The sequence below is a fragment of the Gasterosteus aculeatus genome, chromosome 13 (genome assembly GCF_964276395.1).
Source record: "Gasterosteus aculeatus chromosome 13, fGasAcu3.hap1.1, whole genome shotgun sequence".
Taxonomy (NCBI): Eukaryota; Metazoa; Chordata; class Actinopteri; order Perciformes; family Gasterosteidae; genus Gasterosteus; species Gasterosteus aculeatus.
The window spans coordinates 23,368,598-23,504,276 of NC_135701.1; the positions used below are offsets into that span (position 1 = coordinate 23,368,598).

Below are 135,679 nucleotides of genomic sequence, written 5' to 3' on the forward strand. Positions count from 1 at the left end.
TGTTCAGTGGTAACCGTTTCCGGTTCGCCTTATTTCCGGTCCGGTTCTGTTCAGTGGTAACCGTTTCCGGTTCGCCTTATTTCCGGTCCGGTTCTGTTCAGTGGTAACCGTTTCCGGTTCGCCTTATTTCCGGTCCGGTTCTGTTCAGTGGTAACCGTTTCCGGTTCGCCTTATTTCCGGTCCGGTTCTGTTCAGTGGTAACCGTTTCCGGTTCGCCTTATTTCCGTTAAATATCCGTAATTAAAAGATAAAACACTGCGTTGTGCGTCAGTATGGCCGCTGCGCGTCTTTTTGTCGTCATGGCAACGAGCCCGCGCGACGTTCGTGGGCCACACAGAAAATCGTAAATCCCACAAATAATGGTTTACTCACTTTAAAGAACTGTCCCTTCAGAAATGCAACAGTGGAGGTTCAAAATAACTTTATTGAACGGAACACAGTGAACACGCGGAACGGGTTCCGGGTGGATCAGAACCGGTCCTCACATACAGGACCTCCCTCCGTGGAGAAACGAGCTGAGTGTAAACGTTGACCCATATTCGTCAACATGTGGAAACCAGTGTTTACTGGGAGGACCCCCGCGACACCCAAACCAAAATAAAAGGGCACAAATTATTTACGACAATTAAAAATAATATTAAGGAATAAATAAATAAAAAACACAGGATGATATTTTCAATTTATATGTTTATTTTATAGTTTTGTTCAAACTAACTCAATTTATCTAATTGAGTAAATAACTGATCAAACAAGGCCATATTGGACTTTATCATTACTTACTGTTTTTATCATTACTTACTGTTTTTATCATTACTTACTGTTTTTATCATTACTTACTGTTTTTATCATTACTTACTGGTTTTATCATTACTTACTGGTTTTATCATTACTTACTGTTTTTATCATTACTTACTGTTTTTATCATTACTTACTGTTTTTATCATTACTTACTGTTTTTATCATTACTTACTGTTTTTATCATTACTTACTGTTTTTATCATTACTTACTGTTTTTATCATTACTTACTGTTTTTATCATTACTTACTGTTTTTATCATTACTTACTGTTTTTATCATTAGTTACTGTTTTTATCATTAGTTACTGTTTTTATCATTACTTACTGTTTTTATCATTACTTACTGTTTTTATCATTATTTACTGTTTTTATCATTACTTACTGGTTTTATCATTAGTTACTGTTTTTATCATTACTTACTGTTTTTATCATTAGTTACTGTTTTTAGCATTATTTACTGTTTTTAGCATTATTTACTGTTTTTATCATTATTTACTGTTTTTATCATTATTTACTGTTTTTATCATTAGTTACTGTTTTTATCATTAGTTACTGTTTTTATCATTAGTTACTGTTTTTATCATTAGTTACTGTTTTTATCATTAGTTACTGTTTTTATCATTACTTACTGGTTTTATCATTATTGTCAGGGTGTGAGGTTGGAAGGCAGGACTCAAACGCAGACTTGCGGCAAACAAAAGACTTTAATAGTCACAAGGATCAAAAAACACCGGAACTGGGGGCAAACGCACACAGGCAAGAGACTACGACGATCCAAGACGAAAGACAATGACGCGACAAGTGACACAAGAGACACATGGCTTAAATACACAAGGGAGGTGCAGGTGATTGGACACAGGTGGAAACTATTAGACGAACACAGGGGATGACGAGACAAGGCAGGAAGTGAAGTTACCCGGGGACACGAGTGGCAGAAAACTACAAAATAAGACAGGAAGTGAACCACACCGTGACAGTACCCCCCCCTTAAGGGCCGAATTCCAGACGGCCAACACTAGAGCGAACAAGGGGTGGGTGGGGAGGGAAACCAGAGACGTTGGTCGGACCACCCTGGAAACTCTGGCGGGCGGCCTGGCAGGCGGCCCGGCGGGCGGCCAGACGAGCGGGGAGCCTCGGGGGGTCGGCCCGGCGGGCGGCCAGACGAGCGGGGAGCCTCGGGGGGTCGGCCCGGCGGGCGGTCACCAATCCGGCTCCGGAGCGGCGACTGCAGGGCACGGAACGTCTCTAGAATGGCAGACTCGGAGACACGGGAAACGTCTGGGGTAGTCGTCGTCGGCAGCTCGGGGACACGGGAAACGTCCGGGTTAGTAGTCGTCGTCGGCAGCTCGGGGACACGGGAAACGTCCGGGGTAGTAGTCGTCGTCGGCAGCTCGGGGACACGGGAAACGTCCGGGGTAGTAGTCGTCGTCAGCTCGGGGACACGGGAAACCTCCGTAGTGAGGTCCAGCTCGGGGACACGGGAAACCTCCGTAGTGAGGTCCAGCTCGGGGACACGGGAAACCTCCGTAGTGAGGTCCAGCTCGGGGACACGGGAAACCTCCGTAGTGAGGTCCAGCTCGGGGACACGGGAAACCTCCGTAGTGAGGTCCAGCTCGGGGACACGGGAAACCTCCGTAGTGAGGTCCAGCTCGGGGACACGGGAAACCTCCGTAGTGAGGTCCAGCTCGGGGACACGGAACACCTCCGCAGTGAGGTCCAGCTCGGGGACACGGAACACCTCCGCAGTGAGGTCCAGCTCGGGGACACGGAACACCTCCGCAGTCTGCTCCAGCTCGGGGACACGGAACACCTCCGCAGTCTGCTCCAGCTCGGGGACACGGAACACCTCCGCAGTCTGCTCCAGCTCGGGGACACGGAACACCTCCGCAGTCTGCTCCGGCTCGGGGACACGGAACACCTCCGTAGTCGGCGGCTCCGGCTCGGGGACACGGAACACCTCCGTAGTCGGCGGCTCCGGCTCGGGGACACGGAACACCTCCGTAGTCGGCGGCTCCGGCTCGGGGACACGGAACACCTCCGTAGTCGGCGGCTCCGGCTCGGGGACACGGAACACCTCCGTAGTCGGCGGCTCCGGCTCGGGGACACGGAACACCTCCGTAGTCGGCTCCGGCTCGGGGACACGGAACACCTCCGTAGTCGGCTCCGGCTCGGGGACACGGAACACCTCCGTAGTCGGCTCCGGCTCGGGGACACGGAACACCTCCGTAGTCGGCTCCGGCTCGGGGACACGGAACACCTCCGTAGTCGGCTCCGGCTCGGGGACACGGAACACCTCCGTAGTCGGCTCCGGCTCGGGGACACGGAACACCTCCGTAGTCGGCTCCGGCTCGGGGACACGGAACACCTCCGTAGTCGGCTCCGGCTCGGGGACACGGAACACCTCCGTAGTCGGCTCCGGCTCGGGGACACGGAACACCTCCGTAGTCGGCTCCGGCTCGGGGACACGGAACACCTCCGTAGTCGGCTCCGGCTCGGGGACACGGAACACCTCCGCAGTCTGCTCCAGCTCGGGGACACGGAACACCTCCGCAATCGGCGGCGGCTCAGCCCCCCCCATAACCCACCCCGTAGCCCCCCCCTCAAGGGCCGGATCCCAGACGGCCCTCAAATCACCAACGGGAGGGTGGGAGAGGACCATGGGATGGGAGGGAGGGAGCCTGAGTCTCGGAGCGGGGACTGGCCGAGTCGGGGGCATGGAGCGTGGGGCCGGTACTGGTCGGGTCGGGGGCATGGAGCGTGGGGCCGGTACTGGTCGGGTCGGGGGCATGGAGCGTGGCGCCGGAACTGGTCGGGTCGGGGGCATGGAGCGTGGCGCCGGAACTGGTCGGGTCGGGGGCATGGAGCGTGGCGCCGGAACTGGTCGGGTCGGGGGCATGGAGCGTGGCGCCGGAACTGGTCGGGTCGGGGGCATGGAGCGTGGCGCCGGAACTGGTCGGGTCGGGGGCATGGAGCGTGGCGCCGGAACTGGTCGGGTCGGGGGCATGGAACGTGGCGCCGGAACTGGTTGGGTCGGGGGCATGGAACGTGGCGCTGGCTCGGGGGTCGGGGGCACGGCTGAGAGTCGGGCCGGCCCAGCGGGAACGGGAGAACGCTGCGGCGGCCCAGCGGGAACGGGAGAACGCTGCGGCGGCCCAGCGGGAACGGGAGAACGCTGCGGCGGCCCAGCGGGAACGGGAGAACGCTGCGGCGGCCCAGCGGGAACGGGAGATCGCTGCGGCGGCCCAGCGGGAACGGGAGATCGCTGCGGCGGCCCAGCGGGAACGGGAGATCGCTGCGGCGGCCCAGCGGGAACGGGAGATCGCTGCGGCGGCCCAGCGGGAACGGGAGATCGCTTCTTCCGCTTGCTCCTCCTAGGGTTAAGGAGGTCCCGGAGCTCGAGGCAGGCGAGCTGATAGCTCCTGGGACCAAAAACACAGTTTGTTTTCCGCTGCCAGAAGGGACTCCTTACGTCCAGGTAGTCCGGACCGTAGTCTGGCAGCGGGTCTGCTGAGCCCTTCTTTGGTCGCGTCATTCTGTCAGGGTGTGAGGTTGGAAGGCAGGACTCAAACGCAGACTTGCGGCAAACAAAAGACTTTAATAGTCACAAGGATCAAAAAACACCGGAACTGGGGGCAAACGCACACAGGCAAGAGACTACGACGATCCAAGACGAAAGACTATGACGCGACAAGTGACACAAGAGACACATGGCTTAAATACACAAGGGAGGTGCAGGTGATTGGACACAGGTGGAAACTATTAGACGAACACAGGGGATGACGAGACAAGGCAGGAAGTGAAGTTACCCGGGGACACGAGTGGCAGAAAACTACAAAATAAGACAGGAAGTGAACCACACCGTGACAATTATTTACTGTTTTTATCATTAGTTACTGTTTTTATCATTAGTTACTGTTTTTAGCATTAGTTACTGTTTTTATCATTATTTACTGTTTTTATCATTAGTTACTGTTTTTATCATTAGTTACTGTTTTTATCATTAGTTACTGTTTTTATCATTAGTTACTGTTTTTAGCATTAGTTACTGTTTTTATCATTATTTACTGTTTTTATCATTAGTTACTGTTTTTATCATTAGTTACTGTTTTTAGCATTATTTACTGTTTTTATCATTAGTTACTGTTTTTAGCAGTAGTTACTGTTTTTATCATTAGTTACTGTTTTTATCATTACTTAGTTTTCATCATTAGTTACTCATTACTTATTTATTTATCCCTCAGCAGACTGTCGTGTAGCTCTCACCTTTCATTTCAATAATTAAATTAAACAGAACTAGTGAACTCATTTTTTGTATTTTGTGTATTTCCGGTGTGTGTTGCGGTGTGTACGTGTGTCTTTTGTCTCTTTCTGTGTTGGTTTGTGCTGTTTGTAGCCGGTCGGCAGGTCGCGTGCTCCGTGGAGGACTGCGGTCTGGCCGTGGGGGGGCTGGTGGCTCACGGGAGCGTGAAGTCTTCTTCGTGGACGGCGTGGTGGTCTGCGGGGCGCACGTGCCCGTTCTGCCGCTCGCCGTGCCGGCTGTCAGGGTGACGATAACGAACGTTCCTCTGTTCGTCCCGGACGAAGCGCTGCTCGAGGAGCTGGTGAAGCACGGGAAGGTGGAGTCCCCGTTAAGGAAAGTGTCCTCAGGGTGCAGGTCACATAGCTGAGACATGTGGTCTCTCACAGGAGACAGACCCACATGGTCCTCACCGAGGACCGAGGGGTTGGACTACGTCATGTCTGCCACATCGGATGACGGGAGGTGTTTCCGATCGGACAGCGAGGAGGATATGGAGGAGGAGGGGGGGGGGGAGACGAGGGCCAGCAGGGGAGGCTCTCAGGCAAAGAGGGGGGGGGGCGGCCGAGTCCTCTTCGGGGTGGCATCTCCTCGGGTGGGACGGTCACCAGCAGGTACGGGACGGGCAGGTGAAGGAGTTCCTGCTGGCCACCAAGAACGAGAGAGGAGTGAAGGTGGAGCAAACTTCTCCGACGTGGAGAAGTTTCACCCAGCAGGAGGTCTTCAGACTGAGGAGGCTCCTCCTGAAGATCACCAAGGAAGGAGGAAGCTCTGTTGGTACTGAGCAGGGTCCTGAGCGGGGGGGCGCATAAGTTGATTATGCTATATATATATTTTATATTACATACCTGCTATATTGCCGTCTTATTGATATTATTGACTATAATATTATTGACCTCCTCCTCTCTTCATTCAACATGACACACGTCAGTAAACAGCTGGACGAGGCTTTGAAATCACGGATTTCGTGACTTTTCCGTTTTCAGATGTTAAAAGACATCTGAGGGGAATTGATGACATTTCTACTCTTTAATATGGATGAAGAAAGGGGCACTTTTGTCATTCAGGGCGAAGGGCCGTGCTGGAGCCCCACTGGGGGTCTACCTGCCCCCTGCAGGGTGAAACCGCCCGATGTGATCAGGTGGACTCAGTGTGACGGCTGCTGTGGTTCTTCTTCTTCTTTCTGTCTTGTGTACTTGTTTGTTTGTCTTGTCTTTGTACTGTTAAATGTTTGTTTCCCTTATTTTATTTATTTCACTCTCACACTTTTGCTCTTATGATTTATTTTTCTGATGAATGAGAAAAGACTCATTAATAAAGTTTCAGCCAGGAAGAGAAACAAAGAAACAAAACACTGAAATGATTTAATCCTCAACATTAAAACAAACAAATGTTTAATTTGTAACTTTTTCTTTCATGTGTAAAAACTGTTGAGACTAAAACAAATAAAAGGGGACAGAAATAAACATCTTTTCTTCAGTCGGAGTCGGTGTCGATTGAGCTGCTGTCGTCATGGTTACCGGCTGTGTTCTCCCTACAGGCGAGCTTCGACCGGACGGCTCGCTTCCTGTCGTCATGGAAACGAGAACAGGCTCAGGCGCCATGGCAACCGCCGCAATAGCTCAATGCAAAGTGAGAGAAGAAGACGCTGACCTGCGGTAGAAGAAACGATGTCGCCTGGAGGTGAGACAGCCGTCCGTCTCCTCGTCCTGTGGACAGACAGGAGACAGGAGAGTATACAGAAGTGTCTGTGTCCTGAGGACGCGTGCGCTGCGACTCGGATGTCCCGTCGAGGGACGCAGTCCTGCAGGACGCGATGTTGCTGCCCAGCGTATCCCAGCATGCAGTGCGGGCCGATGAGCATTTAATCTATTGGGGACGGAGACGAGGACGGAGACGCCAGCAGGAAGAGTTCACTTTAAATGTAACGTTAAGTAATAGAATTCACCTGATTATCTACCGATAGAAATGTTATATTATAATAAATAACATCACATCTGAGTTTATGAAATGTCTTCAGTCACGTGACCGATGTTTCAAATTCACATAAGACTTCAGAACAAGCTGCTCTTACTGACGGCCGCCGTGGTTCCTGCGTCTTTACGCTCTGGTTTCACTTCCTGGTTGTAAAGTCTTGCGTGTGTTGCAGAGCGATTCACCTCCAGAACAACAGGTGGAGTCACGTGTTTTGTTGAAGACGACCTGGAGAGTCACGTCTTTGTGTGTGGAAGTCGCTGGTTGCTTTATTTATTGATCATAGACTTTATTGCCCCGTGCATCCACACTGCTGCTTTGCATCAAGGACACATTTGTCCCGTATTTTCCTCCACGACTTTGTCCCCCTGGTTGGTGGAGATCTCCCTCCATGAATCAGAGGCCATCCGGCGTCCTCATAGTCCGCCAATGACGGCTTGTACAAGCGCTCATATTTAAAAGCTCTTCAATCTGATCCGTTCTCTCGTAAACGTTCTTCCTTTTAATAACGGCCGTATTGTGCTGTGAAAACGGAGACGTGAGACTCTAAAGGACGTAGTCAGAGACCGATCACAGCCTGGTGCTGCAGGACGCTGCGTCCACGTACCAGTGATGTGTCGTTTGTGAATCCTTACAAGGACTCGAGAGCAACGAGTCCTCTCAGAAAAAGATTTGTTCATTTTCTCGTGGTCAGCATCGGCTCAGCCAAGGAAACAGAAACGATTGGTTGAATGCAGCTCACGTGAAGAATGACTCGGTCGGGGGATGAACGATTCGTTCACCTGCCGGATACGGATCTCAGGATCATTTTTCACGTGAGCTGCGCTCAGAAGAGGAAACAGAAAGGATTTGTTTACCTGGTTCACGTTCGCGTGGCTACGTTTAGTAAGACGTGAATGATATTCCTTCACAAGTAATAATTACAGGTTTCGTTATTTTAACTTTTTGTACTTTACTTCAGCGTAATAGTTTTGCCGTGATAATTGATAGTGTGAAAATAAATGATCACTTCAAATCATCCAGACCGTCATGATACATTATTTTAATGCAGGAATATATTTTGTTGAGACACAGCTTGTGGGTGTGGTTGCAAACACTCAGCTCAATTACCCATGATGCAGCTGTGCTGGGCCTCTGTTCAGACTCTCTGGCTTCTCCCACACTCGAGTCCTGTTGCTGCAGCGTCGGCACCTCCTCGTTCTCCCCGAGTGTCACACTGCGCACCTCTGATGACACAGGTCACACAATACCAGTCACATGACACGGGTCACATGACACGGGTCACACAATACCAGTCACATGACACAGGTCACACAATACCAGTCACATGACACGGGTCACATGACACGGGTCACACAATACCAGTCACATGACACGGGTCACACAATACCAGTCACATGACACGGGTCACATGACACGGGTCACACAATACCAGTCACATGACACGGGTCACACAATACCAGTCACATGACACGGGTCACATGACACGGGTCACACAATACCAGTCACATGACACAGGTCACACAATACCAGTCACATGACACGGGTCACATGACACGGGTCACATGACACGGGTCACACAATACCAGTCACATGACACGGGTCACATGACTCTCACCTTTAGCTGCCTCCTGCATGGGCTCCTCCCCCTCGCTGCTCACACTCAGCTCAGTCTGTGCGGGAGAGAGAGTTCTCATTACATCATCATAAAATCAACACCTCCTCTTCCTCCTCCTCCTCCTCCTCACCTGGTGGGTGTTGCTGCTGAGTCTGCGGAGGCGTGTTCTCAGCTGTAGCTCCTCCCCCTGTGAGCTCAGCAGGAGGAGCTCCAATTTATCGGATTGTTCAGTGAGCGTTCTGACCTGCTCCCTGTAGTGGTCCTTCTCCTGCAGGAGCAGCCGCACCTCCTGCTGCTGCTCCGCCCGCGAAGATAGAGCCTGACACACCAAAGATCAATCCTCATCATCATCTTCCTCCTCCTCCTCCAGATCCTCCTCCTGCTCCTCCTCACCTTGTCTCTCTCTCTGATCACCTCCTCCAGCTGTCTGAGGGTTTGTTTGTTTCGTTGACGGTACATCCTGACATCTCCCTTCAGCCGGGTGGAGAACAGCTCCAGCTCCTCCTTCTCCTCCAGGCTCTGAAAACAAACATCGTCAGGGTTTGTTCTCTTCTTCCTCCAGCTCCTCCTCCTCATTCTCCTCATTCCTTCTCCTTTTATCTTACTTCTTTTACTACTACTCTTCCTCCTGCACCTCCTTTTTTCATCTCCCTCATTCTCCTCCTTTTATCTTACCTTTCTCTTCCTGCTCCTCTCCCTCATCCTCCTTTTTTCATCTTTCTCCTCATCCTGCTCCTCCTCCTCATTCTCCTCCTTTTCATCGTACTTCTTTAACTACTCCTCTTCATCCTGCTCCTCCTCCTTTTTTCATCTTCCACCTCCACCTCACCTTGGCGCTCTGCTCCTCCGCTCTGTGGAGTTGTCTCCTCAGCCGTAGCACTGTTGTGAGGAAGTCAATCTCCTTTTTCTCCTCCTTTTTCTCCTCCTTTCTCTCCTCCTTTCTCTCCTCCTTTTTCTTCTCCTTTTTCTCCTCCTGTTGCTCCTCCTTTTCCTCCGCTCCGTTTGCGTGGGAGAAGGTCTCGCTGGGAGGAGACAGAATGTTGCTCTGAAAAGAAGAAAAGAAAATTTAATGTGGCATCAGTGACAAAAACTCAAAACCACTCCTTCACACAGCGGGGGGTCAGTACTGGGTCATTGGTACTGGGTCAGTGGTACTGGGTCAGGTACTGGGTCAGTTATTGGGTCATTGGTACTGGGTCATTGGTACTGGGTCAGTGGTACTGGGTCATTGGTACTGGGTCAGTGGTACTGGGTCAGGTACTGGATCATTGGTACTGGGTCAGTGGTTCTGGGTCATTGATACTGGGTCAGTGGTACTGGGTCAGTTACTGGATCATTGGTACTGGGTCAGTGGTTCTGGGTCAGTACTGGGTCCGTTGTTGGTGGGAGGAGTCTGCACCTCCTGTCTCACTGTTCTTCTTCTCAGGATTCTGGTCGTGTTCTCCGCTCGCTGCACCGTGTGTTTCAGACGTTCAACCTGAAGAGAGGTCAAAGGTCAGAGGGGCTCTGTGTGTCTGTCATTTGGGGGCCAGAGGTCAGCTAACCTCTATCTGCAGGTCACGGTTTGCCAGCAGGGCGGCGCTCTTTTCCTGGGCCAGGCCGTTGATTTCGGACATCAGGCTGTAGTTGTGGTCTCGGAGCTGTTTCGCCTCCTCGCTCAGAAGCTGCCGCTCCTCCCGGAGCTTCTCCACGCGCTCACTCAGCTTCCTCAGCTCGCGCTCCTTCAGCTTCTGCTGTCGAGACAACGCATCCGGGCACAGAGAGTCACCTGTGGGCGATGAGCGCCGGCGGCTCGAACGCTCCCCTAGCAACCGCCCACCTGTTCCTCAGCGACGGAGCAGGCCTGCTGGCGCCGCCTCCTCTCGTCCTGCAGCGCCCTCTGCAAGCGGCTGAGCTCCGACATGAGGAACTGAGTCAGACCGGACTCGCCTGCTGTGTCTGCAGACAGACAGGTCGTCAGGCAGATAGGTAAAGAGACAGACAGTTAGTCGGACAGACGGGTCAACAGACCAATAAGGATGCTGAAGGTTCTGTTGGGCTCCTTCCCGGTGATGCGGCTGTACAGTTGAGGATAATCCAGCTCCAGACTTTCCAGGAAAGCAGTGTAACCTTTGACACCCGTTCTTTGCAGGAGGTCCAGCAAGGCTCCTGGAGGAGGTCAAAGGTCAAACATATCGTCCAGGTGAAGACCTCACACTCACCAAGTCAGACAATGAGCTTCTCACCGACTTTTCTTCTCCTTATGACGAGAGCCGGATCATTAAAGAGCTGCTCCTCATCCTCAGCACTGACCACCTGACAGGAGACACCAATCACCAAGGGGGAGGAGGGGAAGGAGACAGAGGAGGAAGAGCAGGAGCAGGAGATGGAGGAAGAAGAAGAGGAAGAGTACCTGGCACTGTCGCAAGTAGGGAGTGATTCTCCAAGGTTCAATGGTTTTGATGAGAATCATCCTGAAGTCATCAAGCTGCAGCCAGCAGAGGTCATCCTCACATACTGTCTCCATCTGTGGGTGTAGTACACACCACGAGTACTAGTATGCACCACAGGGGTATATACACACCACGAGTACTAGTATGCACCACGGGGGTAAATACACACCACGAGTACTAGTATGCACCACAGGGGTATATACACACCACGAGTACTAGTATGCACCACAGGGGTAAATACACACCACGAGTACTAGTATGCACCACGGGGGTAAATACACACCACGAGTACTAGTATGCACCACAGGGGTATATACACACCACGAGTACTAGTATGCACCACGGGGGTAAATACACACCACGAGTACTAGTATGCACCACAGGGGTATATACACACCACGAGTACTAGTATGCACCACAGGGGTATATACACACCACGAGTACTAGTATGCACCACAGGGGTATATACACACCACGAGTACTAGTATGCACCACGGGGGTAAATACACACCACGAGTACTAGTATGCACCACAGGGGTATATACACACCACGAGTACTAGTATGCACCACGGGGGTATATACACACCACGAGTACTAGTATGCACCATGAGGGTAAATACACACAAGTACTAGTATGCACCACGGGGGATAAATACACACCATGAGTACTAGAAGGACTGGTACATACGATGAGGTCTAGCACACACCATGTATATGAGTACATAAGTACAGTCTCTCTGTGGGAGGGGGCACTATACGTACATGAGGCCCTGAGTGTGGAAGCTGAATGCTTGTTACTGATGGGCGGCTGAGGCTGGAGACGCTACGTCATGTACATACATGACGTAGCGTCTCCAGCCTCAGCGCCTCTCTGTGATACTTCAGTTTGCGTCGTATTCACAAACCTGCAGCTGATCAGCGTCTTTCTCCCGCTGAGCGTCAGACAAAGGCCTTTTTTCCCTCTTGGAGGTGCTGATGTGAGTTTTGGGCACAGAGGATGTCACATGTGTTCAGACTGTAAAGCACAAGTACAAAATAAAATGGATTGAGTTGAAAGTCAAACAGCAAAAACATCAAATCAGTGACACTGGAGCTGTTGTGTTATTTGGGCATCAGTGGTGGAAATGTGTGTATTGATGTGCGCTGCAGCGAAGCGTTGTGGCTGAAATGATCCTGATCCAGTAAAGACGTGCAAAGTCCTCTGATTTCTTACATTAACTGTGATCATTTTCTGTTCACAATGTGGCAAAACCCCTTTCAGCTGGTGTCCGTGTCCCATGTGGCCTCTGGCTCAGATCACTGCTGTCATTTCACCAGGAGCCGAGGTCTTCAACAGGGGGTCTGCAGAGCTACTGCAGGGGGGGTCCCAACATATTTGGTTGATGAGACCATTTTTATTTTAAAAAATTCAACCAATTTTTTCCCCACAAATTGAAAAGTCTTGAGAATCAGACTTGTATTTATTGTCTTTAAATACACATGAACATGAACCCAACATGTTGTAGAAACGGATATTTTGATGGAGGAGACGTCGTCTTTCAGTCCCACAGCAGCTCTCACGCCGATACGACATCACAGCCAATCAGAGCCACTCGTGCTCACGTCTAGCGTGGACCAAACTGAGGAATCGGGGGTCCCTGCTCCATCTCGCCATCAGTTCGGGGGCCCTTGGCCTGAAAAACGTTGAAGACCCCTGACCAGGAGGCACATGTGAGGAAACCCGCAGAATCTTCACTGCAAAACGGAGGCGGGTTCTGTGCATATGGCGCCATTCATCATTAGGCACCTTACGCATCTCTTAATACAGATACGTGACACGGAAATGTGCCTTTCTCAGTTTCTGCAACAGGGAGTGTGCGCTCTCACCTCAGCGTGTGTGTACCTCGCTGTCACGCACACCAAACAAACACTGAGAACATGAGGCCACACGCGTGTGGCAGCTGCTGTCATCAGAGGGTGAATGATGACAGATATCATGACTAGTAGTACACACTATGAGGACCAGTACATACCATGACTAGTACAGACTATGAGGACCAGTACATACCATGACTAGTACACACTATGAGGACCAGTACATACCATGACTAGTACACACTATGAGGACCAGTACATACCATGACTAGTACACACTATGAGGACCAGTACATACCATGACTAGTAGTACACTATGAGGACCAGTACATACCATGACTAGTACACACTATGAGGACCAGTACATACCATAACTAGTACACACTATGAGGACCAGTACATACCATGACTCGTAGTACACACTATGAGGACCAGTACATACCATGACTCGTAGTACACACTATGAGGACCAGTACATACCATGACTAGTAGTACACACTATGAGGACCAGTACATACCATGACTAGTAGTACACACTATGAGGACCAGTACAGACCATGACTAGTACACACTATGAGGACCAGTACATACCATGACTAGTAGTACACACTATGAGGACCAGTACATACCATGACTAGTACACACTATGAGGACCAGTACATACCATGACTAGTACACACTATGAGGACCAGTACATACCACGACTAGTAGTACACTATGAGGACCAGTACATACCATGACTAGTAGTACACACTATGAGGACCAGTACATACCATGACTAGTACACACTATGAGGACCAGTACATACCATGACTCGTAGTACACACTATGAGGACCAGTACATACCATGACTAGTAGTACACACTATGAGGACCAGTACATACCATGACTAGTAGTACACACTATGAGGACCAGTACATACCATGACTAGTAGTACACTATGAGGACTAGTACATACCATGACTAGTAGTACACACTATGAGGACCAGTACATACCATGACTAGTAGTACACACTATGAGGACCAGTACATACCATGACTAGTAGTACACACTATGAGGACCAGTACATACCATGACTAGTAGTACACACTATGAGGACCAGTACATACCATGACTAGTAGTACACACTATCAGGACCAGTACATACCATGACTAGTAGTACACTATGAGGACCAGTACATACCATGGCTAGTAGTACACACTATGAGGACCAGTACATACCATGACTAGTACACACTATGAGGACCAGTACATACCATGACTAGTAGTACACACTATGAGGACCAGTACATACCATGACTAGTACACACTATGAGGACCAGTACATACCATGACTCGTAGTACACACTATGAGGACTAGTACATACCATGACTAGTAGTACACACTATGAGGACCAGTACATACCATGACTAGTACACACTATGAGGACCAGTACATACCATGACTAGTAGTACACACTATGAGGACCAGTACATACCATGACTTGTAGTACACACTATGAGGACCAGTACATACCATGACTAGTACACACTATGAGGACCAGTACATACCATGACTAGTAGTACACTATGAGGACCAGTACATACCATGACTAGTACACACTATGAGGACCAGTACATACCATGACTAGTAGTACACACTATGAGGACCAGTACATACCATGACTAGTACACACTATGAGGACCAGTACATACCATGACTAGTACACACTATGAGGACCAGTACATACCATGACTAGTACACACTATGAGGACCAGTACATACCACGACTAGTAGTACACTATGAGGACCAGTACATACCATGACTAGTAGTACACACTATGAGGACCAGTACATACCATGACTAGTACACACTATGAGGACCAGTACATACCATGACTAGTAGTACACTATGAGGACCAGTACATACCATGACTAGTAGTACACACTATGAGGACCAGTACATACCATGAATAGTAGTACACACTATGAGGACCAGTACATACCATGACTAGTAGTACACACTATGAGGACCAGTACATACCATGACTAGTAGTACACACTATGAGGACCAGTACATACCATGACTAGTACACACTATGAGGACCAGTACATACCATGACTAGTAGTACACACTATGAGGACCAGTACATACCATGACTAGTAGTACACACTATGAGGACCAGTACATACCATGACTAGTACACACTATGAGGACCAGTACATACCATGACTAGTAGTACACACTATGAGGATCAGTACATACCATGACTAGTAGTACACACTATGAGGACCAGTACATACCATGACTAGTAGTACACACTATGAGGACCAGTACATACCATGACTAGTAGTACACACTATGAGGACCAGTACATACCATGACTAGTAGTACACACTATGAGGACCAGTACATACCATGACTAGTAGTACACTATGAGGACTAGTACATACCATGACTAGTAGTACACACTATGAGGACCAGTACATACCATGACTAGTAGTACACACTATGAGGACCAGTACATACCATGAATAGTAGTACACACTATGAGGACCAGTACATACCATGACTAGTACACACTATGAGGACCAGTACATACCATGACTAGTAGTACACACTATGAGGACCAGTACATACCATGACTAGTACACACTATGAGGACCAGTACATACCATGACTAGTACACACTATGAGGACCAGTACATACCATGACTAGTACACACTATGAGGACCAGTACATACCACGACTAGTAGTACACTATGAGGACCAGTACATACCATGACTAGTAGTACACACTATGAGGACCAGTACATACCATGACTCGTAGTACACACTATGAGGACCAGTACATACCATGAGGACCAGTACATACCATGACTAGTACACACTATGAGGACCAGTACATACCATGACTAGTAGTACACACTATGAGGACCAGTACATACCATGACTAGTAGTACACACTATGAGGACCAGTACATACCATGACTAGTACACACTATGAGGACCAGTACATACCATGACTAGTACACACTATGAGGACCAGTACATACCATTACTAGTAGTACACACTATGAGGACCAGTACATACCATGACTAGTACACACTATGAGGACCAGTACATACCATGACTAGTAGTACACACTATGAGGACCAGTACATACCATGACTAGTACACACTATGAGGACCAGTACATACCATGACTAGTACACACTATGAGGACCAGTACATACCATGACTAGTACACACTATGAGGACCAGTACATACCACGACTAGTAGTACACTATGAGGACCAGTACATACCATGACTAGTAGTACACACTATGAGGACCAGTACATACCATGACTAGTACACACTATGAGGACCAGTACATACCATGACTAGTAGTACACTATGAGGACCAGTACATACCATGACTAGTAGTACACACTATGAGGACCAGTACATACCATGAATAGTAGTACACACTATGAGGACCAGTACATACCATGACTAGTAGTACACACTATGAGGACCAGTACATACCATGACTAGTAGTACACACTATGAGGACCAGTACATACCATGACTAGTACACACTATGAGGACCAGTACATACCATGACTAGTAGTACACACTATGAGGACCAGTACATACCATGACTAGTAGTACACACTATGAGGACCAGTACATACCATGACTAGTACACACTATGAGGACCAGTACATACCATGACTAGTAGTACACACTATGAGGACCAGTACATACCATGACTAGTACACACTATGATGACCAGTACATACCACGACCAGTACATACCATGACTAGTACACACTATGAGGACCAGTACATACCATGACTAGTACACACTATGAGGACCAGTACATACCATGACTAGTACACACTATGAGGACCAGTACATACCATTACTAGTAGTACACACTATGAGGACCAGTACATACCATGACTAGTACACACTATGAGGACCAGTACATACCATGACTAGTAGTACACACTATGAGGACCAGTACATACCATGACTAGTACACACTATGAGGACCAGTACATACCATGACTAGTACACACTATGAGGACCAGTACATACCATGACTAGTACACACTATGAGGACCAGTACATACCACGACTAGTAGTACACTATGAGGACCAGTACATACCATGACTAGTAGTACACACTATGAGGACCAGTACATACCATGACTAGTACACACTATGAGGACCAGTACATACCATGACTAGTAGTACACTATGAGGACCAGTACATACCATGACTAGTACACACTATGAGGACCAGTACATACCATGACTAGTAGTACACACTATGAGGACCAGTACATACCATGACTAGTAGTACACACTATGAGGACCAGTACATACCATGACTAGTACACACTATGAGGACCAGTACATACCATGACTAGTAGTACACACTATGAGGACCAGTACATACCATGACTAGTACACACTATGAGGACCAGTACATACCATGACTAGTACACACTATGAGGACCAGTACATACCACGACTAGTAGTACACTATGAGGACCAGTACATACCATGACTAGTAGTACACACTATGAGGACCAGTACATACCATGACTAGTACACACTATGAGGACCAGTACATACCATGACTAGTACACACTATGGGGACCAGTACATACCATGACTAGTAGTACACTATGAGGACCAGTACATACCATGACTAGTAGTACACACTATGAGGACCAGTACATACCATGACTAGTACACACTATGAGGACCAGTACATACCATGACTAGTAGTACACACTATGAGGACCAGTACATACCATGACTAGTAGTACACACTATGAGGACCAGTACATACCATGACTAGTAGTACACACTATGAGGACCAGTACATACCATGACTAGTACACACTATGAGGACCAGTACATACCATGACTAGTAGTACACACTATGAGGACCAGTACATACCATGACTAGTACACACTATGAGGACCAGTACATACCATGACTAGTACACACTATGAGGACCAGTACATACCACGACTAGTAGTACACTATGAGGACCAGTACATACCATGACTAGTAGTACACACTATGAGGACCAGTACATACCATGACTAGTACACACTATGAGGACCAGTACATACCATGACTAGTACACACTATGGGGACCAGTACATACCATGACTAGTAGTACACTATGAGGACCAGTACATACCATGACTAGTAGTACACACTATGAGGACCAGTACATACCATGACTAGTACACACTATGAGGACCAGTACATACCATGACTAGTACACACTATGAGGACCAGTACATACCATGACTAGTACACACTATGATGACCAGTACATACCACGACCAGTACATACCATGACTAGTACACACTATGAGGACCAGTACATACCATGACTAGTACACACTATGAGGACCAGTACATACCATGACTAGTACACACTATGAGGACCAGTACATACCATTACTAGTAGTACACACTATGAGGACCAGTACATACCATGACTAGTACACACTATGAGGACCAGTACATACCATGACTAGTAGTACACACTATGAGGACCAGTACATACCATGACTAGTACACACTATGAGGACCAGTACATACCATGACTAGTACACACTATGAGGACCAGTACATACCATGACTAGTACACACTATGAGGACCAGTACATACCACGACTAGTAGTACACTATGAGGACCAGTACATACCATGACTAGTAGTACACACTATGAGGACCAGTACATACCATGACTAGTACACACTATGAGGACCAGTACATACCATGACTAGTAGTACACACTATGAGGACCAGTACATACCATGACTAGTACACACTATGAGGACCAGTACATACCATGACTAGTACACACTATGAGGACCAGTACATACCACGACTAGTAGTACACTATGAGGACCAGTACATACCATGACTAGTAGTACACACTATGAGGACCAGTACATACCATGACTAGTACACACTATGAGGACCAGTACATACCATGACTAGTACACACTATGGGGACCAGTACATACCATGACTAGTAGTACACTATGAGGACCAGTACATACCATGACTAGTAGTACACACTATGAGGACCAGTACATACCATGACTAGTACACACTATGAGGACCAGTACATACCATGACTAGTACACACTATGAGGACCAGTACATACCATGACTAGTACACACTATGATGACCAGTACATACCACGACCAGTACATACCATGACTAGTACACACTATGAGGACCAGTACATACCATGACTAGTACACACTATGAGGACCAGTACATACCATGACTAGTACACACTATGAGGACCAGTACATACCATTACTAGTAGTACACACTATGAGGACCAGTACATACCATGACTAGTACACACTATGAGGACCAGTACATACCATGACTAGTAGTACACACTATGAGGACCAGTACATACCATGACTAGTACACACTATGAGGACCAGTACATACCATGACTAGTACACACTATGAGGACCAGTACATACCATGACTAGTACACACTATGAGGACCAGTACATACCACGACTAGTAGTACACTATGAGGACCAGTACATACCATGACTAGTAGTACACACTATGAGGACCAGTACATACCATGACTAGTACACACTATGAGGACCAGTACATACCATGACTAGTAGTACACTATGAGGACCAGTACATACCATGACTAGTAGTACACACTATGAGGACCAGTACATACCATGAATAGTAGTACACACTATGAGGACCAGTACATACCATGACTAGTAGTACACACTATGAGGACCAGTACATACCATGACTAGTAGTACACACTATGAGGACCAGTACATACCATGACTAGTACACACTATGAGGACCAGTACATACCATGACTAGTAGTACACACTATGAGGACCAGTACATACCATGACTAGTAGTACACACTATGAGGACCAGTACATACCATGACTAGTACACACTATGAGGACCAGTACATACCATGACTAGTAGTACACACTATGAGGACCAGTACATACCATGACTAGTAGTACACACTATGAGGACCAGTACATACCATGACTAGTACACACTATGAGGACCAGTACATACCATGACTAGTAGTACACACTATGAGGACCAGTACATACCATGACTAGTAGTACACACTATGAGGACCAGTACATACCATGACTAGTAGTACACTATGAGGACTAGTACATACCATGACTAGTAGTACACACTATGAGGACCAGTACATACCATGACTAGTAGTACACACTATGAGGACCGGTACATACCATGAATAGTAGTACACACTATGAGGACCAGTACATACCATGACTAGTACACACTATGAGGACCAGTACATACCATGACTAGTAGTACACACTATGAGGACCAGTACATACCATGACTAGTACACACTATGAGGACCAGTACATACCATGACTAGTACACACTATTAGGACCAGTACATACCATGACTAGTACACACTATGAGGACCAGTACATACCACGACTAGTAGTACACTATGAGGACCAGTACATACCATGACTAGTAGTACACACTATGAGGACCAGTACATACCATGACTCGTAGTACACACTATGAGGACCAGTACATACCATGAGGACCAGTACATACCATGACTAGTACACACTATGAGGACCAGTACATACCATGACTAGTAGTACACACTATGAGGACCAGTACATACCATGACTAGTAGTACACACTATGAGGACCAGTACATACCATGACTAGTAGTACACACTATGAGGACCAGTACATACCATGAATAGTAGTACACACTATGAGGACCAGTACATACCATGACTAGTAGTACACTATGAGGACGAGTACATACCATGACTAGTAGTACACACTATCAGGACCAGTACATACCATGACTAGTAGTACACTATGAGGACCAGTACATACCATGGCTAGTAGTACACACTATGAGTGTTAGTAATACAGTATTTATATACAACTTCACACTGTGCGGATTGAAAGCGTGTAGTACACACACTGGATGTATATACCACACAGAGTACACTTACCTCCAGCTGTCTGTCTGATGGAACCTGTCTCACTCTGTGTCTTCTGGGCTTCGTAGACAGAAGTTGACGTTTCTGTGACTTCTTGTTTTCTGGCTCCTCCCCCTCTGACGTTTACGTAAACACTCATTTACATATCGGGCCGGTTGAGTTGTTTCAGTCACGGACTCTGATGGTGTAATATTACACCATCAGAGTCCAATATTGTATAATATACAATATTACAAGAAGTTGTTCAAGTACACAGACAGACTAATACTAATACTAGGAATACTAATAGTACCAATACTCGTGGTTGGTGCGTGGTTGAAAGAGTTTGTTCGTACAGAAAGAGGAAGTGAAGCATTAGAGAAGTCAGAGGAGGAAACACCAGCTGACTACAGGAAGTGATGTAACAGCATTCTTGGATGTCTCACTAAAGTGAAGTGGAACCAACGAAGAAGAGAATGAAAACTGCGTGTAAATGGAACACATACAAGTTGTGCGTCTAGTTGGGTTCTATAGTGGACACACACACGCACACACACACGCACACACACACGCACACACACACGCAGGTTATGCATCAATGTGTGCGTCTCCGTCTAGACGAGAGAACACACACCAGAACTACAGGCCCAATCCCACTGACCCCTGACCCCTGACCCCTAGGAACTCACTGAGGTCACCTGGTCCTGTCAGGGCTCGGGGAGGAACCGGCGAACAGGTATTTATTCAGGAAGAAGGGGGGGGGGGGCCGGAGGGAGGTGGTAACCAAACGGAGGTAAACGCAGACAGTGTGTGTGTGTGTGTGTGTGTGTCTCCTTGTTCTTTGGTTCACAGGAGCCATGTTGGTTTTGACACGTCTCACTTCCCTGCGTGTTTCTCTATTTTTGTCAGAACTTTTAGGCAGGTGTTCCATCCAGATGTTGATTGTGATGCGGAGCAGGTGTCCCTCCAGCAGGACTCAGGAGGACGTGTAAATATGAAGGGACAGCGATTTGAACCGCTTTCCTTACGAGACGAATATTTTAAATACGGTTTTCACAGTTTCTTTGTCCAAATTGCATTGATGACTAAATTTGGCATTTTATAGATTTTAGATCTTTTAATGGTCCTTTAGCTGACGCTTTTATCCAAAGCAACTTACTTTTTAAGCCGTGGCGTTTTATATTTTTACCTGCGGAGCGATTAGAGGTCAGGTGTCTTGCTAAGGGACACTTCGACGTGGGACATGTTTGCCGTCCCCTTTCTTTACGCTGTTCTTTCGCTGGTTATCCCGTTGTTGACGTCACATTGCAATGACTTGTGGGTAATTCTCTTATGGAAAAGGTCCATAAAGGGCTCAAAATGTCTGAAAGCCTCAAACACTCCTGGTGTGTCAGCAAAGTATGTGAGTGTGTCCCGCCCACCAGTGTCCCGCCCACTAGTGTCCCCACAAACAGGTCCTCCCTCACACAACTTCATTAGAAATGAACTTTCTCTTTATTACAAATCAATCAGCTGATAATTACAGAAGCTGAATACAAAAACATCTTCAAACATATTTCAGTCTCTGAGGTATCTGGAGTATCTGAGCTCACTGGGACAGCGACGGAGCGGGGGCGGAGCCTTGGATTCCTGAGAAGTGATTGGCTGGAGCTCCCGACCCGTCACAGAGCAGCAGAGACCTCTGGAGGATTAAAGAAAACCTCATCAAACACATGACATCAGAATAGTGATGTCACTAATATGGACTCACCTCAGCTCTCCTCTGTCTGCATCGCTCTCTGATCTTCTTCATCTCCTCCTCCTCCTTCTCGTCCTCCTCTTGCTCCTCATTGGCTGTGCCGGGCTTCGCTCTGGTTGGCTGTATCGTAGCCAGGAGGGCGGGGACAGTGAAGCAAGACAGGAAGCGGGCCTTCAGCAGCTGGTAGGCGGGGTTACCTGAGAAACGCTCTGCCACCAGTTGACGCATCGCCACCAGCTCCGCCTTCTCGTCCTTCAGGAGGTCGGGGCTGACGGGGCGGGAAGGAGGAGGAGGAGGAGGAGCTGAAAAAACATGAAGCATAAAGGCAGGTGGGTTTATTAAAGGCCAGAATATTGATACGGTAGGCTGAGAGACAGACAGACAGGTGTACCTGACGGGTCCTGTGCAGATGTGAGGTCAGAGGTGGAGTCCGGTAGCTCCTCCTCCTCCTCCTCCACCCTCAGGAGCTGCAGCGATGAGGAGGTCAGGGCTCTCTTTGCCCTGAGCAGCGCGCTCAAGGTGTTCAAGCTGCTGACGCAGGGAGGCAGGTAGGGAAGGAGGCCAGCCCCGCCCCCGACAGGAACGCCCCCCGGGCCGCTCAGCCAATCACGCACTGCCTCTCGGGTCTCCAGGAAGATGAGGGATGGGTCAAACTGCAGCGCCGCTGGCTTGACCTCAACCGTGCACTTATTTGAAATGAGGACTTTTGGGGGAGTTGGTGGGTGGGGGGAGGGCCAGGGGGAGGCGCCGGGGTGTGAGACGGGTTGCGGGAGGGGAAAGGCTGTAAGAGGGCGGAGCTGATTGAGGACAGACCCAGCGGGGTGGAACAGGGCGTGTCCGATCAGCTGACCAGGTGGAGCAGGGAGGGGGGCGCTCGGTACCAACGTCAGCTGCAGGCCCTGGGGCGGAGCTTGTGCCAGCTGGACGAGCCCGTGGGGGGTCGTGACCCACATGGATTGACCGGGTCTCAAACAGAACCCAGCAGGCTGAGCAAAGACCTCCTCAGGGGCGGTGATACGACAGCGCTTATTACGAGGAAAAGAAGATGACCTCTTGGCTTTGACCTGGAAACAGAAAAACAAGATAAGAGAAGGGGGGGGGGGGGGGGGTCCGAAGAAGAGCTACACACAAATATCTCACCTTCTCCTGAGCAGCTTCCTGTAGAGCTCTGGCCCTCGGAGTCGGGTTCCGAACCCTCTTTCCTTTCTGAGTCCCACGTGCCGGCTCCTCCCCCTTACCCTGCATCCTCCTTCTGGGCGGGGCCTCAGGGCGCTTGTTGGAGGCGGAGTCACGGGGAGATTGGATGTTCACCAGATGACTGCCTTGTACGTAGCAATGATCCTCGAGGACAGCAGGTGGACCCGGGTGGGAGGGGGCGAGGAGCTGATAGGTCGGCAGGGGGGGGGGTGGGACCGCGCTCGGGCTCTGAGGTGAGCAGGTAGCTGTTGCATTTGGGGGCAATGGGACCTTCAGTGACACAGGAGGTCTGGAAGGGGAGGAAACCAGCTGAGCAGGAGGAGGTTCCAGAGGAGCTGTTGGGGGCGTGGTCATGCAGGAGGGAGGAGTCTGAGGTACCAGCCGGGCGGAGGCAGGGACGGGGGTCTGGTCCTGAGCTCTCTCCTGGTGTGCAGCCTTCCGGTTTTGAATCAAAGATACTGGCCCCCCCGAGGCAGGAAGAACATGAAGAGGAGCAGGAGGGACCAGGCGGGTGAGGACCCCCACTGGGGGTGGTCTTTGTGGAGATGGGGAGGAAGTAGTCATGAACTGGAAGGAGGAGGAGCCAGGTTGTGCGAGAGAATGCGGAATAAAGACAGCCTGAGGGAAGGAGACAGGACACATCCTAGGAGGCATCTGAAGGAGGACGGGACAGCTCTGAGGAGGAGGGGGAGGTTTCCTCTGGAGCTCCTTCAGGATCAGTTTGGTCTGCTGCTCCTCCTTCATGGTCTTCCTCTTCAGAAGCCTGTCAGTGACGGGATTGTTGGAGGCGTGGCCCGGAGCAGGAGGCGTGACCACCACCCGGTTCCTCCTCTGCTCAATCATCTCTTTGCAGCCGACGGCATCCACGTTCATGGCCTGGAGGAGGAACATGAAGACCGGCGTGGAGAGGAGGTCCTCCTCCCTCCCCCTCAGGGCGTCGGCCGTCATGACCCGGCTCTTGTGAGGGCTCAGCACGTTACCGATCCACGGCGTGACGGCGGCCTGGAGCTGGAGGAACAGAGCCGGGTCCAGGATCCTTCCCAGCGGGTTCTGCCTGCTGTGTTGAATCTTCCTCGGCGAGCTCCGCCTCTCCAACTTCTCCACCTGGCGGTGCAGGTAAGCCCGCAGCTGGTCAGGTGACACCATCATCATGGCACTGGTGGCGTGGCGCTCCGTCCACTGGAGCTGCCTGGGACCCGGTCCCAGGATCACGGACCGGCCGGACCGGCCCAGGATGGTGGACCGGACTGGGTGCTGGTCTGTGAACTGGACCGAGTCTTGGGGGGAGGAAGGGAGCTGCACCAATCGAAAGCTCAGGGAGGTGGAGCTTTGGGCTTTTTCTGCTGGAATCCACTCCTGCAAGGGGGGGAAGGTGTAGTCCTTCTCCACTTGCTCCCCCTGCTGAGCACTCTGCTTCACCTCCTCCCTCACCTTCTCGTCTGCATCGCTGTCCATGTACTCCATCTTCACCTCCTCGTCCTCAGTGCTCTCCTCCTCCTTCATCTGCCTCGTGGACAGACACGTCTGCTTCTTCTTCTCCTTCCTTTTGACGGCCTGTGGACAGAGAAGGGTCACATGACCTCGGGTACAAACACATATACCTTCTATACTCGTGACCTCCTTGATGGGACCAGGCGGGTACCTTAGGACCACGTTCTGTTGGCCTGCTCAGCTTCTTCCACTCTCTCAGACACTGAGCGTCGTTACGATGAGGAATCTCTGCAGCAATCTTCGCCCAACGGCCTGAGACACACACACACACACACACACACACACACAGGATCTTAACTGCACTTTATTACCCATGAGCCTCTGCTCCCTCTGACCACAGCGTGTCTCACCGACTCCGTGCTTCTCCAGCAGCAGCACCAGCAGATCTTTTTCCTGCTGGTCAAACGGTCCTCTCTTGGTCTCCGCCTTCAGACAGTCGTAGTACCTGTGCACACACACACACACACACACATTACATGTTACACGTTCACTTTCTGTAGGAATCCAGAGGACAGCGTCTGTGGTCCAATCAGCGGTCACCTGTCCCTGCAGCCGGAGTCAGTGCGTCCAGGAACCTCAAAGCGGATCTTCCACCAGTCCCTCTCTCCAAAACGAGACACGGCATTAAGGAGCAGCTGAGAGACAGACAGGAGGACAGAGAGAGACATTAGTGCCGTGTGTGCGATCCAGAGACAGAAGGAATTAGTATTAAATAAATGAGTTTAGTCGGTGTAATAAAAGAACCCGTCACTGCTACAAAGAGCAGGTGGGTCTTGTCTAAGCCCCGCCCCCCGTCTACCTGGTCCTCCTCTTTGGTCCAAAAGCCTCTCTTCAGACTCGGGTCCAAAACCTGGTTCCACCTGTAGATGAGCTGAGCCGGGTCCCGCCCCTCCATGAAGTAACTCACTGAGAGACAGACAGGTGAGGGAGACAGACGGCTGTCAGAGGGACACGCCCACCCTGTGATGCAGTGTGATGTCACCATGTGATGTCATTACTCTGCGTGTAGGGGATGAAGTTGCCGATCCTCATCTTGTCCACCAGCTCTCTGAGCAGAGCGTCTTCATCTGGAGTCCACGTGCCGTTCTTCAACGAGTCCGAGACAAACCGCTGGAAGGTCTGGAGACACAGGAAGGCTGTCCTCCCCGTCTGAGAGACAGACAGGTCAGCAAGAGAGACAAACAGGTCAAAGAGAGACATGTGAGAAACAGACAGGTTCGCCTCACCCCCAGCTCGGTAGCAATGGTCTCCCAGTCTCTCTCTCCATGTCTCCTGCTGATCTCCTTCAGCTGCTGCACCTCCTCCTTACTCCACTTCGTCTTACTGATGGACGGGTGGAGAAAGTTCTGCCAGAAACAACGGATGTCCTCCGCGTCCCTTGTTCCTTCAAACTGAAGAGAGTGAGGGAGGAGAGGGAGACGGAGAAGTTATCGCTCAGTTAGCGTGTCCACAGTCAGGCGTGTGATTGGCTGATTTTTGGACTTACATCAACATTGGAGATTTTCTGCCAATCGTGTTCATCGAATCGATCCCCAACCAGCTGGTCCTCCGTCTTCGCTCTGACCAATCAGAGACCGTCTCACATTACACAGGTACAACCATTAGCATCAGCTGCTATTGTAGCATAGACCCGCTAAAGCTGACGAGCTAACGCTACTTAGTGGAGAGGAATATTCACGCGTCTCAGTGAGAACTAATAAGTAAGAATATACACGAGACCCAAATGTCATAACTCACATTACGATAACTGGAAAACAAGCGATGGCTGTAAAATGAGCTTTGCTAGAACCCCAAACAACACCAATACGAGACGCCGACTTCCTGTTGGCTGTCTCCTGTCTCCTGTCTCCTTCAAAGGGTCGAACCCTTCAACCCGTCTCCATCAAGACGCTCCGCTGACCTCCATCACTTTAAAATGGTCAAATACAAAAGTAGGAACGAGATGTAACGAACACGGTTTACTTCACTTGTGTATCAGTTTGGTACATGCGTGTGTGTGTGTCTGTCAGTGTGTGTGTGTCTGTCAGTGTGTGTGTGTCTGTCAGTGTGTGTGTGTCTTTTTCTGTGTGTGTGAGTGTGTGTGTGTCTGTCAGTGTGTGTGTCAGTGTGTATGTGTGTGTGTGTGTGTATCTGTTAGTGTGTGTGTCTGTCAGTGTGTGTGTGTCTGTCAGTGTGTGTGTGTGTATCTGTTAGTGTGTGTGTCTGTCAGTGTGTGTGTGTGTTTCTGTGTGTATGTGTGTGTGTGTGTATCTGTTAGTGTGTGTGTCTGTCAGTGTGTGTGTGTGTGTGTGTGTATCTGTTAGTGTGTGTGTCTGTCAGTGTGTGTGTGTGTGTGTGTGTGTTTCTGTTAGTGTGTGTGTCTGTCAGTGTGTGTGTGTGTGTGTGTGTGTTTCTGTTAGTGTGTGTGTCTGTCAGTGTGTGTGTGTGTGTGTGTGTGTTTCTGTTAGTGTGTGTGTGTGTGTGTGTCTCGGTCAGTGTGTGTGCGTCTCTGTCAGTAGTCGCTGTGCGTGACGTGTGTGTCCAGATACGTTCACATAACCAAAGAATCTGCTCACTTTTCAAAATAAAAGCCTTTTTCTCTGTTGATCGGTGGGGAAGAAAACGACCTCTGACGTTCACTCAAATCCTTGAAAAAAGCCTTTGTGTTCTTGGCGCATGTTTGACCCGCGACCCACCAGCTTCAACACGCACACGCACGCGCACACACACACACACACACACACACACACACACACACACACACACACACACACACACACACACACACACACACACACACACACACACACACACACACACACACACACACACACACACACACACACACACCTGAGCAGTTCGATTTCTCTCTCCAGAACGTCCAGCTGCTGTCTCAGCGGCTCCTTGTCCGTCTCTGCTGCTCTGGACAGCTTCTGGCTCAGGAAGTCCACCCTGAGACGGAGACGCTCATCAGAAACACAAACTAACAGTCAACGCAACACTCGACAACTCATCAGTGACACAACTACATGCGTACGCCGGGTCCAATACTGTGATGTGTAGAGGTGGCGTTTACTCTAGTTAGTGTGGTGGTGTTAAGGTGGTGTTACTAGATGTTACTTAGACATTCTAGTAATATTAAATAGTGATACGATTGTTACTTGGAGAGTTTAGGTTGGATGATTCTCCTCAGACTGTCTCTGGTAACCGAGTGGATCAACAGAGTCTTCTGCCAGCTCTCCCCTGAAGACAGACAGACACACAGACAGACAGGAGGACAATTGATATACAAGTATAGATAATAATCTATGATGAAAGTAAAAGTAGGTTTGATTGATTCTTACATCGTTTCACTTTCAATTTCTTGTCATCCAGACAACCAGTCAACCTGCTGGCCTTCTCCTTTGTCTCGTCATTGGCTGGAGGACCCTGGGGACGGAAAAGCAGACCGTCTCATCGTCTGTCTGTCTGTCTGTCTGTCTGTCCATCTGCCCGTCTGTCTGTCTTACCAGGCCTGTCAGTTTGTCCTTAAAGTATGGTTTGAGGAAGCGGCCAAGGTACATGTTGACTGTCTTCTGGCAGGACGGGTGGACGGGCTGTTCCCTGGGGGACTCTTTGACTGGGCCGGACAACTGAGACAAAAGCTCCTTCTGCAGTGAGAAACATAACATGCACATGATGCATGTTGTACTGACCTGTGGTCTGTGGTCGTGGGTCAATTTGTAGCAATTGTAGCACTTAAATTGTACTTATATACTTACGATACCACAAATAGGATACTGGAATGTTTATCTATGATAGTAATAAATAATGTTTGACTGTTAGGAAAGTTGTTGTCAAGTTAGCCAGCAAAGCTAGAGGCTGACAACTCCCACGGTTTCCCCGTGTGACGCACGCGTTTGCATGTTTTCACGCACTCACGCCGCACATCACACTTCTTACGCTAAAAAACCCACACTGGTTCATCTCCAACCTCGCTGACGGTAAACGCTGCATCTGTAACCCGATTCGCTGCACGTAGCGTAACTTACACCCCGTCGACCGTAGCCGTGTAGCCATTGTGATGTGATGTAGTGTGATGTGATGTGATGTAATGTGATGTAGTGTAATTTGATGTACTGTAATGTGATGTAGTGTGATGTAATGTGATGTGATGTAGTGTGATGTAGTGTGATGTGATGTAGTGTGATGTAATGTAATGTGATGTAGTGTAATGTGATGTAATGTGATGTAGTGTGATGTAGTGTAATGTAATGTGATGTAGTGTGATGTAATGTGATGTAATGTAATGTGATGTAATGTAATGTGATGTAATGTAATGTAGTGTGATGTAGTGTAATGTAATGTGATGTAGTGTGATGTGATTTAATGTAATGTGATGTGATGTAGTGTGATGTAGTGTAATGTAATGTGATGTAGTGTGATGTAATGTAATGTGATGTAGTGTAATGTAATGTGATGTAGTGTAATGTGATGTAGTGTAATGTGATGTAGTGTAATGTGATGTAGTGTAATGTAATGTGATGTAATGTGATGTAGTGTAATGTAATGTGATGTAATGTGATGTGATGTAATGTAATGTGATGTAATGTGATGTGTCAGTGCTGACCTGTTGTCTGTGGTTGTGTGTCAGAAGTGTCTCCAACTGGTCTAGCGTCTCTTGAACCACTTGCTGGTAGACGAGGTTCATCTGAAGACACGAATCCGTTGACGGAGACAGACCCAGCTCACTCTGAACACAGTCAAGTACAGACAGACGGGTACAGAGAGACAGACGGGTACAGACACCGTTAGTATTACACTGACTCGTCTCTCTGTAGATGATGTGAAGACATCACTGACCTCCTCACTGCTGCTGCTGTCCTCGTCATCTGACGAAAAAACAACAGACAAGAATATATGATGTTGAGGTACCCGAGACGCTGATAGGACTAAGAGACAGACAAGACAGGTACCAGAGACGCAGCTAGGACAGAGAGACAGACAGGTACCCGAGACGCTGATAGGACTAAGAGACAGACAAGACAGGTACCCGAGACGCTGATAGGACAGAGAGACAGACAGGTACCCGAGACGCTGATAGGACTAAGAGACAGACAAGACAGGTACCCGAGACGCTGATAGGACTAAGAGACAGACAAGACAGGTACCCGAGACGCTGATAGGACAGAGAGACAGACAGGTACCCGAGACGCTGATAGGACAGAGAGACAAGACAGGTACCAGAGACGCAGATAGGACAGAGAGACAGACAAGACAGGTACCCGAGACGCTGATAGGACTAAGAGACAGACAAGACAGGTACCCGAGACGCTGATAGGACAGAGAGACAGACAGGTACCCGAGACGCTGATAGGACAGAGAGACAAGACAGGTACCCGAGACGCTGATAGGACTAAGAGACAGACAAGACAGGTACCCGAGACGCTGATAGGACTAAGAGACAGACAAGACAGGTACCTGAGAGGCTGATAGGACAGAGAGACAGACAGGTACCCGAGACGCAGATAGGACAGAGAGACAGACAGGTACCCGAGACGCTGATAGGACAGAGAGAGAAGACAGGTACCCGAGACGCTGATAGGACTAAGAGACAGACAGGTACCCGAGACGCTGATAGGACAGAGAGACAAGACAGGTACCAGAGGCGCAGATGGGACAGAGAGACAGACAGGTACCCGAGACGCTGATAGGACAGAGAGACAGACAGGTACCCGAGACGCTGATAGGACAGAGAGACAAGACAGGTACCCGAGACGCTGATAGGACAGAGAGACAGACAGGTACCCGAGACGCTGATAGGACAGAGAGACAGACAGGTACCCGAGACGCTGATAGGACAGAGAGACAGACAGGTACACAAGACGCTGATAGGACAGAGAGACAAGACAGGTACCAGAGACGCTGATAGGACAGAGAGACAAGACAGGTACCAGAGACGCTGATAGGACAGAGAGACAGACAGGTACCCGAGACGCTGATAGGACTAAGAGACAGACAGGTACCTGAGACGCAGATAGGACAGAGAGACAGACAAGACAGGTACCCGAGACGCTGATAGGACAGAGAGACAGACAGGTACCCGAGACGCTGATAGGACAGAGAGACAAGACAGGTACCCGAGACGCTGATAGGACAGAGAGACAAGACAGGTACCCGAGACGCTGATAGGACAGAGAGACAGACAGGTACCCGAGACGCTGATAGGACAGAGAGACAGACAGGTACCCGAGACGCTGATAGGACAGAGAGACAAGACAGGTACCCGAGACGCTGATAGGACAGAGAGACAAGACAGGTACCCGAGACGCTGATAGGACAGAGAGACAAGACAGGTACCCGAGACGCTGATAGGGCTGTGTTGTCCCAGGACTTCCTCCAGGTTGTGGATCTCATTCTGGATTTTCTCTCTCTCAGCAAACAGACCTAAAACAGACTGAACACAAATCATCACAGTTCATCTCTCTTATAATATTGGAATATGTGATAATAGAATAGAATATATGCTTTATGCTAATAGATGCTTTCATTATCGTGTTATATTTTTATTTAATAAGAAGGAAAGAATTACCTGTCTCTCCTCCTCTGTGTCATCACCATCTGATTCATCATCTGACCAGAAACACAAAAACACTGTTAGACAGACAGGTACCCGTCTCACTGCTCAGCAGCTCCAGCTCAGAGCAGTGAGACAGGTTAGACAGACAGGTACCTGTATCACTGCTCAGCAGCTCCAGCTTAGAGCAGTGAGACAGGTTAGACAGACAGGTACCTGTATCACTGCTCAGCAGCTCCAGCTTAGAGCAGTGAGACAGGTTAGACAGACAGGTACCTGTATCACTGCTCAGCAGCTCCAGCTCAGTGTGCGTGGCAGACAGATCCTGTTCCAGCTGCTCCACCTGTCGCTGGATCCTGTCTCTCTCTGCAGACAGAGAGAGAGACATGTCTGCACGCGTATGCGCACATACATTAATAGACACCTACTGTACAGTCGGTATTAGTTATAGTTGTACTACACCTGATGATGGTAGTACTAATGTGAGCAACAGTAGCTCTACTCCTGCTTCTATAGTAATACTACAGTATTAGTAGAATTGTAGTAACTCCGTGTTGCCACTGCAGTAACTGTATTTGTAACACTACTTTACCATTGACTTAGTAATCATGCAGGCTAGCTTGTGATACTAGCATTAGCAGCTAACACAAACGTTCATGATTCCCGTTAGACCTTTTCTGATCTTCGACGGCTTCCGTCTCTTCTCTTTTATCCTCGTTTCTCCATTAAAGTCCGTTGGTCTTCACCTTGTTTCTTTACGTTCTATCCCCACGCGCCGCGGAGCTCCAATCAACGCAGCGCTGCCGTTCACATGTTACCCAGCAGGCAGTGCGGCACAACATGTTCCTCCGCGATGTTCCGACGCTCACACGGAGTTCCGGTTTATAAGTTCCCGGTAAACAGAGGTGTTTTTACCATAGATATATACATAAAGGATAGATGTCTGGTCCACGTTGCGGCCAACGGAGTCGAAGGTCCTCACACGGCGGCCATCTTGCTACAGTCAGCTCGCTCACCCATAACATTGTGTTGGTAGTGATACGTGTACTTTTTAAATAACCATAACTTGATCAATTTTCAACAGATTTTTAAACAGTTTGGTTTGTTAAAAATGTCAGAGATGTATTTATGACACTGCATACTTATGAATAATAACCATGGGTTTTCATACGAAAATAACATTAAACTGATAGGTCCAATAAATACACACATGCGTATTTACTGTATGTTAAATCAATATATAGGCTACTAAAACTCATACATACGCATACAGAATGGCAACATGAGATATATGCATACTTTTACCTGAAATATTACTTTCTATAACGTTACAAACGAGAAGAAACACACAAAGAAACTTAAAGAACTTGTTTAGTGTCATTATAAACAAACTATACATTTAGTTTTGCTTTAGGAAGCAGCATCACGCTGAAGCAGAACGATTCAGCTGCTGTAGTTTGGACACATTCTGTAATTCTGTAGTTACAGTTAAAGTAGCTTGTATACGCAAGAAAGTCCTTGCATAAGTTATTAAATATGTGTTTGCTGCTAGAGTTTTATTGACAGTATTGATCGATGGATTGATTTTTTCCTCTTCCTGAAGACTAAAATATTACTTTTAGCTGAAAGCTTAACTGATTTGAAGTGAGTATGACTGGAAAATGTTCTTCTCTCGGCCTGAAATACATCATGAAACATATCTTCCTAAATTAAATGAAATACGAAGAAAATTACATCATCTATCTGCATTATTTAGTGTAAAGGCTGTTAGTATTAAGCGCAGCAGGTTGCTAGGCAACGGGAGCGGCGGAGGAAACGCTGATGACGCGAGCAGGAAGTCCCCTGGAGGACAGACCGTCCCATTTCAGAGAGCGCTCGGTCCAGCCTGTTCGGCCCTTGAAGGTCTTCATGAGGATGCAGTCCACCAAATGAGACACAGATACAGAGCGTGACGGGTTTTGGATCGACGGCGTTAGCCGGATACCTTTCAGGATGAGACGTAGTTCAGGCTTCACGGTTCCCATAAGCAGGTTTGTCTAAATCACCACAGCAACACATGGACAAACCTGAACCTGCTCCGCTTCATCTGAGCTGCTGGATCAGTTCATCTCTCCTCATCGATTTCCCCGTTACGTGATGAACACCTGTCTCACACACTGTCCCACAGACTGTCTCCTACTGTCTCACAGACTGTCTCCTACTGTCTCACACACTGTCCCACAGACTGTCTCCTACTGTCTCACACACTGTCCCACAGACTGTCTCCTACTGTCTCACAGACTGTCTCCTACTGTCCCACAGACTGTCTCACACACTGTCCCACGGACTGTCTCCTACTGTCTCACACACTGTCCCACAGACTGTCTCCTACTGTCTCACACACTGTCCCACAGACTGTCTCCTACTGTCTCACACACTGTCCCACAGACTGTCTCCTACTGTCCCACAGACTGTCTCCTACTGTCTCACACACTGTCCCACAGACTGTCTCCTACTGTCTCACACACTGTCCCACAGACTGTCTCCTACTGTCCCACGGACTGTCTCCTACTGTCTCACAGACTGTCTCCTACTGTCTCACACACTGTCCCACAGACTGTCTCCTACTGTCTCACACACTGTCCCACAGACTGTCTCCTACTGTCCCACAGACTGTCTCCTACTGTCTCACACACTGTCCCACAGACTGTCTCCTACTGTCTCACACACTGTCCCACAGACTGTCTCCTACTGTCTCACAGACTGTCTCCTACTGTCTCACACACTGTCCCACAGACTGTCTCCTACTGTCTCACACACTGTCCCACAGACTGTCTCCTACTGTCTCACACACTGTCCCACAGACTGTCTCCTACTGTCTCACAGACTGTCTCCTACTGTCCCACAGACTGTCTCCTACTGTCCCACAGACTGTCTCCTACTGTCCCACAGACTGTCTCACACACTGTCCCACAGACTGTCTCACACACTGTCCCACAGACTGTCTCCTACTGTCTCACACTGTCCCACAGACTGTTTCCTACTGTCTCACACACTGTCCCACAGACTGTCTCCTACTGTCTCACACACTGTCCCACAGACTGTCTCCTACTGTCTCACACACTGTCCCACAGACTGTCTCCTACTGTCTCACACACTGTCCCACAGACTGTCTCCTACTGTCTCACACACTGTCCCACAGACTGTCTCCTACTGTCTCACACACTGTCCCACAGACTGTCTCCTACTGTCCCACGGACTGTCTCCTACTGTCTCCTACTGTCCCACGGACTGTCCTACTGTCTCACACACTGTCCCACAGACTGTCTCCTACTGTCCCACAGACTGTCCCACAGACTGTCTCCTACTGTCCCACAGACTGTCTCCTACTGTCTCCTACTGTCTCACACACTGTCCCACAGACTGTCTCCTACTGTCCCACAGACTGTCTCCTACTGTCTCACACACTGTCCCACAGACTGTCTCCTACTGTCTCACACACTGTCCCACAGACTGTCTCCTACTGTCTCACACACTGTCCCACAGACTGTCTCCTACTGTCTCACACACTGTCCCACAGACTGTCTCCTACTGTCTCACACACTGTCCCACAGACTGTCTCCTACTGTCTCACACACTGTCCCACAGACTGTCTCCTACTGTCTCACACACTGTCCCACAGACTGTCTCACACACTGTCCCACAGACTGTCTCCTACTGTCTCACACACTGTCCCACAGACTGTCTCACACACTGTCCCACAGACTGTCTCACACACTGTCTCACACACTGTCCCACAGACTGTCTCCTACTGTCTCACACACTGTCCCACAGACTGTCTCACACACTGTCCCACAGACTGTCTCCTACTGTCTCACACACTGTCCCACAGACTGTCTCCTACTGTCTCACACACTGTCCCACAGACTGTCTCCTACTGTCCCACAGACTGTCTCACACACTGTCCCACAGACTGTCTCCTACTGTCTCACACACTGTCCCACAGACTGTCTCCTACTGTCTCACACACTGTCCCACAGACTGTCTCCTACTGTCTCACACACTGTCTCTCATAAACAAATCTGCCTCATGTGTCTTTACAGTGTGTACACATGTGACGTCCTCCGTCCAGAAACCTTCACATGGACAGGAAAAACTCCCCAAACAATGAAAAGTGTGTGATGAGGAGAATAAAGGGAAGAAACATTTAGAGACACTGGACAATCTTCCAGGGACGGACAGACTGCGATGGACGTACAGAATGAACAACATCAAATATGTATAATACATTAAATTCATCTGACAGAAATGATTGAAATGAACATATTATCTCATCATATGTTCATGATCATCTCCTGCTCGTCGGCGGAGAAAAAAAGACTCTTCCTTTAAGTTTATTTGCCGTTATACTGTTAAAAAAATCCTGTTTTCTGGGATCGACTCTTCCGCCTTGTGACGAAAGACGATTATCCTGATGATTGACATCTGGTTCAAACCAACGAGACGCTTTGAGCGCCGATCCGCCTTCGAGGAACCGAGTCTGATGTCAATCATCTCGGTAATCATGATCTGGATAATCGGACATTTGATCGACTTATTTGAACCACGTACGAGGAACAGGTGCTGGTCTACAGGTGAGCAGCTCCTCCTCCTTCACATTAAAACACATTAAAAAGGATCATTTGAAAATGAAATGTGTTTATTTCCACCAAACAGGAAGTGATGCGTGTGATGTCATACTCCTCTCTTCATGCATTGAGGTGTGTGTCTGTCTAGCGGCAGCGGTACAGGATGTCCCAGGAGTCCCTCCACTTGAGTGCTTGCAGCTGATTGGCCGATAGCTCCGGTGTGCCGTAGGTCAAAGGGCAGAAGGTCCAATAGGACAAGAAGACGGACATCAGCACAATCCACGCGCACACGCACAGCGCACGGCGGTGTGTCGCTCTGCTGCACAGACACACACAACAAGTTACATCGCAGTGTGTGTGTGTGTGTGTGTGCGTGTGTGTGTGTGCACACACCAGTGAGAGTGCGTGTACCTGAGCAGGTGAGTGTGTACATGCTCCAGCAGGGCGGGGCTTAGCAGATGCAGGTAGCAGAGAGCCGGCAAGTAGTGATACAGGAAGAGAGTCTTCTCCATCAACAGGAAGGGAACAAAATTCACTACCCAACCCCCAACACACACACACCCCACACAGACAAACTGAGCCCACACACCTGGAGAGACACACACCCAGAGAGAGACCCACACATCATTATTTCATGGTGACAATCTGAGGAAACATACATTTCGTGTGTGTGCATACTGTCAGGGATGTCTTTGAAGCCCCGCCTCCTCCTCACTAGGTAGATGGCTGCCAGAAGCTGATAGGACAGCAGGCTGAGTATGGCCACGCCCCACGACACCGGGTTACCAATCAAATGGATCTGAGCCTGAGGTGGAAGCCGCCATTCACACAAGTGAGTGAATAATCCTACATTTTATTTATAACGCACTCTTATCAACAGATGTCAGAACGTTACGTTGGTGGAGGCGTGCAGCCAGTATGCGATGTTGGTTTCCATGGTGACCCACTCCAGAGGGGAGGAGCTGTACTTGTGCTCAGAGTCTTCTTGTTTCACTGTCAGCATCTTCCACTGTCATGGTAACGCCACATGATATCATCATCGCTACACTTATGAACCTTTAAATGAGGCACAAACAAGCCATCTGATTGGATAACAATGTGATGATGTCATACCTGGAGCTCTAAGAATTTGGCCCAGAAGGAAATCTTCCTCTCCACATCGATATGAGTCGGAGAATGAAGCTCCGCCTCCCTCTCCTTCTGCTCCTGACCTACACACACACACACACACACACACACACAGACACACACACACACACCAGCTATGATTGATCGGTTATGGTCTGCAAACATTAAAAAGCGAGAACTCTACAGAGACACAGCGTGTAAGTTGGGGTCAGAGGTCGTACTGGTTCCATATCGATGCTCCTCGACGGTCCAGCCCAAACTGCTGCTGTGAGCTTTAAACAGTTTCTCCCCGACGACCTCCAACTGACGGAAACCCCAGTCTGGAAGAGACACACCGCTCAGCTACACACACACACACACACACACACACATCAACCCTCGTGTGGTCACAGGAAGCTGGTGTGTCGCAGGCTCACTTCCTGTCAGTACCTTGAGGACAGCTGAAGTGTTGACATGAACTAGCCAAACCTCAGACAGGATCGTCTTCCAGGACTCGGATTCCGCCTCCCGGTGAGGGATGTTCTGCAAACGGTACCGAGACGTTAGTGTACACGGAGGTCGCGGGACGTTAGCGTGTACACGGAGGTCGCGGGACGTTAGCATAGATGTGCTCACCACTCTCCACAGGTTCTGTGCTGCCATGGAAACGTTGAAGTCGATGTAACCCGACACTTCCTGAGAGTGAGGGCTCATGGGAGCTGCTACGTCATGACTATACACACACACACACACACACACACGTCAAGTCAATGTTGGATTGTCCTTGAATGCACCACGGCAGTGAGGTGGGCGGTTACCTGTTGAGGAAGCGTGATGTCATCCCATGGACCAGCTGGATGACATCGCCGTGGCGGACAGGGCGAGGAGGAGAGCCGACCACCAGCTCCTGTCTGTGGACCAGAGACCGACTGGCTGCTCAGATGGGGACGCGTCCTAACACGCCCGGGACAAACGGGGACTCACCTGTCAGGGTCCTTAATGATCCACCAGTTGTTGACGTCTTTGAAAGGGTAACAGGTGACTTGCTGCTGGTGAGAGCTGCCCCGCCCATTTTCATACCTGAACAGGAAGTACTGTTAGTCAGACTTCAAATGGGAGCTCTCTCATTGGACGCTGTGTCCACGCGACCTGGCAGCACCTGATTGGGTAGTTGGCTTTGTGCGAGTGGAGCCAGCAGGGCATCGGTTGGGACACGGAGCTTCTCAAAGTCACCTGACTACCATAAGCGACTTCCAACGGCTGACCCAGAGTGATCCTGGAGAGACCACCCTGACAACACACAACCAATACAATAATATTATATATATACACACATACATATATATACATATATATATATATATACACACACATAGACAAATACACAGTGGGGAGAACAAGGATTTGATACACTGCTGATTTTCCCACTTACAAAGCATGTAGGAGTCTAATTGTTATCATATCTTCAACTGTGTGTGATGGAATCTAAAACAAAAGTCCAGAAAAGGGTAGCTTAGCCTAGCTTAGCTAGCGTGACCACACGTCCTCTTTTACCCGGATGCATTTTTTGTGTTTCCAAAAGAGGAAGCGTGATAACAGGACGTCTGCTTTGTCTCGTGTTGCACTCGCTTGATGTTTGACTGGGTTTGGAAAATTGTTGACTTGCTAGTTTAGCCGCTAGCAAGACATCTCGTTAGCGATGCTAGCTTGTTATAACCCGCTCGGACATTGATGCTAGTATTAAGTGCTCTGGCTTCTTTGTAATCTTGTTGTGATACTTTCCACTAAACGTGTGAGTGAGACGTTGTCGGTGAACGCTGCGGCCGACGGGTGAAGTTATCGGGTTACAGATGCGCCGTTTACCGTCGCGAGGTCTGAGATGAACCAGCGTAAGAAGTGTGATGTGTGGCGTGAGTGTGAAAACATGCAAACGCGTGCGTCACACGGGGAAACCGTGGGGGTTTTCAGCCTGTAGCTTTGCTGGCTAACTTGACAACAACTTTCCTAACAGTCAAACATCAAGCAACACAAGACAGCAAATAAGTTCCTGAATAGTCCAGCAGAAATACATACATGCACAATAACCTACAAGTTCTCTCATGTGGGCCTTTATGATCCTCCTTAATGAGTTCCTGAGACTCACAATGTGCAGATCAACACAATCTCCCCCAACAATGTGAGACTATAAACCCCTCTGACTAATTTGCACTATAGAAAATGAAATGAATTGAATTGTGTTTGTTTGTCTGTGCATGTGTAGTAGTGTGTGTCTGTGTTTTTGTGTACTTGTGTGTGTTACCTCCAGACTGGCCTGGAAGGCGGGGCTCATCAGCTGGTCATGTGGTCCACTGCGGTCCAATAGAGTGAGATGAACGTAGAACCAGAAGACGTAGAGCAGCACCGGAACCACCAGGAGACACACAATCCGACACACACACTGCACACACACACTCAGCTACACGGACACAGTGTAAATGACATCATCACCATCAAACAGCAGCATGTGCGTATGAATGAGCTGATGATCAGTTTATTGATCGGTGTCTGAACTCACGTGGCTGACGGCTCGGTCTCCAATAAGGCGCCAGGTGTGCAGAGAGGCCACACCCACCAGCAGCAAGTAGGAGAACACGCCCATATACTTCACCCTGACCGCAAACACACACATTAACACACACCAGGTTCCTCACACGGGCGTCAACTAAGTAGATCCAATGTCCCATCATCCAATGTCCCATCATCCAATGTCCCATCATCAAATGTCCCAGCATCCAATGTCCCAGCATCCAATGTCCCATCATCCAATGTCCCAGCATCCAATGTCCCATCATCCAATGTCCCATCATCAAATGTCCCATCATCCAATGTCCCAGCATCCAATGTCCCAGCATCCAGCTTAAGTTAACTCGGCTGCACGACATGCAGCGGCTTTCCAGATGTTCTCTGCATCGCAACACTGTACTGACATGTACAGTATGAGACACAGTCTGTGGGACACTGTGTGAGACACAGTCTGTGGGACACTGTGTGAGACAGTATGGGAGACGCAGTGTGAGACAGTGTGGTCTTCATCACGTAACGCTTCGGCTCCTGAAGTGTGTGTGTGCACACGCAGACACAGACAGACACACAGACACGCACACACAGACAGACACACAGACACGCACACACAGACAGACACACACTCACCCTACGGCCGCGGCACATGAAGCTCCAGACAGCAGCAGCCAGCAGTATCTGAAGCAGCTGAGGGGTCAAAGGTCACAGAGTCACCGACGTGTCCGCCTGTGGGAGGAGCTTGTCTCCAGCTGAAGTCTCACCTGTGGGAGGAGTTGTGGAACCTCAGGTAGGAGAAGAAAGCCAGCAGCACGAAGAAGATGAGCAGCGACTCCAGCAGCATGAAGCGGGACTGCACGATGAGAGAGTTATCTGCAACCGAGGGTTAGTGTCAGTCCCTGAACGCACCGCGCTCACGTCCGTCCCTGAACGCACCGCGCTCGTTTCTCACCCAGCAGCAGCAGCGCTGAAGCTCCCAGAGCAGACAGGTGAGAGAACTTCAGCTCCAGAGTCAGCAGGTAGACGAGAGGAACACAGAGCGCTCCACACAGAGCCGGCAGGAAACGAAGACTCCACACACTCAAACTGCTGGGATACTCTGCACAACGAGACAAACGCACCGGCTCAGATGGGTTCAGCTGGTGCAATGTGGCGGTAACTGAAGTTCCTACCTGCTCCGATTCTGTTCCATACAAAGTTTCCATCGAACCCTCCCAGGTACGCTGCAACAAACACATTAATAAAGTCACCCGACACACAGATGAGCCCACACAATGGTTGTCGTGGTTACTGACCTCCGAGGGCGAGTATCGTGTGACCGAGCGGAGGCCCGCTCTCATCGATGAAGAAAACTCTCTTCATGTAGAGAGACACGAACTGACCGTAGTAGACCTCATCAAACCTTTAAACGCAGGCAAAGACATCATGGAGCTTTTGGGGGGGGGGGGGGGGCGAGGGGGGGGTAAATCAAACACACTTACACCACAGCGTTGGGGTAGCTCAGGTGACTGAGTCTGGTCCAGAGGGCCAGCAGGGAGACCAGAACCAGGACCAGGTCAACCTGAGTTGTCACCACCAGGGGGAACTGCAGCATCACTGACACCTGCACACAAGACAGGTGAGACACAAGACAGGTGAGGTAGAAGACACCTGAGACACAAGACAGGTGAGTGAGAGGTGAAATAGGGACATTTGAGACAGAAGCTGTGTCTCAAAGTCGCAGGCTGCATCCTTGTAGCCTGCATCCTTGTAGCCTGCATCCTTGTAGCCTGCATCCTTCAGCAGCCTTCGGAGACCGGGGCTGGTCCTCAACAACCGTACAGGCTGAACTGGGACGGTCTCTGAAATGGGACGGTCTGTCCTACGGGGGGACTTCCTGCTTGCGTCATCAGCTTTACCTCCACTGCTCCTGTTGCCTAGCAACCTGCTGCTTGACCGTAAGAGTCTTCAAAGCCAAAACAATGACAAAGTCCAGAAGCAGAAGATGATGTTATTTCATCTAATGTAGGAAGAAAAGCTTCTCCTCCGGACCGTGATCTGTTCCAGGCTGAGAGAAGAACACAACTAAATGTAAAGTTACTTTATAATCACACAACAAAAGGAAAAGCGAGTTGAGCATCGTTGTGTATTTATTCTGTGACGTCACTGACTTAAAGTGATCTTTCCGGTTGTGTGTTTGTTCTAAACGTGTGTAGTTCATGGATGTTCAGAAGAACAGCACAGGGACCCGGGGGGTTCAGGTGAGGGTCCGGCTCAGGGGCCGTACGGGGGGGTAACGGAGTTAACGTCATCACTTTACTGTCTTATGTGCGTTTAACAACAGGACGTCACCAACGGCACGTGACTTTATCCATTTCATGAACTAAGATGTGATGTTATATTATAACCTTTATCGGTCGATAATCAAGTGAATTCTATGACTTAACGTTACATAAATTAAATCCTCGTCGGCCCGCGCTGCATGCTGGGATATGTGCAAAGGACAGATCAGACGTGTCCTCCAAAGCGGCTCCTAGAGGACCGCGTTCGGAGGAGCCGACGGATTGGGACGCGTCCTTAAGGATGCAGCCTAGCGACACGAGACAGGATGAAAACACCACGTGGATCATGAGCACTTCAATGATTCTGAAGTCACTTCTGCTCTCCTTGTTCCTGATCAGTAATAACTGTCATAATCGCTGTAACATGTATTAACAAATGCATGAATACTCATGCACCTATGAGTGCGGACCACCGCAGGACCACCACCAGCTCCATCAGCGCCTGCCGGAAGACCTCAACGCCTTCTACACCCGCTTCGAAACCTCCAGCTCCATCACAGAGAGGCACACACACCGGGATCAATCCAGAGCAGCATAGTGGATCCTCAGCAGCTGCCCTCCACTACTCCTCTCACCAGGAAACAAGAGCTACCACCGTCAACACCGGCGTCCCCCACAAACCCATCCCACCCTCTGTGACTGGCTGTTTGACTTTCTCACTGGCCTTCAGCCAGCATCTTCACCCCACAGGGTTGTGTCCTCAGCCCCGTCCTCTACACCCTGTTCACCCACGACTGTGTCGCCTCCCACGAGGATAACATCGTCCTGAAGTTTGCTGATGACGCCGCAGTGATGGGACGCATCACTGGGGGAACGAAGCGGCATACAGGAGGGAGGTGGCCAGCTTGGTGTCATGGTGCGAGGACAACAACCTCACCCTCAACACTGACAAGACCAAGGAGCTGATAGTGGACATGAGGAAGGAGAGGAGACCTCATCAACCACTTTTCATCCAGGAGCTTGAAGTTAAGAGGGTGAGCAGCTTCAGATGCCTCGGGGTCCACTTCAGTGAGGACCTCACCTGGACACTCAACACAAAGCAGCTGGTCAAGAAGGCTCAACAGCGGCTGTACTTCCTGAGGAGGCTGAGGAAGTTTGGGATGTCTCCCAAGATCCTCAGCAACTTCTACAGCTGCATCATGGAGAGCATATCGACCAGCTGCATCACCGTGTGGTACGGCAGCACATCCACCATGGACCGCAGAGAGAGGTGAGGACAGCAGATAAGATCACCAAGACCCCACCACCCTCTCTGCAGAGCATCTACCGCCACAGGGTTCACAGGAGAGACCCCGCCGCCCCAACATGGTCTGTTCACGCTTCTCCCCTCAGGCAGGAGGTCAAATGCAGGACCACCACACTGAAACTCCTTTTCCCCACTGCCATTAGAGGCATCAACAGCTGAGAGGACTCTATAACCTGACTGTTTTAGCTTGTTAGGGTTCACTTACTGTTACTGTACTGTTCATTTATATTGTAAGTTTTTTCTTTTACAACCTGCTCAGTTTTGCACTTCCCCTTACCTCATTTTTATTTCATGAACATTTATGTAAATATTGTATTTTTATTTTAAAATTGGTTGGCTTTCCAGAAAAGGCAAAATACACAGCGCGTGTGTAGCTGACAATACAAATCTTTGAATCGGCCGTTAGCAATAGCACCACCGTTAGCAATTAGCTGCCAGAGTTTTGTTAGCTTACATTCCTGCCTACAACCCACCTGGTGACGTCAGAACGTTAACAGTCAGACCATCCTGCCGGTAAAGGACTAACTCTCAGCTCCTCCGCTGCTCGTGACTCGTTTCTCCTGGTTTGCTGCTGCCTGCTCGCTGAGCCGCTCGATGTGCCCGGTGTTTGGTTGGTGCTGCCTGCTCGCTGAGCCGCTCGATGTGCCCGGTGTTTGGTTGGTGCTGCCTGCTCGCTGAGCCGCTCGATGTGCCCGGTGTTTGGTTGGTGCTGCCTGCTCGCTGAGCCGCTCGATGTGCCCGGTGTTTGGTTGGTGCTGCCTGCTCGCTGAGCCGCTCGATGTGCCCGGTGTTTGGTTGGTGCTGCCTGCTCGCTGAGCCGCTCGATGTGCCCGGTGTTTGGTTGGTGCTGCCTGCTCGCTGAGCCGCTCGATGTGCCCGGTGTTTGGTTGCTGCTGCCTGCTCGCTGAGCCGCTCGATGTGCCCGGTGTTTGGTTGATGCTGTCTGCTCACTAAAGGTGGAGCTGATCGTTTCTCTAAGGCTGGCGCATGCTTCTGCTACGGTGGCCCTGAAGTGCAAAACACAACGGTAAATAGGAAAATACAACGAAATGAACTCCTTACGGAAAAGGTAGGGCCTTATAGCAGAGGACGGACCCTTCTGATTGGACAGATGGACTGTCTGTCTGTCTGTCTGCTAACAGGAAATGAAACAGAGCTCTCAAGTGTCACACACTCCCGCCACACATCCAATTCCTCACGCCAAGGAATCGGACTCCAGTCGGCCGTAGCGTCCGCGGCGTCCACCGGGGTACCCCCCCCCCCTTTTATTTAAACAATGGTGAAACACTATAAGGACACTTTTAAGACACTCGTAAAACATCGCCATCTCTCCGTGACTTCCTGCTGCGTCACTTCCTCCCTCATCACAGCCTCTCAGCCCCCCCACTGATTTATTGATTGACAGAATATCTAAAAAGCAGCATTTCTCAGCTTTCAGGATGCGATTGTGCAAATAGTTAAGAGTCACGGTAGTTTGAATCCTTCGTGTCACTTTCCGTCGCTGGTGAAAGGCTTCGAATTAAGAGGGTTAAAAGACAGACAGTCCGTCTGTCCACTGAGAAGGGTCCGTCCTCTGCTTCCTGCTATAAGGCCCTCCCCTTTCAGTCTGTTGTTGTGTTTTCCTATTTGCTGTTGTGTTTTGCTCTTGCAGGGCCACCATATTCTGCGTCTGCGTCTTTACGTGTCGACGCGCTGGTTTCACTTCCTGGTTGTAAAGTCCTGCGTGTGTTGCAGAGCGATTCACCTCCAGAACAACAGGTGGAGTCACGTGTTTTGTTGAAGACGACCTGCAGAGTCACGTCTTTGTGTGTGGAAGTCGCTGGTTGCTTTATTTATTGATCATAGACTTTATTGCCCCGTGCATCCACACTGCTGCTTTTCATCAAGGACACATTTGTCCCGTATTTTCCTCCACGACTTTGTTCCCCTCGTTTGTGGAGATCTCCCTCCATGAATCAGAGGCCATCCGGCGTCCTCATAGTCCGCCAATGACGGCTTGTACAAGCGCTCATATTTAAAAGCTCTTCAATCTGATCCGTTCTCTCGTAAATGTTCTTCCTTTTAATAACGGCCGTATTGTGCTGTGAAAACGGAGACGTGAGACTCCGTAAAGGACGTAGTCAGTGGACCAATCACAGCCTGCTGCTGCAGGACGCTGCGAAGCTTTAGACGCTAGTCTACAAAAATGGGTCGACTCACGCAAGGAGGCTTGAAAAGACACGCAAGGGACACGCAAGGGACACACAGGGGACACGCAAGGGACACACAGGGGACACACAAGGGTCCTTAGAATAATAAGAATAATTCCTTGAAATACAACAGGTTCCTCCAAGACTCGTCGTAGCGAGGACCCTAATAATAAAGTTTATACTATTGTTCATCTGGCTCTTCTTATTAGAATCATAATTGTTGTGATGGCCCCGTCTCTAATCACGTCCAGAATGCTTTTGTCCCTTTGTCCCTGGAGAGCAGATTGCCCAAAGCAGTGCACCTGGTCCCAGAACAGGAAGGGGCATAAAAGCCCCGCTCTGGGGGGGGCAGGTTCTGACATCGTATTATGATATTGGATGAAGAAGAATACAAAAAGATTACAGTGACATACATGTATTAACATGATGGGTGGTGGACCACACGTAGTACACACTTAGTACAGTAATGAGGTGTTTTATACTGCCCTACATTTATTTAACGTTACTTTATAGAGTAGATTATTAAACTGGTAAGCAAAATATGTTTATTCAAATATTGATGTAAATAATTGTACAGTTGTCAGACACCCGGCTAATCCAAACTAGCCCCAGGTTAACGTCAGCTAACCTTTGTTAATATAAAAAGGCGAGAACAATTTGCCGGCATAGATGAGCACATGCTAGCATGCTAGCAGACTGTTGGCCATAATTATCCTAGCTTGTAAACAGCTAAATTTAGCCACCTCAACCTTCAATATCTACCTGTTAGCATGGAACTAACACAAGTTAGCGTTTTATGACGCAGGTTAGCATGGGTTAGGTTTGTTTCGGTCCGTCATCTCTGATTGGCTCGTGGGGCATTTCGTGGGCGGAGCCTGAGCGAAAGTTCCCACAATGCTTCCTCTGCCAGGTGATCACTGAAGTCATTGAAGAACGATATGATGTCATCATTAGGCTGCAGCGTGTAAGGACTGCAGAGTGAGAAAGATAAGTGGTATTATAGATGCAGTAATAAGTCACATCTGTAATAAGTAGTACCTACAAAACTACTTCTAATAGATCTGGTATAATACATATCTTTTTAAGTATGATTATAGATGTAGAAAATTATACTAAATCTATCATAAGTAGTACTACAGATGTACCAATATTAATTTATATTATATAAACTTAAAAATAATAATGTAATTATACTAGACTAACACTTGCTGGTAGCTTCTCAGGGTGTCCAGGATGTTGAACTGCTGCCAGCGTTTAGAGAAGTTGACCTTTGAACCCTGTGATGTCATCAACGTGTCGGGATTCCCAAGGTGTACGAAAGTCAGGTCCTGGAGAATCAACCCCCTGAATAGACAGACACGTTAGAGAGAGACAGGTGTGATGTGGCATTAACTTACAGGTAGGGTATACACAGTGGGGTATATAGGGTATTAACTTACAGGTAGGGTATATGTAGTGGGGTATATAGGGTATTAACTTACAGGTAGGGTATATGTAGTGGGGTATATAGGGTATTAACTTACAGGTAGGGTATATGTAGTGGGGTATATAGGGTATTAACTTACAGGTAGGGTATATGTAGTGGGGTATATAGGGTATTAACTTACAGGTAGGGTATACATAGTGGGGTATATAGGGTATTAACTTACAGGTAGGGTATATGTAGTTGGGTATATATGGTATTAACTTATAGGTAGGGTATATGTAGTGGGGTATATAGGGTATTAACTTACAGGTAGGGTATATGTAGTGGGGTATATAGGGTATTAACTTACAGGTAGGGTATATGTAGTTGGGTATATATGGTATTAACTTACAGGTAGGGTATATGTAGTGGGGTATATAGGGTATTAACTTACAGGTAGGGTATATGTAGTGGGGTATATAGGGTATTAACTTACAGGTAGGGTATATGTAGTGGGGTATATAGGGTATTAACTTACAGGTAGGGTATATGTAGTGGGGTATATAGGGTATTAACTTACAGGTAGGGTATACACGGAGGTTCCACCTCAGCTAGAGCTGCTCTGTAGGCTCTGAAAGACGACGAGCTGTCAATCAAAGAGCTGAATTCCTCCAGAGCCTGAAACACAACACACGACTAATTATTATTATTATTGTTATTATTATCACACTATCATAACACTACATGATAATAATTATAATTGTTGTTATTCTCTAACAACATTCAGACCTCAGCAGTGTGTCTCTGCCAGTCAAGGCGCCTCAAGGGGGCGGAGTCTAACGCAGAGAGGATGGACAGGTAGGAGTTAAAGTTGTTGAGCCTCCGCAGGTGCTTTAGGAATACACACAAACACACAGTCACTGTGTGTACATGGAATATGGTATCAAGTGCATCTGTGTGTGTCTGTCTTGTGTGTTACCTTCATGGTCTTCAGGAACTTCAGCAGCAGTTTCTCTCGGTCTTGGGATTTATCCTGAAGAATGATGACGGAACGAACCCTAAAACACAAACACACACTTATCATCAGTTACACACACACACACACACAAACAGGTTGTTTATCAGTAGTATTTTGAGTAGCAGGTTGTGTGTTGTGTATCAGGTTGTGTAGCAAGTTGTGCATCCGGCTGTGTAATATGTTGTGTATCAGGTTGAACCATCACCTTATCGTGGTGGAGAGGTTTGTGTGTCCCTATTAACCTGAGGGCTGTGTTGTCTGGAGCCTTCTGCTCCTGGTAGGGTTACCCATGGTAAAGTGGTCTCAAGCAAGGGGGGGGCAGACTAAGAATCGTTCAAAAGACCCTATGAAAAAATGGAAGAGGGAAGGAGCTACCTGGCCCGGATAAAGCCCGGGGCCCCTATTTGGGGCCAGACCCTCTAACTCCCATAGGCACACCACCTGTGGGGGAAACCGATGGGGTCGGGTGCGCTGCTACAAGGATGGCAGTGACAGTGGGGGGTCAAGACGGAACAGACCTGGGCGGCAGATGCCGGCTCTCGGGACGTGGAACGTCACCTCTCTGGGGGGGAAGGAGCCAAAGCTTGTGCGGGAGGTGGAGGGGTATCAGTTGGATCTGGTGGGACTTACCTCTACGCACAGCCTCGGCTCTGGAACCACACTCCTGGATAGGAGATGGAGTGGCCCATGGTGTGAGGCGCCAGGCGGATGTGGGGATGCACACTCACAGTGTCCCGAGTGCTGCTACATTGGAGTTTACCCCAGTGGACAAAAGGCTCGCCTCCCTACGCCTTCAGGTTGTGGGGGGAAAAACTGACTGTTGTCTGTGCATATGCACCAAACAGCAGTTCGGAGTATTCAGCCGTTTTGTAGACCCTGAATGGAGTTCTGCATCGGGCTCCAGTAGGAGATTCCATAGTCCTACTGGGAGACATCAATGTGCACATGGGCGACGATGGAGAGGCGTGATTGGGAGGAACGGCCTTCCTGATCTGAACCCGAGCGGCCGTTTATTATTGGACTTCTGTGCCAGTCTGGGTTGTCCATAACAAACACCATGTTTGAACATAAGGATGTTCATAAGTGTACGTGGTACCAGAGCACCCTAGGCCAAAGATTGATGATCGATTTTCAACTCACACCTCCGGCGGAGCTTCGCTCACATTCCTGTGGAGGTAGGGGACATTGAACCAGAGTGGTGTATGTTCAAAACTTCCATCGCTGAAGCTGTGGCAGTGAGTTGTGGTTTAGGTGCATTAAGGGGCGGTAACCCTCAAACCCTATGGTGGACACCGGTGGTCAGGGAAGCCGTCCAAGGAGGCCTTTCGGCTTATGATATCCAGTGGGACTCCAGAGGCAGTTGCAGTGTACCGACAGACTCGAAGGGCGGGTGCCTCTGCCGTGAAGGAGGCAAAGCAGCGAGTGTGGGAGGAGTAATAATGGAAAAGGACAAAGTGCTTCTGGAAGACCATCCGGCACCTCAGGAGGGGGAAACGGGGAACCATCCAAGCTGTGTACAGTAAGGATGGGACCCTGTTGACCACTACTGAGGAGGTTATCGGTGCGGTGGAAGGAACACTTTGAGGAACTCCTGAATCCAAGCAGTATGCCCTCTTTGCTAGAGGCGGAGCTGGAGGCGGAGGAGGGATAATCGTCAATTTGCCTGGTGGAGGTCACTGAGGTAGTCAAACAACCCCGCAGTAGCAAAGCCCTGGGGATTTATGAGATCCGTCCAGAGATGCTGAAAGCAACGGCTGTTGGGGGGCTGTCATGGATGACACGCCTCTTCAACATTGCGTGGGAGTCTGGGACAGTGCCAAAAGAGTAGCAGACCGGGCTGGTGGTGACTCACCTCACAAAGGGGGAGAGTTTACAGGGGTATCACACTATTGAGCCTCCCGGTAAAGTCTACTCTAACCCTCAATTTCCACCAACTCCGGAACGGCTGCGTAACGGCTCCGGCACGGCGTTGGAGTCAAAAGGTTTCCATTAGGATACCGAGGCGTAGTCAGGGGGAGGAGGGTCTACAGTTTGAGGCCATGGTTCTCAGCAGGAAACTGATGGATTGCCAACTCCGGCTAGGGAATGTGTCCAAGTGAAGGAGGTTAAGTATCTTGGGGTCTTGTTCACGATTGAGGGGAAGATGGAGTTTGGCCGGAGAATCCGAGCAGCGGCACTCGCTTTACCGCACTCACTTTACCACACCGTTGTGATGAAAAGACTAGAGCTGAGCCGGAAGCCAAAGCTCCCAATCTACCGGTCAATCTTCGTTCCTACCCTCACCTATGGTCATGAAAGAATTAGGTCATGGGTACAAGCGGCCAAAAGGAGAGTGGCTGGCGTCTCCTTTTGGGTGGCGTCTCCTTTAGGGTGAGAAGCTCAGCCATTCGTGATGAGCTCGGAGTAGAGCCGCTGCTCCTTTGCGAGCCAGTTGAGGTGGTTTGGGCATCTGGTGAGGATGCCCCCTGGGCGCCTCCCTAGGAAGGTGTTCCAGGCACGGCCAGCTGGGAAGAGGCCCCGGGGAAGACCCAGGACTAGGTGGAAAGATTCTATCTGCACTGGCCTGGGAACGCCTTGGATCCCCCAGTCAGAGCTGGTAGATGTGGCCCAGTAAAAAGGAAAGTTTGGGGTCCCCTGCTGGAGCTGTTGCCCCCGCGACCCGACCCCGGATAAGCAGTTGAAGATGGAGTGTAGCAAGTTGTGTAGCATGTAGTAGCATGTTGTAGTATGTTGTGTACCAGAAGGAGACGTTGTTGAAGTGTTGTGTGAACTCTTTAAGGTTTGGACTTTTCTCCTCATTCTGCTCTTTAGACCACAGCAACACCTCTGGAAGCTAGACAGGTGAGAAACAGACAGACAGGTGAGACACAGAGAGACAAACAGGTGAGGGAAAGACAGAGAGGTGAGAGAAAGACAGACAGGTGTACCTCAATCTTGCAGAAGAGCTCTGAGTCAAGCAGAGTCAGCTGTTCAGCTAGATCCTGACTCCTGAAGTCCAAAAGAGTTCCTGGTCTGAGAGACAAGAAGAGACATTAAGGTCTCACAGAATTACACACCTGTCAATCATCGGAGGTGACGGTTACCTTGCAGCCACGCCCTTAGCTGCGAGAGGGCGGAGCGACTGAGGAGAACCAATCATGTGCCACCTCTGCTCCAGCTTGGACAGAATGTTGGAGCGCAGCAGACAAGCAAGTCTCAGCTCTCCGCCAATCAGGAGGCTGAACACCAGGTCCATCAGGAGGAGGAGCAGGTTAGAGTCCAGCTCTATGGCACTGTGCACAGCCACAGACACACACAGATAGACACTTAAAACTCTGATGAGTTCAACTGTCTGTCTGTGTGTGTCTGTCTGTGTGTGTCTCACCACAGCTCGTCCACCACGCTGACCAGCAGGTGGAAGGTGTTGTTGGCAGCGGCGATGCGCTCAGGGTCCCTTTGTTTACACAAGTGTTTGTATGTTTTAAAGGTTAAAGATTCTCTGGAAGAAGGTTATCTATATATATATATATATATATATACATATATATATATATATATATATAGTGTATCATTATAAACAATGTTCTTATTACTCATTCACGCTAGTAAGTCAAACAGATCATAATTCATCTCTGATATCTATTAATGTATTTCTGGATTTAATCAAGCTCACTACAATTTAGAGATGACAAGTGAACGCATCATGAGATGGTTTTATATATATATATATATATATATATATATATGTTCACTGAGAACGATTCATAATGTAAATCAACCTAACCTAACCAAATAATGTTAGCACACACACACACACACACACACACACACACACACACACACACACTGAGAGAGGATATCTGTGCTGCAGTTTGATGATGACGTCTTCGGGACTGATGAAGCTCCTGAAGGTGGAGAGGAAGGCTTCACGGTACACAACTTGTTCTACATACACACACAACACACACAACCATCATAAAACACAACATTTTCTATACACACATCCCACGTAACCATCACAATACACAACCTGTTCTACACACACTACACACCGCTGTGAGCCATTGTCGCATGGACCAATAGGATCTCAGCAGACGCTGCTTTGACGTCCGGCCCGTCCTCCCCCTAAGAGGGACAGAAGTCAGATTGATTAGAGGTCTGTCCTCCTTCTGAGAGACACCACGTGTGTCTCATTTGGTGAGACCCGGCCTTCTGGGTCCTTCGAGGGCCGCATAGACTGAACCAAGCGGTCTGGCCGACGGGGGGACTTCCTGCTTGCGTCAGCAGTTTATCTGTGTCCTTCCTCACCGCAACGAACCGACCGACAGCCGAGTCGCAGCCAAAGTGACGCATGAGGTTGAATGAAGAGCAGCCTGAGGAGGAGAAGAGACCAAACGAGAGACAGCTACAGAGGACCGGCGGGCTGGATGAGGTACCTGAGGCTTCATTATGATCCTGCGGAGGACCTCCTGCCCGTCGGTCAGCAGCACCTCCTCCTGCAGCTCCCTGCTCCTCCTCTTAAGCTCCGCCTCCTGCTGGAGACTGCACAACAGAGGCGCTGAGGGAGACATTCTCTGCCTAGTCGGTCCCCGAGCACTCGTTTCATCCACGAAGGAAGAATAGGAACCAAGAAATTTGTCCCTTTCTCAGGGTGAGGTCGTTTCAAAGCATGACGCCAACACGTCACGTCGCACAACACATCGACGTCAACAAAAATCCTTTGGCCATTTCCCCACAAATAATGTGTAATATATAAGATTAGAGAGGTCGACAGGTCCTCTACAAGTGTAGGAAAGATTTACAACACATGTCCCTCGTCTTTTTGGCACTGTTATGGGAAAATGTCCCCAATATTTATGCATGTATTGTATAAGAGTTTGAAATGTAGAACCAAAGGCCAAGAAGAGTAACGTCCTGAGCTCAGTCTGTGTCTCACCTGTCCGATGCCGGGTCCTCCTCGTACGGTCCACCTGGATCCTGATGGAGGTAAGAACAGAAGTCCACTCATCAATCAGAGCGCTGAGGACATGGTTCTACCAATGAGAGGTGTGTAGGCCTCAGGTACGTGTTTGGAAGCCAGTCACCTGTTGTCTCTTCTTTGCTGGTAGAACTGGAGCAGGAAGTAGCTCAGGTAAGGGGGTGGAGTCTAATGTCTGTGTGTCCAGGTGGGTGTGCGCCAGGCGGTAGGTGGTCTCCAGCTCCCGCTGCCTGCTACTGTATCGCTGGCCAGAGGTCAAAGGTCGCTGGTAGAACATGGCTGCTGATTGAGCGCTATAGGTGGAACAGAACTGAAGGTACTGATGGACTGGAGACAGACAGACAGAATGACAGACAGATCAATAAAACGTTAGCTTAGCTTAGCTCTACCACTGGAACCAGTGGCTAAACGTTAGCCTAGCTTAGCTTCATGATTGTTTTACTCACTGTGTAGTTTCTTCTCAGGGAGTGGGGGGGGCGTCTTGCTGGGAGACTTGGGGGAGGAGCCCAACTCATCAGGTCCAATGTCATCATCACAGTGGGAGGGCCTCTGTTCATGGGGGGGGGGGTCAAAGCTAAATGAAGAGGGCTGGGAGAGGGTCGGTCCTGTAATCCAGAACAGCAGTCAGACAGACAGTCAGAAAGACAGAAAAAACAGACAGACAGGCAGACAGACCTGCAGTACTGCAGCGTCTCTTCTCTGGGAGGTTGGGGGGGAGTGATGATGGGTGAGGAAGAGGAAGAGGAGGCTCAAAGGAGGAGGAGTCAGTGAGCAGAAAGTTGTAGTCAGGATCTTCTTCTTCTTCTCCTGAGATACAAAAACACTTTATTCTCACCTAAAAGGGAAAAACTGTTCATCATGAAAAGTGATCATAAAATAAAACCATTTAATGATAATAATAAAAATAAGTATTGAAAGTATTATTATTATAATGAGAGTAATCATGACGATGATAATAATCATCATGATGTTAATAGCAATAACAATGATGTTATGTCAAATAATAACTTTTAGTTTGAATACAAATAAAGACTCAGCAGGAAGCAGCACTCAACCCTACTTCCTGTTTCTGTCAACTGACAGGAAATAATGTAATTTACACCATGCTGCTAACTGGAAGTGTGTGTGTGTGTGTGTGTGTGTGTGTGTTACCACAGTGTGTGTGTGTGTGTGTGTGTGTGTGCTACCACAGTGTGTGTTCTCAGCAGCAGACTCTACAGAAGAAAAAGAGTCGCACTTCAAACCGGCGTCCTCCTGTAACACATATTTTACATAATTGTACATTCTTTAATACTTTGACATGTATTGATTGCTGTTAAATAAAATGTATACAATACAGTACTAATACTACTAATACTACTCAGTACAAAGTATTTCAAAACAGCTGTATGTATCATCAGAGAGCCGGAGAGGAGACCTCAAACGGTTCTGTGATGATCCGACTCCTCTGCTCCCATAGACGTCTATGAGGAAATGACTCTACTTCTCTGTAGTGACCAGCAGGGGGCGACTCCTCTGCTCCCATAGACGTCTATGAGGAAATGACTCTACTTCTCTGTAGTGACCAGCAGGGGGCGACTCCTCTGCTCCCATAGACGTCTATGAGGAAATGACTCTACTTCTCTGTAGTGACCAGCAGGGGGCGACTCCTCTGCTCCCATAGACGTCTATGAGGAAATGACTCTACTTCTCTGTAGTGACCAGCAGGGGGCGACTCCTCTGCTCCCATAGACGTCTATGAGGAAATGACTCTACTTCTCTGTAGTGACCAGCAGGGGGCGACTCCTCTGCTCCCATAGACGTCTATGAGGAAATGACTCTACTTCTCTGTAGTGACCAGCAGGGGGCGACTCCTCTGCTCCCATAGACGTCTATGAGGAAATGACTCTACTTCTCTGTAGTGACCAGCAGGGGGCGACTCCTCTGCTCCCATAGACGTCTATGAGGAAATGACTCTACTTCTCTGTAGTGACCAGCAGGGGGCGACTCCTCTGCTCCCATAGACGACTATGAGGAAATGACTCTACTTCTCTGTAGTGACCAGCAGGGGGCGACTCCTCTGCTCCCATAGACGTCTATGAGGAAATGACTCTACTTCTCTGTAGTGACCAGCAGGGGGCGACTCCTCTGCTCCCATAGACGTCTATGAGGAAATGACTCTACTTCTCTGTAGTGACCAGCAGGGGGCGACTCCTCTGCTCCCATAGACGTCTATGAGGAAATGACTCTACTTCTCTGTAGTGACCAGCAGGGGGCGACTCCTCTGCTCCCATAGAAGTCTATGAGGAAATGACTCTACTTCTCTCTTGATTTATTCCCTCAGTAAACATTGTAAACATGAGTTTATGGTCTCAGTCTCTAGTTTCAAGTCTTCTTCAACACAGCGTGATGTTCATTTAGTGAATTATGGTCCATTTAGAGTCAAACAGACCATAAAGCAGGGGAGGCTTTAGGGCGGGGCTACACGCTGATTGACAGGTGTCTGTCATGGTCAACTTGAACTCTTTCACAGTGTGTTTTCACACCGTTTGCCTGCACTCCGCCCTTGTATTTGGGTGGAGAACAAAAACAAAGATGCCGTCGTAATGTAATTATGAGACGTGTACCTGTTGACTCTGTCTGTTGACTTCAGTCTCTCGTCTCATTGGTGCTACTATGGCGACCCTGCAGGGGGCGGGGCCCATAGATTGACGTCTTTTAGGCGGCAAGGTTGGAGGACTAAATGTTAAAAGACAGGCAGACAGACAGACATGTGCTATTTAGTACTTATACCTTTAGTACTGAGAGCATATATGAAGCTGATATACAAGTACTCGTATTATCACAGTACTGCAACACAGTACTGTACTGTGTACTGTGCACAGTACACAGTACAGTACTGCAATTAATGCTTTTACTGCAGTAGAGGTTAAATACTAGTATTATTAGTATTATACTTATATGTCAGAAACATGATGTAATGCTTTTTAACAGCAGCATATATTATCAACATCTCCAACCAGCAGGAAAGTGATGTCACATTAAAAAACTTCTGTCCGACTTCTCCGTCCTCTCTTTCAGCAAAACAGAGACAGGAAGTTCTGAGACAGGAAGCGGGGGACAACATGTGATATCTTTAGTCTTTTATCTACTTCCTGTTTCATCCAAAGTTCTATTTCTGCTGCGTGGATTCGCTTAAGAAAAAAAGAAGCCAGAAAGAAGTAAAAGAGAACGATAATCAGTACGAAATCTATTGATCGTTGTGTAACTGTGATAACAGACTCACCTGAGCCCCTGTGTGGACACTCGGGGGAGAGACACCTGTGGCTGGGACGCAGGAGGGAGGGACATCTGAGTTTGGGAGGCGTGATTGAGGGACACATGAGGGAAGGACACCGGAGGCTGGGACACAACAGGGAGGGACACTGGAGAGATGAGTTCTGTGAGGGGCATTGGGGGTTTAGGAGGAGCCCAAGACGTCTTCTTTTTCTCCTCGTCTTCCTCTGCAAGAGCTCCTGCAGACGTCCCCTCTGATTTCACCACGTCATCAAACACACAAGTTTGTCCCTCGGTGACCCCAAATTGGACAGGAGACAATGGAGCAGAGTCGCCTCGTCTCTCTGCAGCCAATCGCACAAGTTCCTGATAAAAAATCAGAACAACAACACAAGCTGCTGTCGTTAGCATATGAATAGACAACAGACGTGACCCGAATAGGACAGGAACAGGACATATATAGGACGCAGAGGACATGAACAGGACAGGAATAAGACGTGGGTAGGACATGAATAGGACAGGAACAGGACATATATAGGACGCAGAGGACATGAACAGGACAGGAATAAGACGTGGGTAGGACATGAATAGGACAGGAACAGGACATATATAGGACGTAGAGGACATGAACAGGACATGAATAAGACGTGGGTAGGACATAAATAGGACACAAAGAGGCGATGAACAGGACATAAGGAGGCGAAGAACGTAACGCAAAGAACAGGACATGAACAGGACAAAAGACGAACAGGATATGAAGAGGACACAAATAGGACATGACTAGGACATAAGGAGGTGATAAACAGGACATACATAGAACGCAAATAGGACATGTAAAGGAAATAAAAGGGACATGAATACAACATTAACGAGGCATAAATACAACGTGATTACAACATAAATAGGATATGAACAAGACCTGAAGAGACAGTAAACATAACTAGAAGAGGACAAGAACGGAATATGAACAAGACTTCATAGACTTCAGGACATGAAGAAGACACCGAAAGCACATGAACAGGACATTAATAGAGCATGAAGAGGCGAAGAACAGGACATGAAGAGGATGTAAATAGGACATCCATAACACGTGAACAGGGCATGAACAGGACACGAATAGGGCATTAATAGGAGATGAATAGGACATGAATAGGGGATGAACAGGAGATGAATAGGACATGAACAGGACACGAATAGGGCATGAATAGGAGATGAATAGGACATGAATAGGGGATGAACGGGAGATGAATAGGACATGAACAGGACACGAATAGGACATGAACAGGACACGAATAGGACATGAACAGGAGATGAATAGGACATGAACGGGAGATGAATAGGACATGAACAGGAGATGAATAGGACATGAACAGGAGATGAATAGGACATGAACGGGAGATGAATAGGACATGAACGGGAGATGAATAGGACATGAACAGGACACGAATAGGGCATGAATAGGAGATGAATAGGACATGAATAGGGGATGAACAGGAGATGAATAGGACATGAACAGGACACGAATAGGACATGAACAGGACATGAATAGGACATGAACAGGAGATGAATAGGGCATGAACAGGAGATGAATAGGACATGAACGGGAGATGAATAGGACATGAACAGGACACGAATAGGACATGAACAGGACACGAATAGGACATGAACAGGACACGAATAGGACATGAACAGGACATGAATAGGACATTAAACAGGAGATGAATAGGACATGAACAGGAGATGAATAGGACATGAACAGGACATGAATAGGACATGAACCGGACATGAATAGGGCATGAACAGGAGATGAATAGGACATGAACAGGAGATGAATAGGACATGAACGGGAGATGAATAGGACATGAACAGGACACGAATAGGACATGAACAGGACACGAATAGGACATGAACAGGACACGAATAGGACATGAATAGGGGATGAACAGGAGATGAATAGGACATGAACAGGACACGAATAGGGCATGAACAGGAGATGAATAGGACATGAATGGGAGATGAATAGGACATGAACAGGACACGAATAGGACATGAACAGGACACGAATAGGACATGAACAGGACACGAATAGGACATGAACAGGACATGAATAGGACATGAACAGGAGATGAATAGGACATGAACGGGAGATGAATAGGACATGAACGGGAGATGAATAGGACATGAACAGGACACGAATAGGGCATGAATAGGAGATGAATAGGACATGAATAGGGGATGAACAGGAGATGAATAGGACATGAACGGGAGATGAATAGGACATGAACAGGACACGAATAGGACATGAACAGGACACGAATAGGACATGAACAGGACACGAATAGGACATGAATAGGGGATGAACAGGAGATGAATAGGACATGAACAGGACACGAATAGGGCATGAACAGGAGATGAATAGGACATGAATGGGAGATGAATAGGACATGAACAGGACACGAATAGGACATGAACAGGACACGAATAGGACATGAACAGGACACGAATAGGACATGAACAGGACATGAATAGGACATGAACAGGAGATGAATAGGACATGAACGGGAGATGAATAGGACATGAACGGGAGATGAATAGGACATGAACAGGACACGAATAGGGCATGAATAGGAGATGAATAGGACATGAATAGGGGATGAACAGGAGATGAATAGGACATGAACGGGAGATGAATAGGACATGAACAGGACACGAATAGGACATGAACAGGACACGAATAGGACATGAACAGGACACGAATAGGACATGAACAGGACATGAATAGGACATTAAACAGGAGATGAATAGGACATGAACAGGAGATGAATAGGACATGAACAGGACATGAATAGGGCATGAACCGGACATGAATAGGACATGAACAGGACATGAATAGGACATGAAAAGGACACAAATAGGGGATGAAGAGGAAATGAATAGGACATACATGGGACATAAAAAGGACATGAATAGGCCACAAAGAGGACATGAACAGAACACAGTGAAGATGTGGATCAGGACTCTATGACGAAAACACAAGAATATAATTTTTTTTCTCACCTTGACCCCGTCCAGCACTGCCCTGATCACCAAGGTAACGCTGGCTGTTGAGTCCTGGTTGCCGTGGGCGATACCTTGCAGCATTACCTCATCGGCCCAGCGAATCAGCTGAGCCAGAGACAGGTAGAGACGAGTGAGACAGGAAGTGACGGTCTTACTGCAGAGGACAGAAGAAGTCGGGTCAGGAGACAACAGGTCACTCTGTTGATGATTGGGGTCAAAGGTGAGGTCCCTACCTGTTGTGTAGGTGTGGCTCTAACTGGACCAGAGTCTGGACCGCTTCAAGGACTCTGCTGGATGCCCCACCCAACAGACCGCCCACCACAGACTGGTCCAGAACCTGTTTGTCCACTCCCAGTCTGTCCACTAGAGCTTTGAAGTACTGAAGAGAGCTAATAACGGCCCGCTGCTCATCCGCCAACACACACACCGACTGACACACACACAGGCACACACAAAAGAAATGGTGAATGTAGGATTTTGTTCTTGTTTGTGTGTGTGCGTGTGTGTATATATATGTGTGTTTACCTTTTCTTGCAGAGTGCGTTGCAGGTTCAGATCTAATGGTTTGGGTGTCTGTGACGGGGTTTGTTTGATTTGCTCAAAGCGTTTGATCCTCTGCGGGTGAAGTTTATCCTTCAGCCTCATGGTGAGAGACACAAACTGGGAAGCTGGAGAGGAAGAGGAGAATTATCATCATCATCAACAATAAAAGCCTCTCAGATTGAAACAATCTCTGAAGGAAACTGTCAGGAAGTGAGTTAGACTTCTGTTGCAGAAGGAGAAGCTCACCTGTCTTACTCTCGGCCCGGGAGGACATGTCTGCAGGTCAGACACGTCTGGTAGCGTTGAATCCTCTGTGTCGTTCTTCTTGCTTCCTTCCTCCTCTTCTTCCTCTTTGTGAGCCAGTGTCACTTATCGTCAGTCTAACTGTTCTCAGAGAGGAGGGGAGGAGTCATCCTGCAGCTCCACCTGCTGGCAGGAAGCTGTCAGCACACCTGTGTTCACTGGAACCTCAACTTAATATAGTTCGGTTTACTCATTCTGTGTAAAAGTAAAGACGACTTGTGTCTCTTCAACTTCAAACAAACTTTATTCATGTCAAAGCGTCCCCGATTACATGACACCAACATACACAACACTACTACACACTAGAGTCTGGGTTGCTGCATATTTTGGTTAATAAATAACCTCTTTACACATATATGGTACATTACCATCTTTATATATTCTGTAAACATTTATATCAATACCAAACACTGAAGTTTCTATGATCACAGTGAGGAGCTGTGTTCAGCAGCTCTGCTATCCCTCAGCTAGCGCTCAAGTAACGCTCTGCTATCCCTCAGCTAGCGCTCAAGTAACGCTCTGCTATCCCTCAGCTAGCGCTCAAGTAACGCTCTGCTATCCCTCAGCTAGCGCTCAAGTAACGCTCTGCTATCCCTCAGCTAGCGCTCAAGTAACGCTCTGCTATCCCTCAGCTAGCGCTCAAGTAACGCTCTGCTATCCCTCAGCTAGCGCTCAAGTAACGCTCTGCTATCCCTCAGCTAGCGCTCAAGTAACGCTCTGCTATCCCTCAGCTAGCGCTCAAGTAACGCTCTGCTATCCCTCAGCTAGCGCTCAAGTAACGCTCTGCTATCCCTCAGCTAGCACTCAAGTAACGCTCTGCTATCCCTCAGCTAGCGCTCAAGTAACGCTCTGCTATCCCTCAGCTAGCGCTCAAGTAACGCTCTGCTATCCCTCAGCTAGCGCTCAAGTAACGCTCTGCTATCCCTCAGCTAGCGCTCAAGTAATGCTCTGCTATCCCTCAGCTAAACTATGTTAAATCTTAAACTCGCATGCTTAAATGAATGTGAACACATACATATTCTGCTAACGGGTAGCAAACAGCTAGCTTACACATTGCTGGACTAATACAACATAATCGGCATCACATTACCAACGAACACAGGCAGAATAAATAGATCATCAGTTACAGTTCAGATTCATAAAGCTTGTCGTTAATATTTCCAACTAAAAGCTGATGGTGGGACCACAAACTCTCAAAATCTCCTGGATTCATTCTTTAGCAACACTTTCAATGACATTTAATAAACCCAAATAAACACCACAGAGGAATGTAACTAACTATCAATATTGCTTCACATTTTATTTTCATTTGAATTGTCGATCGAAAGTAAAACACTTATTTCTTTCCTTGTGGGTTTCATGGAAATATTTTCTGAGACAAAATATAAATAATATAATACATTACATATTAACAACAAATTAAATCAAAACGATATTGATCTTATCAGAAAAACTCACAGAATTTTAATCTGTTTAACGACATTAAATAAAATGGGAAGTTACAGACTCACTAGATTTTCGATGGTTGTTGTAGCATTAAACTGCTAACTGTCTCAATAAGATAAAACTTGAAAGAGTTAAAATTATTTAGAACCATTTGGAACCTGTCAGAACCCATTAAAACCACTTAGAACCAGCTAGACCTGGTTATAACCGTTTGGACCTAGTTAGAGAAATTTAAAATTCAAGTTAGAGTTACAATAATCAAAAACCAGTTTAACCAGTTTGAACCTTTAATTCTGAAGATGTAAGGCTTAATTCCAACTCGCCGCTTGCACTGCACCGTGGGACCTCTAGTCACAGCGGAACAGCTCGGCGGCCTTTGGGTGATACGGTTTGTGGACGATGTTACCCACCTGCGCCAATTGGACATCCACATTAAAGGTGACAACTATGATCAATAATATCAACATATTATGAAATAAATAAATACATATCTCATTATATAAGAATAAATGAAAAGTAAAAAAAATCTATGTAACTTTACACTGAAAAAAATCCAACATTTCCAAAACATTTCAGCATAAACAAGAACATTTCATCAGCATTTGTACAAGAGAGACAAACAATCAAGTGAAAGTTCGTTTTTATCCCAGATCAGCTGGAACATCCAGAGAGGAGTGGGAGCTCTTCAGTGCTTTATGAACCTGATCATTGAGTCAAATGTTTCTGTCACTGTTGTGATTTGATGACAGACAGGCCTGACCTGTCTCAATGTCCTGACAGCTGGACCACATATTAAAACACACAATATTGCTGATAATTTGCTATAATGTGTCATAACGTGCTGATAATCCATATCATTATTACTTGAAGTTCACAGTAACACATCATCAATACAGACCAGTAGATACGAACAGACACTAGGTTCAAGCTAACCCTCAATAGAAGACTGGGGGCTCTCTCCGTGGGCGGGGCTACCTTTACTGGAACGACTGGGAGGAGAGACAAACATAAGAGGTGAATCCACAACACAACACAACACAGTTATCAGGCTGAAGGGTTAAAGGTTCAACGAGTCATCAAACCTGAACCACTGAGAACCAGTATGAACCACTGATAATCACAGGGAACCACTGAGAACCAGTATGAACCACTGATCATCACAGGGAACCACTGAGAACCAGTATGAACCACTGATAATCACAGGGAACCACTGAGAACCAGTATGAACCACTGATAATCACAGGGAACCAGTGAGAACCAGTATGAACCACTGCTAATCACAGGGAACCGCTGAGAACCAGTATGAACCACTGATAATCACAGGGAACCAGTGAGAACCAGTATGAACCACTGATAATCACAGGGAACCACTGAGAACCAGTATGAACCACTGCTAATCACAGGGAACCGCTGAGAACCAGTATGAACCACTGCTAATCACAGGGAACCACTGAGAACCAGTATGAACCACTGATCATCACAGGGAACCACTGAGAACCAGTATGAACCACTGATAATCACAGGGAACCAGTGAGAACCAGTATGAACCACCACCCCGAAGTGTTAACCGAGGGTGTAGTGTTGTTCCTTCGGTTCTGTTTGTCATTAAGCCGCATTGAGCTGCAAACATGTGATGTTATTTCCTCACGCGAATTACAGCAGATCGTTTAATACCAGTTTTTTTCTTTATTTTACACAGCAAAGCGTTAAATAAATATAGAAATAATACATTCTGTCACACGGTAGAAAGCGATGTGCTCTCGTGCCTCATGCAGCTCTTCTCTGTTGCACCTGCTGCAATCCAAACGTCAATCAAGCGAGAGAAACAAGGAGCGTCAATCCAACAAATGCTTTCTAATATATGGTACATATCTTATGTTCCTGCACAATGAGCATAAATCAAATATTAAATTATTAATCTTCCCTGAATTTCTATTAACATATATAAACACTTCAGGTGCTTACAGAGGAGAAACACTGTAAACAGTTAATATATTGTTTATAATTTGAAGTTAAAAAGTTTGAAGCTGTAGTAAAAGTGTTTTTTATTTATTTATGCTTACAGTATTGTCTGAACAGTTAATATATTGTTCAATTTGAAGAAAGAAATTTGCCGTGGCAATAAAAAAAATGTCTCGGTAGTATCGGTTGAGGCACCGATATCGTTTTAAAAGTATCGGTTTGATCCAGTATGAACCACTGATAATCACAGGGAACCAGTGAGAGGAGAATTATAGTATGTTAGAAGTGGAGTCAAGTATAGAAATATATTATGTTGAAAGTACAGTAAAGTAGAAATGTGGCATAAAGCTGTTGTAATTAGTAGTAAACCACAAGAAGGACATGTTTGAGCAGGCAGAATGACAGACTGGCAGGTCAGACAGACAGCTCGGTAACATTTAGATTGAGCTGTCAATCATAGAGCTAATGTAATTTCAGTAGCGATGCTTCCTTGTGATGCTGGGGGGGATGCAATGAAATGGTGAGGTAAGTGATCTGATTGGACGATGAGAGACTGACGTACCATTGGTGAACTCCTCACTGGTCACTGATAGAGATTCTGAAAAAATAACCATATATGGTCATAATGAGGGCGGCAGGAATGGGGGAGGGGCTCCCTGCTGTGACAGCAACACGTCTGAGAGCTGCCTGATTATCATTATAGGGAAATGTTACAACAGAATCACACAAACAGAGTGACACAAGCAGACAGACAGACAGCGGGACAAGTAGAGAAGAGAGATTGATAACTGATGAAGGAAGGATGGAGGAGGGATAGACGACTGATGAAGGAGTGATAGAGGAGTGATGGAGTGATAGAGGACGATGGAGTGTTGAAGGAGTGATGAAGGAGTGATAGAGGAGTGATGAAGGAGTGATAGATGAGCGATGAAGGAGTGATAGATGAGTGACAGAGGAGTCATAGAGGAGTGATGAAGGAGTGATAGATGAGTGATGAAGGAGTGATAGATGAGTGATGAAGGAGTGATAGATGAGTGATGAAGGAGTGATAGATGAGGGGTGAAGGTGTGATAGAGGAGTGATGAAGGAGTGATAGATGAGTCATAGAGGAGTGATGAAGGAGTGATAGAGGAGGACTGATAGATTAGGGGTGAAGGTGTGATAGAGGAGTGATGAAGGAGTGATAGATGAGTCATAGAGGAGTGATGAAGGAGTGATAGATGAGTGATGAAGGAGTGATAGAGGAGTGATGAAGAGTGATAGAGGAGCGATGAAGCAGTGATGGAGGAGTGATGAAGGAGTGATAGAGGAGTGATGAAGAGTGATAGAGGAGCGATGAAGCAGTGATGGAGGAGTGATGAAGGAGTGATAGACGAGCAATGAAGGAGTGACAAAGGAGTCATAGAGGAGTGATAGAGAGATAGAGAAGTTATGAAGTAGTGATAGATGAAGTCTAGGAGGAGGAAGGAGCGATGAAGTGATGAAGGGGTTATATAGGAGCGATGTAGAAGTGATATAGGTGTGATGAACGTGTGATAGAGGAACAAAGGAGTGATATAGGAGTGGCGAAGGAGTGATTAGTAGTAGTAACCCTGTACTAGAGTGAGTAGTAGTTGCCGTAGAAGTAGTAACTCTGTAGTAGAGTTGATGATGAGAAATACTGATTGTCACTGAAATTCTCCTCTGCGGAGTAACACTACTCCAACAATATTATGAATAACAATAGTATAAATAATCATATTATTATTATAAAAGTGCTAATGATATAAATAACTCCTACAATATTATTATGAATAGCTATAATAATAATGAATAATAAATAATGTTACAATAAACATAAATAATTACTAATTTACCGCACTTTTTGATCAGCTCAGCATCACACAGAACCAGAGTCGGCTTGACCTTTGACCTCAGTCAGTGTGTGTGTTGGTACCTTGGGACTCCGGGAGGGGGCGCTCGGTTGGGTCGGGAGGGGATGGAGGGGGTTCCAGGATCAGGTGACATGGCGGGACGGGACGGAGGGCCAGAGGCGGAGCGCCCACCTTGACGGGGAGGTCCGGGGGGGGCCCGGCGCTGGGGTACTGGACTGGACATGGGAGACCTGCGGAGACCGGCAGAGACCCTGAGCGACAGGGAACCTGCCCACCCAGCCCCGTCACACCTGATCCATTGCTAAGCTACCTGCGTCCTGATGGCATCCCCGTCACCTGCAGCCAGGAGTCGTCGACGGGCGGAGGCATCGTCGTGGTGATGGTGGAGGTGCTGATGTCACCGATGATGTGGAGACCCTCACGAAGAGCGTGGTACATCTTCAACATCTCGTCACGGTGCTGAGCCTGTGGGGAGGGGGGGAGGGAGGGAGACAGACAGGGAGTGAGCAAGAGAGAGAAGGGGAGCGAGAAAGAGAGGGGGGGATCTTTTACATTCAGCACTTTATGTTCGTCTCAACTGTCCATCTCTCCCTCCCCTTGTCCGTCTGTGTCTCCACCCGTCTGTCTGCTCACCTGCTCCTGGGACTCCTCCATCAGGGTGTTCTGGTCTCCACAGGAGTAGAGCTGAGCCAGCAGGTCTGAGTGGATGAACTCCTTTGTCTGGGAACCAGAGAGGAGGTCATGCGATTGGTGACCTCACTTCCTGTGTGTGTGTGTGTGTGTGCGCGCCATACGTTGTTGACCATCAGGTGCATGATGGTCTTGGGGATGAGGTCTCTGACTGTGCGGTGGATGATTGACAGGTAAGAGTCCACCAGGTTCCTCACAATCTCCACCTGTCGCTCCAGCTGAGGGTCCAAGCTGTGGATCTGCCCGTCCCCCCGCGCCTCCTCCACCTCCACCTGCACCAGGAGGGGGGGGTCAGGTAACAACAGCCACAAGCACACAGAGACAAACACACAGACACACAAGCACAGACAGACATACACACACATAGACACTCACACAGAAGACATATAAAAAGATACACACTCAGAGACAAACACACATATACACACACACACACACACCTGAATCAGGCTGAGGTGTTCATGTTTTTTTGTCCACCGTATTGTCCACCTGTCTCAATGAGGTGGACAAAATAACACTTGTCAGTGTGTGAGAAGACTCACCTTGTCTTTGTCCTGCAGGAGAAGAAGAGTTTTGTCCATATTAGCTTGTTTGCATAGTTTGTATATTAGTACATAGTAATGATGTAGAAGCAGTAAGTACCATGGTGTGTTTTGTATATTATATTATATATACAGTAATAATATATTGATTATGTAGCAGTACTGTCGTTTTTAGTAGTGAAGTGAACCACTGCTAGTTTAGTTTAGAAGTACTTTAGTAGTGACGTAGTAGTAATGTGGTTGTATAGTGGTGATGTAGTAGTATAGTAGAGCCGTTATTAAGTAGTATAATATTAGCGATGTAGTAGTATAGTAGTGATGTATTATAGTAGTGATGTAGTAGTGTATTAGTGATGGAGAAGTATTGTTGTGAATTCTTCAAGGATACAGACAATATGGTTAAGACGCTCTTATTTTGAAAATGTATTTAAATAATAGCCCAATGCTGAGCAAAGCGGCTAACTGGCTAGCGAGCGAGTGTACCGTAAATACGGCCCCAAAACTACTGCAGGAAAGTTACTTTGATGAGAGAACGTAGAAAAAACACTGGGGCGACGGTCGGGGAATGCTGGGCGATCATGAGAGCTTTTATTGTGCTATTTGGAGCTGGATATCTTATTGTGAAACTCAATACAGCAGTCTGCTGACCTCTAGTAGTATAGTAGTAGTGTAGTAGTATAGTGTAGTAGTATAGTAGTAGTGATGCAGTATAGTAGTAGTGTAGTAGTATAGTAGTATAGTAGTAGTGATGTAGTATAGTAGTAGTGATGTAGTATAGTAGTAGTGTAGTAGTCATGTAGTATTATAGAAGTCTAGCAGTGATGTAGTATAGTGGTAGTGTAGTAGTAGTGATGTAGTAGTGTAGTAGTACTGTAGTAGTATAGTAGCAGTGATGTAGTATAGTAGTAGTGATGTAGTATAGTAGTAGTGTAGTAGTATAGTAGCAGTGATGTGGTATAGTAGAAGTGATGTAGTATAGTAGTAGTGTAGTAGTATAGTAGTAGTGATGTAGTATAGTAGTAGTGTAGTAGTATAGTAGTACTGTAGTAGTATAGTAGCAGTGATGTAGTATAGTAGTAGTGTAGTAGTACTGTAGTAGTATAGTAGCAGTGATGTAGTATAGTAGTAGTGATGTAGTATAGTAGTAGTGTAGTAGTCATGTAGTATTATAGAAGTCTAGCAGTGATGTAGTATAGTGGTAGTGTAGTAGTAGTGATGTAGTAGTGTAGTAGTATAGTAGTACTGTAGTAGTATAGTAGCAGTGATGTAGTATAGTAGTAGTGATGTAGTATAGTAGTAGTGATGTAGTATAGTAGTAGTGTAGTAGTATAGTGGTTGTGTAGTAGTATAGTAGTAGTGATGTAGTATAGTAGTAGTGTAGTAGTGTAGTAGTACTGTAGTAGTATAGTAGCAGTGATGTAGTATAGTAGTAGTGATGTAGTATAGTAGTAGTGTAGTAGTCATGTAGTATTATAGAAGTCTGGCAGTGATGTAGTATAGTAGTAGTGTAGTAGTATAGTGGTAGTGTAGTAGTATAGTAGTAGTGATGTAGTATAGTAGTAGTGTAGTTGTGATGTAGTAGTAATGTAGTATAGTGGTAGTGTAGCAGTAGTGATGTAGTATAGTAGTAGTGTAGTAGTGATGTAGTAGTACCACGGTGCGTTCAGGGTACACTCCGGCTCGTAGGAAAGAAGCCTTCCAGCTGTCAACCTCCTCCAGAGACTCACTGGCCAACTCCAACTGACGAGAATCTTTATAGACATTCCTGAAACATGAATATTAATTATTACTGTAAATACACACACACACACACACACACACACACACACACACACACACACCTGTGCTCTGTGTTGAATAGAGCAAAGATGTGTTTACTGGACATGAAACTCTTCTCGATGTCTTTGAGTTTGAGGTTGTCCACAGGGAGCATGTACTTCTTGTCCTTCTCCTGCAGGTAGAGACAACAACAACAACAACAGCAATAATTAATAACACATGATCAGGATCATCTTCTCCTCTCATTGTGGTCTCGGGGGCAGAACTCTGATGGACCCGGGTCTTTCCTCCTCCCTTCTTCTCCTAGTCCATCAACATCTAGACTGGAGGGGCTGGTCCAGATGTTCAATCTAATAGTCACATGGTTATGTGAGCAGCATCACATGACAATATATTTGTGTGTGTGTCTGTGTGTGTGTGTGTGTGTGTGTGTTACCTCATCGTCTTTGTACCACGACAGAGTCTCGGCTGTCAGGACGAACCAGTACTCTTTAGCTCCTCCCTTCATGATGCTGATGTTGTTAATGGTGAGCCAACCTTTACGGATCACCTACACACACACGCACGCGCACACACACACACACACACGCACGCGCACACAGATGCTCATTGATTTTTGAGTATTTATCTACTGCTGACTCAGGTGTAAATCAGTGTCATCACACACACACACACACACTGTGACCCACTGACCATGATCTCGTCCTGGTTGCCGTGGTAACAGAGAGAAAAAGAGAGGACAAGAGGAGCATGTGAACCAGAGTCCAGATCTAAATGACGTGTTCTTGTTTCTCTTACACTTTCAACTGATTTTGTCTTGTGAAACTACCCAGAATTCATAGATTTGTTAAATCACAGTTTTTCTCAGTTGCTTTGGTACGTTTCTTGAATGATTCTCGGCATTTGCAAATCAGCACGTGCATTCCTCAAAACAATTGGTGCAAATAGCAAAATAAGAGGGATTACCTGCAGGAGTCAGTGTCTTGCTCCAAATCCTTAGATCATCATAAGTAAGTATGTGTGTCCCTGAACATCCTCGTGTGATTGACAGTCAACGTGCTGAGTCATGCTGTCAGTGTAAACTCACACGTATGTTTGTGGAAGATTGATTGCTGACAGAGACTGACAGGATTCACATGTTGACACGTCATTAGAGGTAGAAGTGGGAGCATTGCAGTGCTGTAGGAGCTACTAACACCTGACACCTCCTGTTGGGCCACAGATTCTCATCCACATCACATTGAATGGGAGGAACCTTTTAGAGCCTCTACAGGAGGCTCATCTGTGCACACACTGTCCATCTCCAGGAGAGAAACCTCCCTCAATGGGGTTAAAGAGCGGGGGGGAGCGTGGGAGGAACGCCATCGGCATGCTGTGGGGGGTCGCAAACCGCCGCCTGATGACGTTGGCCGATCGTCCCAAACCATCACGTACTTCGGCCGTGTGTCTCCGACGTGCCGCTCTCTTGTTCAGGCAGGAGATGCCTGTAGAGAGTAAAGAGGTCTATGGACCAATCACGCGTGGCTCTTCTCCCCTCAGGAAGACACATATGTCCTCGGCCTCTTCTGCCTCTTCCTCTGCTTTGCCTCCCAACTCCTCTTCCTCTTCCTCTTCTCTCGGGCAGTTTCCTTGTCCATTCCATACTTCGTACAGACGGAAACAATTACACCGTAAACCGTTCATGTGATGTTCATAGTTTGAAGTTAAAACGTTTGAAGCCAAGTGTTTTTTATCTATTTATATTTACAGTTAATATATTGTTTATATTGTTTAATATAAGTTTTTAGGCACCGGTATCGGAAACAAGCCAAACGATACTCATCCCTTTTTGCAACTTGGTCAAAGAAATGAGAAACTGCTTTTTAAATGACACAATGAGCTGAGATGTTCTGAACTTTTCATTTGTAATCTGGGAAATGTTGCAAAGCAACTGAGAAAAACTGTAAAATAGTAAAAAGAGTCGACGAGGAAAAGTCACCTGATTTCCTGCTGCTTTCTTCTTGTTCATCTGACTGCTCTTCTGCTGAGCACTGAGAGACAGACAGACAGACAGACAGACAGAGAGACACACAGACAGAGAGACAGACAGACAGACAGGGACAGAGAGACAGACAGACAGACAGACAGACAGGGACACAGACAGACAGAGAGACAGACAGACAGACAGAGACAGACAGACAGAGAGACAGACAGACAGAGAGACAGACAGACAGACAGACAGACAGACAGACAGACAGAGAGACAGACAGACAGACAGACAGAGAGACACACAGACAGAGAGACAGACAGACAGACAGGGACAGAGAGACAGACAGACAGACAGACAGACAGGGACACAGACAGACAGAGAGACAGACAGACAGACAGAGACAGACAGACAGAGAGACAGACAGACAGAGAGACAGACAGACAGACAGACAGACAGACAGACAGACAGACAGAGAGACACACAGACAGACAGACAGAGAGACACACAGACAGAGAGACAGACAGACAGACAGGGACAGAGAGACAGACAGACAGACAGGGACAGAGAGACAGACAGACAGACAGACAGGGACACAGACAGACAGAGAGACAGACAGACAGACAGAGACAGACAGACAGACAGACAGGGACAGACAGACAGACAGAGAGACAGACCGACAGGGACAGAGAGACAGACAGACAGACAGACAGACAGACAGGGACAGAGAGACAGACCGACAGGGACAGATAGACAGACAGACAGACAGGGACAGAGAGAGATAGACAGGGACAGAGACAGGGACAGAGAGACAGACAGACAGACAGACAGACAGGGACAGAGACAGACAGACAGACAGATGGACAGACAGACAGACAGACAGGGACAGACAGACAGACCGACAGGGACAGACAGACAGGGACAGACAGGGACAGAGACAGACAGACAGACCGATAGGGAAACAGACAGACCGACAGGGACAGACAGACAGGGACAGACAGGGACACAGACAGACAGAGACAGACAGACAGACCGACAGGGAAACAGACAGACCGACAGGGACAGAGAGACAGACAGACAGGAACAGACAGACAGACAGACAGGGAAACAGACAGACCGACAGGGACAGAGAGACAGACCGACAGGGACAGAGAGAGATAGACAGGGACAGAGACAGGGACAGAGAGACAGACAGACAGACAGGGACAGAGACAGACAGACAGACAGACAGATGGACAGACAGACAGACAGGGACAGACAGACAGACCGACAGGGACAGACAGACAGGGACAGACAGGGACAGAGACAGACAGACAGACCGATAGGGAAACAGACAGACCGACAGGGACAGACCGACAGGGACAGACAGGGACACAGACAGACAGACAGGGACAGAGACAGACAGACAGACCGACAGGGAAACAGACAGACCGACAGGGACAGAGAGACAGACCGACAGGGACAGACAGACAGGGACACAGACAGACAGACAGACAGGGACAGAGAGAGACAGACAGACAGGGACACAGACAGACAGACAGGGACAGAGAGACAGACAGGGACACAGACAGACAGACAGGGACAGACAGACAGACAGGGACACAGACAGACAGACAGACAGACCGACAGGGACACAGACAGACAGACAGACAGGGACAGATAGACAGACAGACAGGGACAGAGAGAGATAGACAGGGACAGAGACAGGGACAGAGAGACAGACAGGGACAGAGACAGACAGACAGGGACAGACAGACAGACCGACAGGGACAGAGACAGACAGACAGACAGACAGACAGGGACAGAGACAGACAGACAGACGCAGAGATCAGTATGTTTGTTGTGAAATGAGAGTCTTCTGGTTTTTGAACAGATGTTCCTACTTTGCAAAGCCGATGAAGTCTTCGTGGTTTGTGTTCATGTAGGCCAACTCGATGTCGATCAGCAACATCACCTGAGGGTACAACAGGTGAATTAGACTGACAGGCAGGTCAGACAGACGCGTCGGTGGCTCACGTATACCTGGCCTTTGGTGCGACTTTCTCTGTCTCTGATGTGCTGAGTAACGATTCTCTCCATTTCCTCTCTGAGCATCGGAAACTGAGCCAACTGCAGGAAGAGAGAAGTACATCAGGATGTAATACATGACATAACCCTACCGTACAAAACACTGTCTCCCCAGCATTGAATGAGGGCTGGCGCCCCCCCGTCACCCGACATAACCCCCCCATGCAGGTAGTAGTGGTGGTTGTACCTTCTGGGTGCACTGCCTCACGGTGTTCACCAGCTCGTTGATAACCATGTCCACACACTTCTGACATGGCTCTTTGATCTGAGCGATGAGGCGCTTCACGATGGTCTCAAACGCCATGTCGGGGGTAAACAGACCCGTCCTGAGCACAGACCATCAGTCACACCCTTCAGCGACCAATAACACATGAGGGGGGCGGTGTTACCATGGCAACCCGGCGAGAGCGTCACCACGGCGACCTCACCTGATCCCGTGGATGTTCTTGATGGCGTAGCTGATCTCCTTACGAAGCGTCTTCTCATCACTCTCCAGCTGCTCACACAGACAGACAGACGTGCACACACGTGGTCTAAGCGTGTTCCACAGGTCACAGGTCGGGTGAGTCTGTCTGCGTGTGAGACTTACCTTGACGATCTCAAAGGGGAAGCGCTCGTGGAAGATCCTGTTGATCTTGGCTCCTCCTGAGAGCTCGTAGGTTTCCACCTGATCCCCAGATCCTTCGATCCGCTTCTCAAAGTCTACAGCAAACTGCTGCACCATCCTGACACACACACACGGGTCTCAGTACACGCTGGCGTGACTCAGTGTGCAGTACTGGTGTTGGTGTGCAGGACTGACTGCAGCAGGGCCTTGGTCTTGCGGCCCGGGTCGTCTGGTCTGAAGTTCTTGTACTCCTCCACCTCCTTCTCGATGGACAGCAGCTGGCTCTGCAGTTTGCTGCGTAGCGCCGGCAGCGTGTCCCGTATGTGGTTTGTCAGTTGCTAACGGCAGTGAAGAAACGCTCTACTGGGTTACAGAGGGAGGTGATCGCTGACCTCCAACCAACAACCGTCCCACCTCGCTGTGTTTGAGGTGGTACGGCTATGAGCTCATGAGGTGAGTGGCTCTCTGGCGCTCTGAGATCTATTTTTTTTCTTTTTTAATCTTTATTTTTTTAATCATTATTATATAAAATAACAGACATACAACTATAAAAAGAGAGAAAAACAAGAAGATACAACACACATAATACAGCTGATTAAAAAGTATGAAGACTTTTGTGCCCATGTCGTCTTAATGTCTCTTCAGAGGGTTGACCAGAGTCTCTCTACCGCTCTCAGATTCAGTCGACACATGAAACACACATGAAACATACATGAAACATACATCCGTTGTCTCGAGCGGTTGGTAGGTGCTTAGACACATTGTGCCACATGAAGCAGCGATCTGAGAGCAGCATTGTGAGCTACTTCCAGTCTCTGTAGACTCCTTAGACCCCCACATGTACAATGGTGTTATGTAGGTTCTAAACAGGGAACGTTGGACTGAGTCTGAGCACGTAGAAAACTTCCTTAATAACATATCGGCCTGAGAATATATCTTACAGCGCTGTCGATGTATATCGTTGTCATCTGTCCAATCATCAGAAATGACATGGCCCAGATTTTATTTCCTCACAAACACCAAGGGGACTGGCACATAGATACAAGGTTCATTTCCTGCCCTGATTACTTCTGACTATCGTTATGTGGCTTTTCTTTGCATTATATTTTACATCATGATCTCATACTGAGAGCACACCCTCAGCGTCACCAAACCATCTGATGATTGACAATAGATCCACCTACAAGTCAGCCTGTATTTGTCTTATTCAGCTTGATAAGTCGTCCATATGAACATTAAACAAAAAGGGAGAGAAAATTCCTCTTTGTCCAACTCCGTTACCAACATAGAAATATAGCTCATATAGCTGACACGACATTGTTTGATTGGCATACCAGAACACAAGAGGTTTCTCTTGTCCCTCTCGCTGCAGCTTCATAAACATTGTTTCATGACAAATTCCATCAAAAGCTTTAGAAGCATCAATGAAGCATAAAAATACAGAGGAGTTAAGACGTGTGTATCTAGAGACAAAGAGCATAGATACAGAGATCAGTGCCGTGTTTTCTTTTAAACCCAAACGGCCTCATCTGTAAGAACAGGAACTAACAGTACTGACATAATAGAGTTGGGTAGGACACCGTGAACCATCATTCCAGTAAGACACATGTAGTAATGGACTGAGTTTTAGATGCTCTGCAGAAATCTAATCCATCCAACACGCTTTGTTGTTGTCTAGCATGTGGATGGAATCATAAACATCTACTGATCCAACTATCATGTCTGAGACCTTTATATGTATTATCGATTCTAACGGTGTTACTTTTAACACAATTAAATAGTTTAGTGTAGTGCTCACGCCATAGATCAGCAATCTTCTGTGGACAACTAACCCCCTCAGGGAGGGGAGTCCTGCTATTATTTATGATCGTGACCTCCTTCCAGAAGTCAGTAAGATTGTTATTCTGCATCTTTCTGGCCAGCGCGTCTGCTCTCATTGTGTTTTCATGTTTCTTAATAAAACAAAGTGCATATTTAAATCTAGCATTTGTGAGTTTTTTGTTATCAAGCAACACGCAGTCTGGGTCTGCCGGCCTCTAAAGTCTAAAGGCCTCCAGCAGCAGCAGCATGTTGCTCAGACACAAACTCATCCCAGGCCGTATGTTGAGACCTTACTGATTAATAAACGGTTAAAAGGTTAATTAAAGACATTTTACAATGTCCTCATACATGGCACACAGCCTTTCAGCATGATGTGTATCCTTGCGCTTCATATCCGTGCACTATTGATGAAGAGTGGATTACATTCCTCCCTGAAGCCCTGTGAGTGTGCTCACCTGGTTGAGGATCTTCTGCAGAAAGGCGGTGCCCATGCGGTCGGCCAGGTGTCGATAGGACGGGTGCGACAGGAAGAACTTTCTCTCAGCTTGCAGAGCCGCCGTGATGTCTTTCCTCCCATCAATGTCCTTCTGACTGCGGTTCACCACCCCGATGTAACCTGAGGTCAGAGTTCATCACGTGAGGACCCCTGTGGGGGGGTTCTCAGGGCTCCACCCTCGGTTTTATTCTCCACCATGTTACATCTGATCTAATATCTAAAAATCACATCAAGACTAAAGTTCTACTCTTTGTTTTAAATGAGACTATCAGGGCCGAGGTTCTCTGGTTCTCCTAATTGAAGTCAGACTGGAGAAACATCTGGTTTCGGTATAAGAAGCAGATGTTTAGAGTTTATTCAATGAACACAAGATTTTGTGTTCTTATCTGATTTGTTTCTGTCTTTACAAAGACTTGCTTTTCTCTCTAAACACCTTCAGGTAACTCCTCACCTCGACGTAGAGGAAGCAGCTTGTTCTCCAGGATGTCCCTGGCGTCTGTCCCCTCGTCCATCAGGTCCAGTTTGGTGATCACACCGATGGTCCTCAGACCTGCACACAAGTTCGACATCACACACATCCACATGTGGAAAACCATGGAGGCTGTGTGGAAACTGGGATCTGGACCTGGACCTAGACCAGGAGGAGGAGGTGCGGGTGGAGCTCTGGCGGGTGGAGGGCTCACCTTGGGGGTCCACCTCCTTAGCAATCTTCAGGGCGTCGGAGTTAGCAAGGTCAGAGTTAGCCGGGGACACCGCCAGCAGGAGACAGTTGTCTTTGGTCACAAACTGCATCAACATCTCTCGGATCTGGTTCTCGATGTCCGCCGGCTGGTCGCCAACCGGAACCTTTGTCATCCCAGGGAGGTCCACCAGGGTCAGGTTCAGGACTGAGGGACACAGAGACATCCGGGGACACGCCGAGGTAATGTATTGTGCGTTACCGTTGGGGGAGTGTCTCTGTGTGTATTATGGGTGTATTGTGTGTATTGTGCGTTACCGTTGGGCGAGTACACTCTGAGGTTTATTGGAACCGGACTGATTCCTTTATTCTGTCCGGTTATTCGATCCGTTTCTGCTTCGATCTCCTGACGAACTTCATCAAAGTCGATGAACTTCTTCCCTTTGCAGTGAAGGAACTCTGCATACTCTGATCAGTAAACATGGTCAGTCACATGATCAGTCACATGACTCATACGCATGGTCAGTCACATGACCCATACACATGGTCAGTCACATGATCAGTCACATGGTCAGTCACATAATCCATACACATGGTCAGTCACATGACCCATACACATGGTCAGTCACATGATCAGTCACATGACCCATACACATGGTCAGTCACATGATCAGTCACATAATCCATACACATGGTCTGTCACATGACCCATACACATGGTCAGTCACATGACCCATACACATGGTCTGTCACATGACCCATACACATGGTCAGTCACATGGTCAGTCACATGACCCATACACATGGTCAGTCACATGATCCATACACATGGTCAGTCACATGATCAGTCACATGTCCATACACATGATCAGTCACATGATCCATACACATGGTCAGTCACATGATCCATACACATGGTCAGTCACATGATCAGTCACATGTCCATACACATGATCAGTCACATGATCCATACACATGGTCAGTCACATGATCCATACACATGGTCAGTCACATGAATGTAGTGTACATCTTTTACATTGCTCATTGTGTACACATGACATCCGTGTAGTCTGTCCGCCCTGAGCTGTTCCGATGTGAGGGTCAAAGGTCAGAGAATGTTGCATGTGTACAGACTGTAATTTGTAATCTGTGATTTTGGGCTGTACGAAATAAAATTAAATGAATTCTCAAGATCAATACACATGAGCGGACACATGATGACAGCGCAACCATGACAACAGGAAAACTCACCTGTTGGACAGTTGATGAGCTGAAGAACCAATGGACGACGAGTAACGATACCTGAACCCCGAGGGAGGAAGTCTCTGAGACGGGAAGGTGGGGGAGGGGTTAGTATGTGAACAGGTAGTGAAGAGTACCTGAGCAGGTACACGGCAAAATTCTTAGATTTAATTTTCCGGTGTTCGGCAAAAGTGTTGAAGTGCAGAGTTGAAATCACACTGTAAAAAGTTGATTGAACTCCTACAGAGTCATTTGTATGAAGGAGCTGGAGTCATTATTCAGAGTCGAGATCAGATTCATTGTCGACACTTAGAGTTAAATTGACTCTTTGATAGGTTAGAAATGTAACTGTACAGTGTCACACCTCTTAGTGTCACTTTAACTCTACGTACTGTGGCGCACGGAGTAGAGAGGGTGAACCGGGACCCACAAGGTTGGTGGTTCAACTCCCGGCTGCTCCATGTCAAAGTGTCCCTGAGCAAGACACCTAATCTCTAATTGCTCCCCAGGCTAAAATGTAAAAAGCATGGGTTAAAAATGCAATGTTAGTTGCTCTGGATAAACGTGTGAGCTAAATGACCTGTAATGTATTTAACACTGGACAGATTGATCTTTGACACTTATTCCGAGTTAACTTGTTAACACTTCGTTGAGTGTTGATTTAACACTGACAAGATTGGGACGATATAAACACCAGCTTAGAGTTTAAATTGAATCTCACAGAGTCAATTTAGCGTCTTTACTGCGATTTTGCTTTTAAAAAGCTTTTTTTTTCACAGGGACCTTAATGTGTTTTGAGAGTGTTGAGCTGAGAGATTTCTACCGCCCAAAAGCTTATTACCATGTAAATCCTAAAAAATGTTGCCTTCAGGCTCTGTTGTTGAGAATTGCTGACCTAAGGAAAAAACTGATGGCCGATACACTAATTCTATTTTCATAAATACTTAATAAAATAGTGTAAATATATATTTATATACAGTATATATATGATATCCTCTATTATTATTATAGATTAGAAGGAGCTATTCCTGTCACAAGTGGACCAGTAGCACTCTCCACAGAGAGAAACATCATCGCCATGGGAGGAGTTCCTCAAGGCTCCATCTTGGGTCCTCTTTTTGTGGTATTTCGACCAGGAGGACAATAATCAATAGATCAACACCAGAGCTAGTTGATCATCTGCTAGCTCTTTAGCACTAGCTGTGCTAACCGTGACGCTAACTGAAGGCTAACTTTGGATTTGTGGATCAGATCAGTTGCAATAATTGTGATACAATTTTTATTTGTTTGCGGATGGCTTCACATTTGTGTGGATTTTCTTTTTCAACATGGACCTACCTGTAGCCAATCAGATGTCACACATCACATGAGCACAGCGCCCCCTTGCCCTCCCCACTAGCCGGCCAGCGGTACAGCTACACAATTTAACAATATCTTACAAAGAAATGTGTTTTGTAACATTTGGACCGCCCATTTGTCTGGTTGGACACATGTAAAAAATGATCCTGGCTATTGAGACACTCACAGATAGTTTAGTCATATCATATTACATTTTGTTGGGTCCACTGGACTGGTCTCCAGTCACAGTCACATTCACACACCCACGAGTCAATCATTTCCAATGTCATTATTATATTATGTTACATATTATATTGCATTATATCTTAGACTACATCATATAATATATATACATATAAATGATAGAATTAAATAGCTCCTCTGCTGTATTTATAACCTCATCGTGTAGCAGCAGTTGATTTATTCAGCGGGTCAGCCGGCCTCCCGTCAGCGGGGCGGCTCCCTCTCACAGACAGACAGGCGGACTCACTTGCCCACGAAGTTCTCCAGCACCGAGCTCTTGCCCGCGCTCTGCCCCCCCACCACTGCGATCTGCGGGAGGTCCAGGCTGGAGTTCTGTCCGATGGAGGAGAAGGCGTCCTGCAGCTTGTTGACCAGCGGGATCAGGTCCTCCATGCCGCGGTTCCCCATGGCGGCGAGACAGGCGCAGAGACAGCGGAGCAGAATCAGGCAGACAGGCCGGTCTCACGTCCGCTCAGCGATAAGCGATCAGCTCTCGGTACCGATGATGAGGAGAAGGATGAAGATGATGCTCTGGATGTGACCTTCAGCTCGGCTCTCCTCTTCTTCTCCTGCTGCTCTCCTCCGCTGCAGACAGGAATCCGCGCTTCCGGTACGGGCTTTCACAATAAGAGCCCGGGACTGAATCAGAATAACACGGAGTCCGACACGATCCTCTTATTGATATTCATCCGTATCATTGTGTTTATTATAGTTGTGATAGTGCTGCTGTTTTTCTTTGTGACTTCCTGTTACCACCCAGAAGCAAAACCAGGACTCCACTTGTTTCATGAACAATACATTATGAAAAGGATTTCTCCGAAGTCTTGAAACATTTTAATATTTCATGTAAGACACTTCATGATTATTAATGATCAATACGTTGGTGGAATGAAGGAGAAGATCAACAGCAATAAAAGTCTGATTCTCTGTTTATTGACGAGAACAAATGCAAATTACATTGGTTTATCATTTGGGAAAAAGAGGCATTTAAATATTAAAGTTAATATCACTTAGTCCTGAGGCGGCAGGAGAGAGTAAAAGTCAAAAGTCAAAGGTCAGCTCGATGGGTTATCTATTATCAATAAGGGTCGTAGATGATTGCATAGTTGGAACACATGAAGTGGTGATGACACCTTTGATCTGAAATACATCCGATCCACAATACAGCTGCTTGAGTGCAAGCTATGACGTCACGGTTACGTCACAGTGACATCACTGTGATGTCACTGTGATGTCACAGTGACCACCGTGTGAGGTGAGACAGCTGACTAAGGCAGAGACAGAGCAGTCCTTCTCAAGGCCGGCCCAATGGCAGTTTGACAAAGGCAATGGCGGCGAGCTCCTTACAGAACTCCTCAAGGACGACGAGTCCTCTCAGCAGGGTCAAGTGCTCCAGTCTGAGGACAGATCCACAGACACATATAAATACGGGACGCTCAGGGAAGCTCTACACGGCCACAAAGACCACGAGTCTCTCTCTCAGTTACCTGGTGGTGTTGTTGTTGTTGAGGCCCAGCAGGTCTCTCCTGGTGTCCAACAGTCTGTCCGTCAGATCGGGAACTCGCTGGATGCTCTGCATCAACTCTCCCATCAACTGAGAGACAAACCGCCGCAGAGACGGGTAGAGACAGACAGGTGCAGAGAGAGACGGGTAGAGACAGACAGGTGCAGAGAGAGGGAGAGAGACGGGTAGAGACAGACAGGTGCAGAGAGAGGGAGAGAGACGGGTAGAGACAGACAGGTGCAGAGAGAGGGAGAGAGACGGGTAGAGACAGACAGGTGCAGAGAGAGGGAGAGAGACGGGTAGAGACAGACAGGTGCAGAGAGAGGGAGAGAGACGGGTAGAGACAGACAGGTGCAGAGAGAGGGAGAGAGACGGGTAGAGACAGACAGGTGCAGAGAGAGGGAGAGAGACGGGTAGAGACAGACAGGTGCAGAGAGAGGGAGAGAGACGGGTAGAGACAGACAGGTGCAGAGAGAGGGAGAGAGACGGGTAGAGACAGACAGGTGCAGAGAGAGGGAGAGAGACAGACAGGTACAGAGAGAGGGAGAGAGACGGGTAGAGACAGACAGGTACAGAGAGAGGGAGAGGGACGGGGGAGAGACAGACAGGTCTGAGTTCAACAGTCTGTTGCACTAACTTGGAGCAGTGAGACGTGTCTGTCTGCATGTCTCACCCTGATGAGGACAGAGAACAGCGACCTGGAGCAGTGAGACAGGTGCACGTAGGGGTCGAGCAGGTACTCGTGGAGAAGCGGGTGGCTGAAGGATGAAAGTCTGGAGAGAACCGCAGTCAGTTTGAGGTTCAACTCGTAGGGCTGAAACACACAAGAGACCCCATGACTCACCTGAGACGGAGACGAGTCCTCCTCACTCAGGACACACAAGTGGACAGGTAAGTCATCACACAGGACAGACTAGTGGACGTCTACCTGCTCCAGGACGCGTCCCAGTCGGTCCAACAGAACCTTGAGCAGGGGACCTTCAAAGAACTCCTCCCCCTCACCTGCGGAGGGTGCAGGCAGACTGAGGGTCCAGTTCCAGGACCGAGAGAGAGCGCGACACTCCGTGACCTGAGGGGGGAGCAGAGGAACATCCGTCCTCGTGAGGACTGAACATCACGTCACCATGGTGACCAGAGCGGCTGCTCCGAAGCCACCTGGATCTGTTGTTATAGCAACGTGTGTGTGTCATGTGACCTGTGTGTGGGCGTCGTGAACGTAGGACTCGTACCCGCCCTCCTGGATCAGCTGAGCTGATCGAACCTGAACGGGAACTAAACACAGGAAACTACTCAAAGAGACAGAGACATGGAGACAGACACATGCAAGCAGAGAGACAGAGACAGACAGGCAGATGGACAGAAATAATTGTTATAGTCGTAATTACCAATAAATATAAACAACATTTCTGAACATATTAGTATGTATATATAGTTGGAATTAACATTTTAACTATTAGTTCATTCATTTTAGAAATTATTTAAAAAAGTGTGTGTGTGTGTGTGTGTGTGTGTGTTACCTGTTAACAACATTAGCAGCTGATCCCAGACCAGAGAGAGGAGCTGAGGAAGAGGAGCAGCGAGGAGGAGGAGGGAGGATCAGCTGACTTTCAGAGAACAACAAGCTTTCTGAGAAGAATGGGTCCTCCTCCAGACCACTGGACGGACACACACACACACACACACACACGCATTTTATAATGTGCTTTTGAACATGTGGCGTCGTCACAGGGAGCTGGACTCACTTGCTGTCCTCGTGGGCCTCGTTGCTCTCGTTCCACCTGTCCTCCTGTGGAGACAGGTAACTACGACTCTGCAGGAAACTCAACACCAGCACATCCAGGACGTCCTCGTGAGGCTTCTGTAGCAGCTCGTCCACCAGAGACAGAGACGCAAAACTGATCTGGGGACGGAGAGGTCAACTTGGACCAGTTAGGGGTTCTCACCTGCAGATCAGGTAGGATTCTATATGTGTATATTAGCACTGTCAAAATGAAAGTATTAATCTAGCAGCTAGCTAGGCTGAGCTAGCTGCTAGGCTAAGCTAGCTGCTAGGCTACTGCCATCTCAACTTCTACCTGCAGAGGACCACTGTGTCCCTAAAAGGCCGTGGTTTGAAACCGTCCTGCATGTGGGGACATTGTTGACACTTCAAACACGTCAAATGATGGATTTCATTACTGATTACTTTTAAGTCTTTAGAAAAAAAGAAGACTATTAATCGCGTTTAAAGCATTTCAAAATGTGAGATGAATTAGTTATTTTATTAAATCTATTGACAGTCATAATAAATACATTACATGTCATTTACATACACACACACACACACGTATGTATATTATATATATGTGTATTATTGCATTCTAGCTGCGCTATAATAAGTGGACTCACCTGGTCTGAGATGTGGTCACAGCGCTGCAGCAGCAGAGGACTCAGCGTGTTTGTCCTCAGCAGGAAGTGAACCAGCTGATCCAGCAGAGACCTCGACCGGACGAATCTCACAGCCGCACAGAGGATAGAGGTGGAGACCAGGACCACCTGCTCACACCTGGAGCACACACACACACCTGAGCTGTGCTGCAGCTACAGTTAGCAAAGACAGGATGCGGCTTCCACACTTACATGTGTAGAAGTTGAGGCTGAAGAACGTCAAACATCCAAATCTGATGAACACAGTGAGCTAGCTTCCGTGCTAACACCTGCAAACACACACACACTGAAATAGTGTATGACACATCTGGCGAACAACAGATTATTTAGTGTGCAGGTGTTAGTCTGTCTGTGTGTGTGTGTGTGTGTGTGTGTGTGTGTGTGTGTGTGTATGTGTGTATGTGTACCTGAGGTGCTTCTTCCATCATGTGATCCAGGAAGTCCAACCAAGAGAAGAAGTTGGTCATGTGATCAGAGGCAGCCGCTACTGACCTGAGATCAGAGCTCCAGCGAGAGAACTGAGAACTAAAAGCACAAAGACAGAAGAAAGGGCGGGTACCCGTCACAATGATGGACAGGTCTGTCAGCAGAGTATAAACAAAGTCTATATGCACAGTGCGTGTTAAGTGTGTACCTGCATGGGGTGTATTAGATGTGTATTACTTGTGTGTACCACCATACTGTGTACTAGGAGTGTGTACCTCCATGGTGTGTGGGGCCAGCTCTGCACCTCTCCAGGGTCCAGAGCCTCCATAGGCAGCAGGGAGTAGAGCTGAAGAAGCCTCCCAGCCAGCAGCTCTCCTAGCAGGGTTTGATCAGACAAAATCTCCCCTGAAGATTCATCCTGGAGAGCTGAGAGCAGCAGGAGGCCTTCAAAGGCCTTCAGAGCCACAGAGCCCCTCTGTGGAGAAAACATCATGAAGAAAAGAACCCCCTTGTGGAGCCACAATAGCATGACGACAACAACCACATGACAGCCACAACTACAGTCCAAAGTCTAAATCTTCTACTTGTCTCTTGGATCCGATTCCGACCAAGCTGCTTAAGGAAGTTTTTCCTTTAGTTATCACGTCCTTATTAGATATTATGAAATCTTCCCTTCCTCTCTGAGATCCTTGAGAAATCCGTCGCAAATCAATTATGTGACTTTCTACAAAACAATGCTTTGTTGAGGATTTCCAGTCAGGATTTCGAGTGCATCACAGTACAGAAACAGCACTGGTGAAAATGACGAATGATCTTCTACTTGCATCGGACCAAGGACTCATCTCTTTTCTTGTCTTGCTGGACCTCAGTGCCGCGTTTGATACCATAGACCATTGTATCCTGTTGCAGAGACTAGAACATTTAATTGGTATCAAAGGAACTGCACTCAGCTGGTTTAAATCCTACCTATCGGACCGATCCCAGTTTGTGCTTGTAAACGGTGAATCCTCAAAGACCAACAATGTTCGTCACGGAGTCCCACAAGGTTCTGTACTTGGACCGATTTTATTTACCCTTTATATGCATCCTTTGGGTGATCTTATCAGGAAACACCGCATAAACCTCCATTGTTATGCAGACGATACTCAACTGTATCTGTCGATCAAACCAGAAGAGACGGACCAGCTAGTTAGACTTCAAGAATGTCTTGGAGACATCAAAACTTGGATGACCGGCAACTTCCTGATGCTAAACTAAAAAACGGAAGTTATCCTGATAGGCCCAGAGCGCCTTCGAAGCCAGCTGTCAAGTGATACAGTTTCAATGGATGGAATGTCTCTGGTACCCAGCAGCACCGTCAGGAATCTTGGAGTTCTCTTCGACCAGGATATGACCTTCAACTCGCATATAAAGAAGACTTCAAGGACTGACTTTTTTTGTCTATGTAAAACAGACCCCCATTGTCCAGCAGGCTATAGCTGTCGGGCCCGCGGGAGGCAGATGGTTACATGTGATGGTGTTTGTCCCTGCAGTGGTCCTCCTTGATATCTGGCTTAAAATTCTAAATATTTGAATAATTTCTGTCATATACAATGAACATATTGAGAATCTTTTACGTTCTTCATTCTGTACAGATGACATCTATCATCTATACAGCGTTATTATATATTATATACCCCCTCTGCCGTTCTCCCTAAGGTCTTGCGTCTACTTCCATTGTTGCAGAAGTAAAAAACTCATTTTTTTGCCTCACTTTGAGACATCCAGTTCCTGATTTTCGTAATATTACGATGAAAAAAGGCCGTCCTTGAAGTCTTCTTTGTGGAATTGAATGTATTATACATTGTTCATTCTGTACACATGGCATCCATTGTAGTCTGTCCGTCCCGGCAGTGGGATCCTCCTCCTCCTCTGACGTTCTCCCTAAAGTTTCTTCCCTTTTTTCCCTCTTAGAAGGGTTTTTCATTTTTGGGGGAGTTTTTCCTGTTCAGGACAGAGGATGTCACATGTGTACACTGTAAAGCCCTCTGAGGCAAATTAAGTAATTTGTGATTTTGGGCTATACAAAATGAATTGAATTGATATGAGAGTTAAAAGACACATCCTGGTCAGAGAGAACTCAAGACTCTTGAAGGTGCTGCTGGATACCAGATCAATGTCTCAGCAGACACATGACGTCTGAAGGTGTCTGAGTCGTAACCAGATAACTGACCGCACTGCTGGCGAGCTGAAGCAGAGCCCAAAGCAAGCCGGACTCTGATTGGACGCGGCTGCCGGTGGATGAATCTGATTGGCTGGGGGGTGGCGGTGGCTCCGTCCTGTGGTTGGAGGATTGTGATTGGTCAGAAGCCAGTGCCGTGGCTGCTGGTTTATCCACAATCTGAAAGCAGAAGTTGACGGCAGAGATGAAATAAAATGGACTAATTGAGAGAATTGTTATATCATTAGTGGTTGTTACCTGTAAGATGTTTCTGAGCGTGGGCGGGTCCTGTTTAACCCTAGAGCAGACAACCAATAAGAACTGAGCCTCCTCCGCCTCAGTCTGGGAACCAGGAAGTGCACAGAGACCAATCAGCTTCTGGGGGCGGAGCAAAGTGGAAGTCACCATGACGCTCCAGACAAAGGCCTTTCTCTATGTTCTCGTGAAACGTCATCGGTCGCAGCCTGAGTACTGTTCCAATTCTAAAGTCGCCATCTGGCTGAGACCGCTCATAATTCTTTTAATGCACAAAGGACCTGAGGAGACTGAACCGGCAGCAGGACGTCTTCAAAGAATCTCTGAACTGTAATACTAAAAAAATACATATTTTCCACATATGAATTATTGTATATTTCTCTGTAAGATATGTAATGTCTGGTCAGTTGCTTGCATATGCTTGAAAATGTTTCTATTTATTTCAAATGTAAATCTAAATGTAGCACCATTGATGCCTGCGTCACATTACATCACATTACATCACATGTCATTTATCCAAAGCGACTTACAATAAGAACATTTCAACCATAAGGACACAAACTCAGAAGAACAAGAAACAACAAAGTGCAAGTTCATCAAATAAGTCAATTTACAACTTGCTGTAGATAAGAACCATTATAAGTGCATTTTAAGTTCTATAATTTGTTAGTCTTTAATATCTGATAAAAAAGACTATGTTAATCACTGATGATGTCACCTATCTAACTGTAGCCTCCACGATCACTGTTTATAGGATATTACATACTATGTCAAGTACTAATGATGTCATCTATCATACGATATTTAGCCTCATTGATCACTATAGTATTTACATAAAATACTATTAATGTAGAAACAGAAGAGGTTGAGGTACATCGGCAATTTAATTTATAGTGATGTTTGTGCATTTAACTGTACGAGGACACTGATTATCGGCCTCTTGATGTTTGAGTGTGTGTGTGGATTGTATCCCTAATTGTTGTTACTGTATCCAACCTCCTCTTACTTTATGAAACCTTTATAACACTATTGCACTGTGTATAACTCTGATCAGATCCATTGAGGTCCATCCATCCATCCATTGTCAAACCGCTTATCCTGCACACAGGGTCGCGGGGGGGCTGGAGTCCATCCCAGCCAACTTCGGGCGATAGACAGGGTACATCCTGGATTGGTCGCCAGCCAATCGCAGGGCAACACAGAGACACACAACCATTCACACTCACATTCACACAGCTACGGGCAATTTAGAGTCACCAATTAACCTGATCCCCAGAGCATGTCTTTGGACTGTGGGAGGAAGCCGGAGAACCCGGAGAGAACCCACGCAGACACGGGGAGAACATGCAGACTCCACACAGAAAGGCCACTGGGTGGAATCGAACCCAGGACCTTCTTGCTGTGAGGCAACAGTGCTAACCACCACGCCACCGTGCCGCCCCATCCATTGAGGTATTTTGCCTAATTATTTGATAAATATTACTGATATATATTTACTCTGGTGCTCCATTATACACCGTTGTTAGTTAGTTTTAAATGAAAACAAAACAAAAGCTTAATAATAGTGAAATACTTAACAGTCAAGAACTGTATTAAAATATATTAGCAGAACAGCTGACGTGGTGACGTCATCAAGTCAGCTGCTGTTTGCGGTCCGCTCTGAACCCGTGAGTCAGGACTGGAGTGTATTCACGCCTTAGGTGTTGAGAAAGGGCCACTCTACAGTAGCTGCACCTGGGTGTCAACACCCTAGTGGCCTCCAGCCTTCTGGTCTACCTGGAGAGAGAACCACGCAGACACGGGGACAACATGCAGACTCCACACAGGAAGTGGAACCCGGACCTTCTAGCTGTGAGGAGACGGTGAAAACCACCTCAACAACGTGCCGCCCGAGAAGATGATCTTATTTATTTAAGATACGCTTCTCCTCCAGGGCACGATATATTTCAGGGTGTTCTTCAGGGCTATTTTAAATAAAAATGGCATCAGTTAAGCCTTGAACTATATATAAAACCACCACAGCGTCGGTAGGATGTTAGTCAGCCAAGTCATTAAAGTGACTTTTCACTAAACATGGAGGGACTTAGGACCCAGGGGGGTCAGGGGCTGTATGGGGGAGTTACGAATAATAATTTAGTCTTATGTGCATTCATGTGACTTGTGTTAGTAATTGTGTAGTAATGTATTTAAAAGCATCGGTTACCAGCGTCCCGTGACCAGAGCGAGTGATGTTAGATATTATAAGAGAACATTTACATCGGTGGATATTCGAGTTAATTATATTACCGACGGAACGGGACAGCCGAGTGGCAGCCGAAGGGACGTATGCGTCCTCAGGGACGCAGCCCAGCGGACTTGAGACACGGCTTGTGTCTTATTTGGTCGGCCTCCTCCTCCTCGGGCTGCTCCTCATTCATCAACCTCAAGTGTCACTTTGGCTGCGACTCGGCTGTCACGTTCTGTTCGTCGCAGCCCTCCGGGGGCCGATGGGGAGGACACGTCTGATCCACCCTATGCGGCCCAGCATATCCCATCATGCATTGTAGGCCGATGAGGATTTCATTTATTCTGGATGGAGGCGGGTGAATACACAATGGAACTGAACTTGTTGCTTAGTGGTGTGATTATAAACCAACTATACATTTAGTTGAATTCAATTCATTTTATTTTGTGTCTGCCCCAAATCACAGATTACTAATGTGCCTCAGAGGTCTTTACAGTCTGTACACATACACACCTCTGTCCTGAACAGGAACAACTCCCCAAACAATGAAACCCTTCATGGGGAAAAAGGGAGGAAACCTCAGTGAGACTCAGAGGATCCGTCTCCTGATGGACAGACTACGATGACGTCATGAGGACAGAGTGAACAACGTAGAAGAGGAACGATACATTCAGTTCATATGACAGAGATGATTCAGATATGTAGCGTAGTAAGCAGGTGTACGGCAGGACCACTGCAGGGACAGTTAACAAATGTGTTTGCTGTTGTGGTTTTTATTGACAGTATTGATTGATTTCCTCTTCCTTAAGATTCAACTGTTACTTTTAGCTAAAAGTTCACGGCTTAACTGATCTGAATCTAATATGACAGTAAAAAGACTGAGAGCCTGCTTGGTTCAGCCTATGCGGTCTTTTAAGGATCCGGCCCACGTAGACCAGAAGGCCGGGTCCTCACCCAAATGAAACCCAGCTGGTGAGAACTGATTGGTTATTAGTGATTTTACCTGTGCTTCTAGTCATGCGACCCAATAATGAGAATGATCTCATCTCCAGCTGCACACTCAAACCCACCTGAACGGGCCTGTAGACGTTCACCAGCTGGAGCAGAGGCCTCTGGATCTGAGACAAGAACCTAGAGAAGAACAACAAGACCTGCTGGACCATACCTGGAGGATACTGAGGAGGAAGGGGGATGTTTGGTCAGTCCACAAAGAGTAACTTATCAATCTATTGGGGCGACTGTGGGTGAGTGGGGAGCAGGTCGTCCTCCAATCAGAGGGTTGGGGGTTCGATCCCAGGCTCTGCTAACCCGCATGTCCATGTGTCCTTGGGCAAGAAACTTAACCAACATTGCTCCTGTAGCTGCGACTACAGTGTGTGGATGTTAGTGACTGATGGGCAGGTGTCACTGTGTGTGGTTCTCCTGTCATCAGGGTGTGAATGGGTGTGAATGGGTGTGAATGGGTGAATGATGTCATCAGTGTATGAATGGGTGTGAATGATGTCATCAGTGTGTGAATGGGTGTGAATGATGTCATCAGTGTGTGAATGGGTGTGAATGGGTGAATGATGTCATCAGGGTGTGAATGGGTGAATGATGTCATCAGGTTGTCAATTGGTGAATGATGTCATCAGTGTGTTAATGGGTGAATGGTGTCATCAGTGTGTGAATGGGTGTGAATGGGTGAATGATGTCATCAGGGTGTGAATGGGTGAATGATGTCATCAGTGTGTGAATGGGTGAATGGTGTCATCAGTGTGTGAATGGGTGTGAATGGGTGAATGATGTCATCAGGGTGTGAATGGGTGAATGGTGTCATCAGTGTGTGAATGGGTGTGAATGGGTGAATGGTGTCATCAGTGTGTGAACGGGTGTGAATGGGTGAATGATGTCATCAGGGTGTGAATGGGTGTGAATGGGTGAATGATGTCATCAGGGTGTGAATGGGTGAATGGTGTCATCAGTGTGTGAATGGGTGTGAATGGGTGAATGGTGTCATCAGTGTGTGAATGGGTGTGAATGGGTGAATGATGTCATCAGGGTGTGAATGGGTGAATGATGTCATCAGGGTGTGAATGGGTGTGAATGGGTGAATGGTGTCATCAGTGTGTGAACGGGTGTGAATGGGTGAATGATGTCATCAGGGTGTGAATGGGTGTGAATGGGTGAATGGTGTCATCAGTGTGTGAACGGGTGTGAATGGGTGAATGATGTCATGTAGTGTTAAAGCTTTGAGTGGTCAGAAGACTAGAAAAGCGCTATACAAGTACAGTCCATTTATCATATTGAATCATTATTCTATAAAATGGGGCTTATTGATACCTGAGCTTTACCCAGAGTGCACAGAGTCTCCAACAGTTTGTGTTGTAGCAGATACTTCAGACAGGCTCCAGTTTCCTCCACCTGTGGATGAACGCATCATGAGAGTGTTTCCCTCATGGCCGCCGCTTGCGTCTGCGTCTCTAAGCGACGCCGTGTCGACGCACTCGTTTCAATTCATGGTTCAAAAAGGCTTGTGTGTGTTTTAGAGCAATTCAATTACTGTGAAAACGGAGACGTGAGACTCCGTAAAGGACGTAGTCAGCAGACCAATCACAGCCTGGTGCTGCGGGAGGCTGCGCCGCTTTAGACGCCAAGATGGGTCGACGCACGCAAGGACGCAAGGAGGTGTGAAAAGACACGCAAGGGACAGGTAAGGGACAGGTAAGGGACAGGTAAGGGACAGGTAAGGGACAGGTAAGGGACAGGTAAGGGACAGGTAAGGGGCTCTTGTGTCTGCGTGTCGCTCTTAAAACGCAGAAGCAGAAACGAGGCTTTACCGGGGGGCAGCAGGGCGTAGAGAGCAGCCGACGGGGGGCCGCATACAGACACAAGAGACACGTGTCAGGCTGATTTAATGATGAGGAAACACTCGGGATGAATGCATGACAGATCAATACGCATAAATATACTGACTGTAGTACTTGTACCATGAGCATAATGTAGTAGTGTAGTACTCAGACTGAAGTACTTGTACTGTGAGCATAATGTAGTAGTGTAGTACTCAGACTGAAGTACTTGTACTGTAAGCATAATGTAGTACTCAGACTATAGTACTTGTAACATAAGTGTACTACTGTAGTAGTTGTACTGTGGGTGTAGTAGTGTAGTACTCAGACTGAAGTACTTGTACTGTGTGTTACCTGTTGCTTCTCTTCGTACACCAGGATGTCCAGCATCTGTCGGAGACACCAGGGGATGTCTGTCTGTCTCACAGGACGGGAGTCATCTACAGACACACACGGGGTTAATGGGATCGCATGTACAGGTAACAATGTGTGGAGGTGAAAACTCACCTGTGGTGTTGATGTAATAATTAGTTATCGATTTCCAATGATTCACAAAGGACTCCAACAGGTCGACTGTGGGCTCCCGCTGACAGACAGACAGACAGACGGTAAAGAGACGGAAGTGGGACACATTCCTCCACGTCCACACCGCTGCTGCAGGTAGACAGAGAACACCTGGACAAGCTAGCTTTAGCTGTTGGCTCCTAACTTAGCTTGAGTTTGTGTTTAACTAAAACTAACTTTATACAGAGGCTGCGTGATCTGATAGAGGCTAGGTGGGCTAAGTGAGCTAAAAGATGCTAGGTGAGCTAAAGTCAGCTAGCCACTAACTCACCGTCTCCAGCGCGTGCAGCAGCATACTGCTCAACCTGCTAAAGGTCTCCATTGCCCGCCAAAAGCCGCTGCCCGGTAACCCGGTTAAACCCGGTTGAACCCAGTTAATTCCCGGTTTGCTACACCATGTTAAAAATTATACTGACATCCGATCGACCAGTGTCAAAACGGAAGTACAAAACGAAAACATCCGGGGAGAACTTTCAGAATAAAAGAAAACAACGAATTCGATCACATCAGTTTCAGAATAATGCTCCATCTGCGTCACCGTCTTCTCGGTCCAATCATATGAGGGTAGATTTGTGTCTTTATTATGCAAACAAAAATAAAGTTTGTAAAAATATAAAGTAAAATATTTTGTTAGTTTTGCTTATAAAACGATTGTTTTTGCCTGCAAAACAAAAACTTTTGGTCTCGGATCAAAAGGTTTTGGTCTCTGTCATGTACGGTAGTTTATGTTAACTTGGATATAAGAAACGGAAACAAATAAAGTTTAACAACATTTATTAAATGCAAGTTTAACATAAACTCTGACACATTACAAGCTCTGAGCGACACCTGAATGATCCATGCAGCACATGGCGGCCAAACCCGCTTAAATCACACAGCACTGCACAACAGTGTACACGGCAGAGCACTGCAAAGCCAACCAACCGGTTAGTTCACACAAGATCAGGTTGTCTACCCAGAGCACTGCAGAAAGTACCGCAAAATGTAGGGAAAGTGACCAAATGACAAACAAACAAAAATGAAAGTAGTTAGTCCGCTCTTACATCTATCTGTCTTAAAGAGCTTGTAACACCTTATTGCCCTACAAGGCAGCTGCGCTCCATAGATGCTGGTTACTTGTTGTTCCTGTGGTTTTAAACAGTAGGCTGGGGGCCAGAGCCTTCAGTTATCAGGCTCCTCTTTTGTGGAACCAGGTTCCACTTTCAGTCCGGGGGGCGGATTCGGTCAGCTCTTTTAAAGTAAAACTTAAAACGTTCCTCTTTGATTCTGCCTATAGTTAGGGCTGGCTCAGGTCAGCCCGGACCAGCCCTTAGTTAAGCTGCTATAGGCTTAGACTGCCGGGGGACTTCTTAGGACACACCGAGCTCCTCTCACGCTCTCGTTCTACAATAATTTACTTTTTATTAATGCACATGACTAATTGTGCTTTCTCCCCTAGCAGGTCTCCGTAGTTCCTTCGGGACCCTGGTCCTGACACCTGCCGTGGCCCTGCTGACGCCTGCTGCTGCCATCATCATCATCATCATTATTATTTTAGATATTAATCATATTACTGTACTCGTAAACCAACATTACCCTCTCCTAAAGTCTCTGTGCTCTCCCTCCCCACAGGCTTCTGTGGATGGTGGTTCTATGTGATGGTGGTTCTATCTGATGGTGGTTCTATGTGATGGTGGTTCTATCTGATGGTGGTCCTATGTGATGGTGGTTCTATGTGGATGGTGGTTCTATGTGATGGTGGTTCTGTGATGGTGGTTCTATGTGATGGTGGTTCTATCTGATGGTGGTTCTATGTGATGGTGGTCCTATGTGATGGTGGTTCTATGTGATGGTGGTTCTATGTGATGGTGGTTCTGTGATGGTGGTTCTATGTGATGGTGGTTCTATCTGATGGTGGTTCTATGTGATGGTGGTCCTATGTGATGGTGGTTCTATGTGATGGTGGTTCTATGTGATGGTGGTTCTGTGATGGTGGTTCTATGTGATGGTGGTTCTATCTGATGGTGGTTCTATGTGATGGTGGTTCTATGTGATGGTGGTTCTATCTGATGGTGGTCCTATGTGATGGTGGTCCTATGTGATGGTGGTTCTATGTGGATGGTGGTTCTATGTGATGGTGGTTCTGTGATGGTGGTTCTATGTGATGGTGGTTCTATCTGATGGTGGTTCTATGTGATGGTGGTTCTATGTGATGGTGGTTCTGTGATGGTGGTTCTATGTGATGGTGGTTCTATGTGATGGTGGTTCTATCTGATGGTGGTTCTATGTGATGGTGGTTCTATCTGATGGTGGTTCTATCTGATGGTGGTTCTATGTGATGGTGGTTCTATCTGATGGTGGTTCTATCTGATGGTGGTGGTCCCTGCAGTGGTCCTGCTGTGCGTCTGGTTTACTACTCACAGTTACTTGAATCATTTCTGTCATATAGTCTCATTCATTGTTCATTCTGTCCTCATGACATCATTGTAGTCTGTCCATCAGGAGACGGATCCTCCTCTGACGTTCTCCCTGAGGTTTCTTCCCTTCTTTCCCTCTTGGAAGGGTCTTCATTGTTTGGGGAGTTTTTCCTGTGACATGTGAGGGTTTCGGGACAGAGGATGTCGTATGTGTACAGACTGTAAAGCCCTCCGAGGCAAATTTGTATATTGCGATTTTGAGCTACACAAAATAAAATGAATTGAATTGAATTGAATTACATCTGTATCATACAGGGAACAAAATACAATGCACCAGGAACGGACTAACTACGGAAAACAAAATCAAAACTAATAAAGGACAGCAGGTAGCGGGATGATTACCGCAACACAAGAATACAAAAGTACCACCAGCAAAGAATTTGAATTCATACTTAAAAGTACAATATACCTGTCGAACTCCCCTATCCAGTCATTCATTCATTCTCTGCTTGGATCAGCGGCTCTCATCCCGATCCTGCCATGCAAAGTCCTTTAAAATATGCAACCGGTATATATGAAAAAGCAACGTAGAAGCATATTTACCCGATCACACTGCTGTGGGTCCAGCCACACTCCCACGCATTCCCTGACAAAGTGCCACTTCCTCTTTTATAGGGACAAAGCCTTGAATTCAGAGTGCCACCCCATGGTGCCACCTGCTACACACATGCTATGGGATGTAGGGGAGTCATGTTGTGCCTGTAAAGTGACACACTCGGTGATGCATCACAAACCAGTACAGCTAACAACGAAGCCTCCCTTGCATTAATTTACACGGTGTCAGAAGTAAAAGCGGAGTCATGGCGAAGTTCAATCCACCAACAAACGTCTTCTTCAATAAGCTCCGGAGAATGGCCGGAGTGGAAGCAGCGTTTTGTGAGGTTTAGGACCAAGCTGGACAAAGAGGATGGCGCCGTGCAGGTCAGCAGCCTGATATACGCTATGGGAAGTGAGTCGGAGAACATCTTTTGCCACGGACATAGAGACGACTTTGCTATCGCGCTTGGAAAGTTCGATGAATACTTTGTACCGAGTAGGAATGTAGTACACGAATGTGCATGTTTCCATCTGGGTGTGCAAAGACCGGGAGAGAAAGCGGAGACGTATATCAGGGCCTTGTACGAGCTAGCGGAGCAGTGTGAGTTTGGCGCGAGCAGAGACGAAAATATCCGCGACCGCGTCGCTGGCGGTATCAACAAAGACGTCTCACGGAAGTCGCAGCTGACAAAGGATCTGACGCCAGCGCTGACATAGAGACGGTCAGGCAGTCGGAGGAGGTCGCTTCGCAAGTCAGCACGCAAGGAGAGACATCGGGATTGACACAGGAAGTCGCCCACGAGCGCAGCAAAGACCACCACCACTACGGTAAGCCAAAAGAGGGAAATAAAGGACAATGTGAACAGTGTGGGAAAGCGTGGCACAGTAAAGACGAAAATTGTCCAGCCAGAAAATCCACATGCAATACATGCAACAAAGTTGGACACAGAGTGTATAGGAGCAGTAGGGCAGTGAGTGAGGTGACAGAGCAAACAGAGCAGCAGCAATCATACTTTCTTCAGGTCACCAGAGCAATGGGCTGTCCAGTTGCTGGTGGAGTTGCTGGTAGTTGACTTTGTCGTAGCACCTAAATTGTACTTGTAACGCCACTTATCTGTAGCAAATTGTAAATTGACTTATTTGAGGAAATTGCACTTTCTTGTTTCTTGTTCTTCTTGTTCTGAGTTTGTGTCCTTATGGTTGAAATGCACTTATTGTAAGTCGCTTTGGATAAAAGCGTCAGATAAATGACATGTGATGTGATGTAATGGTGGGCTCTACACCAATTGACTTGAAATTGACACAAGGGCGGATGTTAGCATCATCCATGAAGAGTCTTACCCCTCACTTTTCCCCAAAAGACCACTGGAGCCTGCAGATATGCCATTCGACAGCCCAGGCGGTGAACTGCAGTGCATAGGACAGGTCCGGAGCACTGTGACCTACAAAGGAAAGACTCACCCACTCACAGCATATGTCATCCGTGGACATACTGTAAATGACCTTCTCAACAGGCCGTCTGTGGAAATGAATGTGTTGAGGAGAATCGATGGTGAGCCTATGGTGAGTACGACGCTCAGCCGTACGCTGTATATACAACACGACCCGTACCCCTCCCTATGCTGCAAAAGGGAGAGGAGGAACTCCAGAGGATAACGAGCGCACCGGAAATCTTCCAGAGGAAGATGATGGAGACCCTCCAGGGGCTGAAGGATGTTGAGATCTTCATGGATGACATCCTGGTCTATGGGGCCACAGAGAAGGAGCATGACGGTCGCCCGGAGAAGGTAATGCAGCGCATGAAGACAGCTGGTCTGAAGCTTAATCTCGAGAAGTGCTCCATCAGGCAGAGTCAGCTGCGGTTCCTCGGGCATCTTATTGACTGCTCCGGGATCTTACCTGACCCCGACGAAGTGGAAGCTATTCGGCAGCTGTCACCACCAGCAGAGAGTTAAGAAGGATACAGGGAATGGTAAATTATCTCGGAAGATACGTCCTCAACGGTGGGACAGCCGCTGTACGAGCTCCCTGTGGGATAAGAATACATGGACATGGAGCCATACACGGCAAACAGGTTTTAAACATATCAAAAGGCTGTTGACAACTGCACCAGTACTTACTTTCTATGACTTGAGCAAGCCCACGGCGGTGTCAGCGGATGCAAGTAGTTATGGATTGGCGGGTGTAATCCTTCAGCTCCACGGGGTGCAGTGGAAACCAGTGGCATATTGCTCCAGACGCCTCACTCAAGCAGAAACGCGCTACGCCCAAATATCTAATCAATAGCTAATCACCGACCACAAGCCGCTAGTGCCCCTCATCAATAGCCACAGCCTGGACAATGTACCTATACGATGTCAGCGTCTCCTCATGAGGCTCATGAGATTCAACCCAGTGGCAGAGTTGCCGACACCCTGTCACGCAGTCCACTGGCAGGCATGTGCACAGAGACAGACACACATAGTGTGGTGGCATGCTATGTGGCTAGTGTAGTAGAGGGGATTTCTGCGTCCACAAGCAAATTGGATGAAATCAGAATGGTGACATCGGCAGACACGGCTGGAACCATGAAACAGAGTGACATTACTTTCTGTTTATATCTGTGGTTTGTTGTGATGCATAGCACCTGTCTGGATGGATGTGTGTGAGTTGTGGTTCATTGCCATAGTTGCCAACAGTTTGGTATATTAATAGTTTATTGGAGCATCTCTTGAAAATAATGAACAAAAACGGAGATAGAAGCCACATTAAAGATCCGTAGAGGTCACTTGAACTCAGGACAGCAGATGTTTGTGTCATCACAAACTATTCATCACAATTTCTAGTGATTACTGTTTTACAACAAATCTTATGTTAACATTAAAATAAGTAAATAAGCTGAAATACAAACTGACGTCAAATTCTCTGAAGTACGGAAGCCCAGAGCGACCAAGACATTGAGTAAGGCTAACAGTTCCTGGGTTCCACAGCTCCTCCAAAGTGTCTTACTGTTTCTTTAAGACAAAGTCTATACAGAGAGCCTAGAAATGATGAATATATTCACAATTTTTGTGCCATCTCTTTAAAATGTAACTTTAAAATAAACACCTGAGCCATATACAGACAGAGTGACAACAACACTTGGACCCAAGCTTTATATAAAGCGTTATTATGGTTAAACCAAAGCCATATGAAGGTGGGGTTGTTCGAGTTAGTCCAGTTAAACCAGTTATTCTAGCGCCATGTACAGGTGGAGTTGTTCCAGGTAGTCCAGAGACATGTACAGGTGGAGTTGTTCCAGGTAGTCCAGAGACATGTACAGGTGGAGTTGTTCCAGGTAGTCCAGAGACATGTACAGGTGGAGTTGCTCCAGTTAGTCCAGAGACATGTACAGGTGGAGTTGCTCCAGTTAGTCCAGATTGTACATGTGGAGCTGTTCCAGTTTGTCCAGAGACATGTACATGTGGAGCTGTTCCAGTTAGTCCAGAGACATGTACAGGTGGAGTTGTTCCAGTTAGTCCAGATTGTACATGTGGAGTTGTTCCAGGTAGTCCAGAGACATGTACAGGTGGAGGTGTTCCAGTTAGTCCAGAGACACGTACAGGTGGAGCTGTTCCAGGTAGTCCAGAGACATGTACAGGTGGAGTTGTTCCAGTTAGTCCAGATTGTACATGTGGAGTTGTTCCAGGTAGTCCAGAGACATGTACAGGTGGAGGTGTTCCAGTTAGTCCAGAGACATGTACAGGTGGAGTTGTTCCAGTTAGTCCAGATTGTGCATGTGGAGTGGTTCCAGTTAGTCCAGAGACATGTACAGGTGGTGGTGTTCCAGTTAGTCCAGAGACACATACAGGTGGAGTTGTTCCAGTTAGTCCAGATTGTACATGTGGAGTTGTTCCAGTTAGTCCAGAGACACATACAGGTGGAGTTAGGCGTGCACTTTGTTGGAGGTTTCAGGATACAGTAACACAAAAAAACAGAGATGATGCCAGACTAAATTCAAAAAGGAAACATGCATTGTAAGGTAACCTAGCATCAGGGGTTGAAATAGTTTGGAGGTCAGGTCCAACTCTGCGAGGTGAGAGTTGATTGACAGGTTTGAGATTGGTTGATTAGAGAACCAATCAGAGAGGAGCAGCCGGTTGTTCAGCAGTTGCCGGAGTTCCGGAATTCACCATTCTCTGTGATCTGCAGAGACGAGGCGTTGCTTGGAGACAGGCCGTTCCTCTGTGATGTCACTGCGTACCGCTCCTTCAGTTGAGTCACAGCAGCCATCAGACGACTGTTAGCTGCATCCAGACTGGATATCCTCTTCTCCTGAGAGACAGACAGGCAGAGAGACAGACAAGAAGGGGTCAGCTCATTACAATAAAACACTGACTGGATATCCTCTTCTCCTGCGAGACAGAAAGATAGAAAGGTACCTGCGCCTCAATGATCTTCTGTTTGGAGTCCACCACAGCCTGCATGTCAGAGTGATCCTTCTTCAGCTCCTCCTCCACTGCCATCAACCTACAAAGGTCATAGGTCAGACCAGTGAGTAGAGACAGGTGAGTAGAAAGGGATAGATAAGGGAGACAGACAGGTGAGTAGGTGAGTGAGACGGACAGGTGAGTGGAGAGAGACAGGTGAAACGGACAGGTGAGTGAGACCGACAGGGGAAACAGACCTGCTGATTATGCTGTTCATCTGAAGATCTTTATCATCCTGCAACCGCCTCAGTCGTCCCTCTGTGTCCTCCAACCGCACCTGAAACACACACACACACAGAGTCACGAGTCTCAAGTACGAAGTTACAGTATTTGAATGTTGAAAGAGCTGGGAGGTCGAGTCATTCCCAGTGATAATGCAGGAGTGACTCCTGGTGGATCAGGTCTCAGGTTACACACCTGGTACTCCTGTAGCATGCGCTGGTTCTGCTGATCCTGGACTAGCAGTCGGGCCTCACACTCGTCCTGCCTCATCGCTGCAACTCGCAACTTCTCCTGCAGCAAGGCAATCTCCTGCTGGTACTGCACACACACACACACACACACAAGAGTCAGAGCCAGTAGAACCAGTAGAACCAGTAGAACCAGTGGTCTCTTACCTTCTCTACCAGGGCGTCGTCATGGCGATCATCCTCTGCCTCACCGTAGGAGGAGGCGGAGTTCATGTTGAGCAGCCAGGCGGCAGTCCGGTCCAAAGCACATGGAGAAGGGGCCTGAGCACAGAGACATTTACACACTGTTACAGCAGTAGCGAGGGGTTAAAGGTCAGAGTAGGTTACCATGGTTAGGGCAGCGCGCAACACCTTGGCAGTGGGTCGTTGTTTCTCAGGGCTGTCTCCCTTAGATGACGACGATGTCTGTCTAAGTCGCGACTGGCCACTGCTCGGCCAATCGGGACTCGATGACATCATGCTCCCGGAGGTAGGGCGAGTAGGGTGGATGATGCCTGCGCCGCCGCTCAGCAAGCTGGGAGGAGTGCGACCTCGAGGAGGTCCTGGAGGAGCACAGGAGGGTGGAGGAGGCTGGTCTATGCGTCTCTGAGGACCCGAGGTGGTCTGACGAGATGGGGCGGGGCAACCTGAGGGCCAACAACATGATGACATCATCAGGAGAGAACAGCTGAAGAACAAGCGACCAATCACCTGTCGTACCTGTGAGTGTGTCCGACAAAGCTCGTCGGGAGTATTCTTCTCCACTGCTGCTGCTGGACATGGCCGACACCCTCTCCCCCCCGCCCAGCGCCACAGACATCTGTGTAAGAAACGCTGGTTTGGTTGCAATGGTGTTTCTGTCTTCGGGATTTCCCTGCGAACCCGCCGAGCCGTCCGAGGGCGTGGCATCCATTGGTTGCCTTGGCGACGTGGCAGTCATGTGATACACGGGGTTCTGGAAGGAGAGGGGGAGGAGCCCCGTCCTGAGCTGCCATTGGCCGTCGTCGAGGCCGTCGCTCGGGGAAGAGTCCTGCAAGTCGACCAGAGACAGACTGCGGCTCTCATTGGTCAGATCAGGCCCCTCCCTCCTGCTCCCATTGGCCATCTCAAAACCCGCCTCGTTCTCATTGGGCTCAGAGTACGACGAGCTCACTGCCGGAGAGCCCTGCTGACCTGCAGGAAGGGACATCAGCACAACACCAGAGGTCAGATTCAGAGGTCAAAGATCACAGACCGAGATTGGGTCTCATGGATAGAGGTCAGAGGTCACCTGACGTGGGCTGTAGACAGGATCCTTTGGTGACAAAGAACAAGTCTTTGTTCTCTGGAGTCGGAGAGGGAAGTCTGGTGAAGTCTACCAAACTACACACGCACACGTATACATGCACAGACACACACAAAAACAAAGACACGAAGACACTCATGAGACAGGTTACTTGATAAAAAAATGCATCACTGTAATTACTAAAACTAGTTATTACTACGTTGTGTTATTAAAGTTTCCCTTTTCACAGTTTGTTTGTATAGTATGTTATTACAAGAGTGTGTTGTTACTACAGCTTGTTATTATTAGTTATTTCAAGTGTGTTATTACGGCAGAGTGTTGTTGTCAAGTTCCCCTTTTATAAACGTGTGGAGATTCCCCACTTGATAAGAATTAACGCATTTACCTGAATATTCTAACTGGATTTCCCTCAATGACCAACAACTCTTCCTTTTCCTCATTTTATTTAAGTGTCAGTTGAAGCCAGTTAACATAATTTACTGTGCTTCCACCAACATGCTGTTAGTAAACAGAAGTAGTCCCCGGACAATCAACCAATGTTTGGACAACAGTTAATTACCGGGGGGCTACAATCCCCGTGACGTACAATGCCGCACTAACCGGACTGGCCGTGCGCTTCAATACAAAGACTCGCCGCTGTGGGAGGGTTCATCGCTCTTACCGGCTGCCTCTGCTTTGTAGATCTGATCCATCCGTCAGTGCGGTGCTGTCTAACGAGATTCTCACCTGTCCCCGCTGGTTACATTAGCCCCGCCCTGTTTCCTTCCAGACTGTCCGTATATACGACTTTACTGTTTTACTACTTTTATTTGGAATTACCTTTCATCTGTTTTAGTTGTAATGAAACCCTGTCTGACTTGACAGTTGTTTTATTTTGTGTTAATACTATAGTGCTGTTATTACAGTGTGTTAATACTACAGTGTTGTTATTACAGTGTGTAATTACAGTGTGTTAATACTACGGTGTTGTTATTACAGTGTGTAATAACAGTGTGTTAATACTACAGTGTTGTTATTACAGTGTGTAATTACAGTGTGTTAATACTACGGTGTTGTTATTACAGTGTGTAATAACAGTGTGTTAATACTACAGTGTTGTTATTACAGTGTGTAATTACAGTGTGTTAATACTACAGTGTTGTTATTACAGTGTGTAATAACAGTATGTTATTTCTAGAGTGTCTTATTACAGTCCTATCAAAGGCTGTTATTACATTATTATTGTGTGACTGGTGAATCTGAACTAACCTTTAAAACCTTTAAAACAATGTTGCTTGCGTCTGTATATGACATGAACCAAGCTGAAAGCTTGATACTAACCCTCCATCCAGTCCAACGCCGCCCTGTAGGCCAATAGAGGGATTACACGCTGCAAGAGGAGGGGAGAGAGGCGGGGACAGTGGGGGCGGGGAAACCACACGCTGAGGCTCTGGAGACGACATGGACACGCCCCCAGGGTTAGCCAGCGCCACTGAAACCTCTCTGATTATCCGAGGTAGAGGGCCGAGCTTCGACAGGCACGCCTGCAGACAGACAGACAGACAGACAGGTGTCAGATTGTCACAAATACATTTTCTGTCCGCCAGCTATATATGTGTGGACTATGTTCTGGTTATAAAGTTATTCTTATCGACCAGACATTTTCCCATTACTGCAATTTTGAATTGCCTTACTGCCATTGAAGGTTGCTGACGGACATGTATGTATTTGATTCATACTGAATAGAAATGAGACCAATCATCTTTGTTGTCTATCATTTTTGAGAGGGCGTCCAATCAGGTAAGGACCGAGGGTCACCTGATCGGGTGTGTTACCTGATCCAGCTCAGCCAGCAGGGTGTGTAGGCTGGACAGCTCTCGGCCGAGGTCGATGTATCCATCGAAGCCGGCGGTGTGGTTCAGTCCATCAGGATTAGAGATCTCCTGCAGGAAACGTTGCATGCTGCTCCACTGGCGCTCCACAAAATCATTCATGAACAGCATGTACTCTTCTTTAGTCCCAAACCTGCAACCAGTGAGAGGAAACGCCTTCAGTGTCCCTGTACACGTATAGCTATAAGAAATAGCTATAGATACAAGTAACAAGCACAGGTACGCATGCAGGTGACAATTACAGGTAAACAAAGTATATGAGACTCACTTGCTGAAGTTGGCCAGGTTCTGGATGACCTTGGCGATGAGGGTCAGGGTTCTGGCAGAACGCTCGTCGGGGTATTCCTGCATGAGGTCGAACAGTGATGGTGACATCACAGCCGGACAAAGGAAGCGCAGGAACAACGAGGCGCTGATGAGACGCTCGCTGATGTCTGGTCGCCCCCGGTTACAGCATTCCTGTCGCCATGACGCAAAAACCTCCTTCAGCTCCCGGGGGAAGAACCTGCGTTAGAGGCAGAGGGGCTCTAATAACTTTGTTTTATACAAGTGTGTGTAAGATGTGAGTACAGTGTGTCTACATTTGTGGCAGTTTGTACAGTATTAGTCCAGTGTGTGTGCATTGTGTGTACAATACGCACATTGTGTGTACACAGTGTGTGTGCATTGTGTGTACAATACGCACATTGTGTGTACACAGTGTGTGTGCATTGTGTGTACAGTGTGAGTAGAGTGTATATACAGTGTGTGTGCATTGTGTGTACAGTGTGAGTAGAGTGTATATACAGTGTCTGTGCATTGTGTGTACAGTATGAGTAGAGTGTATATACAGTGTGTGTGCATTGTGTGTACAGTATAAGTAGAGTGTATATACAGTGTGTGTGCATTGTGTGTACAGTGTGAGTAGAGTGTATATACAGTGTGTGTGCATTGTGTGTACAGTGTGAGTAGAGTGTATATACAGTGTGTGTGCATTGTGTGTACAGTGTGAGTAGAGTGTATATACAGTGTGTGTGCATTGTGTGTACAGTATAAGTAGAGTGTATATACAGTGTGTGTGCATTGTGTGTACAGTGTGAGTAGAGTGTATATACAGTGTGTGTGCATTGTGTGTACAGTATAAGTAGAGTGTATATACAGTGTGTGTGCATTGTGTGTACAGTGTGAGTAGAGTGTATATACAGTGTGTGTGCATTGTGTGTACAGTGTGAGTAGAGTGTATATACAGTGTGTGTGCATTGTGTGTACAGTATAAGTAGAGTGTATATACAGTGTGTGTGCATTGTGTGTACAGTATGAGTAGAGTGTATATACAGTGTGTGTGCATTGTGTGTACAGTATGAGTAGAGTGTATATACAGTGTGTGTGCATTGTGTGTACAGTGTGAGTAGAGTGTATATACAGTGTGTGTGCATTGTGTGTACAGTATAAGTAGAGTGTATATACAGTGTGTGTGCATTGTGTGTACAGTATGAGTAGAGTGTATATACAGTGTGTGTGCATTGTGTGTACAGTGTGAGTAGAGTGTATATACAGTGTGTGTGCATTGTGTGTACAGTATAAGTAGAGTGTATATACAGTGTGTGTGCATTGTGTGTACAGTATGAGTAGAGTGTATATACAGTGTACCTGTATGAGTCAAGGATCTTGCAGAAGGCGAGTTCACAGCACATCCTCAGGTTGGCCTGATGCTCAGCGAGGTCAGAGGTCGCACAGCGAGATGAGTCGACCTCACAGTTCTCATCTGACTCGTATAGAGCTTTAATGAACTCACCTGAACACACAAACACAAAAAATCCTGTATATCTGATAATCAAAAGCTCTTCCGTAGTGCTCATTTAGAGAGTCACTGTCTTGAGGAGTCCAAGGTCAGAGGGCAAAGCAGAAAGAGCCAACCAGGCCGCCGCAGGTCTGATGAGGATGAGACTTAGAGACACACCAAGCACCACACAACACTCACGCTTTGTTCATTATGTTAGAAGACCACACATTGCATGTGATTGGATCTTGTGTTGTGGCGAGAGGACCTGCTCCTCCTCCACGCCAGTTTAGGGCCAATAGAAATCGTTCCTTTAAGTAACAAGGAATATAAATCATAACGTTCTTCCTGATGTTAGTCGGTTGTTCTTCCAGCCGACAAACGCCTGTGATCGGACACATAAATCCACCAGAACGAGAGAAGTCGTTTGGCTGAATCCTCCCAGATGTCCACAAGCGGGCGTCCAAATTAGATCACGTTCGTTCTTTCATATCACAACAATAAACGTCTATTACAACCACACACCTTTACATAGCAATAAGAACTCCTCAAGTCGGTCTCACTCACCTGTCTTTCCATTAAGAGATTGAGTACCCGTATGTGCGTGTTGGTTAACACCCTTTTTGTATTTTGTGTAATGTTTGTTTACCAAGGGCGTCCTGCAGGTACTTCTGTCCAATCAGCTTCAGATATTCTTCAATGCTCTTTGTTGCCAGCGTGTTCTCTCTGAAAATCAGCTGGTCGTTGTCACGGCAACGGTCCACCTCCGACATCATCAGGTCCGTCAAGAAGTCCTAAAGAAAGTTCCTTTGAGTCATGTGATGGAATCTCTAACATTACATTGGCTAGAGGATCTTTGCTTTGGTCCAATAGACTTTTACACTTTAAACAGAGAGATAACGTCTTGATTCAGAATGTCAGATGTTCTTCGGAAGGTTCCTCACTGAGTGAAATGAAGTGAAGTAGTGGAAGTGGCGCCATGATAGGAGCTGTTCTAGTCTCTAATGCTAAGGAAAGGAGCCTCAATGCTTCCTTGCTTAGCTCCTTTAGCATAGGAACCACCGGAGCGTCCTTTACCAAGGAAAGGAGATAATTACGTCCCACAATATTTAGATGGTGACGCGTCCTTCAGGAGGAATGAGGATGACGTAGAAACACGGATCATTGTGTGATGACGTTTTCCTTTGTGTCGACTCACACTGTAACAACACGTGAAGCATCTCAGACGCTTCTTTGTAGCCGCTGCAGACTGACGTCACGCGTCTCCGTCCATCACAACTAGCAGCTTGGACGTGGAGTCAGTCCCTTACACACTGCCTCGTCCTTTCCTAACTCCTCATCAACTCTCCTCACCATCCTTCCTCGCCCCCGTGACCTTCTCCACAGAGGTCAAGGAATGGTGGTTAGGAACAGATGTTGGGAGGTCCTTTCTTTAGCAATTCGAATCCCGCAAAAAGTGTCCCCCAGACACAGAACAACAGAATATACAGAAATGACTCGGTGGTAGTGGGAGTGGAGACGTGCAGTGGGTGGGGTCATACCAAGTAGGTGTGTCATGTACAGAGGTGTTGTCATGGCCAGTGGGCGTGGTTACCTTGGCCTTCCCCGTGCTGTGCAAGATGTGGACCAGTGCAGAAGCAAGCTCTTCCTTGGATCTCAGGCTGATGGAGGCCTCCAGAGTGTTGCAGAGCAGCAGGTAGTTGGAGCTAATGTATTCTGCAAACTCTTTGTACTGTTCCATCGGCAGGATGACGATGCTCTGGTAGCGAGCTTTGACTCGCACCGTCGGCACAGATGACTTTGCTGCAATAGGAAGCAGCGTGAGCGTCATCCTTGCGACTTTAAGAGTCATTACTAGTAACGTTCTACCTACCCCGGATGGTGCTGGGCGTGCTTAACGAATACCACTTCTCCACCAGCTGTCTACCGGTCACCATGGCAACAGGGATATTGACCAACCCCACGTAGCTGCTCTTATCCTTCTTCCTCTTCCTGTCGGTGTCTTTGTAAAGATGAAGAGTGATGGAGGTGACGGAGGGCAGGCTGCCGAAGTCAAAGCGCTCTCCCCAAAATATGTTGTCTGTCTTCAGCTTACAGGACGTCCGGGCGTAAAGACAGTCATCCAGACACAGCTCACAGAAGTACCTGAAGTACACAAATATAGCTGTGGGTGTAGTAGACTATGGGTGTAGCACACTCCTGGCTGTAATGCCCCCTACCTTTTTTTTGCAGGCAGGTCTTTGGCTTCAATGACCCACACCGTCAGGATGTTCTCCACCCTCCTGCTGTTGTCCTTGTTGGGATGCACGGCTCTCCTCAGGTTCTCCATCCATTTATCCCTCTCTGCCGCCGACCGGCACGAGAAGCACTTTGTTCCTGTCGAGGTTGTCACCTAGGAGATACGGGGGCAGAGGTTAGGGTCAGAGGTCGGGTGATCAACGCGGACATACAGGTTGCCATTGTGAGCTTAGAGAGCCCACACCTCAAAGCAGTAGTCCTGTCCCAGGAGGGAGGAGTGAACAGGTTTGATGATCACCGATTGGTCCATCCTGAGCTCCAGAGATGACACACAGCTGCGCTTAGCAACGACTCCTGGCTACCACAGCGAAGCTGCTGCATCACACGCCTGAAGGAGGTAATTTAACAAGGGCATCAGTATACTCTTTATTAAGAGAAGAGCAAAGAGTCAAAGTGACAGATGGTTCAGGCCTGGAATCTGTTCATTCCTTCATTCACTTTTCATCGTCCGCACCCAAAATATGAAGGTGTGATAATGCTGAACAATTTATATCCGACTGATGCTTCATATAGGTGGAGGAAGGGTGGTGGACAACACACACACACACACACACACACATCAGCAGGATGATCAGTTGTTCCTCCTATGGGTGTCTGTGTGTGTCTGTGTGTGTACTGCTGCTTCCTAACCTTGTTTACCTAAACGTGTCGACTAGCATTGTGTGTCTAGCCTAGCTACATGCTAACGGCTGACTGTGTACAACCCCCCCCCCCCCCCACACACACACACATAGAAACGCATGTATAGTCATGCAAATCAGGTTGAAGACATCAACCCCCAACCGCCCAACATGCACACGCACGTGCACACAGACACGCACACACACACACACACACACATACACACACACTATTCAGTGGACAAAGGCTGTGCAGAGGATCAGATACTCACCAAGCATCCTGTGAATGCTGAGGAGGAGGAGGGGGGGACAGGAGACGGGGGGTTACGGATACATGTTCTTCTTCAGCAGTAGACACAGCAGCAGGAAAAGGAGGAGAGAAGAAAGATGGAGAACCTACTGATGTTCAGTCGATTGTCTCTCTCTCTGTCTGCCTGTCTGTCTCTCTGTTAGCTTGCTGCTACCGATGCTACGCAGCTTCAGCAGCTCTCTCTGTCATCACTGGCCCCTCCCCTGCAGCGAGACTGCCCTACTTCCTCTACTCCTCCCGTCTTCTCCTCCTCGTCTCTTCTCCTCTCTTCCTATCCTCCTCTTCTCCAACATATACTGCGTGTAACATGCACACTGAAGTGGGTCTATCTGATGGTGATTATATATGTTGGGGGTTCTATGTGATGGTGAATATATATGTTGGTGGTTCTATCTGATGGTGGTTATATATGTTGGTGGTTCTATCTGATGGTGGTTATATATGTTGGTGGTTCTATCTGATGGTGGTTATATATGTTGGTGGTTCTATCTGATGGCAGTTATATACGTATGTTGGTGGTTCTATCTGATGGTGGTTATATATGTTGGTGGTTCTATCTGATGGTGGTTATATATGTTGGTGGTTCTATCTGATGATGGTTATATATGTTGGTGGTTCTATCTGATGGTGGATATATATGTTGGTGGTTCTATCTGATGGTGGATATATATGTTGGTGGTTCTATCTGATGGCGGTTATATACGTATGTTGGTGTTTCTATCTGATGGTGGTTATATATGTTGGTGGTTCTATCTGATGGTGGTTCTATATGTTGGTGGTTCTATCTGATGGTGGATATATATGTTGGTGGTTCTATCTGATGGTGGTTATATATGTTGGTGGTTCTATCTGATGGCGGTTATATACGTATGTTGGTGGTTCTATCTGATGGTGGTTATATATGTTGGTGGTTCTATCTGATGGTGGATATATATGTTGGTGGTTCTATCTGATGATGGTTATATATGTTGGTGGTTCTATCTGATGGTGGATATATATGTTGGTGGTTCTATCTGATGGTGGTTATATATGTTGGTGGTTCTATCTGATGGCGGTTATATACGTATGTTGGTGGTTCTATCTGATGGTGGTTATATATGTTGATGGTTCTATCTGATGGTGGTTATATATGTTGGTGGTTCTATCTGATGGCGGTTATATACATATGTTGGTGGTTCTATCTGATGGTGGTTATATATTTTGGTGGTTCTATCTGATTGTGGATATATATGTTGGTTGTTCTATCTGATGGCGGTTATATACGTATGTTGGTGGTTCTATCTGATGGTGGTTATATATGTTGGTGGTTCTATCTGATGGTGGATATATATGTTGGTGGTTCTATCTGATGATGGTTATATATGTTGGTGGTTCTATCTGATGGTGGATATATATGTTGGTGGTTCTATCTGATGGTGGTTATATATGTTGGTGGTTCTATCTGATGGCGGTTATATACGTATGTTGGTGGTTCTATCTGATGGTGGTTATATATGTTGATGGTTCTATCTGATGGTGGTTATATATGTTGGTGGTTCTATCTGATGGCGGTTATATACATATGTTGGTGGTTCTATCTGATGGTGGTTATATATGTTGGTGGTTCTATCTGATTGTGGATATATATGTTGGTTGTTCTATCTGATGGCGGTTATATACGTATGTTGGTGGTTCTATCTGAGGGTGGATATATATGTTGGTGGTTCTATCGGATGGTGGTTATATATGTTGGTGGTTCTATCTGATGGCGGTTATATACGTATGAGGGTGGTTCTATCTGATGGTGGTTATATATGTTGGTGGTTCTATCTGATGGTGGTTATATATGTTATAAATATGTGATGGTGGTTATATATGTTGGTGGTTCTATGTGCTGGTGGTTCTATCTGATGGTGGATATATATGTTGGTGGTTCTATCTGATGGTGGTTATATATGTTGGTGGTTCTATCTGATGGCGGTTATATACGTATGTTGGTGGTTCTATCTGAGGGTGGATATATATGTTGGTGGTTCTATCGGATGGTGGTTATATATGTTGGTGGTTCTATCTGATGGCGGTTATATACGTATGTTGGTGGTTCTATCTGATGGTGGTTATATATGTTGGTGGTTCTATCTGATGGTGGTTATATATGTTGGTGGTTCTATCTGATGGCGGTTATATACGTATGAGGGTGGTTCTATCTGATGGTGGATATATATGTTGGTGGTTCTATCGGATGGTGGTTATATATGTTGGTGGTTCTATCTGATGGTGGTTATATATGTTATAAATATGTGATGGTGGTTATATATGTTGGTGGTTCTATGTGCTGGTGGTTCTATCTGATGGTGGATATATATGTTGGTGGTTCTATCTGATGGTGGTTATATATGTTGGTGGTTCTATCTGATGGCGGTTATATACGTATGTTGGTGGTTCTATCTGATGGTGGTTATATATGCTGGTGGTTCTATCTGATGGTGGATATATATGTTGGTGGTTCTATCTGATGATGGTTATATATGTTGGTGGTTCTATCTGATGGTGGATATATATGTTGGTTGTTCTATCTGATGGTGGTTATATATGTTGGTGGTTCTATCTGATGGTGGTTATATATGTTGGTGGTTCTATCTGATGGCGGTTATATACGTATGTTGGTGGTTCTATCTGATGGTGGTTATATATGTTGGTGGTTCTATCTGATGGCGGTTATATACATATGTTGGTGGTTCTATCTGATGGTGGTTATATATGTTGGTGGTTCTATCTGATGGTGGATATATATGTTGGTTGTTCTATCTGATGGCGGTTATATACGTATGTTGGTGGTTCTATCTGATGGTGGATATATATGTTGGTGGTTCTATCGGATGGTGGTTATATATGTTGGTGGTTATATATGTTGGTGGTTCTATCTGATGGCGGTTATATACGTATGTTGGTGGTTCTATCTGATGGTGGTTATATACGTATGAGGGTGGTTCTATCTGATGGTGGTTATATATGTTGCTGGTTCTATCTGATGGCGGTTATATACGTATGAGGGTGGTTCTATCTGATGGTGGATATATATGTTGGTGGTTCTATCGGATGGTGGTTATATATGTTGGTGGTTCTATCTGATGGTGGTTATATATGTTATAAATATGTGATGGTGGTTATATATGTTGGTGGTTCTATGTGCTGGTGGTTCTATCTGATGGTGGTTGACCTGGCCAAGCAGCAGCAGCACAGTCCACACAAACTGTCATACATGTTGGTGAAGTTTGTGTTTGTGTCCCGTCTTACGTCTGATTTTGATACTTCCTGTTTTATTGTGGCGTCTAAACCCCCTCTCGTTTCAGGTGCCTTGCCCTTCCTCAGGTGTCTCCTGTCGATTGTCTCCCCTGATTCCTAATTGTCTCCTCCTGTTCCCTCACCTCCCTCATGGATACTTATTGTCTGCGTCTCCCTTTGTCCTGTGCCAGTGTGTCTTGTAGTTGTGCATGTCCACACACACGTTAGTATTGTGTTTGTGAAAGGATCGTTGTATTTTGGTATTATTAGATATATGAAATTATTGGAATAAATCTCCTGCAGTCAAACCTCTCTGCGTCCTTGTCCTCCTCCCCGGCTCCGGCCTGACTGACACAAACACCACAGACACAATACAGTATGACAAACAAATGGCTAAAAACAAGATGGTTGAATTAATAAACACTATGTACAAAAAAGGCAGATTACTGGAAGTTCTTTGTAAAAATGGAAGAGAGAGAAGTGAGAGCTGGTCAGCCATTACAGTAAACTATGGCTTGTTGCCACTTATGTTTGAATATGTTGAGCGAGGTGAGGGCTGTTAGGTTGAGCGTGTTTTGTGATGAGTTCAAATCATTTGTGGCGGCAAAATGAAAGTTATGACCAAACACAGTACGGACTTTTGGAATGATGAGCCGAATGAAGTCACTGGATCTTAAATAGCGATTGCTGTCGGAAATGTGCAGACAATTTGAGAGGTAGCGGGGGTCATTCCCAAAATGGATTTGTAGACCACGAGCAGCCAGTGTTGTAGCCGCCTGGTATGAAGGGGCGGCCAATCCACCGATCTGTAAGATCACAGTCAGCGTGGTTACATGGATTCCAATAACTGGCTTAGTCGGACTGAAATCAAATTATCCGTTTCATGTAAACACCTTTGTTCGACTATGTGCGGTCCGACTACGATCCGACTAACACCCCTTGATAACTCCATCCGATCCAGTTGATAGTTCGACTATTGTGGCATGTAACGGTGAATCGGATGAGGAACTGGACTTTGCGTCTTTGCGCATGCTTGAGATCCCAACGGCGTCTTCTCTCTGTTATCAAATCAGCCAATGGCGCCATTCGCATTCGCTGTGCTCCTGTTAGCATCACGCACAGATAGTAGAGGGATGTAGCTTCACCTCGCTCTCAGTTCGCCATCTTTCTCGTAATGTTGATGTTGGTCGTTGTTGTTAGTGGTAAAGAGGTCAAGAAATGGCTGTATCACAACTAGTTGTAATGAAAACAGCGCCACCTATCGTATTGGATATGACATGCTTTCGGCCAATGATTCTATTTATTCACTGCCATGTATATTAGGATAATAGCACTTGCCCCGAAAGATAGCATAGTCCGACTAAGCAAAGATTCCAATTATACCATCATGTAAACACACTGACTGGTGGGTGGTCAAGGGTGTTTTCTGAGGGTGGTCTTTGATGCCATTTAATAAATGATATCACCGTAGTCAAATAGAGGAAGGATGGTGATTTTCACAAGGGTGAATTTGATAAGTGTTTGAATTCAATACATTTTATTTTGTATAGCCCAAAATTTGCCTCAGAGGGCTTTACAGTCTGTACACATACAACATCCTCTGTCCCGAAACCCTCCATCGGCACAGGAAACACTCCCCAAAAAATGAAAACCCGTCCATGGGGAAAAAGGGAAGAAACCTCAGGGAGAACGTCAGAGGAGGGATCCGTCTCCTGATGGACAGACTACAATGATGTCATATGTACAGAATGAACAATGTAAAAGATGAACAATACATTCAATTCACATGACAAAAATGATTAAAATAATGTGAGTAGTAAGACACTGCAGGGACAGCCACCATCAGATAGAACCACCATCACATGGAACCAGCATCACATAGAACCAGCATCACATGGAACCAGCATGACATGGAGCCAGCATCACATAGAACCAGCATCACATGGAACCAGCATGACATGGAGCCAGCATCACATAGAACCAGCATCACATAGGAGCAGCATCACATGGAACCAGCATCACATAGAACCAGCATCACATGGAACCAGCATCACATAGAACCAGCATCACATGGAACCAGCATGACATGGAGCCAGCATCACATAGAACCAGCATCACATGGAACCAGCATGACATGGAGCCAGCATCACATAGAACCAGCATCACATAGGAGCAGCATCACATGGAACCAGCATCACATAGAACCAGCATCACATGGAACCAGCATCACATAGAACCACCATCACATAGAACCACCATCACATAGGACCACCATCACATGGAACCAGCATCAGATGGAACCAGCATCACATAGGAGCAGCATCACATGGAACCAGCATCACATAGAACCAGCATCACATAGAACCAGCATCACATAGGAGCAGCATCAAATGGAACCAGCATCACATAGAACCAGCATCACATAGAACCACCATCACATAGGACCACCATCACATGGAACCAGCATCACATGGAACCAGCATCACATGGAACCAGCATCACATAGGAGCAGCATCACATGGAACCAGCATCACATAGAACCAGCATCACATAGAACCACCATCACATAGGACCACCATCACATGGAACCAGCATCACATAGAACCAGCATCACATAGAAGCAGCATCAGATGGAACCAGCATCACATAGGAGCAGCATCACATGGAACCAGCATCACATAGAACCAGCATCACATAGGAGCAGCATCAAATGGAACCAGCATCACATAGAACCAGCATCACATAGAACCACCATCACATAGGACCACCATCACATGGAACCAGCATCACATGGAACCAGCATCACATGGAACCAGCATCACATAGGAGCAGCATCACATGGAACCAGCATCACATAGAACCAGCATCACATAGAACCACCATCACATAGGACCACCATCACATGGAACCAGCATCACATAGAACCAGCATCACATAGAAGCAGCATCAGATGGAACCAGCATCACATAGGAGCAGCATCACATGGAACCAGCATCACATAGAACCAGCATCACATAGGAGCAGCATCACATGGAACCAGCATCACATAGAACCAGCATCACATGGAACCAGCATCACATAGGAGCAGCATCACATGGAACCAGCATCACATAGAACCAGCATCACATAGGACCAGCATCACATGGAACCAGCATCACATAGAACCAGCATCACATGGAACCAGCATCACATAGGAGCAGCATCACATAGAACCAGCATCACATAGAACCAGCATCACATAGAAGCAGCATCACATAGAAGCAGCATCACATGGAACCATTATCACATAGAACCAGCATCAGATAGGACCAGCATCACATGGAACCAGCATCACATAGAACCAGCATCAGATAGAATCAGCATCACATAGAACAAGCATCACATAGAACCAGCATCACATGGAACCAGCATCACATGGAACCAGCATCACATAGAAGCAGCATCAGATGGAACCAGCATCACATAGGAGCAGCATCACATGGAACCAGCATCACATAGAACCAGCATCACATAGGAGCAGCATCACATAGAAGCAGCATCACATGGAACCAGCATCACATGGAACCAGCATCAGATAGAACCAGCATCACATAGAACAAGCATCACATAGAACCAGCATCCACAGAAGCCTGTGGGGAGGGAAATTACAAAGACTTTAGAAAAGGGTAATGTTGGTTTATAATGACAGTATTAGTAATATGATTAATATTTATATTAATCGTATTAATATATATATATATATTAATATATATATATAAATATTTTTATTTAATAATGATGATGATGGCAGCAGGTGTCAGGATCAGCGTCCAGAAGGAACTACGATCTACGGAAACCTGCTAGGTGAGAAAGCACAAAAAACTCCCAGAAAGAAGCTGAATTAGTGATATGCAAGTCTATGTCGGTGATGATGTCATCAAGGACCTTCAGTGTAGCGCTGGTACATCCGTGGCCTTTCCTAAACCCAGATTGCAGGTCAGACAAGATATGATGTTTCCAACCGCTGTTGGTTTTTATGGTTGGCAGAGCGCTGCTGCGCTGAGCTGCCGAAGGGCGCGTCTACGAGAGCGTAGAGGAAACTACGCTGTCGCACTGCCCGTCCCAGTTAGTGCCATCGGCTAACTTGTGAGATACTAACTTAACGTTAGATCGAGACTGATTGTGTACATTGTTTTTATAAACATTATGGCTATCACAGTTAGCATGGTACTAACTCTGCGGATGTGTTACAGCCTGACTAATTATTTGAGTGGTAACATTTGTTTGTAAGTTTAACAGTGTGCAGGGTGCTCTCGCCCAGACTAACTGATGTGGTGCTTAGTTGACTATAGATCAACACTAGCACGTTTACTGTTGTTTTACTGCTCTGAATCCCGTCCCGCCCGAGAGACAAAAACAGATGGAAGCTGTTTTCTGACTGGTGTGCCGTTCTGACCCCGGTGAAAGGCCCTGTGCCTGCTGTACTTGGGTTTCCACAGTCCCTCCTCCATTTGGGCCAGTCTCCCTCTACCATTGGACTATAGGCGGCACCATTTCGGCTACCGAGGTCGACATTGACACAGTAGGCAGCAACAGACTGGTCCCTCTGCCAAAAAAAGGGGGGCTCCGCATGACCGAAAAGCCCCTGCAGGAGATGTACCCTTGGCACTGGAGACCCTAGACCCTAACTGCATCTGATAAACTGCTTGTTCCTCCCCACTGAGAGCAAAACACTCCACTAGATCTCCACTCTTTGCTGTCCTGCTCCTAAATGGTGGAAGGAGGTCTCTGAAGACATCAGGACCACAGAGAGCCTTCACATCTTCAGACTAAAGACACACCTCTTCAGACTCTACCTCCACTAACACACTAACTAACTGTAGCACTTACATTGGACTTATAATGGTTCTTATCTACAGCAAGTTGTACATCCGCTTATTTGAGGAAATTGCACTTTCTTGTTCTTCTGAGTTTGTGTCCTTGTTTGAAATGTACTTGTAAGTCACTTTGGATAAAAGCGTCAGATAAATGACATGTGATGTGCAGACACAGGTGGGGCCGAGATGGCTATTGCCCAAAAGGGGTATTTCTCTATCACAGCTGCTGAACCTACAGGTGACGTGCATGCCCTGTTGGTGAGCAAATCATGTCTGAGGGTACCTTAGATGGCTCGGGCATTACTCTAACCCTAACCCTAATGCAGCGTCTCTCCCGAAGGTGCGGACACGCTCACACGCATCAACCAGCCTATTTAGCCTGTTGACACCCGAAGACAAGTAGCTCCGCCCGCTGGGCGCCCCTCGATGACGCGTGAGAATAAATTCTGCCGGCTGCTGAAAAGCGACGTCAGTTGTTACAGTCTGTTCACACCGTAGGGAAATCTTATACCGGTACACCACGCAGCCCCAGCTGCATCCTTGTAGGAGCCAGTCTTTGTAGACCTGGGTTGGGTCCTCCCAACAACCGCATAACCTGAACCTGGGACAGTCTGTCCTAGGGGGGACTTGCGTCATCAGCATTACCTCCACTGCTCCCGTTGCCTAGCAACCTGCTGGGCTTGACAGTAAAAGCCTTAAAATGCAAAGAACATATAAAATAGAGATGTTAATCTTCTTATTTAATTTAATTTAGTAAGAGACACGCTTTTGGAGCATGATGTATTTCAGGCTGAGAGAAGAACATTTTCTGGTCATTTTCAACTCACGTAATTAATGCAATCTTATTTTTTTCTGGCATAGGATGTAGGTATTTTAACTGTAACTCAAGATATTACAGAATGTGTCCAAGCTACAGTAGCTAAATGTTCTCCAGCTTGATGCTGCTTCCTCCTGCTCCATAAAACTCAAATAGTTAGTTTATAATCACACAACAAAAACAAAAGGAGCAAAGCAAGTTCAGTTTCCTCGTGTATTTCTTCTCGACGTTTGTAATGGTACTGACTTAGTAAGTGATATTTACGGGTCATTACTTGTCTACTTGAGCTCACTTTGATCCATTTCTGTTCATAGTGTAACGGACTGCCATGTTCTGTAAGTGAGGTTTCACATTTACTGAGGGTAGAAGATCAGCTCACATTGTGTTTGTTAATCATCATGTGGGGATGTTTGAGGCGACGGAAGCAGAGTTGTTCACGGATTGAGGAACAGTTGTTTCGGCGCAGGCTACAGCCCACAGGGGCCTGTTTCCTTGTTCATAATAAAATCATAACGTGTGTCCAGAGCTTCATTAGCGAGAGTCGCTGCAATATAAAGTATGAACGGTCAATAAAACCGTCACAGCCTCAGTAAGATGTTAGTGAACCTCTAAAGGTTAAAAGCACTAATAACGACAGACAAGCTGCCTCTAACAGCGCAGCGGCTCGTTGTGTACAATGATGTTCATAAGGAACAGACCTGGAAGGCCTTAGGACCCAGGGGGGTTCAGGTGAGGGGGACAGTTAGAACTAAGAGCAGTTTGTTCTCTCGACTTATGGGTTTTTAAAACACAACATCTTTGATGTCATGTGACTTAAGCCATTTCATAACCTAAGACGTGATGTTATATATTATAACATTTATATCCGTGGAATATAGCTAACCCTAACCCACTCTTCACTGGTGTGAAGGCTGAAGGTTGCAGCCTAATGAATTGAGACACACCCACCAACAGACATGAATGTGGAACATGGAGCTCCACTCTTCAGCTGTGGTTGATCACTTCGAAGGCTGTGAGACAACTTACCCGTCGGTCTGACCAGAACCATCTGACTGACTCTTGATGCACCGTTAGCGTAATTACATTAGCAGACCTGCTGCGTGCGCACGCACACACACACGGTTAGACAAGTTCTTTTTATTACAGAGAAAGCCAGCAGCTTATTGGTCAGCTGTAGGGAACAGAACAAAAGCCAAACAAACAGTCATGTGATCAAAACAGGCCAATAGGAGGGGAGCCTGGTTACTATGGCAACAAGAGTCATGGTTAAAGTGACTGTGGCACCACTAGCAGTGTTAGCATTACGCATTCAAACCAAGGGGCTGAGTTAGCGTGGAGCTAGCCTCTAACGTCATTTAACTGATTTAACACTAATGGTGTTTGCATAGATTCTGAATGGGACAATAGTGCAAGAAACTCCCACAAGAAGCACTGGACTCTTCTTTATGAAGAAAAGTGTTCAAATTCCTTTGATTATATTTTTAATTATGATTTGTGGGAGGGGCTATAACCCCCATGCTCCTCCCTAGAAGGTGGGGAAAGACGAAAGAGGTGGTGAAGTGAGCTGTTTGACAGCTTGGGGGCGATAGAGCAAGAAAAAAAACTATCGGAGAAAAGACCACAATACTGTACTACTGTGTGTAGGTGTGTGTGTGTGTGTGCCTGTGTTTGTGTTTAGGGTCTGTGTGTGAGTGTCCTCGAGGGGTCCGCGGTCCACTGGACTGTTCTCCAATCACTCACTCACTCTCACACCTACAGGACATTTAGAGGCACCAATGAACACATCCTGCATGTTTGTGGACTGAGGCAGGAAGCCGGAGAACGCAGAGAGAACCCATGCCGACTGGAGAACATGCAGGTTCCATCCAGAAAGGGGCTGGGTGGGTTTGAAGCCCAGACCTTCTCCTGTGAGGGTACATAGGTAACCTCTCCACCACCGTCCCACCCTGTGTGAGTCTGTGTGTGTCATACCTGCAAAAATGCTGCTAAATGACGTCAGACTAATTTGCATAGTTGTAATGGCGCAGTAGGATCGGCAGTGTGGACCCCTCTCTGTCTGCCGCGAGGCTCCTGGGACACTTGCTGAGGACAGGAAGTGCAGAACCACCACGTCTCCAATGACATCAGGGAATGTCCCTGGGATTTGACACCGAGGGGGGTTAGAAAGTCGCCACGTTGGCAGCACTGATTTGGAGTAAAAGGATGAAAAGTTGGAGGGACGAAGACGCTTTGACGTGACTCGTTACGTCACATAAAAGATGTTTTATTGTGACGGATCGCCTTTTCTCCGGTTTACACGATACACGTGGAAGACCTATTTCCATTTCAAAAGGACAAATTTCCCCTAAAAGCGACATGTTTGCAGGTATGGTGTGCGAGTCTGTGTGAGTGTGTTTAAGGTCTTTGGCACTATTATTTTATCACTAAATACAGTCTTCTGATCAGCTTTGATACCTGGTTCCTCCAAACTCACCTCAGCATGCAGAGACATCTCACAGGGGCTCATGGGGACAAATGTCACCCAGAAGTTCATACGTGAGACGCTATTTAAAACTTGACGTAGTGAACTGATTGGTCAGAATGTGTGGACCAATCAGCAGCTCTCCGTGAGCGTGGAGGAAGAGGAATCTAACCTGTTCTGTAAACGTCCTAATAAGGTGTAGTGCCCTCCCACTCCAGTAGGTACTGGACTGTCCCCTGAGGAGTGATGCGGCGAGCCAACACCTGGTATGTCTCCCCGTTGGTCAGTCTGCCCGCCACTCCAAAATAAGAGGAGATGGAGGAGTGGAGGTGGGAGGAGTCAGATGGGATCTGGGTGGGGTCAGACAGGAAGTGGGAGGAGTCTGCAGTCAAGTGGGTCAGAGCTTCTTGGTCTTCAAGCATCCTAGAAGGCTCCTCCCCTCTGAGCTCCTCCCCTACCTCACTGCGACTGGCCCAGTATCTGTAGCCATTGCTAGGCAACTTCCTCTTCCGGCTGCCAACCTTCCTTCTGAGGACACAGAGGATAGAGGTCAAGGGTTAGAGTGCCGGTAGGCTATGGAGGATAAAGATAGAAGATGAAGAAGAAAGATGGGTGATAAAGAAGGAGGATGGACAAGCAGGAAGTGGAGGATAATGGTGGAGAATGAAGTTAGTGGATGAAGGTGGAGGACAACATTGAAGGATGAAGAATCAGAATAAGATTTTTTGGTCACTCGACTCATCCTTTGACCTCTACGTACAGTGTATAACAGGGGTATTCAACTAAAATGTAGGTCCAGTTAGAGAACATTTCTTCCAGAAGATCATCATGTGAGTGTTTAGTGTGATTAAATAGAGGAATATAGTTGTATCAACGTTTGCATTTAATCAATACTCCACTAACAAATCAAATTTAAATATAAACAATTTTCTCTAACTAAATAAAATTAGGGCTGCATTTGAAATGAAGAGAAAACGAATAGAAGGTGAAAATTGTAATTGAAGAAAAGCTTGAATTTCCCCTTTTCTGTTTCACATTTGGACTTGACAGTCTCAGCCAATTATACATAATAAATATAAACACATTTTAACAATTGAACAGTTTTATACAATATACTGTTTTGCTCAGTGAGAGAATTGAGCTCTAGTTTTGCTGCCTGGACGTTAATGCTCATTGAGCCTGATGAGACGCTGGTTCAGTGCTGCAGTGAGAAGATGAACAGAATCCAGTCCGTCTATTGAGGATTAAATACTCTACTTTCTTTGTGCACTGTTCTCTTTTTGCAAAGCGCAATTTGTTCCTTATTTTTCTCACCAGTCCCTTTCTCTCACTTTCCCCGTCTTACTTGTCTTTTTCTCAAATTTCAATACATCGTTTTTCTTCTGTCCGTCTTTTTATTCGTGATATGCAGCTACCTCTCTAATCTGTCTGCACTCGAGACAATATCACACTGCCTGGAGTGCAAAGACTTGATTGGTCGAGTGGTATCACGTGGGAGGGTTTAACTCGAATGCTATTGGTCTGTGATTTAAGCCACCACTGCCAAGACGACCAATAGGAGTGCCTCGTCAGATTTGAATCACAACTGTCCGTTTTAGCTTCTGGGTCCGGATCTGGAGTTAGTTACAGTTCTTTTTAGAAGTAAAAAACAAACACAAAAAGATGTAGGTATAAACCTTTAACCACATAGGAGCATAAAGGTGGAGGTGTTGGTTACCTGAAGTGATATGAGGCGCTGGTTGTAGCAGAACCTGAAGTGGAGGCATCAGTGGAGTCCTGATCAATACTGACTGATCGGCTGGAGCAACTGAACCAGAACAAGATCAACTGATATTTACACTGATTGATTATGGCTTCATGTATCGGTGGATTATTGTTCTATGTCTCACCTTTTCACACTCTGCAGCTCATCTAGGGTGAAGTCAAAGATGTTTGCCATGTGATGGTTGGAGGTCCAACTGCAGGACAGTTTGTTCTAGATACACACACACACACACACACACACACACACACACACACACACACACACACACACACACACACACACAGTTTAGTCTTGTAAAAAAGAGATAGAATAGAAGTAGAGCCAAAGCACTAAAGTCTTACATTAGGAATCGCATCTTCTAGGAGCCACTTGGACTTCCTCTTCCTCTTCTCAGCAGAAGCACTGAAAACACACACACACACACACACACACACACACACACACACTTTAAGGAATCACCACTGGACTACCTCTTGGTGTCAGGACTTCCTAACCCACTGCTGTTCTGGGACGCAGATAGAACTAAGGAGTAAAGACGTACCTGACGGGGCGTTTCTTGTGGCCCAGCCCTCCGTCACTCTGGGAGCGCTCAGGAAACAGTTTGGAGGGGGGGTTTGGAGGGACTCTGGTCCTCAGACGGAAGATGCATTTCCTCTTCTTGATCTCTTTTCCGCACAGAAACCTCAACACACACACACACACAGTCATCAATACATACAATCATATATATTGGCGCTGACGGTAGAAGTCGTGGTCTTACTTGCTCTTGTATTTATTCAGCGCGTCCAGCAGGTGCTGCCCCCTCTCTGATGGAGGAGTGTGGGACAGCTAAAACACAGACAGAAGGGTTAAGATCAGGGTTGCAAAGGCTTGTTGGGTCTGGTTTAGTCCGGTCCAGGTTGGGTCCGGTCCAGGTTGGGTCTGGTTTAGTCCGGTCCAGGTTGGGTCTGGTTTAGTCCGGTCCAGGTTGGGTCCGGTCCAGGTTGGGTCTGGTTTAGTCCGGTCCAGGTTGGGTCTGGTTTAGTCCGGTCCAGGTTGGGTCTGGTACCTTCCCGAGCTGTAGGGGTTCCCAGCTGGCAGACACTAAGGTGAGGATCTCGTCCAGCTCAAAGTATTTCTTCTTGCTGCTGACTGACAGGTTGTAGAGGACCAGATGAACCAGATCCACCCAGCGCAGAGAAAGACGACGGACGTACTCTGATCCTTTATTACAGACCGAACACAGGAAGAGGTAGAACCTGAGGAGGAGGAGGAGGAGGAGGTCACTGTCTCACTACAGACAGAGGAAAGGTCAGGGGTCACGGTCTCATTACAATCAGAGGAAGAGCTTCCTCACCTATCTCCAAACATCATAGACTCCTGCAGACACTGAGTACAGGCTTCATGGAACCACTGCTGACATCTGAAACACTGCAGCATCTTCAGGTACCACCTGTAGACAAAACCCAGGTGAGTCTGTGATGTCACAGTGAGTGTGTGAGCCTCTCCTAGGTCAGTCTTACTCTCCAGGGCCTCCACAGTAACAGTAACACTGTTGGTGATTGGTCCGGTGCTGAGAGTCCCAGTCCAGAGAGTCCAGGTCGTAGGGGAACACCTGCTTCATGGCTGACAGAGCTTTAGCTATCGGCCCTTTCTTTAGAGCGCCTCCTTTCTGAGGAGAGAAGAGACAGACAGGTAATCAAACAGGTAGTGACACAGGAAGAGAGCTAGAGTGAAACAGAGAGACAGACAGGTAGTAAGACAGATGGAAGGACATAGAGTCAGAGAGAGATACAGACTGTGACAGACAGGTAGGCAATAGATGTTTTATACCCGAACAGCCAGAGCGAAGACACAGCGTCTACAGAACCAAGGACTGAGACTAACGCTGCTCTCTACAGGAGGGAGGTGGCACTGCTGGTGGAAACCTGGGGAGACACATTATTATTATTACAAGTAATGAAAGCGTGTATTCTAGATACAAAGCTACACACATTTGACCAGTTTGGAGGCAGAATTCTACCGGCTGGAACACGTTGAACTCTTCCTGCTGTCCTTGTGCGCTTTGCTCTCAGCTCTCCATAATTTGAAGAGTGTGTGCCAACAATGTCCCCACGGGACGTGGTTTACAAACCACTGTCTTTTGGGGACACAGTGGTGGTCCTCTGCAGTGTAGATGTTGAGATGGAAGTAGCCAAGCAGCTAGCGGTGCGTAAAGTGCTCTGTTTGCTAGTGACACTGTTTCAGGTTGTTTCCTTTTCGGGGTTAAATTTTACTTTACTTTTGGAAGACCGGAAGTAAACAAAGTTGCGTTAACAGCGTTAAAATATTTGATGACATTAATCGCCTAATCAAGACCGGTTTCTACATGGAGACACTCTTGTCCTCTTACAAACATAGACTTCATGACTAGTTTAACCAGTTCCCTGTCTCACTGCGTGTCTCACTGCCTGTCATACATACCGATGCCACATTTGCCACAGATGAGGATCTGGTTGTTTGGGTTTGATTGGTTGTCAGCGTTTGGCTCCGCCTCCTGACAAACTGAGCAGCGAGGCTCCTCCCCCGGCACTCCGGCTACAACGCGATTAGACAGAGATTGTGATTGACAGCCAGAGAGATATTAGACGGACAGAATCAGCATTATGGTGGGACACATTGACGGTGCCTGTCTCTCTCTCACTACCTCTCGTTCTCGCACTAGGTTGGATGTCTCTCTCTCTCACTACCTCTCGTTCTCTCACTAGGTTGGATGTCTCTCTCTCACTACCTCTCGTTCTCTCACTAGGTTGGATGTCTCTCTCACTACCTCTCGTTCTCTCACTAGGTTGGATGTCTCTCTCTCTCACTACCTCTCGTTCTCTCACTAGGTTGGATGTCTCTCTCTCACTACCTCTCGTTCTCTCACTAGGTTGGATGTCTCTCTCTCACTACCTCTCGTTCTCTCACTAGGTTGGATGTCTCTCTCTCACTACCTCTCGTTCTCTCACTAGGTTGGATGTCTCTCTCTCACTACCTCTCGTTCTCTCACTAGGTTGGATGTCTCTCTCTCACTACCTCTCGTTCTCTCACTAGGTTGGATGTCTCTCTCTCACTACCTCTCGTTCTCTCACTAGGTTGGATGTCTCTCTCTCACTACCTCTCGTTCTCTCACTAGGTTGGATGTCTCTCTCTCACTACCTCTCGTTCTCTCACTAGGTTGGATGTCTCTCTCTCACTACCTCTCGTTCTCTCACTAGGTTGGATGTCTCTCTCTCGCTACCTCTCGTTCTCTCACTAGGTTGGATGTCTCTCTCTCGCTACCTCTCGTTCTCTCACTAGGTTGGATGTCTCTCTCTCGCTACCTCTCGTTCTCTCACTAGGTTGGATGTCTCTCTCTCACTACCTCTCGTTCTCTCACTAGGTTGGATGTCTCTCTCTCACTACCTCTCGTTCTCTCACTAGGTTGGATGTCTCTCTCTCACTACCTCTCGTTCTCTCACTAGGTTGGATGTCTCTCTCTCACTACCTCTCGTTCTCTCACTAGGTTGGATGTCTCTCTCTCACTACCTCTCGTTCTCTCACTAGGTTGGATGTCTCTCTCTCACTACCTCTCGTTCTCTCACTAGGTTGGATGTCTCTCTCTCACTACCTCTCGTTCTCTCACTAGGTTGGATGTCTCTCTCTCGCTACCTCTCGTTCTCTCACTAGGTTGGATGTCTCTCTCTCGCTACCTCTCGTTCTCTCACTAGGTTGGATGTCTCTCTCTCGCTACCTCTCGTTCTCTCACTAGGTTGGATGTCTCTCTCTCACTACCTCTCGTTCTCTCACTAGGTTGGATGTCTCTCTCTCACTACCTCTCGTTCTCTCACTAGGTTGGATGTCTCTCTCTCACTACCTCTCGTTCTCTCACTAGGTTGGATGTCTCTCTCTCTCACTACCTCTCGTTCTCTCACTAGGTTGGATGTCTCTCTCTCACTACCTCTCGTTCTCTCACTAGGTTGGATGTCTCTCTCTCACTACCTCTCGTTCTCTCACTAGGTTGGATGTCTCTCTCTCACTACCTCTCGTTCTCTCACTAGGTTGGATGTCTCTCTCTCACTACCTCTCGTTCTCTCACTAGGTTGGATGTCTCTCACTACCTCTCGTTCTCTCACTAGGTTGGATGTCTCTCTCTCACTACCTCTCGTTCTCTCACTAGGTTGGATGTCTCTCTCTCTACCTCTCGTTCTCTCACTAGGTTGGATGTCTCTCTCTCACTACCTCTCGTTCTCTCACTAGGTTGGATGTCTCTCTCTCACTACCTCTCGTTCTCTCACTAGGTTGGATGTCTCTGCAAGGATGCGCTTTCAAAGAACAAAGAATGTTTTATTCTTCTAAATATTTAGACATAAGAAGCAGAATGCATCAGGCTTGGTGCTTGGTAATTCATTTTGGTGCAATAATCCATAAACAAAAAGCAGTTATCGTGACAGACCTTGAAGATTCTCTCACAACCAGTCTGTATCTCACCATGTTGGATGTCCTTACAGAGGACCCAGAACTTGGAGTTGTCCTCAAATGTGACGAAGCAGCTCAGCCGCGGAGGGCTTACCTGTTCACCAATCAGAGACCAGATGTCAGCACTGACCAATCAGAGGCTAACACCAGCCAATGAGGAAAAAATGATGTCTTACTCTCTGTATCTTGCCCAGGTAGTAGAGTCCATCTGACCAATGACAGAGGACGAACTGTCCAACACTCAGACTAAACTGCGCCTCCTCTCTTGGGCTCTGGCCTTTCCGACATGTCCCGCCCCCTTGAGCCACCTGAGGCTCCAGACCACAGAAGGCTTCAATCAGGTCCTCAAACATCCTACAGGTAGAGAGAAGGGAAGAGAGACAGACAGGTTGAGTTCTCACCTGAATCCCTTTGACTCCTCTGCCTTTAACAGTGATTCAGGTCAATAAAAAAAGTAGTTTCATAAATATTCACTTTAAACATTCAACAAGAGTAAACTGTCAATGAACTAATTCTAAACAATAACAAGAAGCTTCAGTCAAAAATAAATGAACTTATGAACGATTATTAAACTGTTATGAAGATCAATATAAGAGATCAGTTTCATAGAACTTGATCAGTTCCATTGATATTGATCAGTTTTAAAGATGAGGATTAGGGTGTCTCCCAGACAGGTTGTGGCTGTCAGTCATTCCTGAACTGTCAGGGGATTTTAGAAGTCGGCGCATGCGCATCAAGTCTCCCGTCATAACAGACTAACCACGGTTGGCCCCGCCCCCTGACACCAGTAACCCGGGTAACATCCTGTCAATGACGCGCGCGCGCGCACACACACACACACACACACCGCGGTGGAATTCTAACGGCTTTACTCAGCTGTAAAAAACGGTTTACCGATATGAAGCTTGTGTTTAGCAAATATATGAACATGTGTATGCATAATACATGCACATGTAAATGTACAGATATGATATATTAGTACATGCATAGAACATATGGAGCCAAACGAAGCAAAGCTGTCTTACGTCCTGTGGTCCGGTATGTGTGTCCTCTCCGACAGACAGGTTGTTATTCCAGGGAGGACAGACAGACAGTTTGTGTCTTCACACCAACTCTCTGTTAATCTATCTGTCCTGTCTCTCATACATGCATCCGCCTTGTCTCTCTCTCTTCCTCTCTCTCTCTTCCTCTAGTTTCGTCGCGCTAAACTTCAAACTTCGGCCGTCGCCATTTTGCACTTTTCCCGCGAATCACAGGAGGAGGTTTTCCATCATCTACATCGCGTCATAATCGTCGTCTCGGTCATTGGTGTCGTCATCACGTCAGCACCAGGAAGTAGCGTGGTGCCGTTCAGATCATCCAATCTGATTTTATAAACGTTATCTTTTATTTTGAAAGAGACTGAACTACTGGCATTATTCTTTTAAATGTCTTGGCTTTTATAACCATTCATATTCGATAAATATCATCAATCAATTCATGAGATATTAAGAACAACATAAAAGTAAAATAGCTTTATTGATCAATTGTTTAATTAGTCAGAGCTTAAACGTGTGATTTATTCTTTGAATATAGAATAAAACTCAAGCAATCACAAATTCTTGAACCGTATGCTTTGAATCCACATCACTCAACATGTAAGTATTTGATCAGAACACACAACCAGCAGGAAACAAAACAAACGTAAATAAGATTGTATACTATACTTATAGTTATTCTAATAATTATCACTTTTTATAAAACACATAACACAGTGATGGTTTTTTTCTCCAGGTGACGGAAAATGGGTCAAATTTCAAAGTTACAGATTAATGATTCAGCAGTCAGGTTTAGGGGTTAGAGGTCAGGCTTAAGGGGCAGAGCTACAGTTTAGGTGTAGGCGGAGGAGGTTTGAGGGCAGGGGTCAGGTTTAAGGGTCAGAGGGCAGAACTTGGGACCAACGATTAGTTTCAAGGGTCAGAGCTCAAGTTTGAGAGCCCAAAGGTCAAGCTTATAGGTCAGCGGTCCGAGGTCAAAGTTTAAGGGCCAGGGGCTCATAGATCCGGTTTAAGGGTCAAAGGTCAGATGTAATATTTTAGGATCATATGATCAGGAGCCTGGTTTAGCATTGGGTCGTATCTTCATCTCTGTGAATCTGAGCGAGTACTGCCAGCCCGTCCAGCTGGACCACTCCACCCCATCGGCGTAGGAGGCATGGCCTCCTCTCAGATACTGTCCGTTCAGGTTGGAAGTGTGGCAGTTACGGTACCACCAGGCGCCCTGGTAGTAGGCTGCACAGTTATTCTCTGACTGGTCCTGGTCCCGGTCTTTGGTGGTGAACTGCATCCCAGAGTGCTTCAGGAGGGAGTCACCTGGAGGCCAGAAGAACACCTGGTAGTACTGTGTGCATTTATATGTACATAGTACAGCATCAGTACTAGTGTGAATACCTGCGGTCCCTGAGTACTGGTCCACCTCCAGCGGGTATCCGTCCTCCTCGGGGTTCACTGAGTCCCGACCCACAGAGAAGTCTCCGTAACGAGCAAAGGCTGTGGTGTTGTCGAAGTCAGACATGTCAATCCTTAACTCATAACCACCAGATCTGGTGAGGGAGTACATCCTCTGGAGACCTGAGAGACAGGCAGGGAGATAGACGGGTAGGGGTTGAAAGACAGGGAGAGGGTCCGAGATAGAGAGAGATAGAAAGACAGACATGTTGATCCATAACTCGTACCCACTGGATCTGGAGTGGGTACATCCTCTGTAGACCCGACAGACAGACAAGCAGTATGACGGTAGAGACGGTATGTGTATGTGTCGCTGTGTGTGTCTCTATGTGTGTATTTGTTTGTGTGTGTAGGTGTACCCAGCCAGTGTTCTCCTGTATTTCTTCCAAATCCGTCTCTGTAAGCCGTCCAGTCCCTGAAAAAGTTTACTGATCCGTCTTCCCTCCTCTGAATCACCTGAAGACAATCAATTAAAATATTGACAAATGGAGCAGGGATTCTATTAATTAATTCATTAATGGTGCTGGTGGGGCGTCTACTAATACCTTGTGTGTGATTGGTGGGATGTGATTTGTTTAATGTGATTAGTGGAATGTGATTGGTGGGATGTGATTGGTGGGATGTGATTTGTTTAATGTGATTAGTGGAATGTGATTGGTGGGATGTGATTGGTGGGATGTAATTGGTGGGATGTGACTGGCTGAATGCGATTAGTGGAATGTGATTGTTGGAATGTGATTGGTGGGATGTGATTTGTTTAATTTGATTAGTGGAATGTGATTGGTGGGATGTGACTGGCTGAATGCGATTAGTGGAATGTGATTGTTGGAATATGATTGTTGGAATGTGATTGTTGGAATGTGATTGTTGGAATGTGACTGGTTGAATGTTATTAGTAGAATGTGATTGGTGGGATGTGATTAGTAGAATGTAATTGGTGGAATGTGATTAGTGGAATGTAATTGGTGGAATATGATTGGTGGAATGCGATTGGTGGGATGTGATTGGTGGAATTGAGATGTTAAAACTTTTGACACTCTTTATCTTTGTGATTTGTGTGTGTCTGTATGAAGGTGTGTTAGTTTGTGTGTTGCACACCGTCCAGCCCCCTCCATCAGTGCTCATGTCGCAGTAAACCATAAAGCCGTCAGGATCATGAGTTGGAAATACAGAATAAACTCCATCCTCAGAACCACCGGAACTCAAGACCTCCGAGCAGTCTCTGGGTCTGAGAGCTGAGAGACAGAAATTTAGAGAGAGTCAGAAATCCGCAGATAGAGAGACAGAGGGAGAGAGAGAGAGGTGAAGAGAGACAAGTACAGAGAGACAGTCAGAGAGAGAGAGGGGTAAAAGGAGATAGATAGAGAGAGGCCACATGTTGACTGGACCCCCAGGACCCGGTTGTGAGGGTAAACCTGATATTGAGGGTGTATTACGTATGTATATTACAATGTTTAATGTGTATACTAATGTGTATCAATGTGGAATAGGGTGATCACCTCGGGGGTTGCTGTCACCCTGCAGGTCTTTGTTGACCCTCCTCATATTCTCTGTCTCTCTCTGGAGGCTCAGTAGAGAATCACTGAAGCCTGAGACCAGCTTCAACACACCTGACTGACTGTCAGACAGCACCTGTTCACGTATGGAATATCAATAAAGGGAACATATATATATTTATGCACACAAATTGGAGAGGGAAGGAGATTACAGGAGTTACATATTTGTTATTATTATTTATATAATGACCTGGATGATGCGGCTTTGCTCGCTCTGCAACCCGTCCAGTCGCTGGTCCAGAACACCTTGACCTCTCTTCAGCGAATCAGCTTCCAGCCTTAGGTTGTGGGCGTGGCCTGACAGTACCTTTAACTCCTCGGCCAGCTTGTGGTCAAACCCTGTGTCCTGCCAATCCTCTGCCTTGTGATTAGCCAGCGTCCGCAGCAGAGAGGTCTGCAGCGCCTCCCAGCGCAGGAAGCTCTCGCTGTAGTCAGGACAGTTTGGGTCCAAGAAGATGCTGATTGGCTCTCCTTCTGTGACACGTGACACCGACACCAGGGCACCAGACTCTGTGGGATTGGTTGAGATCACGGGCGAAGCGGAGGAGACTCGGCCCCTGTTATCGTGACAGCAGCGACAGACACGCAGGTCAGAGAGAAATACTAACAAAAAAACAGACAGACAGGTGTGTTTACCTGGTGATGAAGGGAAGAGGATACTGGTTCAGGTACAGGATGATGAGCGTTGCTGTGACAACAATGACTGCTGTGACGACCAGCGTAAAGACAGACCACAACAGGAAGCAACAGCATCTCTGAGTGCACACACATACAATCACAATCAGACATGAGCTTACGACACGGTTAGCACCCCTCCCTTCCCAGCATGCCTTGAGTCTTAAAGTTACCATTTTAATGGATCTTAGTTGAAGACATTTAGCCTGATCTTCACCTTGCTTCCAACCTGGTCCACACCTCCCTTCTAACCTGGTCTTCACCTCACAGCCGCCGCCCTCACCAGTATCTTACTCTAAGGTCCACTCACTTCCATCTCTGTCAGATTATCTTGTGAGTTCTGCTGAGCTCTCCGAACTCTTTTCCATTTCATTCATTTTTTGACTCCGAACTCTTTTCCATTTCATTCATTTTATTTTCTAAAGCCCAAAATTTCAAATGACAAATTAGCCTCAGAGGGCTTTACGGTCTGTACACATGCGTCACAAAACCCTCCCATTGGCACAAAGGTTCTTTTGGAGGTGTAATGGTGCTTTGGGTGGTTTTGTGGTATCGGGAGTGTTATTGACTGTGTTATGGTGCTTCAGGTGGTGCTGTGTGTTGGGTAGTTATGGTGTTATTGGAGGTGCTGTGGAGCTGTGGGTGTTGTTGTTGGGGTAGGAGTTGTCTTGTTGTGTTTTGGGTGGTCTTGTGGTGCTATTGGTGGTGTTATTGGAGATGTGGTGTTGCTTTGGGTTTTGTCCTGGGGTAACGTAACCCCTGCAGTGTAAATCCTAGCTCTGCGTTTATCTGTAGATCCTAAGAAGATCTCAGTAAAGGAGGCAGCTGTTTCAGATTAGAGACTCCAGATTAACAGGATTTAACTCACTGAAGCTCTGTTACCGTCTCTCTCTGTCTCTCTGTCCTTTCTTTCTGTCTTTCTCTCGGTTTTTCTCACTATTCGTCTGACTTTCTCTCACTCAATGTCTATCTGTCTGTCTGTCCTTCCTGTCTCTCTATCTGTCTGACTCTGTCACTTTGTCATGTTGTCTCACTGTCTATGTCTGTTTCTGTCCATTTTTCTGTATGTCTCTCAGTCTTGGTCTTTCTGTCCTTCCTGTCTATCTGTCTGTCCGTCTGTCTCTCTTACCTTCTATCATTGTCTCTGTCTGCCGCTCTCCCCAGTCTCACTCTGTCTGTCCTTCCTGTGTATCTATCTCCCACTGTCTCACTGTCTGTCTGTCTCTCTGTCTCGCTGTCTATCTGTCTGTTCGTCTTTCTCACTATCTATCTGTCTGTCCCATTGTTTGTCTTTCTGTCGGTCTCTCCGTCTATCTGCCTGTCTGTCCGTCTGTCTGTCTGAGGGGTTTCATGAGCTCAAAGGGGGTGTGAGCTAATAGGCTAATTACTAGGGGTGTAACGATTCATCCACTGAATCGATTAATCGATTTATATTCCTGCGATCCAACTGAATCAATCTGTGCTCCGCAAATCGGCATTCCGGACGACATATATTGATTTCAAATCGATTGAAATGGTACATAATCGATTGTATCGATACTTGGAAACTGCACATTGGATTTAAGTACAAAAGCGGTGTGGATGTGTGTTTGTTTGTTTGTTTTTTAGCACTTTAGACGCGTTAAACGTTACTGGATTCAGTCTGCCTGTCTGTGACGTCATCAGTACGCAGCAGCGCGAAACTCTGAACAACAACAAAACACAGCGTGGAGGAGACGACTGCGAGCGAGACATTTAGCACCAAACTCAACATCACAGTAACAATTGCCAAGTTTATCTGTAAAGACATACGACCCGACAATGTGGTTGAAAATCCGGGGTTCTGTGAATTGATCCAAACATTGTGTATTTATTGTTTGTTGTTTACTTTGAAAATGGCACTTGATTCAAATAAAAGGTTAATACATTTGCCATTAATTGTTGTTTGCTTGTTTATAATATCCATAATTTATTTAAACCTGATTTCCTTACAAGAAACAACAGGGATCTCAGGAACTTTGCCTGCACTGTCCAGTAAAGTTACTGAATCAATTTCAAGTCACTGAATCGAATCGTTCTAAATTAACCCAGATCGTCCATGAATCGCGATTCGAATCAAATCGTTGTTAAAATGAATTGTTACACCCCTAAATTATCATAGCATTTACCTTGTGTTTGTTTGGTTGTTTGCTGCCGAGTTCTGAGCTGCTGTTGTTCATGATGGTCCACCTGTCGTTCATGATCATCCTGAAACACAGACACAATTGAACTGAGACAAAGCCTGACACTGGATCTTTTGTGAGCTTGCTCCAGTGGACCTTCTCAAGAACCCTATACGTGTACATGCGGTACAACACCATACCAGCACCATACCAGGACCACCACGTACCAGAACACCATACCAGCACCACCACACCACGTACCACAACACCATACCAACACCATACCAGCCACACCACGTACCACAACACCATACCAGCACCACCACACCACGTACCACAACACCATACCAGCACCATACCAGGACCACCACACCATGTACCAGAACACCATACCAGCACCACCACACCACGTACCACAACACCATACCAGCACCACCACACCACGTACCACAACACCATACCAACACCATACCAGCCACACCACGTACCACAACACCATACCAGCACCACCACACCACGTACCACAACACCACGTACCACAACACCATACCAACACCATACCAGCCACACCACGTACCACAACACCATACCAGCACCACCACACCACGTACCACAACACCATACCAGCACCACCACACCACGTACCACAACACCATACCAACACCATACCAGCCACACCACGTACCACAACACCATACCAGCACCACCACACCACGTACCACAACACCATACCAGCACCATACCAGGACCACCACACCACGTACCAGAACACCATACCAGCACCACCACACCACGTACCACAACACCATACCAGCACCACCACACCACGTACCACAACACCATACCAACACCATACCAGCCACACCACGTACCACAACACCATACCAGCACCACCACACCACGTACCACAACACCATACCAGCACCACCACACCACGTACCACAACACCATACCAACACCATACCAGCCACACCACGTACCACAACACCATACCAGCACCACCACACCACGTACCACAACACCATACCAGCACCACCACACCACGTACCACAACACCATACCAGCACCATACCAGGACCACCACGTACCAGAACACCATACCAGCACCACCACACCACGTACCACAACACCATACCAGCACCATACCAGGACCACCACACCACGTACCAGAACACCATACCAGCACCACCACACCACGTACCACAACACCATACCAGCACCACCACACCACGTACCACAACACCATACCAGCACCACCACGTACCACAACACCATACCAGCACCATACCAGCACCACCACACCACGTACCACAACACCATACCAGCACCACCACACCACCATTTTGGTAGTATTCTAGCTTCTCACACTCATGAACATGAGTGATTGTTTGTTGTTAAGATAGTAGGCTTGTTAATGTATACTTGTTTTTTGAGAGCAGTGACTTGATCATTCGTTTTTATACTCTCAAATGACCAAATAAATCAAAATATGCACAATATAATTAAAAATTATAATTAATTATAAAAACAATATATTACACGTTAATAAACATTTGTAAAAATGAGTACACATTAGTAAACATTACTACATTATTACACAGAAATATTAGTAAACATGAATACATATTACTAAAAATGAGTACACATTAGTAAACATTACTACATTATTACACAGAAATATTAGTAAACATGAATACATATTACTAAAAATGGGTTAACATTAGTAAATATTAAGAGACATTGGTAATCCTTAGTAAATGTTAATAAACACTAGCACACATTAATATATATTGGTAAACATTAGCACACGGTGGTACAAACGTATTAGTAGAGACTTGTCACTGAAGACTTGTTATAAACACGTGTCACTAAAGACTCGTTTAGCTGTGAAGCCTTTGATCTGATCTCTGAACGTCTCTAAATGTTTCTGTCAGATTCAATTTCATTTGACTCAAAGTGACTTTACACTTAAGTATTTATACATGAGGCCCATTTAAAGTGTTAACCCATAAGTACTATTTAGAGTATTTATACACAAGGATCATTCAGAGTATATATGCATAAGGACCATCCAGAGTATTTATACATAAAGACATTTCTTTTGACATATGGTTCATTTAGAGCCCTTATACATAAGGACCATTTTATAAACACATGTTTAATTAGTATTAATGAAACAATTTACAAAAGTTTCTAAATACACAACTAAAAACATACTAAATACATAAATATACTCTCGAGAATGAAAAAAGGCAAATGATAAGATGGTTACAAACTGTCCGTCTTTTTAAAAGTTTAAATCAATTTTAGTTTTTATTTCCCAATTCAGATGAAACTCATAATAAAAACAATCACTTATAAATCACTGGTAGAAATAATTAATAAAGTTACCTCGCTGTCTCCAGAAGACGATAATCTATAGAGACTTTAGATGCATCATGTACTTTGATCGGTACGGAAACAACCATCTGCTGTGTACCAGGCGAGAGTCACTAAGCCTATGAGAGAGAGAGAGAGAGAGAGAGAGAGGGAGAGAGAGAGAGAGAGAGAAAGACAGGGAGAGAGAGAGAGAGAGAGAGAGAGAGAGAGAGAGAGGGAGAGAGAAAGACAGGGAGAGAGAGAGAGAGAGGGAGAGAGAAAGACAGGGAGAGAGAGAGAGAGAGAGAGATTTTTTCTATTTAAAAACTTTATTTATTTACATATTTATAATTTTTATAATTTCAAACAAATAAAATGCCGATGTGATAAAAATCACGGGTTGCCTTGCTTTGTTTTATAAAATACACAATCTATGCCATAAAATACGGAGCAAACAAGCTCATTAAAACACCAACGTTGTTTAAAAGCGGCTACGTCTCCAATGTGTTTATAAAAACGGAGTCTGGCCCTGATGTTCACCAGCCACACTGCCCTGGCCTCCTGCCCCTCCCTGGTCTTCACTCTGGCCTTCTTACTTAAATAGATTTCATAATAATCATTTTGGCTTCCCCCAAAAGATAGTTGAGGAGCTGCCACTTTTCTTTTTCTGCTTTAGTAGTTCCGTCTGGGCCCTGTTCCTGCCATGGCCCTGCTGACACCTGCTGCTGCTATTATCATTATTACAATAAATAGTAATCACATCTCTATTACTGTCAAAATAAACCAGCATTACGTGCTTTGCTTCTTCTTTCTTTCCCCACTGGTTTCTGTGGATGATGGTTCTATCTGTTGACGGTGGTTCTATGTGATGGTGGTTCTATGTGATGGTGGTTCTATGTGATGGTGTTCTAGCTGACGGTGGTTCTATGGGATGGTGGTTCTATGGGATGGTGGTTCTATCTGTTGATGGTTCTATCTGACGGTGGTTCTATCTGACGGTGGTTCTATGTGATGGTGGTTCTATGTGATGGTGGTTCTAGCTGACAGTGGTTCTATGTGATGGTGGTTCTATCTGATGGTGGCTCTAATCTCCCTTTGA

The 135,679-nt window shown here is 46.9% G+C and overlaps 10 protein-coding genes and 2 long non-coding RNA genes across 29 annotated transcripts in view; 2 read left to right on the forward strand and 10 right to left on the reverse strand.

Annotated features, from left to right (window-relative positions):
- The window catches only part of ccdc180 (coiled-coil domain containing 180), a 17,674-nt gene extending 17,367 nt beyond the window's left edge, over window positions 1–307 (reverse strand). For both annotated transcript variants that reach the window (XM_078086525.1, XM_078086524.1), the window contains exon 1: window positions 1–307. This exon is cut by the window's left edge and continues 150 nt beyond it. The gene's annotated coding sequence lies outside the window, so the exon portion shown is untranslated.
- A 6,053-nt stretch (window positions 308–6,360) lies between these two features.
- Window positions 6,361–21,414, reverse strand: card9 (caspase recruitment domain family, member 9). Of its 4 annotated transcripts, none has more exons than XM_040195709.2 (15): window positions 21,036–21,414; window positions 12,025–12,134; window positions 11,079–11,192; window positions 10,912–10,981; window positions 10,697–10,834; window positions 10,506–10,624; window positions 10,231–10,419; window positions 10,086–10,163; window positions 9,516–9,731; window positions 9,080–9,205; window positions 8,817–9,005; window positions 8,687–8,741; window positions 8,179–8,294; window positions 6,748–6,803; window positions 6,361–6,661 (listed from the first exon to the last, which is right to left on the reverse strand). In XM_040195709.2, the coding sequence occupies exons 3-15, from the start codon at window positions 11,190–11,192 to the stop codon at window positions 6,571–6,573; spliced, it is 1,557 nt and encodes a 518-aa protein (XP_040051643.2). In that variant the 5' UTR covers window positions 12,025–12,134; window positions 21,036–21,414; the 3' UTR covers window positions 6,361–6,570. The 4 variants fall into 4 exon arrangements, with proteins under 4 accessions (XP_040051643.2, XP_040051645.2, XP_077942666.1 ...); XM_040195711.2 differs by having other exon boundaries at window positions 10,231–10,416; window positions 21,036–21,413; XM_078086540.1 differs by lacking the exon at window positions 12,025–12,134 and having other exon boundaries at window positions 10,231–10,416; window positions 21,036–21,367.
- On the forward strand, window positions 9,711–10,065 carry LOC144386276 (uncharacterized). Its single transcript, XR_013451960.1, has 2 exons — window positions 9,711–9,849; window positions 9,902–10,065. It is a non-coding gene; the product is annotated as an uncharacterized LOC144386276 (long non-coding RNA).
- Window positions 21,415–22,477: 1,063 nt separating the features above from the next.
- On the reverse strand, window positions 22,478–32,941 carry snapc4 (small nuclear RNA activating complex, polypeptide 4). Of its 3 annotated transcripts, none has more exons than XM_078086542.1 (21): window positions 32,710–32,941; window positions 32,240–32,353; window positions 31,979–32,019; window positions 31,747–31,843; window positions 30,250–30,278; window positions 30,017–30,139; window positions 28,917–29,057; window positions 28,752–28,836; window positions 28,569–28,650; window positions 28,258–28,359; window positions 26,915–26,987; window positions 26,655–26,819; window positions 26,427–26,577; window positions 26,228–26,334; window positions 25,969–26,063; window positions 25,779–25,873; window positions 25,580–25,680; window positions 23,881–25,491; window positions 23,132–23,804; window positions 22,753–23,042; window positions 22,478–22,683 (listed from the first exon to the last, which is right to left on the reverse strand). In XM_078086542.1, exons 2-21 carry the CDS (start codon window positions 32,349–32,351, stop codon window positions 22,591–22,593), a joined length of 4,266 nt encoding a protein of 1,421 aa, XP_077942668.1. In that variant the 5' UTR covers window positions 32,352–32,353; window positions 32,710–32,941; the 3' UTR covers window positions 22,478–22,590. The 3 variants fall into 3 exon arrangements, with proteins under 3 accessions (XP_077942668.1, XP_077942667.1, XP_077942669.1); XM_078086541.1 differs by having other exon boundaries at window positions 32,636–32,941; XM_078086543.1 differs by lacking the exons at window positions 22,478–22,683; window positions 22,753–23,042 and having other exon boundaries at window positions 23,049–23,804; window positions 32,636–32,941.
- Window positions 32,942–36,623: 3,682 nt separating this feature from the next.
- On the reverse strand, window positions 36,624–45,151 carry pomt1 (protein-O-mannosyltransferase 1). Of its 9 annotated transcripts, none has more exons than XM_040196140.2 (20): window positions 44,274–45,151; window positions 41,715–41,836; window positions 41,529–41,635; window positions 41,406–41,456; window positions 41,186–41,332; window positions 40,998–41,106; window positions 40,867–40,923; window positions 40,232–40,325; window positions 39,977–40,132; window positions 38,837–38,967; window positions 38,662–38,757; window positions 38,496–38,588; window positions 38,314–38,410; window positions 38,128–38,220; window positions 37,920–38,040; window positions 37,684–37,781; window positions 37,466–37,579; window positions 37,249–37,375; window positions 36,982–37,159; window positions 36,624–36,889 (listed from the first exon to the last, which is right to left on the reverse strand). In XM_040196140.2, the coding sequence occupies exons 2-20, from the start codon at window positions 41,825–41,827 to the stop codon at window positions 36,715–36,717; spliced, it is 2,157 nt and encodes a 718-aa protein (XP_040052074.2). In that variant the 5' UTR covers window positions 41,828–41,836; window positions 44,274–45,151; the 3' UTR covers window positions 36,624–36,714. The 9 variants fall into 9 exon arrangements, 8 of the variants coding, with proteins under 8 accessions (XP_040052074.2, XP_077942679.1, XP_077942682.1 ...); XM_078086553.1 differs by having other exon boundaries at window positions 36,624–36,886; window positions 44,274–44,803; XM_078086556.1 differs by having other exon boundaries at window positions 36,624–36,886; window positions 41,715–42,178; window positions 44,274–44,658.
- Window positions 45,152–46,388: 1,237 nt separating this feature from the next.
- rapgef1a (Rap guanine nucleotide exchange factor (GEF) 1a) lies at window positions 46,389–60,590 on the reverse strand. Its single transcript, XM_078086544.1, has 23 exons — window positions 60,474–60,590; window positions 60,210–60,352; window positions 59,918–60,114; window positions 59,682–59,838; window positions 56,635–56,990; window positions 55,976–56,087; window positions 54,557–54,623; window positions 54,045–54,176; window positions 53,816–53,974; window positions 53,476–53,696; window positions 53,328–53,368; window positions 52,828–52,933; window positions 52,444–52,516; window positions 52,249–52,336; window positions 51,777–51,866; window positions 51,496–51,684; window positions 51,340–51,424; window positions 51,151–51,245; window positions 48,374–48,452; window positions 48,184–48,285; window positions 47,975–48,072; window positions 47,193–47,333; window positions 46,389–46,960 (listed from the first exon to the last, which is right to left on the reverse strand). Exons 1-23 carry the CDS (start codon window positions 60,499–60,501, stop codon window positions 46,825–46,827), a joined length of 2,895 nt encoding a protein of 964 aa, XP_077942670.1. The 5' UTR covers window positions 60,502–60,590; the 3' UTR covers window positions 46,389–46,824.
- Window positions 60,591–61,811: 1,221 nt separating this feature from the next.
- On the reverse strand, window positions 61,812–79,944 carry LOC120831383 (dynamin-1-like). 3 transcript variants are annotated; one of them, XM_078086548.1, is made up of 24 exons: window positions 79,530–79,944; window positions 77,711–77,784; window positions 76,778–76,927; window positions 76,464–76,667; window positions 76,232–76,330; window positions 75,740–75,900; window positions 73,659–73,801; window positions 73,446–73,581; window positions 73,285–73,352; window positions 73,044–73,182; window positions 72,812–72,898; window positions 72,673–72,743; window positions 70,802–70,853; window positions 69,517–69,528; window positions 69,260–69,373; window positions 68,886–68,995; window positions 68,698–68,809; window positions 67,045–67,056; window positions 66,607–66,774; window positions 66,446–66,532; window positions 66,123–66,277; window positions 65,875–66,042; window positions 64,501–64,536; window positions 61,812–62,965 (listed from the first exon to the last, which is right to left on the reverse strand). In XM_078086548.1, the coding sequence occupies exons 1-23, from the start codon at window positions 79,688–79,690 to the stop codon at window positions 64,515–64,517; spliced, it is 2,505 nt and encodes an 834-aa protein (XP_077942674.1). In that variant the 5' UTR covers window positions 79,691–79,944; the 3' UTR covers window positions 61,812–62,965; window positions 64,501–64,514. The 3 variants fall into 3 exon arrangements, with proteins under 3 accessions (XP_077942674.1, XP_077942672.1, XP_077942673.1); XM_078086546.1 differs by lacking the exon at window positions 64,501–64,536; XM_078086547.1 differs by lacking the exons at window positions 64,501–64,536; window positions 67,045–67,056.
- Window positions 79,945–80,193: 249 nt separating this feature from the next.
- Window positions 80,194–92,266, reverse strand: LOC120831381 (FHF complex subunit HOOK-interacting protein 2B). Of its 2 annotated transcripts, none has more exons than XR_013451962.1 (18): window positions 91,982–92,253; window positions 91,654–91,732; window positions 91,501–91,586; window positions 90,641–90,721; window positions 89,389–89,493; window positions 86,098–86,217; window positions 85,852–86,019; window positions 83,915–84,114; window positions 83,621–83,738; window positions 83,406–83,482; window positions 83,175–83,331; window positions 82,529–82,686; window positions 82,304–82,441; window positions 81,982–82,072; window positions 81,631–81,855; window positions 81,460–81,559; window positions 80,770–80,876; window positions 80,194–80,679 (listed from the first exon to the last, which is right to left on the reverse strand). XR_013451962.1 is itself a non-coding variant. In XM_040196804.2 (18 exons), exons 1-18 carry the CDS (start codon window positions 92,030–92,032, stop codon window positions 80,577–80,579), a joined length of 2,121 nt encoding a protein of 706 aa, XP_040052738.2. In that variant the 5' UTR covers window positions 92,033–92,266; the 3' UTR covers window positions 80,194–80,576. The 2 variants fall into 2 exon arrangements, 1 of the variants encoding a protein (XP_040052738.2); XM_040196804.2 differs by having other exon boundaries at window positions 81,460–81,600; window positions 81,715–81,855; window positions 91,982–92,266.
- Window positions 89,812–90,130, forward strand: LOC144386277 (uncharacterized). Its single transcript, XR_013451963.1, has 2 exons — window positions 89,812–89,924; window positions 89,981–90,130. It is a non-coding gene; the product is annotated as an uncharacterized LOC144386277 (long non-coding RNA).
- A 5,115-nt stretch (window positions 92,267–97,381) lies between the features above and the next one.
- On the reverse strand, window positions 97,382–108,028 carry LOC120830891 (disabled homolog 2-interacting protein). Its single transcript, XM_040195879.2, has 18 exons — window positions 107,706–108,028; window positions 106,998–107,141; window positions 106,735–106,907; window positions 106,389–106,660; window positions 106,110–106,318; window positions 105,165–105,309; window positions 104,386–104,530; window positions 103,025–103,261; window positions 102,700–102,889; window positions 102,206–102,408; window positions 100,871–100,962; window positions 100,321–100,773; window positions 99,973–100,247; window positions 99,769–99,882; window positions 99,569–99,691; window positions 99,349–99,428; window positions 99,104–99,191; window positions 97,382–98,996 (listed from the first exon to the last, which is right to left on the reverse strand). Exons 2-18 carry the CDS (start codon window positions 107,061–107,063, stop codon window positions 98,826–98,828), a joined length of 3,036 nt encoding a protein of 1,011 aa, XP_040051813.2. The 5' UTR covers window positions 107,064–107,141; window positions 107,706–108,028; the 3' UTR covers window positions 97,382–98,825.
- Window positions 108,029–117,802: 9,774 nt separating this feature from the next.
- phf19 (PHD finger protein 19) lies at window positions 117,803–126,691 on the reverse strand. Its single transcript, XM_040196207.2, has 14 exons — window positions 126,390–126,691; window positions 125,541–125,718; window positions 125,377–125,458; window positions 123,349–123,462; window positions 122,719–122,813; window positions 122,409–122,557; window positions 122,243–122,338; window positions 121,955–122,144; window positions 121,667–121,734; window positions 121,448–121,588; window positions 121,248–121,308; window positions 121,031–121,116; window positions 120,859–120,948; window positions 117,803–119,669 (listed from the first exon to the last, which is right to left on the reverse strand). The coding sequence occupies exons 1-14, from the start codon at window positions 126,506–126,508 to the stop codon at window positions 119,330–119,332; spliced, it is 1,809 nt and encodes a 602-aa protein (XP_040052141.2). The 5' UTR covers window positions 126,509–126,691; the 3' UTR covers window positions 117,803–119,329.
- A 172-nt stretch (window positions 126,692–126,863) lies between these two features.
- fibcd1a (fibrinogen C domain containing 1a) lies at window positions 126,864–134,724 on the reverse strand. Its single transcript, XM_040196208.2, has 9 exons — window positions 134,614–134,724; window positions 132,229–132,307; window positions 130,043–130,161; window positions 129,597–129,963; window positions 129,350–129,482; window positions 128,949–129,085; window positions 128,210–128,306; window positions 127,794–127,973; window positions 126,864–127,715 (listed from the first exon to the last, which is right to left on the reverse strand). The coding sequence occupies exons 1-9, from the start codon at window positions 134,688–134,690 to the stop codon at window positions 127,453–127,455; spliced, it is 1,452 nt and encodes a 483-aa protein (XP_040052142.1). The 5' UTR covers window positions 134,691–134,724; the 3' UTR covers window positions 126,864–127,452.
- Window positions 134,725–135,679: the final 955 nt, after the last annotated feature.

Bases quoted from the DNA above. Each gene is read 5' to 3' on its own strand.
- card9 (XM_040195709.2), bottom strand. From the start codon at position 11,192: ATGGAGACAGTATGTGAGGATGACCTCTGCTGGCTGCAGCTTGATGAC. The intron at 10,420-10,505 runs GTGGGCGGTTGC...TTGTCTCGACAG, and splicing joins GCTCCGTCGCTGAGGAACAG to CAGAAGCTGAAGGAGCGCGA. The intron at 6,804-8,178 runs GTAATTGAGCTG...GTCTGTCCACAG, and splicing joins CCAGCACAGCTGCATCATGG to GACGAGGAGACGGACGGCTG.
- snapc4 (XM_078086542.1), bottom strand. From the start codon at position 32,351: ATGTCTCTCTCTCTGTCTGCAGAGAGAGACAGGATCCAGCGACAGGTG. The intron at 31,844-31,978 runs GTAATTCTTTCC...ATTTGTGTTCAG, and splicing joins ACACAGAGGAGGAGAGACAG to TCTGTTTTAGGTCTGTTTGC. The intron at 28,837-28,916 runs GTAAGACAGACA...TTCCGTCCCCAG, and splicing joins AGGACAAACTGACAGGCCTG to GGTCCTCCAGCCAATGACGA.
- pomt1 (XM_078086551.1), bottom strand. From the start codon at position 41,827: ATGCTGCAGTTCCCCCTGGTGGTGACAACTCAGGTTGACCTGGTCCTG. The intron at 40,326-40,866 runs GTGAGTGTGTGT...GTTTGCGGTCAG, and splicing joins TCATGTGCCGCGGCCGTAGG to GGTGAAGTATATGGGCGTGT. The intron at 38,607-38,661 runs GTGAGTCCCCGT...CTGAGCAGCCAG, and splicing joins ATCATTAAGGACCCTGACAG to TCGGTCTCTGGTCCACAGAC.
- rapgef1a (XM_078086544.1), bottom strand. From the start codon at position 60,501: ATGTCCTCCCGGGCCGAGAGTAAGACAG. The intron at 56,991-59,681 runs GTGAGAAAAAAA...ATTTTTTATCAG, and splicing joins CAGTGCTGGACGGGGTCAAG to GAACTTGTGCGATTGGCTGC. The intron at 51,867-52,248 runs TCCTCTCTCAGT...CTTTAAAACATA, and splicing joins ATCAAACTGCAGCACAGATA to CAAACACTTGTGTAAACAAA.
- LOC120831383 (XM_078086546.1), bottom strand. From the start codon at position 79,690: ATGGGGAACCGCGGCATGGAGGACCTGATCCCGCTGGTCAACAAGCTG. The intron at 72,899-73,043 runs GTACAACCACCA...CTCTTCCTGCAG, and splicing joins TGAGGCAGTGCACCCAGAAG to TTGGCTCAGTTTCCGATGCT. The intron at 68,810-68,885 runs GTGTGTGTGTGT...TTCATGTTTCAG, and splicing joins CTATTCAACACAGAGCACAG to GAATGTCTATAAAGATTCTC.
- LOC120831381 (XM_040196804.2), bottom strand. From the start codon at position 92,032: ATGGAGACCTTTAGCAGGTTGAGCAGTATGCTGCTGCACGCGCTGGAG. The intron at 89,494-90,640 runs GTATCAATAAGC...CTTCCTCCTCAG, and splicing joins GCACTCTGGGTAAAGCTCAG to TATCCTCCAGGTATGGTCCA. The intron at 82,442-82,528 runs GTGAGTCCAGCT...GTGTCCGTCCAG, and splicing joins GAGGCCCACGAGGACAGCAA to TGGTCTGGAGGAGGACCCAT.
- LOC120830891 (XM_040195879.2), bottom strand. From the start codon at position 107,063: ATGGACCAATCGGTGATCATCAAACCTGTTCACTCCTCCCTCCTGGGA. The intron at 99,692-99,768 runs GTAAGAGACCAC...GTGTGTGTGCAG, and splicing joins ACGACGCCCTGGTAGAGAAG to TACCAGCAGGAGATTGCCTT. The intron at 99,429-99,568 runs GTGTGTAACCTG...TGTGTGTTTCAG, and splicing joins GCATGCTACAGGAGTACCAG to GTGCGGTTGGAGGACACAGA.
- phf19 (XM_040196207.2), bottom strand. From the start codon at position 126,508: ATGAGAGACAGGACAGATAGATTAACAGAGAGTTGGTGTGAAGACACA. The intron at 125,719-126,389 runs GTAAGACAGCTT...CTCTACCTGTAG, and splicing joins CACATACCGGACCACAGGAC to GATGTTTGAGGACCTGATTG. The intron at 123,463-125,376 runs GTGAGATACAGA...ATCGCGTTGTAG, and splicing joins CTGTAAGGACATCCAACATG to CCGGAGTGCCGGGGGAGGAG.
- fibcd1a (XM_040196208.2), bottom strand. From the start codon at position 134,690: ATGGTTGTTTCCGTACCGATCAAAGTACATGATGCATCTAAAGTCTCT. The intron at 130,162-132,228 runs GTAAATGCTATG...GTGTGCACTCAG, and splicing joins AACAACCAAACAAACACAAG to AGATGCTGTTGCTTCCTGTT. The intron at 129,086-129,349 runs GTGATCACCCTA...TCTGTCTCTCAG, and splicing joins GGGTGACAGCAACCCCCGAG to CTCTCAGACCCAGAGACTGC.